Source organism: Xiphias gladius, chromosome 24 (genome assembly GCF_016859285.1).
Source record: "Xiphias gladius isolate SHS-SW01 ecotype Sanya breed wild chromosome 24, ASM1685928v1, whole genome shotgun sequence".
NCBI lineage: Eukaryota > Metazoa > Chordata > Actinopteri > Istiophoriformes > Xiphiidae > Xiphias > Xiphias gladius.
This window is the reverse complement of record NC_053423.1, coordinates 7837534-7978639: the sequence shown is the minus strand read 5'-3', so window position 1 is coordinate 7978639 and position 141106 is coordinate 7837534. Positions and strand designations below refer to the sequence as shown.

Below are 141106 nucleotides of genomic sequence, written 5' to 3'. Positions count from 1 at the left end.
GTTAAATATATCACTCATTCATGGCAAAAGAGAGAGTGGCATTAAATTACTCTCAAGGCACATCAATGATTCTCAAGAGTATGATCTCCTCTGGAGTAATGGCTAACATTTGGCATGACATGTGAGCCAAAGACAGAGACCCTGGGGTCAGGTACGTATAGGCTTAAGTTGAAACTCAATGCTAAGAATGCTATGCATTCATACTGCTCATATTTGTGTGTGTGTGTGTGTGTGTGTGTGTGTGTGTGTGTGTGTGTGTGTGTGTGTGTGTGTGTGTGTGTGTGTGTGTGGCTGTGGTATGTGGGTCATTGTTACTCTTTTGGAATGCTGCACATTTAGCCACAGAAGATGGGGCAGATTTCAAAAGCATGCATATTATGAAAGTATAATCTGTTGTTTTTCTGTTATTTGTTCACTTGAGGGGTCAAACACATACAGTTAAACCCACTGTCCATAGTCCATGTCCTCAGTCACAGTAATCTGACAATATACTGACGGATACAAAACAATACCAATGTTACATTTTAGTCTGCTGTATGCGTCACTGAAATATATTACAAATTGCATAAACTTTGCGATTGACAATTTTATGTAAGAACACATCTGTCGCTGTTGAGTGTACACTGTAGTTAATATCTAACTGCTATTAATTACGGCTATCAGCAAAGGTCTTTCTTAAAACATTTTATATGCATGTCACATTTCCCTGCCAATGTCCCCACAGGCCATATAGTGTTATAATCTGCAACATCTCATCATACTAATTAGGAATGCTTTGTCCAGAATCTACTTAGACCAGCAGCTGAGGCTAAGGGCAACATCATTAGTTTTGCGGGTATTTGGTCATTAACTAATGTCAAACAAATTGAAAGTTTGACCCAATGGTGAATATATATATAATAGCTGCACCAATTGTCATGGAAATTCATTCAATTGTCAGTACAGTTCACTAAAAACCACAAAATTGGACTTCCTGGTGGCACCGACACTGCCTTCCAAAGCACCAGCGTGCCGGAATTGCATCAACCCCCCAAGAAAAGAGAAGTTGTACTGTATGTCAGTTTCACAGAGTTAACAAAGTCAACATGAAAATACATCTGTTGTTGCACTCATTATGATGGATTCAGAGATATTTATATCAGAGAAAGATCACATCTTTATAATGCCCGGAATGAAATGTTTTCAGACATTATGTGTAATTCAAAAATTCAAACCCCTGATCTCATCCATTTTCCAGGTGCCTTCTTGATCCCCTATCTGATCCTGCTGATGCTGGAGGGAATGCCTCTCCTGCTGATGGAGTTTGCCATCGGCCAGCGTCTGAGGAAAGGCAGCGTGGGAGTGTGGAGGGCCATCAACCCTTATCTGACCGGTATTGGTAAGTACAATAGGCCCTGGAACAACTTGTCGAAAGCAGAGGCAAAAAGCCCCAATGGCAGCACAACACAAAGCTGCTAATCAATACCTGTCTTCCCATGACTGTGATATCACACTTTATGATGATGTGCTTCAGGTGTAGCATCCATGCTGGTGTCCTTTTTGGTTGGACTGTATTATAACACCTTAATAGCCTGGATCATGTGGTATTTCTTCAACTCCTTTCAAGACCCACTGCCTTGGTCACAGTGTCCTCTCAATGACAATGGGACAGGTATTTGGATATACACACACATACGCATGCACACCAAAGCACCCCAATTTGCATCATCGTTTATGTATATTTTTTTGCCCCCTTAGGTTTCGTACCAGAGTGTCAACAGAGCTCCACTGTGGATTACTATTTTTACAGAGTGACTCTGAATAGTTCGGCCTCTATATCTGACTCCGGCGGAATCCACTGGCCCATAGTAGTCTCTCTGTTAACTGCCTGGACAGTCATCTGTATCTGCTACATACGAGGAATCAGCACTTCAGGCAAGGTTTGTTGAACCTGCTGTTAAATAATGTGCATTACTGAATAACCATATCGATACTGTTTCATATTTTTTTATATCTTGCCATGACCTCAGGCAGTGTACGTCACAGCCATCCTGCCGTACATAGTGCTGGCCATCTTCCTGATCCGAGGACTGACTCTTAAAGGAGCCCTGAGTGGAATAAAGTTCCTCTTCACACCAGACGTATGTTGCAAATCTTGATAGTAAAATAAAGTGTGTTGTATTTCAAAACTCAAAGCCATATCAGAAAGTTTGCCTCGCTCTTGAAGGTGGCGGAGTTGATTAAACCAACAACTTGGATGGATGCAGGTGCCCAAGTTTTTTACGCCTTTGGTTTGGCTTGGGGAGGCCTCATCTCCTTCTCAAGCTACAACCCTGTTCAGTAAGGAACATTTTGTTTGAGACCTGTTGTGTTTTCTAACCACACAGCAGTTCAACTTTCATTTAACTCACTTCAGTTTGAATTGAAAAAAAAAAGGTAGTGGCCATTGTCAGATATGATGTGTCCTCCATCTTTTGCCCATTTTTTTTCTTTTACCAAGCAACAACTGCATGCAAGATGCTGTGATCCTGTCTGCAATAACTGGCTTCACCTCAATCTATGCAGCCACAGTCACCTACTCCATCATCGGCTTCAGGGCCACTGAGAAATATGACAACTGTATCAGTGAGTGAGTACAGTTCATTACAAGGTTTTGAAAAAGTTAAATTTTTCAATTATGATAAACAAATCTTCAGTTATATACAGTGTATTATATACAATGTGTATTAATCTCAGACTTATGTGGACAAAAAATTCATGATTGGGCGTTTAAAGAATGGATATAGAGATTTTCACGTCTCTCTTACTGACATTACTCATATGCACATATGTATGATGATTTTCTTAGGCACACTAGTATGGTGGCTCTAGGGATGGCAATGTATGTCTCTCAGACTATCCGTCAGTCGGTGCACCACTATTTTTCGGATCAACATTTCAAAATTAGCTTTAGTTAGTGACCAGACTCCTGCAAAACTCATCATTCCCGCTTATCTCAGCGCTGCTTTGTGTTTAATGCTAACAAGAAAATGTTAGCATACTAAAATGCTTAACTAAACATTATAACTGGTAAATATCATATATATATCACTTCAGCACTGTCACTGTGAGCATGTTAGCAAGCAGAGATGATAATTCAGCAGTATGGCTGTAGAATCTTCTTGTTACAAAATTTCCCCTTTTAGTTTCAGTTTTTCAATGTGTGCTTGCTGATGCAGTGGAGGGATTATAACACAAAGAGAAAAACAAAATAACTTGGGAAAATACCCTGTTGTTTTGGCCAAGTCAGACTGCTGAAGCCTCATCTTAGCTTTAGCTATGTTTTGAAATGCATTTTTGCATCTAATGAGGTATGCAGATGTTGTCTGCCATCTTTTAGAGTCACACAGCAAGGGGTCCACAGCTCAGATTTCTAGGGTAAAAAAATACTAATATAATTGATAATTTTGACTCCAGTAATCCAGAGGTACTAATCATGACATATTTTGTTTCCAGAAACATCATGACATTATTAAATGCATTTGATCTTCCTGAAGATAACATCACCACAAACAACTATGAGGCAGCGTTCAATCATCTCAACAGCTCCTATCCTGGCATTGTTCTTGGACTGGACATCAAAACTTGTGACTTGCAGAAACTTCTCAGCGAGGTAACTACTGTATATTGATGAATATCTATCAGATACCTCAGTCATTATTGTTGTTTACTCGTATCTGCATTGAGACTAATGTTTTCGTCCAGGGAGTGGAGGGAACAGGTCTGGCCTTTATTGTGTTTACAGAGGCCATCACCAAGATGCCTGGTTCTCCAGCCTGGTCTGTCCTTTTTTTCATCATGCTTCTCTGCTTGGGAATCTCAACCCTGTTTGGCAACATTGAAGGAGTGGTGGTCCCCTTGAGAGACCTAAATATGTTTCCAAAAAAATGGCCCCAAGAGGCACTAACTGGTAACCTGGTTTTAAAAATCAACTCGTCAATTCCTCAGCTTTTCATCTACCAGTGAAACATCTGTGGTGTTTGTCTGGTTCCTGTTTTAACACAAGCTCCCTTGTTTTTGTGTGTTTCAGGAACAACATGTGTCATCGCCTTCATCATCTCGCTCCTGTTTGCACTGCATTCAGGGCTTTACTGGGTAACTCTCTTTGATAGCTTTGCTGGATCCATTCCACTTCTGGCCATTGGATTTTTTGAGATGATAGCTGTTGTTTATATCTACGGCATAGACAGGTTGGTGTTTATTCAAACTATTTTAAGCAACAAATTGTCGTTCTGTGTTTGCTTTACATCTTGGTATTGGCTGCAAAAAGACCATACAGTAATAGCAGCACCAAGCTGTACCAGCTTTTGAGTAAAACCTGATGTTGCTGGTAGACCTATTCAAGTCCTGTGTAACAGGATTTCATAACATATTTCAAAAGATTTTATAAAATGATTAAAACCCTCTTGTGTGGCAGATTCAATGAGGATTTGGAGTTCATGATCGGACACAAGCCCTCCATCTTCTGGCAGGTTTCATGGAGGTTCATCAGTCCCCTTATCGTCCTGGTTATCTTAGTTTTCTACCTGGTGACCCAAGCCCAAGAGGAGCTCACCTATTTAGTGTGGGACCCCAACTCTGTAAGCATACATACTCTGTGATCAGTTCATATAACAGCATAAGAATTCCTGCTTTATGTTGTGTTTTTTTTTTCTAATGTTCCCTCATTGCAACATACACAAATCATATGGCATGTCAAAAGTTTTTAGTGAATGTTTTTCCTCTGTGGTACAGCATATATTGAAGCGCTTCACCATGTTTCACCGAAGTTTGGAAAGACTTTGCATGCTAAATACTCTAACTACAGTATCCTGCTTTATGTTCTACAGGAGGAGTTTCCAGCTCTGGCATCCGTACCGTACCCTTCCTGGATCAATGCAGTCATATTTCTTTTGGCAGGAATCCCCAGTCTGGCAATGCCTGTGTACGCATTATATAGGCTGGTCTTTGTTTGCTGCAGAAAAAAATCGAATCCGGGGAAAAATTAGTCAAATTTCCTAACGGGAATAAAACATCATAAAATTCAGAATAAAACAAAATGCATGATTATTTCATTTGTCGTGTTGCTACATTAAAAATAAAATCTGTTGACCTTATTTGAATTACAAAATTTCAGAAAACAACAAGATGCAAGACTAGTTAATTTGTCTTGTTAAAATCAATTGCCATTATTTGAAATTTTTTATCTTAATAATGATTTAAAGAAGTGTTGTTATACTTATTACCTTCATTTGGCGGAATTGTGATAATGTCATTCTTGCCATTAAACAGTGGTGATAGGGTGTCTGGCCAGACTAGGTTGGCCACTCCCTGACTCTTATCATTACATACATCATTGTTACTTCTTTGTCACTTAATGGTTTATTTTTTATTATTACTATTTTCTGTCACACTACTTCACCAATAAAAAAAAATACTTGAGTTTCAATGTTTTGTCTATTTGTATCCTTGCACATGCTCTTAAAGCATAATACTGATGGTTTATTGACGCACTTCACTAAAGTACTCACATTTCTGCTCATGATTTGTACAATTTTATGGCTGCTGTATAGTTATACTTACTCATGGCACAGGTATTGATTTCTTGTTGTATTGAACTGTTCTTACCTTAGAGACAAGACAAAATTAGTTTTCTATCCATACATACTTTTTACCTGCTCATCCTGTTTATAGAGGGGCATATTAATTTGTAAATGTATATAGTTTACTTTTGTGTTTTGCTGTTGAAATCAGTTTTTTCTCAGTGTAATAGAATTTTGCCTATAAAACTTTCCAAGACATGACTAATGGAAAATATAGGAAATAGCCTCCAGTATTTAAAAATGTCTGCCTATCAAAAGATAAACAAAACGGAAAATAAAGACTTTTCTTCTCAAAATGGGCAAAATTTGAGCATTTTGTGCATCTGAGATCTGCACAAAATATGAAGTACAGATTTATAGCTGACATAAAGGATGAGGATCTTTCGAAGAAATTACGGATCAGCAAACAACATTAGAACCACCTGCCTAACATTGTTTAGGCCCCCGTCGTGCTGGCAAAACCGCTCTGACCGTGGACTCCACAAGACCTCTGAGGGTGTCCTTTAGTGTCAGGCAGCAAGACATTAGCATCAGATACTTTAAGTCCTGTAGGTTGCGAGGTTGGGCCTCTGTGGATTGGACCTTTTCCAGCGCATGCCAAGATGCTCAATCTGACTGAGATCTGGAGAATTTGGAGGCCAAGTCAACAGCTTGAAGTCTTTTTCATGTTCCTCAAACTATCCCTGAATGAAATGTTTTGCAGTGTGGCAGGGTGTATTATCCTGCTGAAAGAGACCACTGCCATCAGGGAATACCGTTGCCATGAAGGGATGTACTTGGTCTGCAACAATGTTTAGGTAGGTGGTACATGTCAAAGTAACGTTAACATGATTTCCAGGACCCAAGGTTTCCCAGCAGAACATTGCCCAGAGCATTACATTGCCTCCGCCAGCTTGCCTAGTTCCCATAGTGCATTCTGGCACCATGTCTTCCCCCGATAAACAATGCATCAGACTAAGCCACCTTCTTCCATTGCTCCATGGTCCAGTTCTAACGCTCACATGCCCATTGTAGGTGCTTTTTGATGTGGACAGGGGTTAGCATTCTGGCTGGTCTGCGGCTACACAGCCCCGTACGTAGTTAGCTGCGATGCGCTGTGTTCTGACAGCTTTCTATCATAGCCAGCATTAAGGTTTTCAGTGATTTGTGCTACAGTAGCTCTTCTGTGGGACTGGACCACACAGGCCAGCCTTCACTCCCCATGCATATCAATGAGCCCGTGACCCTGTCGCTTGTTCACCATTTGTCCTACCTTGGACTACTTTTGGAAGTTACTGACCACTACATACCGGGAACACCCTACAAGACCTGTCGTTTTGGAGATGCTCTGACGCAGTTGTCTATCACAAGTTGGCCGACGTTAAAGTCGCTCAGATCCTTACGCTTGCCCACATCAACTTCAAGACCTAACTGTTCACCTGCTCCCTAATATATCCAACCCCTTGACAGGTGCCATTGTAACCAGATAATCAATTTTACTCACTTCACCTGTCAGTGGTTTTAACATTTTGGCTGATCGGTGTAAATCTCTATTTAGATAAAGCATCTTTCTTTGTGGTGTCTTAAAAAGTAACTTTTAACAGAAGACATAAGGTGACATGAGGCAACTCATCAGTTGATTTTCAACAGCATTAGCTGTTTGACATCACTTTGATGTGTGTGGGACCTAAACATGCAGTTTAAATGTTTAGAAATGCAGAAGCTGTGGAGTAGCAAACTGGCCAAGAGAGGGAGACATCAGACTGACAAAAAGGAGAGTGGTAGTAAGGTCAGGTGAACCAGATGTAGCAATACACTATATACTAGCAGGATACTCTGCATGTGATGGGGTAGGGGAGAGGAGAAATATCTATGGTTCTTCAAATGTGACAATATTAATAGACTATTATTGCTAGAATAATGAATCCCTTATTCAAGCACTCCAACTACAGTATAGTAATCTACTGTATTATATAGGATCTAGCCTGATTATACTATTTTGCCATTATAATAATAAACAAATGAAAGCCGATATGGATTGATCAGAAGTCTTTGGTGCTAATACAGTATGTACTCAATAACATTTGCGACTAATAATAAGTAACTTAAATAACTAATTATAACTATAAAATAACTTTTATTGCAGCATGTTCCATCCAAACTGAACTTTGCCTCTTACACGTGAGGTGTACCTGTTCAACTGCAAAACTATTGTCCTTTAATCATTCACAAAAATAACGATAACAGCTAATGTCTTCCTATTAGAGCAGCATCATCAGGTCACTCATTAATATGGGTAGACCCCCACTGTAGAGTTAACATGAAACTGTGCGACCTAGCTAAAGGCTCATGAATTGTTACATCATCATCATACACATATTCTGGGATGATTTCAGAAGTGGGGGACACAGTGAAGTTAGCTAGAGTCTGGGAGTCCTCATGTAGTTTTCTCAAGTTATGAAAAAATGACAATTGTGTTGTGTGTGGTTTTTGTTTTAGAATGTGATCTCAAATGTTACAAAATATGTGGGATGCCTCTCATGATTAAAACAAAGCAAATTACAGCTTATAAAACTGCATTATAAAACTTTATAATATAGCCTGAACATTACAGTGTAATTATTTTAACATATCAATAAAAAAAACTTGGGTACCTATACTGGGACTAATATGTAGGTACAAGGGAGGAACAAAAGACATTAGGGAATAAGGGGCCAAGAACTTTGAATTTCAGAGGGACCTAGATATAAACTGAGTATTGATTCATTTAATTTGGTTTACATTGTAATTGTTACTGAGGAACAAAACTTCGGGTTAAACCAGGGAAGATATGTTAACCTCTAACAATGAATGTAAATACAAAATCGTTATGTGTATGTTGAGAACATGATGGAAAAATACAGGGAAACAGTGTGGTAGTTTTGGCATCCAATGTAGGATCCATTTGATAATCAAAACTGATATTAGAGGAGAAACTACAGTTCATTTTATGTCCTATCATATCATTATACCATGATGGACTTAAATGCATACTGTATACTTTCAATCAGAAACAAAATTTATTGAGGTTTATTGGTCGACGTAAGGTACAGAAACACATGGCGAGGAATTCACTCACTCACAAGTTTCTTTAAATTTCTTGATGTTTCTACCAGCTCTTTTGTACAGGGCATGAATATGAAGGATTCCAGCTGAAGTAATGGCTCTCACCTTTGACACTACCATCAATACAATGCACTGTAAATGTTGGAGAAAGCTCCCTTACAAAGTGTAAGTTTTGGGTATGTGGGCTGTAATTTAAAGCATCTGGTGCTCACCCTTTTTCACTTGAAGTAAATACAGAGTAGTTGCAAACAAGTGTGATGGCATGTCTGTGCATCAGCTGCCTCATAGTGCAAACCGGTGCCTCAACAAGAACAGAACAATAGGACATGATCTGCAAGATAGAGCCTAGAGCATATGGCAAAATCATGACTTCAACAGAATCTAATGTCTTCATCACCAGAGTCTGATGGAGACATGCTGACTGTAGATGCTATTAAGAGTTTTATCTATTACAGTGTGTTCCAGATCTCATCACCCAAGCAGCCCCTCGTTCACCCAGTTTTGAACTGAATGACAAAGTAAGAATTGGGCCCTTCACAGGGCCCAGAAATGTGTATAATTTTGCCTATGACCTTGTCCCATGTTTGACATATGGTAATTTTACTGAACATATTAATTTGTAATATACAACATGTAAGCACTAAACTAAAAACTAAGACTAGTTTTAAAGCTAAATTTCGATAAAGGGACCCCCTTCACAATGGCGCCTCAGGATTAGATAATAAAGTAGGACCCACCTTAAGGCTCTTATCAGCTCAGCAGATATTGTTTTTCAGTCCTGAATCCCACAGAAAGTTGCAAGTAAATTAGCAAAACCTGGTGACAAACAGTAAGACTGGAACGTGAGTACTTGGAAGGTACCCATGTTCCTGTCCTACTGGGAATTTGGAGTTCTAGGACGCTGGGGGGGTTGCCCACTTGGTAATCCAGACTTGGGTATGCGAGCTGTTAGTTACTGTACATTAGAGCAAATTAAACAGTACAGTTTATTAAAACAATCAGTACTAGTAAACGGAAGAAAAAGTATGTTGATCTCAATGTTAACAGATGTCAAAGTGTAAACAGTAAGTAGGTTGATGCACAATACCTTCACACATGAATCATTAACAATGGCCAGGACATGTGGAAATAGTGTTTACTGTCAGTTTTGAGTAGTAACTGTATCTCAGCTTTGTTTGACCATGAAATCCTCTTACTTTCTGTTATCTCTGAATGACTCCATAGATCTAAACCTCATTGGAGGTTTCATCTCAGTCTCCAAGTGAAACTCTACTCAGTGAGTGACTGCCTCAGCTGTAACGTTAGTTCATGGAACGCCCTATTCAACAGTCCTCTTCACATGATCCCCCTTCATTATATTTTCGGACCAACAACTCAGCAAGACTGGTGGTATAAAAATAGAGGTACAGAGTGTGCAATAGCTAATCTGAACTGCACCCAGATAAAGTAAAAGATCATAAACATGACTCAACCTTGCCAAGTGCATACTCCAAACCCTCACTTTGACTTCCAAGAACGATAGTGTTAACATCTTTACTTTAGCAGGGTTGCCATGAGACTGGTATTTCCTAACCCAGGACTGGATCTCCGGATCCTTAACTATGAGGATCTGGAGAGGCTGGAGAAAGAGGAGGCTGGTGACAGACCCAAATGGGACAACAAAGCCCAGTACATCCTAACCTGTGTGGGCTTCTGCATCGGGATTGGCAATGTTTGGCGATTCCCTTACTTGTGTCAAAGTCATGGAGGAGGTAAGCTAAAATAAAAATGGTTAAGGGATGTCTTATGATATGACCGTCTATGGACTGCCAATTCTTAAATGACTGAAAGTAACAGTGTGGGTTTCAAATATGATTTTGCTGAAGGGACTAATTCTAGCAGTGCAATATTAGTATCAGTCTTTAAAGGGGTTTCAAAAGGCCACTGCTGATACTAGATGTCTGAACTGTGAACTCCTTCGTTTTCGAAGAAATTGCTAGGCCTCTGTGCATGTCTTTGTGTTTGTTTTCAAAGCGGCTGTGTTGAGTGAGTAATTACGCATCTGAAATACTGTCCACAGGGGGTGAGACGATTTTCAAAGGGAATCTATTGATTTTTGCTGATTTTTTAAACTAGATGTTCAAGCCCCTATCTAATGTTCAAGGTATGGATGGTGAATGTGTCAAATTAATTTTATTATTTACTGCCATACAGAAGACAGGACATTAGCAGGACAAGACAGGGAAAACAAAACCATGAATACAGCACAGTTACAAAAGAACAAAGGAATATAATGGATTTAGGTTATCTCATGTTGTGACTGTCAACTTGGTGTTGGTTTACGCAACTACAAGTATGTGTGCATGTGTATGTGTGGGTGCACATGTATATATGTATATATGTGGTGGAAAGGAGACTATGGCTTAGTATGGGAGAGAAATAAAAAAATAAATATATAGTAATGCTAATAACTAGAATTACCACCTTACAGTTGTATGCCTCCACCAACCAGTCAAGTTGCAGTTTAAATCCATGTCTGTCCAGACTCTTATAATATATGTAGTGAAGACTTTGAGAGAATTTAATCAAAAGGTATTAAGTGTATATTATTATAATTAGCATATGAATTCTCAAGTTATGGCCAAAAACGTGTTTTTTGAAGTCACAGTGACCTTGACCTTTGACTACCAAAATAGTAATAAGTTCATAAATCCTTGAGGGAACGTTTGTGCCAAATTGGGAGGAATTCTTCAAGGCATTGCTGAGGTATCATGTTTTCACACATATGTCTAATAGGATAAAATGATGAAGTGATGACATTCTATATATCCAAAAGAACAAAGGTCAACTTCACTGTAACATCATAATGTTCTGCAAAAAAACGCTTTTCTGGCCATTATTCAGCGCCATAACTAACGAACAGATGGGGAAATTTAGACCATATTTCCTGCAACTTGACTGGTTGGTGGAGGTATACACGCCAAGGCAGTAAATCTATTTGCAACTGATATCCAAATTTGGATCACCCCCACTGGAAATACTCCCATTTTTGCAACCTGAGAATATTCATGTCATCAAACAACTCAATCGCAAAGATAGTTTTGTAGAGGTTAAAAATACTGCACAAGAAAGTAAAATATAGCATTACATCCATTAAACTTGGGTTTTTATGATGGACTTTTCAGGAAATTAAGTATTATAAAACACCAACACATATTGGAGCAATCAGAAATATCCAAATTTCCCAGTTGTAATAACTACTTGGATATGGACATGATTGCCATTTACAAATGGCAAACTGCAACAAAAATATAGTGTATGCACACAGCATAAGCCACTGTTTGATCACAATAAAAACCAGTAACTTAAACTACACTGTATACCTTAAAATCCTTGGCAGGGTTTCCAGAAGTTACAAGTAAGTTTTTATAAGTATAAAAGAAAAACCAACTGAGGCAATAACTGTGATTGTATTGTCTGAATGCCTACAGCAATGGAGCTCTCTAAAGGGGTTCTGAGTCTGCCAGGGGTTATATTGGAAAAAAAAACCCCAATGGTTTAGAAATCTGGAACACAAATTGCTAAACTGAGTAAACAAATTAAAAAACTGTGCAGACATATTGATAAAGCATGCACTGAGTTTAGCAATCCATATGTACAACTTAACTAAAGCGTAAACACAAATTAGCACACAGCAGACGAGGGCAAATTTAGTTTGGAAAATTGTGAGGTAATTCTTCTGGAATATCAGCAAACCAAACAGACAAAGGATGCAGGGTGAGAAGGATGGTCGGAGTCCCGCAATGAGGGAGAGGAAAGAGACCCAGAAAGGCAGTCCTTTATGTACTCAGAGACTCAGCACAGAGGTCACAGGTACGAGCAAACAACCCAACCAACTCCTCCTACCAACTACCTGCATGGAGAAAACAAAGGAGGACAAGAACAGTCAGCAAAGCAGGAGGGGCTGTCACAAGGGTCAGTAATATTATTAGGGACTGTTCACAGACAGGGGCCCTGTGGGAATGTTTTACAGTCTAGGCTAAAACCGTATATTCAACATCTAAGCTTTATTTTCATTTGTAAGCATCTTTACATTTGGGTTCATTTACTCAGTAATACAGATGTAATGTTGTACCCCTGATCTCATCCATTTTCCAGGTGCCTTCTTGATCCCCTATCTGATCCTGCTGATGCTGGAGGGAATGCCTCTCCTGCTGATGGAGTTTGCCATCGGCCAGCGTCTGAGGAAAGGCAGCGTGGGAGTGTGGAGGGCCATCAACCCTTATCTGACCGGTATTGGTAAGTACAATAGGCCCTGGAACAATTTGTCGAAAGCAGAGGCAAAAAGCCCCAATGGCAGCACAACACAAAGCTGCTAATCAATACCTGTCTTCCCATGACTGTGATATCACACTTTATGATGATGTGCTTCAGGTGTAGCATCCATGCTGGTGTCCTTTTTGGTTGGACTGTATTATAACACCTTAATAGCCTGGATCATGTGGTATCTCTTCAACTCCTTTCAAGACCCACTGCCTTGGTCACAGTGTCCTCTCAATGACAATGGGACAGGTATTTGGATATACACACACATACGCATGCACACCAAAGCACCCAAATTTGCATCATCGTTTATGTATATTTTTTTGCCCCCTTAGGTTTCGTACCAGAGTGTCAACAGAGCTCCACTGTGGATTACTATTTTTACAGAGTGACTCTGAATAGTTCGGCCTCTTTATCTGACTCTGGCGGAATCCACTGGCCCATAGTAGTCTGTCTGTTAGCTGCCTGGACAGTCATCTGTATCTGCTACATACGAGGAATCAGCACTTCAGGCAAGGTTTGTTGAACCTGCTGTTAAATAATGTGCATTACTGAATAACCATATCAATACTGTTTCATAATTTTCTTATATCTTGCCATGACCTCAGGCAGTGTACGTCACAGCCATCCTGCCGTACATAGTGCTGGCCATCTTCCTGATTCGAGGACTGACTCTTAAAGGAGCCCTGAGTGGAATAAAGTTCCTCTTCACACCAGACGTATGTTGCAAATCTTGATAGTAAAAAAAAAAAGTGTGTTGTATCTCAAAGCTCAAAGCCACATCACCACGTTTGCCTCGCTCTTGCAGGTGGAGGAGTTGATTAAACCAACAACTTGGCTGGATGCAGGTGCCCAAGTTTTTTACGCCTTCAGCATAGCATGGGGAGGCCTCATCTCCTTCTCAAGCTACAACCCTGTTCAGTAAGGAACATTTTGTTTGAGACCTGTTGTGTTTTCTAACCACACAGCAGTTCAACTTTCATTTAACTCACTTCAGTTTGAATTGAAAAAAAAGGTAGTGGCCATTGTCAGATATGATGTGTCCTCCATCTTTTGCCCATTTTTTTTCTTTTACCAAGCAACAACTGCATGCAAGATGCTGTGATCCTGTCTGCAATAACTGGCTTCACCTCAGTCTATGCAGCCACAGTCACCTACTCCATCATCGGCTTCAGGGCCACTGAGAAATATGACAACTGTATCAGTGAGTGAGTACAGTTCATTACAAGGTTTTGAAAAAGTTAAATTTTTCAATTATGATAAACAAATCTTCAGTTATATACAGTGTATTATATACAATGTGTATTAATCTCAGACTTATGTGGACAAAAAATTCAAGAATGGGTATAGAGATTTTAATGTCTATCTTACTGACATTACTCCTATGCACATATGTATGTTGAAAGGGTATTATTGGGCCACTGAGAATTATGATTATTGTACCAGTGAGAGAACAGTCACAGAATGTGGGTTTCAAGGTGCCATTTGAAGAGAATTTTAAAGGTACAATCAAAACCTAAAATAGCGGTAGTTCTAACACCAAATCTCAAAAGGCAGGTTTGGAGTAATAGATAAAATGTTTTCTAATGCTCTAATTTTAAGTATGATAGCTTGACAAACAAAATGCTGATATTCTTGTCCATAACTCAAAGTCTTTAGAGATGGAGCCACAGCTCAGATTTCTAGGGTAAAAAAAAAAACTAATATAATTGATAATGTTGACTCCAGTAATCCAGAGGTACTAATCAGAGACATACTTTGTTTCTAGAAACATCATGACATTATTAAATGCATTTGATCTTCCTGAAGATAACATCACCTCAAGCAACTATGAGGCAGCGTTCAATCATCTCAACGGCTCCTATCCTGGCATTGTTCTTGGACTGGACATCAAAACTTGTGACTTGCAGAAACTTCTCAGCGAGGTAACTACTGTATATTGATGAATATCGATCAGATACCTCAGTTATTATTGTTTTTTTGTTTTGTTTTTTAATGTTTTCGTCCAGGGAGTGGAGGGAACAGGTCTGGCCTTTATTGTGTTTACAGAGGCCATCACCAAGATGCCTGGTTCTCCAGCCTGGTCTGTCCTTTTTTTCATCATGCTTCTCTGCTTGGGAATCTCAACCCTGTTTGGCAACATTGAAGGAGTGGTGGTCCCCTTGAGAGACCTAAATATGTTTCCAAAAAAATGGCCCCAAGAGGCACTAACTGGTAACCTGGTTTTAATAATCAATTCGTCAATTCCTCAGCTTTTCATCTACCAGTGAAACATCTGTGGTGTTTGTCTGGTTCCTGTTTTAACACAAGCTCCCTTGTTTTTGTGCATTTCAGTAACAACATGTGTTGTCGCCTTCATCATCTCCCTCCTGTTTGCACAGCATTCAGGGCTTTACTGGGTAACTCTCTTTGATAGCTTTGCTGGATCCGTTCCACTTCTGACCATTGGATTGTTTGAGATGATAGCTGTTGTTTATATCTACGGCATAGACAGGTTGGTGCACAAAGCTCCTGTATTTGCTTAATATGGTATTGTGTGATACTGTACAGCCTACTGTGATAGTACCATATTAGCAGCCACTTTTACGTTCTGTTCTAATGATGAATGAAATATGAATGATAATAATAGTTACCCATATAATGTATTTAGTTAAAGGTGTGCTAATAAATATTATTATATTAACAAAGGAAAAAATGACTATGTTTAATGTGAAAGGGGTCACCTGTACTGATAAATCTACAGATATTTATCATCCTACTTTTCAGTTCCCCTCTGCACTACAGGCTGTTTTAGTGCCCTTCAGCTCACTGTTTTGGTTTAATAGCCCACAACTGTACTATTTATTGCTATTTCATCTATTTTACTGGAAGTCTGTGATATTTGTTTTGTAACCTGCATCTTCTGTCTTGTATGTGCTGCTATCTTGGCAAGGACATCCCTGTAAAATAGATTGTTAATCTCCGTGAGGAACTTTCCAGAATAAATAAAGTTATGTAATATAATCTAGTTAAAACCCTCTTGTTTGTCAGGTTCAATAAGGACTTGGAGTTCATGATTGGACAAAAGCCCTCCATCTTCTGGCAGGTTTCATGGAGGTTCATCAGTCCTCTCATCATCCTGGTTATCTTAATTTTCTACCTGGTGACCCAAGCCCAAGAGGAGCTCACCTATTTAGTGTGGGACCCCAACTCTGTAAGCACACAAACTCCTAACAGTAGTCTGTGATCATTAATATTTGGGTATATCAAATCTGATCTCAGTGTCAGCATCCATCCTTTTCTGGCCTTTTTCTCTAATAATTAAAAAATAAACAAATTCATGATGTTAGAAACCATTTTTGTGGTAATTGTTGATACTACAACATATAATAGTAACTTATCAGTACTAATCATACTGTTTTGTGGTTACAGGAGGAGTTTCCAGCTCTGGCATCAGTACCGTACCCTTCCTGGATCAATGCAGTCATATTTCTTTTGGCAGGAGTCCCCAGTCTGGCAATGCCTGTGTACGCATTATGTAGGCTGGTCTTTGTTTGCTGCAGAAAAAAATCGAATCCAGGGGAAAAATTTGCCAAATTTCCTAACGGGAATAAAACATTATAAAATTCAGAATAAAACAAAATGCATGATTATTTAATTTGTTGTGTTGCTTCCATTAAAAAAAATCTGTTGACCTTATTTGAATTATAACTGCAAACTGTGGGGGAGGAACAACACACAATTTTGTTTTGTGCCATGTCATGGCTAGCCTATCACAAATAGTTTCTTCTCATATTGCAACCTTTTTTTTTTTTTTTTAATTAAAGGCAAGCCATTTTACTGTTTCCCAACCATCCACGTTCTGTAGCTGCTGATCCTGTTCAGCAAGGGGCATATAATTTTGTATATGAATGCAGCTTGTTTGTGAGTTTTTGCTATTCAAATATTTTTTGCCTAACTCTTTACTCACTTTACTTTCAACTGAATTTTACCTTCAAACCATGACTTGCTCAAAAACTGGAATATTAAGCAAGTCATACAGCAGCACAAGACAGTACAGCAGCATTGAGTTGTCCGCTTTCTCGTTCTTCCGCTATCCTTTTTATGTGCCAGATGGGCAGAGGCATCTATTGTCGCTGATATATATCGATATACATGGTGAAGATAGTTCTTTGCTTATCATACAGGAATAGACAAGTGAGATGGCCTTGAGGAGAGGAACAAGAATGCCCTGTTCCTCTCTGGTATTCAATTCCTCCCCTGGGCACAGCCTCTGTTGTCATGAGAGAGCTGTACAGATTCTCACACAAGTAATAATATGAGGTCAATACGAGGTGATTAAACAGTCACGAGCATAAAGGGTAAGAATTTTTCTGACAGAGGCAAATTGGCAAAGAGAGGAAGACCTCACAGTGACAGAAAAGAGAGTTCATCTAGTAGACCTGAGCACAGGTCTGGTGACCCAGATTCAACAAACCACAACATAAGAAGCATGCAAGGGACCCTAGATGTGATACAGGGATGTGTATAGTTGAAATAAACTAGATATAACATGTTAAACACTCACATTTATAGGTGCTGGTTGGAGGATTTTGTACTGAATCAGGTTAGCTGTTTCCCCCTGCTTCTAGTCTATATGCTATTCTAATTTCCTGCTAACTCTAGCTTCGTATTTGACATGCAGACATGACAGTGGTATTTATCATCTCATCTAACTCTCTCCAATTACATACATATATATATACATATATATATATATATATATATATATACACACATCTATATCTATATATACATATATATCTATATATATATGTATATATGCATATACATATATATATACATATATATATATGTATATGTGTGTGTGTGTGTGTGTGTGCTTGTGTCTGATTTTTTTTTTATATCATTTTTTTTATTTCTTGCACATTAATTGTTTTTCATTTTTGCATTTAATAAATATGTTTACATTCAAAAGTAAAGTAACTGAAGAATGGGAGTAAAAAAATTGCAATGACACACACAAAATATCATGGCTTTGCTGAAGCATGTTTACACCACTAGGTGACAGAAACAGACAACTGGTTGGAATTGTATCAACTCCACAGGAAGAGAAGTACAGATGTCAATAATACTTTTATCAGATGTAGGAATACATTTTTTTCGATTTTAGTTTGTAAAAGCCTTGTTTCTGATTTTTTTGTGTATAGCACAATCACTCCAGCGCTGTCTGATTTGACAGTGTAAGGTAACTAAGAAAAGATGGTTTTTCAGGTTTTGCTTGCTATAATCATTCCTCCTGTTTATATTGGTCAATAAAAGATCCCTTTCTAAAGTGGTTCCACTGTAAGTAATGGAGTACCAAATTCATAGTCCTGCTTTTGTGCAAAAATGTAGTCATAAGTTTATCCAAAGCTAGGACAAGACTTCAGAAGTCTGAATTAGGCAAATCAAGTTGGTATCTTCCAAAGTTACAGACTTTTTAGTATGAAATTCCATCTTTGTAACTGTCTGATGAAGACAGTTTTTTTTCAACAGTTTTCTTGTTGAGGAAGGATAGCAGGACAATGGTTTAGATTGTTCATCGCTGCTCACGTTGGGAGAGCCACGGTACAGCCTGCACAGATTCGCAATCTGTCACACGAATAAGAAATATAGAATCACTTTTATACGAACAAATTAGAAACTCACCCATCCTGTCTGTCTTTGGACTGGAAGAACTGAAGGAAATCCATGCAAAAATGAGACCAATAAGAAAACTACACAGAAAAGACCCAGCCGGCAGGTGGATTTTTATTTTTCTGATAGCCTTAACAGGCATGTCTAGTTGTTTTGGCTATAATAAAGATAATGGGAAACATCATTTAGTATGCTAGACTAAGTAATAATATGAACAACATTAGGATTTGTGTGGCAGGTATGATGTCAAATATAGCCATCCTTTTTTTTGGTATAAAGCGTAATTGTGAACCAATTTCACAAATATTCATGCAACTCTTTTACATATTTTTGCCTTTGTGGTGAACTGTATTTGATTCAGTCACAATAGCGGTTGGATGTTTTTTCGACACGAACAGAGACAAACTTACCAGATTCTACAGTATAATGGTCTAATAATCAATGTAAATCTATTCTTCTTTTGGTAATTTAAAAATCTGGTGCAAGTTACCTTTGAAAAGTTATTATTATTATTGTAAGGAAATAAAAGAAAAACAACAGCAACAACAAATCAATATCAACATATCAATTGTTATTGCGTACCTCGACACAGAGGTACTTCAAAAAAACCATGACAGCAGCAGGGTGACCTAAAACCTCTTTTGGCTCATTTCATTAAAACCCAGATTGTGAATGGAGAACAGAATATACCCGAGATAGTCGCAAGCAGCAAGTGCACGCATGAAAGGTTTGTTATAATTATCAGTTCAGATCTTTTCTAATCAACAGATAAGCAGTGAAACTAAAACTCTATCAAAACATCACTAGGTCAGGTCTTTTTTACTCCCTTCAGATTAGCGTGTACCTAATGCATCATAGACTCAGCTAGTGAAATGCGCCAGTGTCAGGTCAGCTCAAAAAGCCTCAAAAACTAGAACTACCTGTGTCGTACAGATAAGGGCTGCCAGAGTACAAACAAGAGCAAAGAAAAGAGCTGACAACTCTCCTGTTCTCACATCTGTCTCTGTCACTGGCTTCAAGTTAATATTGAACAGAGTTTAAGGCTTCACCTTTTCATTAAATTGCTGAAGCAGCCTTTGGCACATATGGACAGACTCTGAAAAAGTTTCTCTGGATCTTTTCACCTTTGCTTACACCTCGGGTCAGTTACTATTACTATTGTACTATTGATATTTTTTTGGAAAAACTTAATTTGAATGGATCACTTTTTATCACTTTTTTCAATTTTATACATTGTCGGTGTTTGCTTTAAATGTCATTTTACTCATATTTTTCACCCATTTTTTTCTTGTATTTCGTGAAACACATTCCCTTGCGTTTTAATCAACAAAATTTGCTGTATGCGTGAAGTTTGATTCCTTGAATATATATACAGTTTGGTCACAATACAATTTCCGCGATGTTTTTTTTAATCAAATGCATCCGGACAGTTGACTTAGGTCAGTATAACTCTAAAACGGCACCACCAGGTTATCCATTAATTTGAGGCTTAGTACACTCCCATTTTAAACAAACAGGGAGATTTAGCCATTAAATCATCATGCCTGATGTCTTCACTCCCTTGTTGGTGACCTGGCTTCTTCATAAAAACCAATAAAGGCTTTATACCTGACTCAAAGCTGAATCTGATAGGACATTAAAGGACAGCCCACTAAAGGGAGTCAGACACAGGACAAGAGAGGACATCACTTAGACTAAACCAGTCAAGACAGCTGTGAGACAGTATTTATTCCGACATACACTGAGCTGAGATCAGGAGGAGAATTCTGGACTAAATCAAAAATATATACTACCTGACTGAAGTGTATGTCAGAATTAAGAGAGTTGCATCCTTGTGTCAGACCTGAAGTTGTTCCAAGCCTTTTGGCCGGCTAAGGATGGGCAAAACAATAGACTCGGGAGAGGAGGAGAGACCCAAATGGGACAACAAGGTGCAGTACCTGCTAACATGTATTGGCTTTGCAGTGGGACTTGGAAATGTTTGGCGTTTTCCCTACCTGTGCCAAATTTATGGAGGAGGTGAGATGCTACCTTTACATTCAGTTTCACAATACACCATAATTTAATTACATTTGCCGTGAGACGTTTTACGTATTTGATCACCTATGTCAAATTTATCCAGTCGTGAGATGCTTTAATGTTGGCCACAGCTCGACTGCCACAAGAGCAAAGAGTCTCTCTTTGTTTTAGTGTAATTGGTCATTAACAAATGGAGCAGGCCGGTCATCGTTACTGTGCGCTGAAAATGGTGAGCCTTATCTAAGTTTGATTGATCACAGGGGGCATCAGGGATCTTTTCCACTCGGTAGACTAAATTCCTGTGTTGACTTCCTCATAGCTCTGTGTGAGATATCTCCAGCCCCATAGCCACAGAATCCTTAAGAACCTGGGTCAGGGGGAAGTTGAGTAAACAGTCAATCCTGCGAATGTGCACAAGTCTGTCAACGTCAAATGTTGAGATTCTGAGACTCCCGTATTATTGTTTCAGACCCGGCCGAGCCTCCATTTGACCTCAGCTTGGGGATCAATAAGTCACCTTTTTTCTTCAGTCACTTTTGCCTGAGATGACTTGGCCCACATGCAGTGAAGAGTAGTGGTGGTTTTAATACTGATTGTATACATTTTTGCTTGCCTGACTCAGGTCCACTCATGTTTTTCAGCAACTTGGAAAACAAAGAAATTCCAAGTGATCACCTAGTGTCTATAATATATATTTACATTTCTTTGCCTGAAATATCACTTATTACGGCTTGATCAAGATAATTAAAAAGCAGTTGTCACGAGTGTCATTAGGATGGTTTCGAATAGCCAGTCGTGACCATAAAACTTATCTTTAGATTTTCTCTGCAAAGTATGTTGATACAGACTCTTCTAATTTGGCTGATGTCTAACTGTGAGGTAAATGTTTAATACATTTCTTCAGGTGCATTCCTCATCCCGTACCTGATAGCGTTGCTGTTTGAGGGCATCCCCCTGCTCTACCTGGAGCTGGCTATAGGACAGAGGCTCCGCATGGGCAGCATCGGCGTCTGGAGCTCCATCTCTCCACTGCTGGCTGGAGTAGGTGGGTGACCTAGGATTTGTGGCAAAATGTATTGGAATTTTTCTCCATCACAGAAATATATCTGTTCAATATTTGGCTTTATTTTAAAGCAGTGTTTCTTTGATAGAAAATGTCGCAATCATTTAATAGCCTGGAATCACTCACTTTTGTTTCTTTTTGAAAACAAACATAGCCACAACAATGTGGTTGTGTAATGTGTTTGGATAATGGCAACTAAAGTCCAAAAGTAGCTGAAAGAAAATAAAAATGCACCCAAATTCATGAGCACCTTCAGAGCATTCCATTTATTTAAAAAAAAATAAATGGAAAGAAAACGTTTCTGAGAAAATCTTAATACACAATTCTTCCTTATTTCATGAGCTAAAAGATTTTTGGGGATGTAAAAATGTTTATCTTTTTTTCTCCTGACAATATTATTTCCTATATGTAGGCATTGCCTCTATGGTGGTGTCATTCCTGGTGAGTATTTTCTACAACACCATCCTGGCCTGGGTGCTCTGGTACTTCTTTCACTCCTTCCAAAACCCCCTGCCGTGGAGTCAATGTCCACTCAATGACAATCACACAGGTAACGAGGAAACCCACCTGTCTGTCATTGCAGCTGCCCTTGATAACTTTATTGTCACACACGTGAAGTAAATCAACACCACCTTGTGACTGCACTCGTACTGTAACAACAGATACAGCGGTTTGACACCATATGCGAAATACTGACGTGATCAAATTAGGTTTGGGAAATTTTTACATTTACCTTGAACTTACTAAACTACCACCAAATGGACTGGTTAACTCGAGGCTCTACTTGACATTTTAGGTCAGATTTAATAGGAAAACTACTGGGATGTTTTATGGCACGAAGGGATATTTACACCACAACATATAATAAACAGAGAGTCCTCCTCTTTCACTCTAGGTTTCACTCAGTGGCAGATGGTGGAATAATGTTTTCATCAGTTTCTTTTGTTTTCAGTAGTCATACCAAGATATTAAATCTGTTTCAAGGTGATAAATTGTTTAAATGCTACATATCTTATACATTTTAAGCTAAATTATGCAGGAACACATGACTTTGTGAAATACAAAAGAAATTTTAATACTGAAATTTGAATTACATGAACTCAGCTCTGTTACAAGACTAAATGCATTTTTAAACCAAAATAAAACACTATTAACTTTGAGCCCTTACAGAATTTTACAGATCTCATGTTGTCATGGTCATTTCACCTGTGCATGCATCCATGCAGGCTACAATGTAGAGTGTCAGAAGAGCACCCCAGTGAATTACTTCTGGTACCGCGAGACCCTGAATATCACCCCTAACATTGAGACCAGCGGCTCCATGCATTGGTGGATGATCATCTGTCTGGCCAGTGCCTGGTGCGTGGTCTACATCTGTTTCATCAGGGGCATCAACTCCATGGGAAAGGTCAGTTTACCTGGTGAAAAATATTTCAACTCCCGTTTCATAATCGACTACTGCATCATAATCATAACTACTTATCTTTTTTTTTTTTTTTAAGGCTGTGTATGTGACAGCCACCTTTCCTTACCTGGTACTGACTATTTTCCTGATTCGTGCCCTCACTCTGCCTGGAGCTACTTATGGACTGATGTACCTGTTCACTCCTGATGTGAGTGTGGTCACTTGTTGCTACTAGACCTGATATAAAATTGTTTCTCCTATCACAGCCGCAATGACCTGATGTGTTGTCTTTATGCTCACTTCAGTGGGAGACACTGAAGAACCCTCAGGTGTGGCTGGACGCCGCCACCCAGATCTTCTTCTCGCTTTCTGTGGCCTTTGGAGGTCTCATAGCTTTCTCCAGCTATAATGCAGAGAGGTAAGAAGTAAGTCGCCCCAATTACTGCTGTGAAATTGGGACTCGCTTGTGATTCTGTTCTGTGTCTATTAGAAACAACTGTGAGAGGGATGCTGTTGTAGTAGGACTAATAAACAGTGCCACATCTCTGTACGCCTCCGTACCCATCTTCTCCATCCTGGGATTTAAAGCTAACAATGTCTACAACACCTGTCTACATGAGTACGTATGCACATCTATTCTATGTCATTTGAAAGCTTCCTCCTTTCTTTCTAATACCAATGAGGCAAGATTCTTTGTATCTCCTTTGCAGAAACATCTTGACTATGACCAACCACTTTCAGGTGTCAGACCAGAACATAACAGTGGAGAATTATGTGCACTGGTTTGAGTACCTAAATCAGACATCCCCGACTGAGATGGCCAGTTTGCAAATGAGGCACTGTGACCTGAAAACATTCATTGACCAGGTACTGTAACTTTAAAAACACATCCAATATTGTACATGGCATTCTTTTTATCTGAGTCCTCCTCATTACTTTTTTGTCTCTTTCATCTTCCTCTCCCAGAGCGCTTCAGGTACTGGCCTGGCTTTTATAGTGTTCACTGAAGTAGTGATAGAGATGCCGGGCTCGCAGGTTTGGGCCATATTGTTCTTCGTTATGCTCTTCAGCTTGGGCCTCTCTTCCATGTTTGGCAACATAGAGGGAGTCCTCACACCCATCAGTGACCTAAAACTGGTACCCAAGTGGTTGCCTAATGAACTCCTAACAGGTACCTGCAGATCTGCCTAAATTGTGCTCAGGCAAAAAAAAAAAAGATACATTTTGTTGCCTTTGAATTCCTCCTCTGAAAATCTTTTTTTTTCCCCCCCTCACTTCCTTAGCCATCATCTGCTTGGTATCCTTCTTGACGGCTCTCATCTTCACCCTGGGTTCGGGGAACTACTGGGTGGAGGTCTTTAACAGCTATGTGGGCTCTGTACCTCTGCTAATCATTGCATTGTTTGAGATTATTGGAGTCATTTATGTCCGTGGAATGAAAACGTAACCTCTTCTTCTTCCTCTTCTTCAATATACCTCTGTAGTTTTTTAACATTCATATACATCATTAATCCCAACATGTTGAGCATTTTCACATTTTCATTTTCTCCTGTGTCCTTCTTGATAGTTTCAGTGAAGACATCTATTTCATGACTGGGAAGAGGCCCAACATCTTTTGGAAGGCATGCTGGATGGTGATCAGTCCTTTAATGCTCCTGGTGGTGCTGATTGCCTATGTGATCATCCAGGCACAGAAACATCCCACCTATCCCACATGGAACCCAGCTTATGTAAGCAGGTTGAGGGTATTGACGAGGGTAGTAAATTAAATAAACATCTTCACATCTTTTAGTTTTATGGTCCACATCTTCACAGTTTTGATTCAATTGGTTAACATATTGGAGCATTTTGAAGCTACAGATACAGATATTTAGACCAAAAACAAAACTAAAACCAAGTGACCATTGGACTTAACCTGGTGGTCGGACACACAGCTGCAAAAGAATGCTAACATTGCTCCTTCTCTGCTGGATGTGTACATTTGCAACTGTTGCAAACACGTTTGCCGTAACAACTTCATAAAATGATAATGTCAATGTCCCCAGGCGGCCAAAAAAAACCAAAAACAAAACAAAACAAAAAACAACACAAAAAGCAAGAAATAATAATGCAGGTTTAAATAATTTGGAAATACGGTGATTGGCTTTTTACTGAGATTTAGATGGGTAGACTGATACCACTTTCCTGCCTGTCAGCAAAATATGAAGCTAGTACCAGCAGGCAATAAGGTATGGAAGCAGAGGGAAACCGCTATATATATGCCTACCAGCATACCTAATTTTATTAATTAACATGTTCTATCTGCTTAATGTATACAGAAACTGAAAAAATTAAAACGACAAGGTGTGGTTTTACAGCGAGTTATGCACTAGAAGTATTTCTTGGTTGAACACAGTAAATTTAAGCTAAGCTGCATGATTACTTAGCTTAAATGTTCGCTCAGCTTGTTTCTCTGATAACTTGAGATCCAGATGCCAAATGACTAAAATCCTTCATCCGGTTAAAATATGTGGTTAAAAACTTACAAGATCTGAAAAGTGTATTGTAAAAATGAGGCTTAAACTGGATAAAAAGTCAATTTTGACCACTTGTGGCACATAACCACAACGCTGATGCATATGCAAAAGGGATAAGACATTTTAATGTGTAAAAGTTACATATTATACCTTTAATAGTTCATATTCCTGACAAAGCGTCAGGATCTAATGGTTGTTAATTTTATTACAATAAATAACTGCAGTTATGAGAGAACACCTTGCACCACCAGATATCGTTTCCTTGACTGATGCCGCAGGTTGCTTCATGTTGATTTTTAACAAAACTTCAGCTCCCTTAACCTCTTCCCATGAAAAAAGTTTTTGCACAAAGTGAAATATGAGGATTTTCTGCTTTTTCCTTGTCTATATTCAGTTTACAATCAAATATATAAACGAAATATCTTTGGGTTTTTGACTATTGGTCAGACAAACCAAAAGATTTGAAGACTTCACCTCAGGCTCTTGGAACCCTTGATAAGCTTTTTTTGGATACTTTATATTGTAACAGATTAATCGACCTTAAACTGAGCTAAGCTAATTACTTGCCAGCTCTAGCTTTGTATTCAGCACAGAGAGTGGTATTGATCGTTTCAGCAAGAAAACTATTTTTAAAATTAAGTTTAAAATGAAATAATGATATAACATTCTATCAGTTATATGTATTCTTCTTTGTCTGTTTCTTTAGAAACTATTCCCCCAAACTGAAGTGAAGCCATACCCAGACTGGGTCTTTGCCATAATCATCCTCATCTGTGTAGTACCTGTGCTTTCCATCCCTCTGGTGGCTCTCTACAAACTGATCTGCTGTGGGCTCAAGAGGTCCTCTGCTCGCATTGAACTAAACCCCCAATGCAACAACGGCTTTGAGGTTGAAACACAGGAACAGGACACGCAGAGAGCTTAGGAAATGTTTCAAGTACCAACGCTACGGTGTTACCGAACAGAAACTGACTTTGTGATGTTTATCCATTTCTGTGGATCTTTCCTCTTAAATCACTGGAGAGCTGCCATATAATCACTCACTTTATCAGAATCAGAATTTTCTATTCATTTTTGATGTTTACAATATTTTTAGGAATTATCAGGACCTGACCTGACATATGAAACTCACATTTGTTTCCTCAGTAACAAAACTGGATTTATTTAACAGTCAAATTCTTATGTTTGTACATATTCCACATTTGATTCCACATTTACAAAACCTTAAATTTGAACATAAATGTCGCAAAACATCATTGCATGAGATCTTAAGCTTCCTACTGTTTGAGATATTTCTAGAAGATTAGTGTAATGTAGAGAACTGGTACTACATCATATTGTACAAAGGTCATTTGATTTATTCACTGTAATGGTCGACAATATTTCCGTGGGCTTATTTACATATAAAGTATTTGCAAGGTGAGGTCATTTTATGTTCATGGAAAACTACCACAAAGTGTAAATCAAAGTCCAAAGAGACAAACAGCAGTGGGATGAGACGGTATCTTGTACAGTAGCTGGATGATTTTTAATTATCCATCTTTATTGATAAGGAGGCTGTTGTTTTATAGGGTACGTTTATGACTTAGTCATCTGATCTAAAACACTCAAACGATGAACTTAAGAGTTGTTTTCCTCTTACGCTGCACCACCTTTCCTGGCACTGTGTAACAGATACATAACAATTCTTTGGCACACTGACAAGTCATAACTCACAATGACTGATTTCAACACACTGCTCATCTTACTCTCTTGAAACCTGAGGATGAGACAAGCAAAGAAGAAAAAAGATTTTGTACTACATCTTGATTTTGAGAAAAAAAAAAATTCAATGCACCCTGGAGAAAAACAGACAAAACTCACAGCATAGAAATGTCAGAGAAGCTGGACATAGAACTTATTCATACCTTTCAGCTGCTGAGGATTTCTTGGATGCTGAAGGCTGCAACTTGGGCTAGCTGGTAGTCTACATCTGGATGGCCAAGAAGTCAACTGGGGTCCTGGGGTTAGTGGCCTGACGGACCCTGGCCAGCCTCAGATCCCCCAGACGCCGCTCCAGACTGCGCTTCCCTGTCAAAAGATGACAGAAAAAGACAGGAAGGCGTTTTTGTTTTTTCTTCTTTGGTGGTGAACTTTAACTTTCATCTGCCTGAAGTTTTTCCAACACCTGTTAAATCATATCAAAACCTGGCAATATACTGACTTGAATACGTGCAAGATGATATATCTAGTTTTGATGGGTTGGGTGAACCTCTCAGAGTCCATCTTCAAAGGGATTGAACTTCCTGGAAAGTTGCAGTGACTAATTGTTCATTTATTTATAGAGTCTTTTCTCAAGGAGATTGAGGGCTCCATTTTCCTGCAGGTGCAAAGCCAGCTGTTGCGAATGCACAGTTTTTAGGTCTTTTTTCTCAGGTGGTGGGCTGTTTTTTCGCATTTGCTCCTGTAAGTTTCCTGGTTCAAAACGAAAATGCTTAATGAGGCTGTGTTTTTGATTTGCAGTACAACTTTGGTGCTTATTTTGGCATGAAAATGCACCTGCGGTTCCACCTGCTCAGGCACAGACACAGACCTCTCCACATTCACAAACCAGCTTTCATGTATGCATATAGTCTAATGAAAAGAAGAATGGCTGGGGCTTATGAATACTGCCATCCACGTCACAGAGTAATCCAGGAACGTACAATTCTGCAGAAACTTCACTACTGACGTTCGATTTGACCACTAAGTTTCCCACAACAACTTGTAGACTGTTAGATCTTTTCTCCGCAGTTAATAAAATACCTGTAGCCAAACAGCAGAAAGAATGCAAATTGAGAGACTGTCACTATTTTATGCATGAGTGGCACAGCAGCAATAACTTCATTAAAGCACACAATATGCAATTTTCTGCCGCTAGAGGCTTCGCAATCCAAACAGTAACAAAAGACGGAGTTTTGTGACGTGAGGTAGTGTGGAACATGGGAGTTGTCTTCACCACCATTGCCGTCACTGCGGTGAGCTTCTCCTGGTTAGGATACCTTCAGTGTTAATCATTCATGGAGTTTTTACCGGGAGAGAAAAAAAAAAAAAAAAAAAAAAAAATCTTTAGAGGTCTTCTCCCCTCCAAAACAAACAGACCCAGTGATAATAAAGCAGTTTCACGTTAAAAAATCGTCCTGGAGGGGCTGCGAGCCGAGCTGCCACTAACATTTGCTCCACTTGTTTCTCTGATAACTTAAGAACCAGACGTCAAATGACTAAATCCTTCATCTGGTTAAAATATGTAGTTAAAAAACGAACAAGATCTGAAAAGTGTATCGTAAAAATGTGGCTTAAAACTAGATAAAAACTCAATTTTGACTGCTTATGGCAGGCGACCAAAATGAAACAGGCCATTACCTATATTAAAATTACAGATTTCTCTAGACTTGAAAATTGCTGGAAAACATTTCGGCTAATGTAAGCACACGGCACAACAAAATATTTAACATAGGTCTAGTCATGTTTTAGACATTTTAATGTGGAAAAGTTACATATATACCTTTAATAGTTACTATCTCTGACAAAGGGACAGGATCAGTGAGGATCTAACGGTTGTTAATTTTATTTCAATAAATAACTGCAGTTATGAGAGAACACCTTGTACCACCAGATATCGTTTCCTTGACTGATGCCGCAGGTTGCTTCATGTTGATTTTTAACAAAACTTCTTCTCCCTTAACCTCTTCCCATGAAAAAAGTTTTTGCACCGAGTAAATTGTGAAGATTTGCTGCTTTTTCCTTGTCTATATTCAGTTTACAGTCAAATATATAAACGAAATATCTTTGGGTTTTTGACTATCAGTCAGACAAAACTAGACATTTGAGGACTTCACCTCAGGCTCTTGGATTAGCTTTTTTTTTGATACTTTATATACCAAATGATTAATGGAAGAAAAATTCTAAGAAAGAACAGAGTTTCAGTGTGATATTATTTTCTGTATGTGTGTGTTTTCTGAGGGTACATACGTTTGTGCAGGTGTAGGAGCAGATCCTTATAGAGAGGACGGTGCTGTGACAGCACCAGCAAGAAGGAAAGACAGAAAAGAAGCTCCACTGCTTCATACTGCAAAATCCCTGTCCGAGCCTTATTACCTAAAATCAATCCTGGAGAAAAGGGAAGAGAGAGAGAGGGGGGAAAAAAAAAAAAATGATAAAAATAAGTTTTGAACTTGATATTGTTCGTGTTTCTTTTTCCAGATGTATGAGGGGGAAATGTTGCCTTTGTTGCTGAGCCTGATGAGCTGATTGGCGTACTCGGCCAAGTCCCATATCATCTGCAGGAAGTAGATAGGGTTCTTAGCAACTGTCTGACCAAAGGGCAAACTCTGGGCACACACATGGAACCTAAAGAGACAAACAAAAAACACAAAAGAGGCAAAAGAGAAAACAGAGATAGGCTCTGCCCATTCAGATATTTACATTCTGAGGTAAAAGGTGGTGCAATTAGTTTGCAGCTCAGTACAGGTATTGACTGACAACTTTCACTGTGTTTATTTTAATAGGAGTATTATCTTTACTGGCCTATTTATTAAGTCAATGCCAGTGAGCACGTTCGAGAGTGGAAGTTTATGGTTTGTTTATTACCAATATATTTCAATGCTTTGCTTTGGCGGAGGAAATAAATTATTCTCCACGCCCATTTAACTTTCATTAACCTGAATAAGTCATACAAATGAATAAAACAGTGATATCTGTGCATATTAAGTGACAAGAGCAAAAAGTGAGGTCACTGTCTTTACCTGAAAGCATGAAGCAGCACCAGCTTGTAGATGTTCTTGTACACTGCCTCAAGAGAATTGGTCTGAGAAGGAAAATTACTCTTATTACAGAAATAGAAAAAAGTATATATGGGACTTCCAATTCACTGAAGCATTTCAATGAAATGCAATAAGGTTTATGAAAGGTATATATTGAACTGTTAATATTAACCAGTCACTTTTTCTGTGCGCTGATCTGTTTGAATATTTATCTCATACATACTGTATTTACTATCATTCTTGTTTATGTGTTGGAATGAAACATCATGACTCATAAACTGAGTTATTGTGGAACTTGACACGTTTACAACTTTTGTTTACCATTGTAGGCTATGTCCTTTGAAGGAGGCAGCCCTTTAAATAGGGCACAGCTAATGTAGGCTGTTTTGTGTCTGCTAGCACTAAGTCATTATAACATATAGCTGGGTCGAGAGTCTTTTTGACTACAGCGGAAGAAACTGCAGGCGCAATGGGAAGTTTAATAAATTAAGCCTATATAGATATAAAGATACAGAGACTTTGCTTACATCAATTACCACACTGATGTAGAGTGTTATCTGCTAGCTGTATCTAATTAAAAAAGCGAAAATACTTTTTCCTTACTTATATTTTGTGAAGATACTGCTTGAGTGCAACTACGCCCTGTGACAGCAAGAAAAAGTTTATAGCCATGCTAGCTCTGTGAGGCTATACTAAGGCACAGTGGTGCTCTGAGCTAAATGCTAACCTCAGCATGTTAATAGGGCCACAACTGCAATGCTAACATGCTGGTGGTTAGCAGATATAAGGTCTACCACAATCACCATTTTAGCGTAGCATGTTAGCATACTAATATTTGATAATTAGCGCTAAACAAAAAGTACAGCTGAGACTGAAGGGAATTCTTGCTTTGCAGGTATATGGTCATCAACTAAAGTACTGAACAAATTAAACATTTGACCTTGATGGCGCTAATTGAAAAGTCAGGGGATGACAGAACGCCAAGCACTATGTCTGGTGAACAACTGACACTAATACAATCCCTATGGTGAAGCATGGTGCTGGCAGCATCATGTTGTAGGGGTGATTCTCAACAACAGGGTAGGAGACTGGTCAGAATTGAGGGAAGGGTGAATGCTGCCAAATACAGAGAGATCATTGAAGAAAACCTGCTCCAGAGTACAAGAGACCTGAAACTGGGGCGATGGTTCGTCTTTCAGCATGACAATGACCCAAAGTACAAAGCCAAGGAAACAACGTTTCTGACTGTCCTTCAGTGGCCCAACCAAAGCCCAGACTTTAATCTCATCTGTGGAGAGACCCGAAAATGGCAGTTCACAGAGGCTTCCCATCGAGTCTGACGGATCTTGAAAGGAACTGCCAGGAAGAATGGGATAAACTGCCCAAATCCAGGTGGGCAAAGCTTCTAGAGACTTACCCAAGAAGACTCAAAGCTGTAATTGATGCCAAAGAGGCTTCTACATAGATGAATGAATGAATTAAGAGTCTGAATACTTTTGTAAATTAAAGATTTCGGTTTTTGATTTTTAATAAATTTTCAAAAAGTTCTAAATTGCCATAATAAGTTTTCACTTATTATGGCAATTTTATCCATTTAAATAAATCTACAACACAATAAAATGTGCAAAAAGTGAAAAGGTCTGAATACTTTATAGAGCCACTGTATGTAAATTGTGAAAATTCACAGGATATTGAAAACTTCTCTTGAACTTTTAAAATGATCATTTCCCTGACCTTCAGGTCCAAGAACAGGGCATGGCATTTGAGCCTGAGGATGGCCATCAGTTTCCTCCTCATTTGCTGTCCAGCTGAGTGGACAGAGCCCAAAGTAAGGCTGTAACGCAGAGACAGGCCTGCATAACTGTGAGAGATGGAAAGTAAGAAGTAAACAAAGAAGAAAAAGTAAATGACTTCAAAACTACAAGAAATTTTACTATGAAATAATATTGCAAGTGGAGATGCAGTTATATTTACTGTATTTTATGCAAGAATATTTAACATCCATGCTAGACTGGGAATTGTCTTTAAGAAAGTTGATGAGAAGGTACAAAGCAAAGGGAGGGATTCATACAGCTTATATGAAACCATAAAGCCTGACAAAGTCCAATAACTTTTCATGCAAGAAGCACACTGTGGGCAATAATTCTACAATATAGTTACAACTGACGGGATGTTTCACCTAGAATAGTCTTTGTAGACGTCCAACGAGTGCGTGTCAAGCAGCAGTCCACACCAGGGGAAGAGGCAGTCAGGGAGAAGCACGCGAACGTCAGGACAAGAGCCCACGCTTCCTGACACTGGAAAGTTGACCACCACTTTCTGTGGGTTGACCACCAGACCATACTGTGGTACCCCAGCCAGCAAGATCCTACACACAAAGTGCAAGTGCCATTATTATTGCTAAATTAAAAATTCAGCATCACGTGTTGTTAAATCTTTGGCCATCAACCTTTAAAAAAAAAAAAAAAAAAAAAAAGTGTACTTGAATCTAGTCTTGAATTCTTTTATCTTTTATTAATCGGATTGGTTTGATGTATCTTATAAAATCCATTTGATTAAATTCTGTAACTTGATTTTATGGATTGTTGATTTTAATTTGCTGCCTTGTGTGAAGCATTCACTTGGGTTATTATTGTTATTAATTCCATTTAATCTTAAAGATGTTTAAAATAAAATTATGTAACTGACTAAACAACTTGTCTAAAACGGACAGAGAAAAAAGATCAGGCAAGAGTGAGTGAGCATGGAAAAACTGCACTGGGACTTAATTTTAGAAAAATCATTTTGCAGCCTTCTACTTCAAATATCATCAATTAAAAACACAGTGACAGCAAATTAATAAAGTTCCATTGCATCTGACTTTTTCTACAGTCAAGAAAGTCTGACTGTTTCATCTTAACTCAGGATAATAATGTAGTTAATGGATTTTTTCTAAAGGTTTGAAATATGCATAATATTTGAAAAGTGCACGAGTAAAGATGAGGCAGCTCTGTCAATAATAAATGTTGGCTGAGAGCCACTGTATCACATTTCTGACAAAGCCAGTTTGTGGCATACTTGAGGAAAGTTTGTGCTTCATGTAAGTCTGGGGTGATGAGGAGGAAGTCATCCACCAGTCTCATCAAACACCTGCAGGAGACACAGAAAGAAAAGGATAAAGAAAGACTGCTCTCTGCTGCTGCACAGGTGTTACTACATCTATAGAGGATTGTGTTAACTGAAATACAATGAGGTCTGCTGTACCCTTTGTTTTCAGTAATATCCTTGAACAGGACATTCTCCATGTGACCGTAGCAGAGACAGCAGAGCAGACTGGACGCCACCGATCCCTGAGGAATTCCTCTGCACTGACGGTATGTTCTGCAAAACACAGTGCCAAAATATGATTTACTCTCTTGATCACATTGTAAATGAAAGAAAATGAGTTATGACATGCTCCTCGCAAAAGTCATTTCATGTTGGTGGCAAAAAAAAGGATAATGCTTACTTTTTCCCAAACTGAACAACACTGCCAGTTAACATCTGGGTGAAAAACTGCAATGCCTCTTTTCCGTGAAGATCTGAGCAGAAATGCTGGAAGAAAGAAAAGTAATGAAATGCTAAAAGGTTTAAAAAAAAAAAAAAAAAAAAAAGAAAGAAAAAAAAAAAAGAAGTATCAAACATCCTTAATTAAAAAGACATCTCAGGATTTCACCTGCTCTACCAGTATGGCACGATGAACTTTGCCCCTTTTCTGCAGCGACATCACAAACCCTTTCATGTTGGTGGATCCTATGTTGTCCTCCAGGAAATCTGCCTATATTGACAAAAGTGATAATCTCTGCAAATGGGTCAAATAATGTGTGTATATACACAGTACACACACGGGTGCGTGGGTATGACGTTACCTGTCTAACAAATGCCTTTTTCAGGCCTTCGTGGGAATCAGCCCAGATCTTGGCATAACGGCGGATGGTAAAGAGTTCATCCTGGACAGGTGACAGGGCCTGGCCAACCACCTCACTGAGTTTTTCATGAGGTAGACTCTCATAGGCCCCACTCACATCCACCTTAAACACAGAGAAATGACAGAATGAATAAATGAAGGTGGAAATGAATTAATTGTGCAGTGTGCTAAAATTACAATTAATACAATTAAGTGTAACCCAAAACCCAACCTTAACAAAGTAGAGGGGTTGTGGCTTGTCCTTCTGGGCCGGAGCCAGAGAACGCAAGACCTTGTGGATATCCGTCATCCCCCACACTGTGGAGCCCAGGAGAGATGGCGTGGAGTGCACACAGGCCCGCAGCACATCCAGCAAGTCCCGGACACGCCCTTGGTAAAGCTGCAGGGAAAAAGAAAATGTCCCAAAAACCCTACACACGCTCATAACACAAAACTCATTGACATGTCAGCGAGAACTTTAATGTCGCCGTAAAAATGTACCCTCGTTTTGGCATCTGCTCCTATGATTCGTGTGATAGGCCTCATGCCATCAGTCTTGGGAATGAAGCGAAGGCGGGAGATGACAGTGGCCTTGGGGAGAGATGCCACCTGTTCCGGGGTCAACTCCTCCATCTGACCCTTGGAAAGGTGACCCCTAAATCACAAGAATGGTTTTGTGAGCTTGTGACCGATGAACGTATAAATATGAGCCTCTGCAGATGTGTGAATGTCTATGTACCTAAAGGCCAGATCCTGCAGTTTGGCCCAGACTTCCTGTCTGTAGAACCTGAGGGCGTTCTTCTGGCCCACACTCTCAGTGACATAGAAGCAGGCTCGGACTACGCTTACAACATAGCCATCCAGAAGCCAAGCCAGGAACTGACCCAGGATCTGTGTCCGGTATGAGAGCTCACTTGGCGGGAACCTGCCTGCAGATGAGAGTGGTTATATCAGCCAAAAATAGATGTAGCCATGGGAAAAAAAACACACACACAAAAAAAAAAAAAAGACATTTACCAACATCTTACCATCTTACCTGTCTTACTGATCTTCAACCAATCACAGTCATTCACCTTCATCTTCCACAGCAGTTCAGCCAATGACAGCCTCTCAAACTTCCCACTGCGCAGGAAGCCCCTGACCCGTACGAAGAAATTAAGTTTGTTGCTGTCGGAGCCCCACAGCTCACGTGGGATCACAGTGGAAAGGCATTCCCTGACAAACAGGTAGACCCGGTGAGGTGCACAGTGTTGAGGCAAGAGGGAGCTCAATTCTCCCTGTCCAGCATCTCTCTCCTCCAACAGTGGACACATCCTTTGCAGTATTCTGCTGTATGGACATCTCCTGTGTTGACGCAGCAGCTGACTAAACAGGGGGACTATGTTAAAAAAACGCGGAGGGAGTTTCTTTGGCTTCCTCTCAAGCCCGTTAAGATAAGCCAGTCCCTCAAAGAAGACTATTCTTACCAAATCTTTCCCTTGTAGCCTTCTGGATCCAACAGCACTCTTCTTTTTCCTGTTGAGAAGGAAGCCACGCATTCCCCTTCCCCCGTACAGGAATCCCAGTGTGCGGATAAAACATTGCGAAGGAGGTAAAGGGGGGAAAACCCCCGATCTCCAACTGGGTCCTCCCTCCAAGGGAAGTATATTTGTTTGAATTTCAACAGGCTGTTTAGAGCCGCTACCACCATTTTCCAAAGGCTTCATAGAAAGTGTTTTTTCCACAGACATGGGCTGTCCTTCCTCCACTGTCTCAGAGCAAACCTGTTGGATGTCCTTTGTGGGTTCTTGCTGTCCTACCCGTCTTCTCTTTCCTGTACAAGTCATAACCCTCTCCTCATCCTTTTGATCATTTTCTCTCTTTCTTTTCCCCCTCTTCACTCTTACATCATTTCTGTTTCTCTTCTTGCTGGCTGTAGGATTTTCAATTCCGTGTCTCATTTTCTTGGTCACCGACCCTAGATACCTTCCAAACTGAGTACCGTTATGTACTCTGGCACGAGGCTGAAGATAAAACCCGGTGGAGGCAGTAGCCATGGACACCCTGTCATACACAGGAACGCCGCTCACCTGGAAAACACATGAAGGAGGGACTGCCACAAACACAGAGCAGCTCTCCAACAGATACCGTGTGATATCTGTGCCGAGACGTATTGTGACTTTCTTCCACAAGTCGCTGCCATGGATGTAGGCAGCGCTTTGAGTTACATCTCCTTGGAATTTGAAATGGTCTGCATCCCGCTCCTCCTGAGCCAGGGATAGAAAGTTGTAGCCGTGTGCCAAGACATTCCTTTTTCTTTTTCTTTTCAGACTGTTAAGAACAAAGGCCAGCAGTTCAGGCAGAGTGCAGATCTGGGTAAAAAAAAATAAATACACAAAATACATCACATCAACGTAAGTAGTAAGTGTCTCACAATTTGAAAACCTCAAATTCAGTCTCTTATAAATCAGACAGCTCTGTTGTGAATTCATAATTTATCATGACTTTAGACTTTATATTTAGGTTTTTTGGGTAAATTTGGCAAGTAACGCTAAATTAGATTATCCACGACACAGCTCTTGGCCTATATATAGATCGGTAGGTTATTATTCTAAGTCATGACATTTTTTTTATTTTACAATAACATGTATTTTTCTTTTAAGTTTATTGCTCATTTAATAAACAGCGTGAGTCATTTACAGTATGCCACGTTTTATGACAGTTCACTGTTAAAATGAAATTAAAACATCCTGCCTCAGCACATGTTCTTGCCCCGCCTATTTTAAACCCAAATCTGAGGGATAACACTACTCCAGCGTCTTCCCGTGAGATATAACATCACAACCCTAGCAACAGTTAGCATGGCAGCTAGCATTAGAAATACCATTCCGCGGCCGTACACGAGCGCGAGTCAAATCTACAGGACCGACACGCCCGGTAGGAAGAAATTACCTGGTTGCAGCTTGGTACCTGCTGTAGCTCCTTGTCAAAGCAGACAAAAACAGCCCGGACGAATGATTTGAAGCGGTTTGTGTCCGGCTGTTCCACCAACACTGCCCCGTGTCCCTCTCTGAACACGATGCTGTTCGCAAACTCCTCCAGTGTCTGTATGTGGCGATAAAGTGACCGGAGGATGTCAAGCACCCCGGACATATCAGCCGTCGACATACTGACCGCACGAACCCGCTGTTTTTTCTCGCTCAGAACATGTCAGACCGGGACACTTAAATAGCTGCGGGCGAGCGAGCCGGCGGTGAGCTCTCTTCTGCCGATTCAAGGGGCCGCGTCATCCTCAGCCAACGAGGTGTCGGATTTTGAGTGTCCAATCAGATAGCCTCATACTGCAGCAGCCAAATCACAGTTGACCAGTGGCGAACAACAAAAGGCATGTTGTCTTTCTTCACGAATACATTTAGAAGTTGACAGATCCACGTGAAAAAAAAAAAAAAAGTAGCAGTACATACGAGTGTGGTCATGCATGGTCGAAAGTTCATTATAAGACCGCGAAATATAATTAAGCTGTACCCGGATAGAGTTTCTCCTATAAAGAGATAGAAAACCATCAAATTTTAAAGTCATTATTGGATATGTTTCTGTGGCCGGAACAGTGTGAGCCTTAAAATAATCCTTCTGAAAACTTTTCTTAAATTTTCCGTTGAAAGTAAACATTGTGTCAACATTATTTATTTCATTAACAATGATTTCAGTAACATGAAGGCATTGCATTGCAGCAGTTATTTGTAAAATGAAAGGCACACAGATTAAATAAAACACTAAGATATCCTTTTCGAAGGCTTGTAATTCACTACAGCCACTGCTTGTTTTAACAACACAGAAGGATTAACATGCTTCATTGAACAGCAGTGTCCTAACTTTTTTCACAACCTTATTTGACAAAGTCATTATACAAATATCAAACAGAGCAAGGTGTAAACAAGATTCAAGACACACATTGTATAGAATGAGTACATTAATTTGTTATATTTTTGTAATATTTTACGATGGACTCACTGCTGCCCGCCTCTGGCCAGCACGAGCACAGCTGCTGTGCTTTGATTGGTGGAAAGACGCCCCTCTCGCTTGTACTGAGCGCGCGAATGCACCCGCGTCCCTCCCAGTCCCCAGTTAGCCTTTAGCTTAGCTTCGTTCTGTCTGTACTTTAAACAGCATTGGGGATCTTGTAGCACGCCACAGGAGGACCTGAGAAAAGGCTCTTTCGCCCCGCGTTTCAGTTAACCTTAAGTCACTGTGCTCTGTCAGCTACTTAAGATACCTGCAATGGCGGAAAAGGATGGTAAAATTAAGGTTTTTATTCTTATCATCTACAAATAACCCTTTTATCTGACGTTTATTGAGCTAGCTATCCGCGTAGCTTAGGTAGCTGGTAGCTGTCGTGGCTCCTTAACTAACCTTAACAGTCACAACCCAAACCGGGAAAATTTCCATTGTGTGAGCACTCGGGAGTTTCGGGTTTGCAGTTCTTGTTTACGCCTCATTTGTTAGACACCAGTTGATATTATCTGCTATATACTGGTATCAACTGAGAGTGCAGCACCGCTGTCTTGTAAGTTATGATAGGTATGCTAACTCTGTATCAAGAGTGTATTCATAGTCAGGTAACCTAACGGTGATACGTTACTCCAATCATATTTCCATACGGCTACGTACTGAACACTAGTCAGGTTGGGAGTTCATTCATTTTGTCAACTGCAGAGACAACTTCAAACAGGTGTTTTCTAACCTCATAACATTAACTGTAAATAATATCTTGGCTATTGCTGAGACACACTGGCAAGTTCCCAAATATTAAAGAGGCAACCTCAGTCAGTGAAAGCTATAGACACATCTTGCAAGTATTTGAAGTAACTAAGTGAAAACTGGATTTGTCGTGGAACTACTAATCATTCATCGCTGGTTCCGTCATCACTCTACAGCTGGTGCCTTTGATGATGCAGTGGAGGAGAGAGTGATTAATGAGGAGTACAAGATCTGGAAGAAAAACACCCCCTTCCTCTATGATCTGGTTATGACCCACGCTTTAGAGTGGCCCAGCCTCACCGCTCAATGGCTGCCTGATGTCTCAAGGTACACACCTTTACACACTGGGCTAGTACTAATCCTTGCACACGTGTAAACCAGCATGTGCTCTTTCAGTGAGTGATAATGACATTAATGATTAAAAAAAGTTTTTTTCCACTTACAGGCCAGAGGGGAAGGATTACAGTGTGCACCGACTGGTGCTAGGCACTCACACATCTGATGAGCAGAATCACCTGGTCATTGCCAGTGTCCAGCTGCCCAATGATGATGCCCAGTTTGATGCCTCACATTATGACAGTGAAAAAGGAGGTTGGAAACCTGTACAGTCACTTGCTAGATGAGTTTACATATTTGGACAAGCAGACTTTTCATTTATAATTTAAGTGTCTGTGTTTAGTAAATGTCTGTGTGTTTTAAAGAGACATATATTAAAAATGATACTATAATAGCTATATTGTGTAATGGATTAGAAGCCATTTCATTCAAAAAAGTGACGATTATTGTTTAGTTGCTATAACACACTGTGAATCAAGTAGCAGACACCTTAGGATTTGTAACTTTATTATTGGACTAATTTAGATATCCTCAGAATCCTGACACCACCTGTTTCCCAAAGCTCATCAGTAACCCCTGGAAATGATACACTGGTGTTATTGGTGAATTGTACCTTTTGTAAACTTACTGTCCCTAAATCAAGTGCCTTAAGCAAGAAAATCATGAACTGCCTCCATATTGCATCTGTGTACGTATTTCTATGTATTTCCCTGAATTTCCCAGAGTTTGGAGGCTTCGGCTCAGTGAGTGGCAAGATAGAGATAGAAATCAAGATCAACCATGAAGGAGAGGTTAACCGTGCCCGCTACATGCCACAGAATCCCTGCATCATCGCCACTAAGACCCCCACCTCAGACGTGCTTGTGTTTGACTACACCAAGCATCCCTCCAAGCCAGGTACATAGATCACACACAGTTCAAGACATTGCTAAAGGCGGCATGTTGTTGAACAAATTTTAAAGTAAAACGTTGCCTGTTTTACTTGGTGCCTTTGACCTACTGAAAAGTTGTATATCCTCATTACTGTTTGTCTGTTTTTGTTTATGCTGTGAAATAAATGTAGTGTGCATTCATTTTATTGTCCACAGATGCTTCTGGAGACTGTCACCCTGATCTGCGTCTCAGAGGGCATCAGAAAGAGGGCTATGGTCTCTCCTGGAATTCAAATCTGTCTGGCTCTCTACTTAGCGCATCCGATGATCATGTAAGAGAAAATTCAAGTTTCAATCAAGCATCTTCACATATTTTGGGTTTTAATGTGTCACCAATTTTAAATTTTAAGAAGTTTTCAAACGTGGAATCTGAAGTATTATTGTGGTTTTACTTTTCATATTTCGTTAATCTGTAGACTATCTGTCTTTGGGACATAAGTGCTGTGCCAAAGGAGGGGAAGATAGTTGATGCAAAGACGATCTTCACCGGTCATACTGCTGTGGTGGAAGACGTCTCTTGGCACTTGCTTCATGAGTCACTCTTTGGATCTGTAGCAGATGACCAGAAACTCATGATGTAAGAAGCTTGATAATAAGTCACATCTGATGGGCTGGTGAAGCACTTCACCTGAAACGTTATATGGTTTTGCACGGTCCATGGATAAATGAACTTTTTTAAATTTTGAAAATGAATGACTATCACGCTGCCTCGTTTCATCTCAGTTGGGACACTCGCTCAAACAACACCTCCAAACCAAGCCATGCAGTAGATGCCCACATTGCAGAGGTCAACTGCTTATCATTTAACCCTTACAGCGAGTTCATCCTTGCCACTGGCTCTGCAGACAAGGTAATGCAATATTCCACCTCATCTTAGATGTCGCTCTTTAGTTTCATTTATAGCATGGGGTTTAAATCTGTGATATCATGTTGATTTTACCCCTCTTTCACTAAATGAATAATGACCATATTGTTGCTGTTTTGAAACTGCACTGTTATCACAAACATGAAGAAAATGTGTCAGGTATGTATAATATCTCTCTCTCGTTCAGACTGTGGCTCTTTGGGACTTGAGAAACCTGAAACTTAAGCTGCATTCCTTTGAGTCACACAAGGATGAGATCTTCCAGGTAGAATATTTAACACACTTGACATTTTCTTGACATAGGGATAGCAGGATATCTTGTATTCAAATCTCTATAGTCAGCTAAAAGACATTGGAAGAAATTAAATTATAATGATGCATTAATAAATTGTAATCTCTTGACTTCTCAGACAAAATAGTTCCCTGGTGCTTTGAAGAACCCCTGATGTATAAGTCAAAAAGTTAATAAATATGAGGCATCAACATTTGCAGACATAGAAACTCTGACATATTGTTTGTGATGAAACTTTCAGTATTGTAAGTTTGCTTTGCTATTCAGATTGACCTAATTTGAGTTGTCTGACTTTGCCGTTCCAGGTTCAGTGGTCACCTCATAATGAGACCATATTGGCATCCAGTGGAACAGACCGTCGCCTAAATGTCTGGGATCTCAGGTAAACAACATAACACCTACCCTTTATGTCCACCGAATGCAGCTGTGTCATGCTCTGGCTCCATCGTGGCTGCCAGAGACGATCCCCTGTCATTTCAGTCAGTGGGGTAACTGGCCTGTGAAAGAAGCGTCTCACACATGTCTCGGGTGCGCCTCCTTTCTCAGCTCTGCCAGGTGGATTTTTGCCAGAGCAATGTTACGTTTTTTCCTTGGTTAATTAACCCCATTTTGGGGATATGGATACAATTTAAAGATGAGATCTGCTGGACTACTTGAGGACATTCCACTTCTTTTTTTTTTTTTTTTTTTGTAGTAAAATCGGAGAGGAGCAGTCCACTGAAGATGCAGAGGATGGCCCGCCTGAGCTACTGGTGAGTCTTATTGAAGCCTGCTGATCTTTGATGGTTGAGTTTCACTCTTATTGGTAACATCATCTTGTATCATAATAATGAGAATAGTGGATTTTCTTCTGTCTACTAGTTTATCCACGGAGGCCACACAGCGAAAATCTCTGACTTCTCCTGGAACCCCAACGAGCCCTGGGTCATCTGCTCTGTGTCTGAAGACAACATTATGCAAGTCTGGCAAATGGTAAGACAGCAGAGTCCACATTTTACTAAAGCATGTTAGCTACGGACAGGCAGAGAACATGATTCCTTTCTGTATTATATTGTCTTAGAGAGAATTATTTAACCTTAAGGACAACATACATAATCATAAATTTGCGGGAACAATTTAAGGTCACAGGCAGCAGGCGACTGCTCTCAGGTTACCATGTCTCTAAAGTAAAACAGTAAGATGTGGATAAGAGCGAGCAACAATGAATTTATAGGAAGAAGTCGGGAGGAACCTCCCATCCCCTCCCATAATGGGAGGTTCCGGACATTTCAGGTAACATCTACATAGAGAGAATCTCAGTCAAGTTGGATTTCTTTTTTTCTTTTTTTTTTTTTTCTGTCTGTCTGTGTTTACTTTCTTCACTTTGTAATACGTTATTTATACTACTAACTTTTATATTTTCTGTAACACTAAACTTGCATAAATGTCAAAAAAGCTGTCAGTTAAGCATGTGCTAGTGTTATCATAGGTAAAATCTGGTGTTGTGAAAGCCTCAGAGTTAATCTTTTTCTGGTTGCTCTCGAATCCATTGATTCATAAATTTGTCTGATAACCTGACAGTATGTCTGAATGACTGACACACTGATTCTCTTTGTAGGCTGAGAACATCTACAATGATGAAGATCCTGAGGGTGCAGCAGACCCCGAAGCCACAGCATAATGCCTTTGCCTGCTCTGTGTGTTAACCTATAACCTCATCACAAACTGCCACCTCAGAAGTTCCATGCAGCTACTTCTTCCCATCCTGCTCTACTTTACCCTGTGGGACACTGTATATTACAAATCGCTGTAAATACAGGAAAGAGAGGAATCATGTACAGTCTTGGTCCTTATTTGGAGTATTCAAAGTGAAGACCTCTCCTTCTATCCAGTAATTTATTGCCTGAAGAATCACAGCCATGTTTTTTGCACTGCGTATAAAAGGTATATTTTTGTAATCAATTTGGCTTTCCCTTGTACACTGAAATGTTTTAGCCAATGCTTTTCAAAAATATATAATATGCTTTTCTGCAACAAAAGGGGGTGATCATACTGACAGACCAAGTCAAGTGGAGTGTAAAGAGCTCCCTTCACACATGTTGGAAGAGCTGTAGAGAACGTCTTTTTTTTTTTTCTTTTTTTTATGTAAAATGCAGTCAAGCTTTTTGACATAATGATTCAGTTTGGTCACCAGCCAATTGTTCTGATCACTGATTTCCACCCTGCTTCTTCTCAATGAAAATGTAATTTTCATCCCCTTGCCTTAACCATACATTAGTAATTTAGATTAATTAAATAAATTACTAACCATTTGTGTCGTTGTGAAATACATTTTTCTATGTTCAAGATTCGCAATTGTAATTCAATTGTGAGCGCAGTCTTAATAAAAATGTCTGTCATAAGTACTTTGGTCCACTTGATGCATTGTCAACACTTCTCATAATAGTAGCATGGTCTTGCTAAACTTAGGTTTATTTAAAAATACTTCTAAGTAATCCTTTTGGTGAATACAGTTGGTTGTTTCTCATCACATTTTGCTCAGACCTTTGTATGTCTGGTGTGAAGTGTTGGTGCTCTCCTGTCTCCTGATCTTATTCTCACTCTATTACTCTGCGTCCCACTGTTTAGTTTCTCATCCATGTTGCCCTTATAAGTACACGAACCCTTCTCTGCTCTTCAGATTCAGACGTTAACTCATCAGTCGTATTCAGATTACAAGAATCGCAAAGCCTTTATTCATAACAAAAACCTTTCTACAAGCAGCAGTCTAGGTCACCTTTACAGACTGTTCTGAAAAACTTTGTCAATCTTAGTTTTATGTGTTTTAAAAACGGCATGTCTCTTAATGTGTGTAAAGTGCATTAATTGACCCTTGGCGTTCACTCAGTCACAGATAAATATAAGTTTTATCGCTGAACTATGTTCACGGGTTTGTTATTGATTTTAAAAACAATCATGTTTTCGCCTCATGGTCACACTTGTTATGGTCCTCAATGGCAGCCCTGTAAGAAGAATGTTTTTATTAGAGCTATTCCATGTAAGCTTTTTAAAAGTATGATACAGAAAAGATCAACAGAGCTTACCTGTAAAGGAGGAGTTGTTTGGTAAGGCTGTCTCTCAGCTCCTCTATCTCTTTGGTTTTTTTCTTCTGAATCCTTAACTCAGTCTTCAGTTCTCTGCTGCTCTCCTCCAGACAGTACACTGTCTCCTGTGATGATGGTAAGAACTTAAGTGCTTTGAGTATCAAATGACTGATACTAATGTACAATTGAGGGACAGTTTGTCCGCTCCCCAAGCTCCCCAAAACAGCTGCTTCTGCCTTAGATGTTATTGCCTTTCTTTCCATCTTACCCATTTTAAACACCCCTCTCCACATCATCTTGCTCACCCTGTACTGCCCCACATCCTCTCTCCGATGTATGTGGATTAGTTTGAGTTTCTCCTCCAATAAAGCCCTCTGGAGCTTCAGCTTTTGGATCTCCTCCCTGAGGGGTCCAAGCTGGGCCCTCAGCTCCTGGGCCTGTTCTTTGGCTTTCACAAGCGCTCCAGCTGTTGCCTCTCTCCTCTTCAGCAAAGCCAGCAAAATGGGTTCGTACCTGGCCAAGGCAACCATTGAATGTTTAATGAGTTTTAACCAAAAACTGAAATATAACCAACAGATTACCTGTAGACAATTGCAGAGAGCCAAATTAAAAACAACACTGGCAAACTCTCATTACATATTTTTTGTTCACAACTCTTGCCATAGCAGGACTAAATTACTAGAGTGGAATTGTTGTTTATGGCTGAAACTGCAATCTGTGGTTTGCTGTAAAAGATTAGTATAATCAGCCTCTAAATGCTAAATGTGTTAAGAGTGTAAAGCAGTACTAGACAGTGACAGCACCTGTCCTCCAGGGCTCTCAGCCCACCCTGCAAATACTGCTGGATGTCCCCACAGGAGTGCCTCCTGCACTCGGTCAGCTCCTCCTGGGTGTTGGAGGTCTGACTGGAGGTCTGGGCATGAACTTCTGCTTGTAGTTTTAAGAGCTGTTGTTGTTGTGCCGACCTGAGCTGGAAGCCCTCTTCTGTCAGCTGTAGAACCAGGGCCTGCAGCTTCTCCTGCAGCATGGGAAGAAAGAGGTTTTTATCTGAGGGGGGGGGGTTTCTTGGAAATGCAATGCACAGATAAAGACTCTTCTTGTAGATTTTCTTACCTCTTCTCTATTTAGCAGCTCCACCTCACGGCGCTGGTTGTTCAGGTTAGCCTGACTGTGAGTACAGTTCCTGGCCATGGCAAAGAGCCTCATTTTCAGCTTTCGGAGCTCCTCTTGCAGCCCCTGTCTCTCCAGGTTGACCTTCCACATCCTCCTCTCCTCCTCCGCTCTCTCCTCCCTGAGGCTCTGTATCTCCCTCTTCCTCTCCTCCCTTCTCCACTCTTCCTCACTCTTTAGTATATTCATCAGCTCCGCCACTTTGCTGTCAATCTGCTCTTCTGTCACTTCTTCCTCCTCACTGTCCCCCACTGCCTCCTCTCTGTTTTTGTTCCCTCTCAACTCCAGCACCTCTGCCAGCAGCTCCTTCCTCCTCTTCTCTAACTGCTGTACTTCCTCTATGCACTCCTCCATCTGAGACCCCAACTCCCCTAATTTATTCACGCCAGATCTCAGATCAATGATGTCAATCTTGAGCTCTAGCCTCTCTTCAGCCGGCATTTCAGTGTCATCTTTTTCAGTCCCAGTAATTTCTCCGTCCTTTTCTGTGCCTTCAGTAAAGATATATTTTGTCGTTGTCCCTTCACAGTACATTGGATCATTTTTGTTGTTATCTAATGGCTCTGATGGCCCTGAAAACCTGAACTGTAGATCAAGAGCCCCCTGGTCTGTTGTGCCTGACCTTTCCAGTCTTTCCATTGAGATGCCACTCATGTTGCTAAAGCCAAGCAAAGGATTCTGCTGGCTTCTACTTGTTGCTGATCCTACTGTCACTCCTTTACTGCTGTCCTTGGAAACTTTATCTCCCTCTGCATGTTGAGCTGCCCAGGTTTCTAATTGCACTGGATGGGTCCCCAAATTCTCTGGCCTCCCCTGCTGAATGGGCACCAGTGTAGTACCCCTATAAAGATGAGGATTCTTACTGATGTGTACATATTCATGGCTTTCATCTGTAGCCCAGTCTTGTGGCTCAAAGTCCATCCCAGTCTCTTCCATACAGCTCTCCAGCATGGCCAACATTCCCAGCAGCTGGCCCTCATACTGCACCATAGTTTCACTCAGTTTGTTGCCTGCTGAAGTGATAGGCATTTCTGTCTGGCGAGAAACTTCTGCAGTCACTCCACACCTGTTGATGATGGTGCCCATGCCTTGCGTCTGCCCTTGTGCTGGCTGGTCTTCCGTTCCAGCCCCATCCATGTGTGTGTCAATATAGCTTGTGGAAAGATATGCTTGGGGAGATATACTTGTTTCTCTGTAGCTCTCCATTGTAACTTCCTCTTTGCTCTGACCGTGAATTGATTCGCTCATGCTTGTTTCTGTGTAACTTTCTGAGAAGCGAGACCCAAAAGGAATACCAGTAAGCTCCTCACAGCTCTTCAGTAAGTCATCCATCTCCTGTAAGTATGGCTTAATTAAAGATGATGGATTCAGCTGTGTTCCTGTGAAGGTGAGTCCAGATTGTGCCGTGTTGCACTCTCTTTGTTCCATGAGGGTTCTGTCTGGTTCCCCATCCTCTTTGATGAAGAGAGGCTCGAACTCAGTTGATGAAATGTTGTCGTCCACGTCCTCCATTGGTTTAGCCTAATTCTTGTAGCCTCTTTTGATGTAGATAGTCTCCTTCAGAACCATCTCATCCCTTGACAAAAGCAAACAAATATATTAGACAGCCTTGCTAATGCATATCAAACGTGATAGCTGTAGATGTTGGCAGTCGTGCTGCATGTCACAGATACTAGGCCTGGCCTGCACTGATGATAAGTCGACAGAGTTAGGTCAGAGTTGGGTTAATATGTTGGCCAGAGTTCCATGTAAACTATGCTGATGTCATTAACACTTGAGGGCATGTAGAACAAGGCAAGGGCCAGTTTAGCAGAAGGTACGCTACCAGCAGCTGTCCCCCTAGGCTAGATGCCCTGAGCACTAACTTTGTGCTTGGCAATAGTCAGACACACCTCAAACAAGCCTACTCATACGTCCACACGAACACTTCAACACTACTAATATAAACACATACAAGCAGTTTACATCTAAAGCTCCGACAAGTGCCGTTAAGCAAATTACATTGGAAAGCAGATTATCATAACATGTCATGGTGCCGATGGATGAGCATCTGCAGTCTCCCCTGGGGAATAATGCAGCTGTAATTTCACCCTATGAGGTGTTAGCCAAGACTGGCCAGAGACTCCCTGTGAGTAAATTGATCAAATTGACCCAATAGTGTCATCACACAGAGATTTGTAATGTAGAAAGGGCATGAAAGACAAGTGTGACATTCATTTGATAGTTGCTATTTCCCGGCCAGAACCTCCTCGAACATGATTACAGATGCAACTCTAGCTTTTGTATTAAACTAGGTCAGGTAATGCAAATAATGTAATAAAATCTATAGCACCCACAACTCCCTTCTTTCTTTGGCTCTGTCTGTTGTTTGTTCTTACAAGTGTCCCCAGTGCCCCAAGGACTGGACAGTGTTGTGCATAGCTGATCAAAACCCTTGGGAAGACATGAAAGTGACCAGCTGTCTCTCTGCAGGACAGGCGTGGGCTCAAGGCACATTCCTTTAGACCTCCACCACCCAAATACAGCACTGGCTTATATTTGCTGACCATTCTAAACACAAACTTTTCTTCTTCAACTAGGCAAGAACAACAACAAAATCTAAAAACACGTGTCTTTGATGCTGTATCTGACTTGGCTTTAGTTTTTTTAAATTGCTTTTAATTAGTCATACACAGAGGTAGTTGTTTGAAAGCTAGGAGCTACATGAGTGATCAGTGTCAGAATTGTTTTCAGGAGTTTTTATTCAAATTTGATCAGTATCATTAACACAAACTACCATATGTCAACATCAAATATAATTGAACTTACTTCTCAACGTATATCCCTGTTTCCTCTGTCCTTGTGCTGTATCCTCAGGATGAATTTGTCCGAAAGGAGCCGTGGTTCAAACGACAAAACAGCAAAGGGAGCAGCAAAGAATGAGCGGGAGCAGTGCGAGCAGATGGACTGAGACAAGAAGGGGAGTAAAGACGGTTGACCCAGCCTCCTCTCTATCTGTCAGTGCACTGCTATGTGTGACCATGGCTACCTCAAATCTGTTTAGGTTTATTAATAAACATTGGGCAGGGAGAGAGAGGAGCCACAGCAGGCCGTATTAACCCGAGAGAGATAAAGGATTTGCCAAAATAGACCTCTAAGAATTAGACCTCACACCTGACAGCCATACGTAGTTTATAACTAGTTTGTTTAACATTACATTTGTTAGAGAGATTAAAAGATACATGTTTTTTAGTGTCAGAACTTTATTTTCTTGAGCCATCGTTATGATATATCTAGTATGGGGCAATCTGCTTTATTTCAATACTGAATGTCTCATTAGTTTCAAGAAAAGCTCAGTAGGATCATCACATTTTGCACCAGTAGACCTTGTAGCACACAGACAGCATCTCAGACAGCATAGTTTTTACTCCCGTAAAGGCTGGGACCTTCTATTATGGCTGTTGACAGGTGGATCTCTGTTGGGGGTTTACGGTGTGTGTGTGTGTGTGTGTGTGTGTGTGTGTGTGTGTGTGTGTGTGTGTGTGTGTGTGTGTGTGTGTGTGTGTGTGTGTGTGTGTTTGTTTGTGTTTATGATGAAAGAGACCATGGCTCCAGGATTCCACCCGTGCTTCCTCATTATCGAGAAGTCTTTAAATAGCTCCCTGTACTTTTCTGGCCACTTCCCACGGGAGGGTTGCTTTTCACCTAAACTTCTGACCCCAATAATGGGCTAGTGGACAGGTGGTCCTCCTCTGTAGTCTGAGGTGAGGGAACAGGGGACGAGATAGAGCTGTAGAAGACATGAAAAGATGTGGTGGATGTAGATGAAAGGGAAAAGGTTCCAGGAACAAAAGAGGAGACGATGGAGATGGTGAAATGTTGAGGAAAAGCAGAGTTCAGTGTGACCTGTATCTTGAGCTGCAAAGACGATACATGTTTTTATTATTTTTACCCCAAATGATGATTTTACACATTATTTTTGAATATTTCTCAATACATAAAAAAATACACAGGCACTCGGAATGGCGCATACCTCCACCGTGGCGAAAAAGGCCCTATCTCGCAATGTTAAGGAAAGTCCTAAAAAATTCCTGGATCCACAGCTTCATAAACAAACCAGCAAACAGACATGAGTGAAAACATAACCTCCTTGGCACAGGTAACAATACAACAGACACCACTAGATGGCTCCATCGTCTCACTTTAACTCCTGTCATAAGGGTAACAAAAGGAAATGCTGATCCTAACTTTGAGGACCCAGTTTTGTCCAGACACAGTTTCTCTCTGCCCAGTCTTTTTGCTGGATTTTCTTTGTATGAATACAGCCATCAATTTAAAAGTCACGTCTGTAAATACAGAATTAAAGCACTAATATTATACCACTAGTATTATCTAGTTTTAAAGGACAGACATTATACAAGTTTACCTTAATGCTGTGGATAATTTTGAACTCTTTTTTTCTGCGGTTGTCTTTCTTGTTATTTAGTAAGAGAATGATGGACCACTGTTTAGCCTGTTTGTGCTATAAAATGAACAAAACTATCCAAAATGTATTTATTACAAATCTCACTTCAGAGTATTTCCATGAAACTTTTTTTTTTTAACAAAATATGCTATTATTTGCAGTTAACACCCTTTAAAATAGTGACTGTCATTCCTTTGAGATTCTGATTCAGTGTTTCCATGAAAAGATTTCGTCCCTTGTGCTCAAGAAAAGATGTAATGTTTAACAAATTCACTCTTGTTGACCACTGTGACTCTATGTTTTGGCAAGTCTAGGCTTTTGGATAGAGACAGCAATTTACATGACGTTATGTCCAGGGATCATCTGTTTCAACAGTTTAACACTGTTGTGCACACCTACACAGCCACTTGGATCTAGAGAGAGACTCTCCCTCACTTATCGTCATCTTTATGTTCTTCTTTGTCTCTTTTCTGTCATTTCCTTGGGAGAGGATGGAGAGATCATCAGTGTGTCTGCGTGGGTGTAGAGCAGGAAAAAGGGGAAAACCAAATATTTAACGGTTGTTGTGGTTGAGGACTGAATGTCGCTGAGATAGACCATATGCTGGACGTTCATTTGGACTAGTCTGTTACTATCTGCTCCAATCTCCAGTACTGCCCAAACTCACCAGAACATCCTGTCATTGTGTCCTCCTCTTCCTCCTGTTTCTCGTTCCTTTTCTGTCCCGTATACTGTCTCATAAACAGCAGTAAGGCGTTGATGTCCAGAGAAAGCTGGACCTTTTCTGTAGCCAGAGGACCTTGATAAATTGTGGAGGTATGAAACTTACAGGGTTTCTGAAGTTCATATTGTTCATATTTGTAACCATTTCTGCCATTCGTAGCAGGCAGTACAATATTTCTTGGCTCACAATGGGACTTTGGTGTAGGACCACCAATGCAGATCAGTATGCAGTGCATTATTGCCTAAAATTTGTTATGAGATCAGTTAAGCTTCTTGGAGATCATCTGATTTTATGTATTTTCCAACATCTGTGTTGACTGTTCAACAAATTAAGTACCTCTTCAGAATGTACATCCCATTCAAAACAAAATTTGCATATACACCATCGTCTGCTTTAAAAACATTTCTCCAAGAATAGTTTAGGGAAAAGAATCCAGTTTCCTCAGAAAGTGTCCCATATAGGTGGTTCCATTTTGGCTGTACTCATGTTTTTATTCACTTTAGATGGTCTCACCACATTCAGCCCTTCAGGGGTTTAAGGTGTGATTTTGAAATAAAAGAAGGTTAAGAAATTGCTGCTAAATATTACCAGTAATAAATAATAGTTCATAACATAGCACACACCTAAACCCAAACAAACCACCATATGTACACTGGTAGCTCAACAAGTGTCGTGGTTTTGGCTATGTATTTTTGAGGGGAAAAAATGACTGCACATCTTCCGTCTGATATACAATCCAGCAGCCGTATGTACGGCCAAAATAATAGCAGACGTTTTTGTCTGAATCTGACCTGCATTGTTTTTTATAGATGCATTAAAAGTGCATTTGGTAATCCGTACTAATGGAAACAAGTATTCAGAGGAGCACTTTCACAAACTGTGAAATGTTCAAAAATGCCAGAAAGAAAAAGTATCGAGACTTTAACAATCCAGATATGTGCTGTGCATCCGTGGGAACATCAGCACCACCTGTAAAACAGGCCACCAAAACATTCAGTGATTAGGAGAAGCTTAACAGTATTTATTTATGGCATCACACAAAACTTCTGTACATGTATATATTTATGCAGGTACATGTTCAAAAATAAAGTTCATAATACAGACACTGTCTTCGGATGTCACTCTATTTGCTATAGAGGAAAAACTCTTAAGAAGAAGTTTGTCTGACATTTAAATCATACATTAATTGCTCCTCTTGTACGTTAGGATACAGGTACATCAGTTGACATTAGGTAGCAGTAAACATTTTTCGTTACAGGAAGTCAGAGGAGCATGGATGCCAGTTCAATCACAGTCTTTCCTCATAATCTCACTTTCACACCAGTGTCTCCCAATACAAGCAGTCTTCTACTGCTGAGATAAGAGATAAAATGCCTTGCTCAAGGACACCTTGACAACTGTTTATTGAGATAGAAGACAATGTCGCTCATTCAGTTTCCCCAGGCACATTCTCTCAGCTGGTCAGGGGATTTTTCGAATTGCGACCATCTGATAACAAGCCCACTTTTCCAAACTCTGAACTTCTGTTTTCTCACTTTGTTGTTCCCTGCTGTCTGTCACAACGTGCCCCATACAGCATTGTCTCACTATGGCTAAGTGTGTTTTAATGACAGTGACCTTATCTGGTGTTTATTTAAAGAGAGTGCCTCTGCTACATAATTGTCAGCCGCCATCTTCTTACTGTCAACAGCCACCCAGTGTTTGTACCAGCTGGCTTTTCACAGTCTTAAGGGATCACTTAATATAATGAAGTAGGGGGCCCATGTCCTCCTTTACTGTGTTTTTCCACAGTTCTGGATTAAGTATGTTTCCTCCATTTAAAGATGACAGACACGCTTACCCTTAAAAAGACACAGGGAACAAGCTGTAGCTGCCGAGTGGGTGTTTTGAACATAGCCCTCATTTTAAAGTGCTGGGACAGAGCCCATGCTTTTTAATATTGCGTCAGCCTTTTCTAACAATCTTTTATTGTTTGGCGTATCACCTTTATACTGTTGCACAGTCACAACCAGTTCCCATGAAGGGGCGCTGCAGATGAGAACAGCTGATATGGGAAGATGAGACGAGCTGACAGCGACGTGCGCACATGCCCGCTCAGTGAGGTCCGTACTGTAGGGTCTGTAGTTATGGGTACGATCAGTGTCAACAGTTAAACAATAAGGAGATACTGAACACTGATCTGTAAATCTTTAACCAAAGACTCGATAAATAGGGACCTTTGATTTAAATTGGGAGTTAGGTGTTTTTTTAAGTTTTGAACAGGCTGTTCCTGTGCATGTGAAGCTGCGTGTACAAGCTTGTATGTAATGTTAGCATTTGTTGAAGGTCTATATTATTTCTCTCAACAAGGTCATTCAGCTGATAAGAAGTTTTGGAACTTTAATCACCTCGGTGATCCCTTAACTTTTCATTTAGCACCATGATCAGGTCAAAATTTAAATCTATCAAACACTTACTTTATGACCAAATACCTGCAAAACTAAGTACATTCTAATCAACCTCTGCAAACAAAGATCTGTTAGCATTTTGCTCAAGTACAGCCCCACAGAGCTGCTAGCATGGCTGTAGACTCTTAGTCTTGTTTCAGCTGTAGTATTTGTGGATCTCACCGAAAGTACACCAACACATCATCCACCACACTATGTCGGTATGAATTGTAGCATTCCTCTGGCTCACCCAGCTCTTAGTGGTGCCACTGACGCTAGTAAGTGATACAATTTATGATAGAACCATGTAGAGTAAATACTTGGATGGCTACTTGCAATAAAGTAAGTTTTATTACTTTTCAAAAGTTAACATACATTCTTTAACACTCCCAAAAACTGCACAAACACTGTATGCTCCTATTCCCTGATGTTTTCAGAAATTGTTTAACCTGAGAGATCACCACTGTTTTCAGCTCTCTTAATTAGATGTTGCCAATCCTGTTATTTTAGTACAGATTCGACAGAGGTCACCTCAAGTTTCCTGACTGTGACGTCAGTGCCTCATTTAAACGACCCCCTGGAGAGAATGAAAACAGATAGTTCCTCTGCAAATGGAGAGAGGGAGAGACATAGAAAGACAGAAAGAGGGATAGGTGGATGGATGGATGGATGGATGGATGGATGGAAAGCTGTGCCCTGTTTTTGTCCAGTCCCAAACAACCCAGCAGCGACCACACCCTCTCAGGAATTCCTGCTGTAAAATAATTCATGTCATGTTTTTAAGGAGCATTTCAGCCTTATGATAACATGAATAATGTTTTGTTTTTATTGTCGTTGTTGTTTTTTTACCTGAAACACCCCTATGTTGCATAATGGGATGTATATAGATGTATATGGAGCTTAACACAACCATATTTTCTATGTATACATTTATTTTTACATTAGCAAATATTGTTTTTGTTGACTGATGTTACGTGCAGAGTAGTAATCTAGATAGTGTTTAATAGTTATACAAAAAGTACATTACAAGATGAATAAAAATAGATAAATATAAAGTTAATCAAGGGGAACAAATATTTTCACAAGACAAGAAAGAGGTTTATGTGATGAATGTTATATGAAGTAGGGGTATAGACCTTGGCTTGGATTAGTTTTAGTCAGTTAAGTTAGCAAAACATGCTTACAACCAAAGGTAAAGTGGACAGAATTGCTAAAAAAGGCACACAAAAAAAACAACTGCACACCTGAGTCCAAGAAAATGCAAAAAAAAAAAAAAAGGTTTTTCTTGATCAAAATGATTTGGAATCTAAGCTGAAATATTTCTTATTTTATTTTTATTTGAGTGAATTGTGTGAGTCTGCTTGCGTATCTTCATGTGTGTATGAATTGCTAGCCAGACGGCTCTGTACGCAGCCAATGTGCTTTGGCTCGGATCACTCCTGGATTCTGAGAAATACTTGAGTTTCCACTGTGAAGACAGTGTCCCCTTAACATCAGACACAGAGGGCTTTGTATGTTTGCTCTGACTGTTTTTTATTGTTTCATCTTTCAGTAAAAACACAAGGAGCAGTGTAGCTGGTCATGGGCCATTCGTAACATTTTACAGTTCCCCTTTGTTTAATTTTTGTCTGTTTATGTATGTCCAGGAAGGGTCAAGTCAGCCTAAAGCAAGCCCCATCAACAGGCCAGCTTCAACTTGTCCAGGCAAAGGCAAACACTTGATTAGCCACTAAAATTTGACGAACGGCTTACGGGTCACAAAGCTGATCTGTGCCAGGGTTACACACACGGAGATCCCCACCGACCTCCTTCTCCTCCTTCTCCCCTATCTGTCTGATAGTATCAGCCAGATAGAAACACTGATCTAGGGTCAACACTGCAGTTCAGTCTCTCCAGTCTTTTCATTACACGGCTTTTACTTCAAAGCACTGCAGCTGATACAGATGTGTGTTTAGAGGCAGATTCAAAGCAGCAGTTGTCATATCACTGTCAAGAAGGTCAAGAAGATGTCATTAGGGACAGCAGTCATCATAGTTTACATAATGGCAATGCATACTACATTATTTGTGGATAATGAGTATTTTGTGTCATTTGTGTGCCTGAAATGGCAATGTATTTCCAGAAGATGAGTTTCACATCTGTCCTTAGGAGTGATAGATAGTGTTTAGAGTAAGAAAAACTGCAGTGTTTCGAGGATATTTTGCTTATTTTGGGTTAGAACTAACAGCTACTAAGAAAATGACCCTCCTTTGGCCTTATTGTCTCTGTTATATGGCTCTTAGACAAAATTGTTCCCTAGAGGCGCCATAAAACAGACAACAGCCAACTCTTGTATCTTAATTTTCTGCAGTTTCAACCCATATTTTTTCTTTCCTCTCCTCCGCATGTAACCTAAGCCACTCACCAGAGACGTGACTCAACAAAATTTGTTCTACTTCCTTCCTTTTTATCACGAAGGCAATGAAATGGACACCTCCTACTGCTCTTACAACCCCATAACCTAGGCTTTATGTGTGTCTGTTCGAGGCAGGTCAGAAGAATGTGGTAGGGACCGTGAGTGGCCGCATTCAGGAGGAAGGGCATTAACATGCCTGGACAGGGAAAACTGGAGTGCAGTAGGCGTCAGAGGATTGTTTTTACCTCCTTCTTTTTCTTTGCACTTTTTCACCCTTGAACTACTTGGGTTCATACTGTTGTTCATCCCTCTTTGCATACCCCTTTTTCAACCAGAACTAACCAGAACTCACTGCCAACAGATACTCTAACATCTATTCTAGTCGTAGGCTGGTGAGACAAAGCTGTCTGTGTTGCACAGAGGATTCCCCTCTGTGTGTGTCACAGCTGAGTATCAACCTGGAACCTCTCCCTCTTCTCTAAAACTATTATTACATGCCACGCTGTTTTCTCTGCCCTGATTTCTCTTCCTCTCTCACCTCCCTTTCCATCCCTCCCATCTTCTCAGTTGGTTGATGTTATAAATAGTGGACAGTGGAATGTAATTTTGGAGTTTTGCTCTTTTTGAGTGCTTTTGATTACTCATTGGTTCTTAGAAACACATTTCTAAAGAGTCAACATTTAACACTCGTGTTAAATAGGTGATGGAACAAAACAGCAGATTACTGCGGTTGAGTCCTGTTTTGGTATTTTTTGATGTAGTTTCAGTGTTGTATGCTTTTGTTCAAGAAATGGACAGAGAGAAGTAGTCGGTGCAGAAAGAATGCGTCTGTCACAGGACAAAGGCAGGTCGGGAATGATAATGCTGGTCCGAGAGAGCTGGGCTTATCCCAACCGGCAGTATGGATTTCCTGCCTGCAGCCTCCTTTCAGTCAAAATCTACCACACACACATACACACAGAAGCCACTGACAGAGAGTCTGTGTTGCTGTCGTTACTGTTTTATTGCTCTGTTTATGGTACTGTGTGACTTGACAGTCGTAGCCTCCAACTGCTGCAGCAGATTGTTTGATCCCTTATGTTAGCTTTATTCTTACACTGCATTACATTGGTGCAGATATTATAATATTAAATTAAAAAACATCTTCAATATCTGGGAACCACTGAGCTTTTAGTGTGTTATACTTGAGGTTACTATCTCTTAATTTCAGGTTGCATTAGACCTTGTGAGCAATGTTATAAATCCGTGAGCATGACTGCTTCAGTGCAGTATGTGAGTTTTTCATGCATGTGATGCATGTGAAGATGTATGTTCATTTTTAGCCATGATAGCAGCGTGGGGTGGCTATGTCAGTCCATCACTTTCAACAACTATTGGATGGATTGTCATAAAGTTTGTCCAGACATTCATGGTCCTCAGGGGATGAATCTGAATGACTTTACTGATCCCCTGACCTTTCCTCCAGCGCCACTAGCTGCTTGACACTAGTGGTTTTGAGTGAAATGTCTCGACAGCTACTGGATGATTGTCATGCATTTTGGCACATACATTCATGATCCCCACCGGATGAATTGGAATAACTTTGTTTAACTTTTGCTACTGCTTTCAATAGGTCAACGTGCTAATTTTGTCAAATGCCTTTATGACCAAATACGTGCAAAACTAATTAACTCCAATCAGCTGTATATTGTGTCTATTGCTAAATTGCAAATGTGAGAACGCTGACACGCTACACTAAGGATTTGTCCTCAGACAGTTTGAACTTGTTTTGGACAGTGGTTATGTTTTATATGCAGACGGTATTCAAGATACTGCCTCATTTTCTGCAATATTTATTATTTATACATAACAAGATCAGGCATATCTCTGTAATCATGTATCTATAAATAAACATAATCCCAGATTGTCTGTATTGCTCCACTAATGATATACAATTAAGTTTGTTGCAGCTACATAGGAAATGGATTCCAAAACTTGGTCAGAAGTCCCCTTGCCTTATAATGTAGCTTATTCTACAACTATCTGAAGTGGTTTACAGACCATCTTCCTTCAAAACACAAGTATTAACATTTCCATAACAGATTCTGTGTGATCTTCTCTCTAGCAGGAAGGCTTGGAAAAGGTTAAGGTTGTGCATGTAAACTTAGCCGGTAAATGTAGCTACAGCAGTTGAGCTAGAAAAGAAGAGATGAAGAAGGAGAGAAACAGAAGAATCAGAGTAAGGGAGGATTGGTGATACATTCCCCAGTAGGCTCATAGTGTTCTGGCGGTTAATGATTTTGTACCAGCTCCCTCGCAGACATACTGAGGGTGGCTGTTTTCTATTGTATCGCCATGGAAACATTAAAACATTTCAATATGTTCGGCATGAGTGAACTAAACTATGAGTCATTTCAACCCCTCCCAACAAACCAGTACACGCATACAGTATGGATTCCCCAAACTCACACATGCACACACACACACACACACACACACACACACACACACACACACACAACTAGGCACAACCTCATCACACACAGAGACATCAGGAATCATCTCACATTTGTAGCTGTGCAACAGGTCAGACTTTTTTTGGGGGAAAAGCAAGTTAACTTTTAAATCTTGGGGTGATAAAGGCAATCTGGCACATGATCTCAATTCGACACAATATTTAGTGTATTAAGCAAATTCGCTCCCCGTGTATTGATTCACCCTTTGCTGAAAAGGATTGTGATTTTTCATCATGTTTGCTCTTAACATAGAGCAAGAGGCTGCGGAGTAGCACTGACAGTATATGATGTACTTGAGGGATGAAGGCCATTAAAGTTGCAGCATAAGAGTCATATGTTTTTTTCGAAACTCTGGCCGACCTATCATAGGACCTATCCTTAGGTCCTATGCCAGAAATAGCCCAGGAATCCCAGCAGACAGGTAATTTGTCTGCCTCATGTCAGGAGCTAAATGAAGAAGACTGTAGATGAGGCAGACCTTGTAAATGTGACAGCACAAGAGTTAGATAATATATCTTATAACAAAAATGGTACCTATGACTTTATGGTTGAAAATGACTTTCTACTTATCAAGAATCAATAGTGGCCACAGCTGAGAGAATAGATGAGCATTGTGACTGGGGTAGTCACTGATTTCAATCTCTGGACCAACTGGATATATGGCGTGAGTTTAAAAACTTCTTGTCTCTCGTAACAACTATTGCCGGGTGACGTTAAGCCAGGTGCTTTCTGGGGTTTTTATTGCTTTTTATTGTGTTTATTAAAGCTAAAAACTAGAGCTTGAGCTAACAAAGTAAAATACAACACATTATTATTATTATTATCATGCCTGCATTTTGCATGGGGGTGTTTTACTTCTCCAGTGGTACTTCTGTTGGATCTCTGCTTGGATTAACAGACGTACTCCCATGATGCTGTTTGTTTGTGTTTGGGGCTACAAGAGGTTTGGAGGTGGCTTTTTTTTGACAGTTTAGTTACTGAAAGTGGTTAATTGCTTAACAATAACATATATGTTCTGTCTACATTCTTTGGGTAGAGATATAACAATTATTACAAAATAATGTGCTGTTCCATTAGCATAGAATATACCACAAGCTGAATGAAGGCTCTTGTTGCTAATTGACAAATTGTATTGTAGACTGTAGTCACAGGTGTGTCTCAGTCTGCTCCCTCAAGGCTATGACTCCTCCTCCCCCTCCTGTCCTCCTGGTTCCCCTTCCCTTCCCCAGTGGTCCCCCCCACATTCAAACCAGATGAGCTAGTCCTACGACACAAATACACATATATCAACTCCACCCACTTCTGTCAAGTTTCTCCTACCACCCACCCACACACACTTGTACTTCTATCTTTGTGAGGACATCCCTAGCCCCTTGCCTTAACCTCAACCATCACAACCAAATGCCTAACCCTAACCTAAACTTAATTCTAAGCTGAACCCTAAAACCAAGTCATAACCCTCAAACAGCCTTTTAAAGATGTGAGAAAGATAGAAGTACAAGTGTACACACACACACACACACACACACACACACACACACACACACATTATACACAGTGATGCAAGCTTGTCCTGTCCCCATCACAATATCACAATGACATTTTAAATTAACTTCAGATTTCAGTGGCAGAGCTTCTATGTTGACATTGAGTACAACTGGGCAAGACTTAAAGGTCACTGGCCCCTGGTTTCTCGCCCTACCTGCCTAAGTTTGCGCGTGTATAATTTTTGACAAGGGGTATCGGGTTTCCACCTGGTTGCACAGTGACAGGAAAGAACCACTCCCTTTTATCTGCAAAAATAGCTGAACCTTTTCACCTTTGCCAGACCACCTTTTAACACTGGACTGTGTAGTAGTTTCCCTGGGAACTTTGTCATCAGATTTCTTTTTTAATATCTTTTTTTTTTCTTCAAGAGAAAACTACACTAGAATAACGCCAGGCCTGTTGTCTCGTATTGTCTCATAATATGGATACACTGATCCAAGGTGTGTATTTTTCTTTCCTAGTTGCCATGATGATTCGTGACCCAGTAGTTCCCCTCCTGAGGGAGACTGGGATGACTGCACCTGATCCCCGGAAAGGAGGCTAGGAGAAAGTGCAAAACGAAAGCCAACTGCATGACAAGGAACTACTAATGTCCTGTGCATTTCAAGTAAAGGACTCAACACTGAAGCTGAAATACTAAGTCCCAGCTGTTTAGAGTGTGAGGAGAAGCAGCCAGCACTGGAATGGAGTGTGCAATTCCTAACAGCACAGTGAGAGATGGGAGGAGAGGCTGGCTCTAACACAGAGGGAGGGACTGACTGTTCAGAGAGCATGGAGCTTCATTCACTCTGCTAAACACACATACGCACACACATGCATACACACATGCTCCGCAAGGCTGTTCGTAGGCTGAGAGAAAAGAGGGGAGCGGAGGAGACGGCAGCACGTTCGCTGAGTAAGTTGTATGCATGTCTGACCATTTCACAGCTCATATTGTGCATTGTTTGTTAATGTGACAATATGTAGAGGAATTGCATGTTTTCATCTGGGTCCTTTGTATGTATGTCTTTATAAAGTAAAAAGTATGCATTCAAAGTATTTTCCCCGTCAAATTTTATTGTATTAAGCTTCTTTCTCCTCTCCAACTCACCCATACACACGTTTCTGCTGATGTGAACCACATGTCACACATGCATGCACACACACACACACACACACACACGTACATAGAGGTCCAGCTCCCCTCCCTGGGGCTTCTCCTCTGCAAACACAAAAATGAGAGAATAGGAAGAGGGAGAGTGGGGGCGTACAAGTGAAGGGAAAACTTTAGTAGGACAATGTTGAAATGCTCTTGGTCTTGATACATTGTTAACAGTCAGACTGGTAAATTTTCTTTTTATCCTCACCATTTTTCACCATTTTTACCTTTATATTTTGTAATAATCCTATGTGATTTGACATATTCCAATTAATCTTCCTATTCTAAATAATCTACTCTTTTCAAAGTCTGGTTCTTGCTTTCTCATGTTAATCTGTCCTCCCTCTGGCTTTCTTTTTCAGCCTTTTTTTCTCTCTTTCCATCTCACCCTGTCTCTCTCATTCTGCTGATCTCATTGTTGTCCCAGGTGGTGACAGACAGGAAAAACAGAGACACTGAGCGAGGCCAAAGAGGGACAGAGGGGTTCATCAAACCCTGAAAAGGAGGGGAGATTTAAGATCCTATTTCCGACCGAAGACACACTGATTTAAGTGGAGTTACCAGGCCTTAGCTCCCAGGACCAACCTCCAGGATGTCCCGGAGGAGGTCTACAGGTGACCTGGTGCCCAGGGACATCACTGAGATCTTAGCCCGAGAGGCAAGGGCTCAGCGTGGGCAGAGGAAGCCGGGCAGCTCCCTGGGGCAGGCCTTCAGCTGGTTAAAGGGGAGCCGGAGAAAGAAGAACATCGGCAATGGACTGAACCGAACTGGTACTGGTGTGACAGATGTCAAACTGGGAATTCACAATCATGACCCTGCAAAAGGTGAGTCGTATACTAGACAAGAAGAATCTGACATCCTGACTAACATAAAAGACTTAAAATGTCAAGACCTTTGCACGTTTACAATATTCTTTGACCATCAAAGGGTCATTGAAAGTTGAGTGTGTGAAATGAGATTAAATGGCAGCTAATGACAGAAATGTAAATGGATTTTATTTTTTAGATTGTATTCATGGACACAAAAAAAGCATGTTTTAAGTATAAATCTGAAAATATAAAATTAGATAGTTAATCTGTGATATCATTATTGCTGCACGAAAAATATTCTTACATTAACAATGGACCCCCGGCTATGTGGAGTGTTTTATTGTTAACTTTACTGTTTTGGTTCACTCTCACTGCTTTCATGAAACCCATTTTTAGCCACAGCAGGCAGCTGAAAAAAAGTCGCTGCACGCAACTTACCCAGAACCAAACAGCAGACAGACAAAGTTAGCGACCAGCTGGCGAGCACAGAGGAGCATTTAGCAGCCAAACAGCCGGATATTTCCCTCATGTGATGGTGGAGACGTAAACAGAGCCAAAAGGAGCAAAAAGGAGCTCAAATTCAGCAGGTGGCCAGAAACACAACTCCAAGTTTATACTAATGTTGCCCCTTGTCTGGTGGATGTTCACAGTTTTAGTTTATACATTTGCCATAACAACTGAACTAATAATATGTCAGTGCTTTGTTCACAGCTTGTTGTGCTGTGCCCAGGTGGCCAAAATATCTATTAGTGCAGGTTTTTAAAAAGAAAAACTTGAGATGTAACATAAACTTAATATAATTTCATTAAACTGCTAGCCATTTTCAAACCAGGAAATGTATTCTGTTCATTAGTAAAACTACCAAGGTTATTGTCTCTCTGTCACCACAGTTGCTCTCAAATAAAAAAGAAAGCATCATCTACAGAAAATCAGCCTGATATCAGTCAGAGTTTCTGTTTTTGTCTCTAATAAGCGGGGCAAGTTCTGTCAGGATGGATTACTTGTCAAGGTTCAGGTTAGATGAGGATTAGTGTTTTGAAGCCATGGTTTGTTTGTTTGACAACTCTGCTGTGCAATTCTGTCTTGTTTTGTCTGTCATGATCACCGACTGTAAGGTCATGATGTTTCAGAGAAATGTGTTGACTTTTGGATTAAGATGGAAGGTTAAGAGAGACTTAGTTATTGTCAGGACATCAGTCTGTACATTTATAACCTAGAAATAGTGACATGCACATACACACACGTAGACTGACGCAGGGGTCTAATCCCCTTTTTCTGTTTACTGATGCGTTTGCTTGGTCGGCAGCACAGAGATTAGCCACAGTCCCCATTTCCTGTTTTTGTTCCACCTCTAAAGCCATCCCTTTCTCTTCTGTTATTGTATGTGTGTGCATGTGTGTGTGTTACTGTAGTAACTATCCAACAACTCTTGGAAATCCAGATTCACAGTCTTTTCAGACCTTTTTTGGCTGGTTTCCTTTGTGGTTTTCTGCTCATTCCGCCTAAAAGGGACTTCCATGATCCTTTCTTATGCCTTACATTGTGGTTTTGTAAGGTCTATGGAGAACTATGAACATTGGATAACAGACAGTGACTTTGAAACCAAAGTTTAACTAGTAGTAGGGCTAATAATTCCCCAGCTGACAATGTGGTCAAAGGCTGTTGGTAAAAATGTGTGGGAACCATATTTTTGGCATTTTGTATCAGTGATTTTCCCATTTTAAGACTGAATAGGCCCAAGGTCGAACATGTCCAAGAAATAAACCCTAAGACATCTAGCTGTGCCAGAACCCAGTACTAAGAGGCAGGATTTGTGGGTAGCCAGGTAACTTCAGGTTTTACCCTGGGTTTTCAGGGTTACGACAGTGGTTAACTTCTTACCAGGGTACATCGCCATGGTAGTTTAGGTCGCACCTTAACCTGCTCCGGAGCAAGTTATGTTTGAGATAACACATGAAGGCATATGTAAGCACCACCTAGTGACCAATCAATTCTCTTGGAAAATGGCCATTCGTAGAAAATCCAGTGGAGCTCAGTGCGTGGATAATGAGAAGGTCTCTTGGGACGGCAACAGAGTTCAGAGATCGGTAAACCCCATTGGCTTTACCTGACAATTTTTTATTTGAGCGGCCTTCATTCTTGTAGAGGGCCAGCTCCTAAGCAGGAGTGTACTCCTGTGTAGCGGGGCCCCCTAGCATCTTCGTCATTTCATTTCTTTTTTTTCCAGTTGGCTGCAAGCAATGTCAAAACCATTTCATTGTTCTTTTGTATACTGATGTCATCCTACAAAAGATACTGGTTGAATTACTAAATTTTTTTGCAAGCCGTCCTTCTTGCATTTGACTGCTTTTAGCCTGGTTAGTTTGTTCTAGTTTTCCCTTCGTTTGTAAAATGTGCCACTCTAATGCCAGTAGACTTGTTCATGTTTGCGATTGGTCATATGCTGTAAACACCGCGCCTTTTATATGAACATGTTCAGGAAAACCTGGGTTGGCTTACCGGGTTGGCAACCGCTGTCGGGTGAGCACTTAGTTTGATTTCACTTGGAAGGGTTAGTGAAGCCAGATAACGTAAAGATATCCTGGGTATATTGAACTTGCTTTGTACTACAGGCCTCAGGAGTTGCAACTTCAAAAGTCCTGGACCTACCTAGACATAGTGCAAGGATGATTGACGTTTTTGCTCATTCACTGTATTCCCCAGTTGTTTTACAGTATTTTAAATGGTGTTTATAGCAAGATAATTTTTTAAAAATAAATTCTGTCTTTATTTTGTATTTAATATCTGGTAAGTGTATTTTGCTAGTTTGGCTGTTGACTGATTCTGATTGACTATAGGTGGGTCCTAATATAACTACAGGTGGGTTTACTATCAGTTGAAAGTTTTATTTTTGAAAGAAAATCAGTGAAATCTGAAAAACAGAAAGTGAAAGGTAGACTGGACCCCTCTCCTGTTTTGTCTTAATTCTCACTATATTCCAAAATGCAGCCATACATCACCAATTGGATCTTGTCAAAATTAACCTGCTGTCAACATAGACAGGAGGTCTGTAGCCTGGGAGTCCCATCTTACTCTAACAAAAAGAAGTGTGTGTGTGTGTGTGTGTGTGTGTGTGTGTGTGTGTGTGTGTGTGTGTGTGTGTGTGTGTGTGTGTGTGTGTGTGTGTGTGTGTGTGTGTGTGTGAACAAATTGTTAGACACTTTATTGTCTTGTTTTCTTTGACATTTTGTCTCCAACAGAGAAAGTGAGGGAAGCCTGTTTTCCCACCAGTAAATAATGGGTGCATTGCACCTTTATTTTCTTCTTGCTGCTGCAGTTCATTCTTCGTGAACCTGCTGGGTGACTTTACCAACCTGACAAGACAAAACATTAGGCTGTACACACAAACACACACTCACATCTCCGGCCACCTACATGTACTCACACACATCCCCCAAACTTCCCCTTGTCTAACTGCTTGGTCTATATGACTATACTGCTTTTGTTTTTGTTTATCATTTGATTTCAGACCCACATAGGTTTACAATACTGTCCGTCCTACATACTCTGAGCACAGGTACATATGGTAAAGGTCAAGTTACTTTGACATTGTCTCCATTTACAAACAAAAGGATAGCTGTGTAGTCATGTGAAGAGGAGTCTTATTTAGCCTCTTATACCTCTGAACCCTTTTGTCTTTTTAGTTAAAATGAAATTGCCAAGTGTACACATCTTTGTGTTATCCCCTAATGGTTTACTTACATGTTCCTCTTACTGTAATGTCTTTGCTGTGAGGTCATTTCGGCGGGTTTACATTGGCCGTGTCATCCCTGCATGACTGGCTCAGATCTGCTCCTCTGCGATCCAGCAGTCAGTGGTTCAGCAACGACTGCCAGCTATATTTTACCAAGATTCCTCTCCTATAAAAAAATAACACTCTTTGATGTGCTGAATTCCTGGGAGCTGTGTGTTGGAGCATTTTTTGTGTGTGTATGTGTGTGTGTGTCAAGGTCTGATTGCGTGCGTGTGTGTGTGCGTGGCAGCCTGGATGCCTGGATGCCAGATCGGGGCCTAGAGTTATGCGATGAAGAGGAGAGATTACAACGACTCACAAAGCTCCATTCAGTCTTGAGAGGACTCTTAGGGAACAGTCTCTCAATGCTTTTTTAATTAGAGCGACTCCAGAGCGCACGTGCGCGCGCACACACACACACACACACACACAAACTCACACACAAACACGTATCTTTCTTTCTCTGCCTCAGGTTTTTGCAGTCCTTGCCTATTCATGACCACATATTACTGTTTTCTATTTGCCTCTCAGATCGCTTAACATCCTCTATTCAGCAACAGTGTGGGTGTGTTGGTCTTCACTGCTTATTACTGTGTAATCAGCATGTCTTTATAGTTGTGTGTGGCAGTGCTGTGTGTGAGGCAGTGTGACCAAGTGCTACCCTGTGTCAGAGGGTGTCTCTGTTTGTGTGTGTCAACGTCATATCGCTTGGCTTAGGGCGGCGCCAGCACTCATTACATCACCTCCCCACACACACAAGGGCATATAAACTACAACTGCAACTGCAACTACCTGCTTTGTCCAACACAGCCCATCTTTGGCTGGCTGTTTGAGCAGTGAGGTCATTTCGCGCAATCCCTCAGATTCCACCTGTGTATGCGTGTGTGTAGTCATTGTTTTCTACATGTGTGAGGCCACATAAGTAACAAATGCAGGCCTTGTCAATCTGTTTGTTAAGGATCCCATTCTTTGCTCAATTTTCTCTATCTGCATAGGTTTGTGTGTGTGTGTGTGTGTGTGTGTGTGTGTGTGTGTGTGTGTGTGTGTGTGTGTGTGTGTGTGTGTGTGTGTGTGTGTGTGTGTGTGTGTGTGTGTGTGTGTGTGTGGCTGCCACATCACAAAACACAGTCAGGGTGTGTAGATTCACAAACTGTAATGCAGATTACAGACCTAGCAAAGTAATTGAAGAGCCGGCATCTCATTACACAGAGAACATTGTATACGGCCTCAACTCTTCTACAGGCCACAACTCAGGGCTACTTTATTACAGAGGGCAGTGAGTGTAGGGCAAAGAAAGGCAAAGAAAGAGGAGTGTGAAAGAGTAATGCAACCACACAATGTCCCCTGCCTACATCATCCACCACTCTCACACATACACGCCCACACACACACACACACAAACACACACACTTTTGATGAACAAGGTAATTTTACCTGGGTAACCAGATACCTCCAAACCCTCATCCATCACCGCAGACCTAAAGCCACACTGGTGAGGTAAACGTCTCCCCGGCAACGGCATTGTGAGGCGCAGTACCGTGAGGTAACAATAGGGTCCGGCTGTGATGTCGGAGCGAAAACATTCATCGTCTTTCAGGTCACGTTTAATGTGAGGATTTATAGTAGAGTGGTATGCAGAGATGTGTTGCAGCAGAGTGGGAGAATGAACATGGAGATAACTTAGAAAGAGTAGGAAAGCATAATAAGAACTGAGGTCATAACCCCCGACTGTTCATATTTCTGTGTTAATCAGATTTAATTTGACCATCAGGATGATACTGCCCATACACAGACAGGCAGAGCAAAAAACAATGTAGATCCTACTGAAAAATCACTCTAGTATGGACACATACGGTCCGTTTGTCCCTATCATCTTTTATGAGCAAGTGTTTTGTCATCTGTACTGTAGGTAATGGGATATGATTCAAAGCTTATTAAGGTCTTTTTAATATAATTTTACAATAGTTGTTTCAGAGCATCATGCACACATACCACCTAGGCAAGCCCATGCAAATTACACATATTATAGAAAGACTTACATAGACTCAGGAAGGGGTTACTTAAATGAACTGTGATCAAAATCCAAATCCTTTTTCCAAATGTATTGTTTATGGAATAAAAGCTAATGGGTTGTTTTATAAGACATGGACTATGTTTGATGTGCTGGGGAAGCAGCTGGAAGATATCAGCGTGGGACTGAGGGAGTGGGAGTCTGTATACAGAGGGATATACAAATGATTTACCCTCAAGAGTGTGTGTGTGTGTGTATGTGTGTATGTGTGTGTGCTGGTGTGTGTGCGTGTGTGTGTGCGTGGATCCCGTTACATAACGTGATGTAATAGATACACCTGTTGAACGCTGTTTACCTGATCCAGCTGTATGTTCTCTCTTTCTGGTTTTTTTCTCTGTGATGAGAAGAATAGACCAGATGATGACGAAGCAACTCAGGAATTCAGTCGGTCTTGACGTAAGTGACATTTAGAGCCATATATGTTCTGATAACTTGCGCTCGGTAAAACATCTTGGAACATTGACCAATGTCCCTTTATATAATGTTTGTTGCCGATTTAAGCTGCAGTTCTCCACATTATGATTGGTCATCTGGCTGACCTCTTGTGGCCTCACAAACTCTCAAATCCACATATTTATTTTTAGCAGGCTGCAGAGTCTCCATAAGAACTGTGTAACTTTTAGCTCTACACATACTGTCCCACACCACCATTAGACTTGTAGACATTCACAAAGTCACCACTCACAGAAAAAGAAAGTAATTATGAACCAACTAATGATTATTTTCACTATTTATTAATCTGCCAATTTTTTTTTTATTGATTACCTGATAAATAGGTAAGTGCGTGACATGGCAAAAAGTAGAAAAAATGCCTATCCCTCGTTCCTAAAGTCTAAGACAACATCTTTATATTTCTTGTTTTGTACAACCAACAGTCCAAAACCCAAAGATATTAAATTTGCTATCATATATGACAAAGAAAAGAAGCAAATCCTCACATTTAAGAAGCCGAACAAGTAAATGTTTGGCATTTTTATTGAAAAAATGTATGAAACAATCAATTGATTATCAAAATAGTTGCCTATTGATTTTTCCTTGGATCCGCTAACGGATTAATCAACTAATCATTAAAGCTCTAAAAGTGGTAGCAACTGAAGTTCTGAACTCTTGCTGCAGTTACTTTCTGTACACAGCTGTTGTTTTCTTTAAGTGTGTGTGTTAATGAGGTTTTGCAGGAACAACTGTATCAACTTTTGACTAGATTACAGTAATCAATTAAAATAAAACCTAATCTTTCACACTGACCTCTGGTGGATATAAAATGACATATAACTCAGCTGGTAGCTTTGCAACAGCCTACATAGCTTTTTTATACATGGAAATTAATGAAAGATGGATCTTAATGTTAAACGTTTTCAGAGAAAGCTTACACTTTAATTTTCTGGGAGAAACAGTCACCTGACCAACTATTCTACTAATAACACCCAAGTTTATAGTTCAGATATTTAGTACAAAAAAACATTGCTTACATGGCTAATTTTTTCCTACTCTTGGGTTTGACCTCTGCATTCCCCCTTTTTTTGAACAAATATAATTGGGATAAAACTAACCAGGAGGACAGAGGGCACGCGGTAACATTCAGAGTAGCGCGAGCCTCATATTTTTCCCGTTATTCAGCAGAAAATATGCTGCAGTCAACAAAACTCTTTATATTTTTAAAACATACACAAACACACTCACACAAACAGCACCTAAACAGAAAAAAACTGCAGTTGTATGACCAACTCTAACTAATTACTCTCCTTGCCTGTAGATGGCGCACATTGGGATTTTTACATCTGCCTTTGCTTTTCTTGCCAGTAGGTGGTACAGGTTGGACTGGACTGAAACTGCAGGTTTTACAGGTCAGCGGCTCTGCAGTTGGGTGTTATTGACTGAGCAAAGGTTTTGAGTGCTTTGCCCCTAGGTTTTTTATTGTGGTAGCAAAGTCTTGCCACAAGATGGGAGTGCTTGACTGATGTTGACAGATTTACTGAATGTGAGGACTGTAAAGACTTGTATCAATGCTAATGGATCCCATCAAGGTCATAGAGGTCAATCTATAATGACTGCCAGTATTTTAGTTTTTTCAACTCTCTCAAACAGATGTCCTAATTCAGGCCACTAGTCTCAGACCTCTCAAGTCTCAGATACACACACACACACACACACAAATAAAAGTACACACAGAAACATCTAGAAGGGTAGATTCCCTAATCCTGTCTTGCGGCCCTGGTAATGGTCACCCTGACAACCACTTTCCCTGACGACTGTTCCCTGACAACAGCATTCCTCTACACTAATGTCCTTTAATGTACGCATGTGCACACACACATACACATAAACCGACTCCTTCTGCTCTCCTTTGAGTTCCCTACAGCTGTCAAATCCTAAAATCTCCCTCGACACTGACACGGACTTTGATCACACTCATATTTAAATATATCTAGGGCATGTTTGGCACGTTGCTTTGCAGCTCGTAGGCTAAGGCAGGGTACTGAATGCTCGGCACACACAGATACTCACACACTACCTAAGTGCACTCTCCTAGCTCTATGACAGATGAGACAGCGGGCTGGGAGTGCTCTACCAGCACAAATGTCCTGGGTGTGGTTCTGTTGGGGCTGCGTTAAGAGGCAACATCTCTCTCTGACCATTTTATTGCAGATCATTTTACACTTTGCAGCGGGAAGCTTGAGTGATATCAGACTCTCACATCTTTCTCTGCCTCAGCCACAGATACATTCATACATGTACTGTCACTGTAAGCATTCATATTAACATTTGGAAATTCCCAGTAACTTCTCCCTCCCATAACGCCCTGAATCGATTCCTCTTCAAGAGAAAACAAAGGATTGTAAATTCTTCGCCTAGCCACCACCACCACCACCACCACCAGCCCCCCACACACACACACATATACAGTCAGTAAACCTGCTTTTTATTGGAGGCTTTTTATGTTCCAGCAGTTACCAATACATCAGAGGGGTAGGCGATGGAGGTGTGGGAGGATATGTGATCAGGGTCACCATGATGAGGAGTGTGGGATTTCCTTGTTTTGCTCCTCATCGTCACTCTCCCTTCCTTCTTCCATTTTGTTCCAATATGGAACAAGTAACATGGGCAGCGTGCTACATGCTGATGGTGTTCATTTCATTTCTCCTCTCTCATATGTCTCTCTCTGACCTCCTTCTGGATGACGGCTATTGATCCACAAGCTCTGGGAGTGGTGTCGCCTACACCGAGTGATGGCAAAGGTCTTGATATCCTCAGTGTGGGACACTTCCTGCCAAATCATCATGGTATTCAGGGACTGCCCAACACTGCCAGATGTGTTCATATTTAGGGTTATGAGGAAGATGGGAGGAGGCGGAGGGAAACAGAACGTAAGATTTGAGGAAGAGGAATAGTCACAGTAAAGATTCAGGGGTTGTTGGCACTTTCGCTACAATGTTGCCTTCTTCAGTGACTACATTTGCTTCCTCATGTTTGCCGAATGATGTCTCACATTACTGTGTTGTTGCTCTATTTAACGTAAGTGATGTTGCCTCTCTGGAATCCCCCAGCATCTCTGTTTCTGTAACTTGCCCATCTGGCTCACCATCTGTATTTAGTCTAAGCATAGCTGGAATTTTCTCATTTCAAAACAGGCTTTAATCTGTCTGACCAGTTGACTGGCATATATCCTGCTTTCCCTTTTTTTTATCCATATGTGTGCATTGATACGTGTGTGTGTTAGTGTGGTAGTATGTGTTGTGAGGAGTTTCAAACGGTGCCAGACAGCAGAGCTGTGAAGATCAGTTGAATTATTGAGCATCCCTTCGCTGTTTTTAGTTTCCACTCTTGCCTGTATCTCAGTGTTTATTCCTGCTTTTTGCTACTCATTGCTGCACATAAACACCACTGATACATATACTGCCCTCTTCTCGTCAGCAGCTGTCTGTTTGTGGGTCTGTGACAGAGGAATCTGTGTTTTCTCTATCACCACATTGTGTTGACAGGATCTGTCAGCTGCACTCATGATGGTTTGTAGCAATGACAACTGATCACTGCTCGCTAAAAGAGAAAATTAGGGTCGGTACACAGCTGAAGTGTGCCATTTAGAGTTAGAGAATGGTCTGTGAATCATTTCATCAGCTATATGGTGATGAAGATAAGTGTGTGTGTGTGTATCTGCGTATTTGCGTTTTCACCCCTCTCCATGACTGAAATGCTCAGCTGTGTGAATGCTCGGCTTGGGAGCACAGCGAGCACAGAGGCAGAGAGTGGGAGGGGCACTTGCACACACACAAATACATACATACATGAATACACACACTCTTGGTAGTGAGCTTATCAGTGCTGGATGCTGCCGTTGCTTCAACAGCTGGATATACATGATTAGAAGTGTGTCAGCTCGGAGAACAGGACTGATTGGAGTGTCTGTGTTGCATTTTTGTGTTGTGGATATGTGTGTGTGATAGCATTACAGCTGGAGTGTATTTGTTTCATAGGAATGGTGTCAGTGGGTCTTTAGCACGCTTACACAATACCAAAGTGTGTACATGTGTCAGCACGACTGAATCAGCAGGAATGATTTGACCACAAGGATTCAGGAGCCCATTATTGACTTTGACTCAGGGTGTGTTTTCATGCTGGAGAACGAGGGACTGTGGGAAGATCTTAAGAGAAGGAATATGAATGTAATGTTACAGGACGACGAAATGATAGACCCCCTTTAGGGGCTTCGGCACTGCCCCAGAATGGGGAACAGCATCCAGAAGAAGAAGAAGGTAGAGACAGAGAAGAACTTCTCTGCGCCCCCGTCCCCGTACCCTGTCCGGGAAAAACCAAAAAGCTTCTGGCTGTTTGGACGCGCAGACAAACTGAAAACAGGTAAGAGGAGCGCAGGACATCTGGAGGGGATGCGTAGAACTCCGTGATCAAAAATGTTCATTTGAAGTCCTGTGCTTGAAAGACTGATTGTTCAGGGAGGAGGATTTTATTCTTGTTCGTAAAATCTGACTTGTTTTGAATGTGAGGACTTTGAGAAGGGATTAGATTGGAGATGACTTATGTCGTTGACTGTGTATGTCTCTGTATGTCAGTGTGTGTGTGTGTGTGTGTGTGTGTGTGTGTGTGTGTGTGTGTGTGTGTGTGTGTGTGTGTGTGTGTGTGTGTGTGTGTGTGTGTGTGTGTGTGTGTGCTTGGTCATGTGCGTATGACTTAGTTCCTATAGTAAGCTATTTAGATGCAGAGTGACAATATTCCCACGCTGACTTTACCTTAGTCAGCTTCAAGGCTTCCTGCTTATTGGAAAAACTGTGCAGAAGAGGGTTGTTTGTGTTTGTGTGTGGGCAAGCGAGTTTTTTTTCTTGTTTTTGTTCTGGTGATTTGTTTCTCCTGTTGACGGATGAGCAGGATAACAGAAGAATTTAATTGAAGACAGACTCTAAATTTGCTCTTTTCCCCCAAACCTCGATCTACCTTAATGCCACAGAGTGTGTGTGTGTGTGTGTGTGTGTGTGTGTGTGTGTGTGTGTGTGTGTGTGTGTGTGTGTGTGTGTGTGTGTGTGTGTGATCCTGTGGCTAGGAACAGGTATTATTTTATGCTTCTGTGAGTTGTTATTGCCAGACCACTGTACCTGCGGTGGAAAACAGAGCTGAGTGTATCCCCACGCAGATTATTGTCTCTGCTAACAGTCCCCGAAGCAACAGAAACCACCTGAAAAACAGGTTTAACACAACCTCACATTGACACAGACAGATTGTCAGATAGTGTTTTGTCACTGAGATTTGTCTTTCACAAGGCTGCTGTTTTCCTGAGGTGTTGTTTTCTGTTAAATGTTTTCTGCTCGCACCCAGGACTACTTTTATTCCTCTTTTTGTTATAGCGTAGCTTAGATCATTTTACCCCATCTGGATCCAGATTCAAAAATACTAATGTTCATGCACTTTGCCTTTTTCTTTTTTTTTTTGAGCTTCACTATTATTTGCTCCGATGAAGCATTTAATGAACGTAAACTGCATATATCTGAGTTTCTATTCCATTTTTACTGTTGCTTTGGCAAAGACTAGCACTTAGGTCACTAATAAACACTCAGAAGAAAATATTTCCAAGGCACAATTGAAACTGACAGATAAATGTAAGTCTACACATGATATAACTTTGACTGTAATCAGTTTACAAGCTTTTAAGCACTTTTAGGCAAAAAATGAATGTACCAAATCCAAACGGCTGAGTCAGTGTGGCAAAGTTTTGATCAAATATGTCCACTGTTACAGCAAACGTTGTTGTTTGCCTCAAGCTGGTATTTTTAAAGAAACTTTATGAAAAAATGGTGGTGTAAAGAATTTTGATAAACGGATGCTGATGGAGCAGTTTGTCCACAACCGACCTGCCAGACATCTGTTTTGCCTCTTTTCTTAGACAGCTGTTCATGGTTATATAGCCATTAGTTGGAGTTGGTGCATTAGAATATTACCAAATGCATTTATCTGCTTGTGTCATTGGAGAAGCATGAGATATGTCCAAGATTAGCTGGAACGAAACAGCAATAACAATCAGACCAAATTTAATCAATTTGTGAAAGACTTCCATTTTTCTTGTGGGTGTGTTTTCTGATGCATTCAGACTTTCAGATGATAGAAATTCAACAGTTTCATTTTGAAGCCTGTATTTTGCAAAAAATAATAAATTAAAAAAAAATAATGATAATAATCCGTCCATCCATCTATTAGCTATAATGCTTATCCTTTGAGGGTTGCAGGTGGGCTGGAGCCAATAATGATAATGGACTATGCTCATAGTGGATAATGACTGTGTGCGCATACAAACACATCTTGATTTGATTTTCTCTCAGGGTGGTCGATGTCTTCGTGGGTGTGTGTGAGATCGTCGTCTTCTTTTTTCCTGTATTCACTGCCTCATTCATGGGGACTTTATTCAGAGACCTGGGGTGTGAATGCATTCCTACATTCCAGCCGATTTCTTTACGCATGGGCACCCATCCTGCACACCAACACACAAGTTCTCAGAGCAGGTCGAAAATGAGGCTCTATTCCTTTTTTTTAAGATTATTGTAGCTGCTTCATTCTACACAATATCCCCAAATAAAGCCAGATTGAGCAAGAGAGAAGGGGAAATTGTGCACTGTGTACCATATCTTTGCATACATGTTGAGGTTGCTGCCATGTTGATTTACTGCACATACCAGTAAACCATAGCTAATGGATTAAAGCCACAGTAAAGGCAACAACCACACAGTGTATGGTCTCTGTGCTGCATCACAGCTTCTAGTTGTAGCAGGCTAATGAAACATGCAGGGGATGAACTCAGGGAATAGATCCTCACTATATTCTCCTGAAATCGGTGTCATCTCTGTGATTTCGGCCATGTTCCAAACCAGAAACCTTGCCTTGTGTCCTTCACAACACCTGAGGGATTGTTTACGTCTTAGAATCCAACACTTGAAAAACTGGGAAACGACTGCATCACTTTGCCTGTATTTTTGGTCAAGGTCATCCATGAGAGTGTTTTGTTCTTCATCTCATACTTCCCATTGGCTTTTGTTTAGTCACCGACCACCTCACTTTACAGGTTGGATGTTAGTGTCTTATTCTGATATGTAATATGACTATCAAAATATTTGCTGTTTAACTTTCTGTCAGTTGACTGATAGATTGGTCAAGTAATCGCTCCAGCGCTAGTTGCTCTCTGAATGATCTTACGAGTTCTACATAACAGAATTACATTCGGGATACATATTCTTACTGGTGACTACAAAGATGATACTAGACGCTTAAAACATTTTCAGTTTGAACTCTGTTTCACCTGGCACACTAACACTGTCAACTCACGTATCAATTATCAATGACTGGGTGCGTTTGTCCGCACACAAGCTGTTGAAAGACGCGACATGCTTTGCAGAGCAGAGATGGTCCCAGCTGAGCTCAAAGCTCACATTCATCTGGTGTTGTAAGCACCGAGTGGCTACAGTGGACTAGATTAGCTCACAATGAACTCACTTTACTGCATCCACAGGTGGTCAGTGTTGCAGAGGGAGCCAGGCTTGCGCACACACAAACACACATGCACACACACACACACACACAAACACACACACGCACACAGACTCTCTTCATGCTGTCATCCTTCCATTCTTGGGCACCTTTGATGTTTTATAAAATCATGCGATGCAGCTGATGGGTCTCCAGATGTTTCATATTACCCTCTAATAACTGTCCACTCTGCAGGCAGAGCCTCAGCCTCAGCTGGCTTTCATTACTTGATAGCCTGACTCAGTGTGTCTTTGCATTAAAATAAGATGTCAGAATGATGCATCTAATAAACAACTATTACTCTAAAGCAGAAATATCAGTACATGATGTTGAAATCACACCCTTCCTCTGGCTTTTCCCTTTTCTCATTTCTCCTCACTCCCCTCTGCTTCATCTCCTTTAATCTCTTTGACCTTGGATTGTGGGCCAGTTATTTATCTTCCAACATTCCAAAGGTGAGATATTTGCATTTGGACACAGTAAGATTTACACTGACTTCTTGCCTTTTACTGTGAGAAATGAAAAAATTATGGCTTTAGGGGCAGTGAGGGATTGAGAGGTGAAGAAAAAATGAAAACTGATGACAGAATTAGGGGGGGAGAATGGAAAGAAGGTGACTCTAGTTGAGAGGAAGAAGCGATAAATACATTGTGTAGGGCTGTGAATAATTCCAGAACAAGGCTGCCAGCGGATTTCCCTGCCATTTTCATCACGACTGTCTTGTGCAGGGTGTGATATTCCATATTCCATTATCCTGCTGCAAATGGTTCGCCTAAGCCTCTTGATTTCTGTAAGCGGGGCTAAGACTCTCTCTTCTTGGTCCTCCTTTGAAGATCCCATTTACTGTGTGCCACCGTCAAAATCATAGACTCCCCGCAGAGAGCTTAGGCAACACACAGTTGGCTAAAGGGAAGACGACTTTTCGTCTCTGCGTTCTAACCCTCCTACCTTTTGGCCCGTCTCGTCTTCCATCCGTGATCCTATATGTCCTGTTTCCATTTCTGTCTGCGCATCTCACTGCTCTCCTCTGCTTTTCATGCAGGCAAGCAATACCTGCACACAAGTACATCTCAGCGGTATACATGCAGGATATAACCTCCATCCCTTTCTTCTCTGCTCTCTTTGAAGCCGTATTTCCTACCACAAGAGACATAACAATAGGAAGCATGAGGGAGTGTTTCTTTAACCAACCTCTGTCTTTGCACCTTCTTCTGTTTCCCTTTCTTCTCCATCTACAACCTTCTACTTTCTCTTTTATCTGTGCTGTAGACTAAGTACAAAGTCCTCGGTCTGTTTAAAGCCATTGAAAAGCCCTGTCGTTCATCACCCCTCTCCTCCTTCCTGGGACATTAGATTTCCCAAGACCTCAAGGGCAGTACAGCCTGTTTTAGGTCTGGCTGTTTTCATTATTGTTGTCAATTTTTCACCCATAAAATCATATTCTGGCCCATTGACCAAACTGTTCTTTGGAGTTGAAGGGAGATCATTACCTTCTTCCTCTGTCATGTCCTCTCATGACCTTTAGCAGTAGGGAGTTTTGTTTTCTTCTTTTAAATGAAAGGACATTTTTGGCAGCATGCAGCTGTGGTTAGTCCGCATACTCCTGTCCTATATGCAGCATGGGAAATTTTTAGTCATTGGATGGCATCTCCAGAACATGCATGCAAAAAGAAAGTAAATTATATGTATATGAGTATTTGTTAGTTTGTGATTTTATGACTTGACCCAAACGTAAGGTGCCACTGGGAAAGAAATCCTGTTTTTCAGTTTTTGGTAAGGAGCAGTGTTGGGCTCATTGCTCATTTTTAAAAATTATGTGATTACTACCTGAGGGCAGTGATCCATTAAACACCTTATTACATTCTTTTTCCATTATAACCCTTTGATTAATGAAAGGTGCACTAGTCAATAATTTTATATAAACAATGAATCAAATGACGCTGTGTAATGTGAAAGTGGCCACTTGTAGTGACAAATCCCTCAGAGAATTTTCAGCCAACTCTGCAGTTCCCTTCAGCTCTCTATGTCTCCAGAGCCTTTTAGCGTCTTTTAGCTCATTGTTTTGATTTTCCAACCCACAAGATCCACTTAGTAGTTTCCAGCAGTATCGGGCAGCTGTTTTCAGGAAAAGAAAAAAGTTCTGATAAACCCACTGTACACTATCTGCCTAGCACCAAACAGCAGACAGACAAAGTATGAGACTAGCTGGTGAACATGGAGGAGCATTTAAATGTTAAAGACCCTGATGTTGCCTTATGGAGTTGGTGGACACGAAAACAGACCTAAAAGGAGAGTGAATATTGAACTTGCCTTCATCAGGAAGCCAGAAACATGTCATCAAATCAGTGCTAAAGTTGCATTGTGTCTCTTGAAAGTGTAAAAAATGTTTGTTGTAAGCATTTACTTGTTAACACATTAGCTACTTTATAAGGTGATAATATGTCATATGTAACATGTGTTGTGTTTACAGCTTTGTTGTGCTCCCCCCAGCTGGTCAAAAGTATCATTTAATGCAGTTTTAAGTTTAAAACGTTGGAATGCTTTCAATATTATATGTAGGTGAGGTGACAGGAAAAGTAATGACACTTTTTTTTTTTTTACAAAAAAAAGTCATTGTTTTTCGTTTTTTTGTTTTTTTTTTGTTGATGTTCTGGCATTGGACTTTGTGTTTGAGTTGAGTTTGGTTATGACCATGTATAAGCCGTGCGGCTGCTCAAGTGTAACAGAGTGACATTTGTCCCCAGTATAAAGGGGCTCAGTGTTGGGATTGCTCTGTAAGTAGGGCTCAGTCCAGTGGCTTCCTGCATCGCCACCTAAATTCAATTAAAGCATCAGATCATACCAATAAACAGCTCATACGCACATGCACATACACACACAAACACACACACACACACACACACACACACACACAGACCGCTATGTGACCTTGCTATTAAAAGGTGATTATTTCAAGTCAGAACATGGCTTGGACTTGATTCTTATCATTTTGAAACAAGAACAAACTCATCTTTTATTGCTTATGTTAGGCTTCATTTTCCGAAATCACTATGTCCAATCTGTAATCTGAAACTTGTGACAGCATGTCCTGCCCTGCTAATGGAGAGGAGAGCGCTATCAAACCTAAGATTAAGCTTCAAAGAAATTAAGTTATTCATCAATCAATGGGCCTTTTACTTTTCTTCCGGCATTGATAAATAAATCTGGTTTGATAATCACTTTCTGATGTATTTTCTGCCTACGGTTAGAAACCCAGGGCTGAAACCAATATTTTGGGATGAATTTTGCCATAAAATCAGGAATGTTTACCAAAATTTGACCAGTACCACAACAAAATACTTGCAGAAATTATTATAATTAAAGCTGTTTAGCTGTTCACCCAAAAACACTTACTTGATATTCACCATGAAAAAGCCTCAGAATCCACATTTTGGTCCATTATGGGACACTATAATCCTCGCTTGAATCCTATGATTCGACACTGAAGTTCTTTCAGGTATATTAGCAGCTTTTGTTGAGGCAGAATGAGGCATGTTTCAGTGTAGCTGTTCTTGATTGTCACAGGTGTTGCTTTCCTTGAAATTATCTCAGACATCTGAAAAAAAATATGAGTTGTGGTCAGAGAGGAACTGCAGACTCAAATATGGGTCAATAAAATTGTTAGAAATCATTTCAAAAACTGTTGTTGTGTAGAACCCTTTGAAAATCTGTGAAAAAAAACTTGGCAAATTGTAAATGTGTAGACAAGATTTGTAGCGGTAGAAGCAAATTGAGGATATCAACTGTTAAATGTTCAGAAATGCAACAGAAAGGACAAGCAATGCCCCCACTTTCAGAAAGTAGGGCCAAAAATCATACCTTCAACTGTGCAACTGTGTGTGTTTATCTTCACCGTCAGACACAGTGTGGGAACTTTGAGTACTGAGTTGCAAACACAGTTTTCTGCTTTGCATTGATCCTCAGATGATCACAAAAGCACTTCTCTTCAGAGTTTTTGTGTAACCTCACTTTTTACATAAATTGTGCGCAGTTTTGTTTTGACACTCAATTGTTTTACAAATCTTTTCTGCTCAACTTAGATTTTTCATGTAGCAAAGTAAATACTATGCGTTAACATCATTTTGCAAGCCCAAAATCTTATTGACCCTTGTTTTGGACCCGTACAGAACTTCCTTTATACAATAGAACACTCAGTCTTAAGCTACTTATGTTTTGTCTGAGGTCCTGTAGTGTTTACTTGTAGATGGAGAGTAGTTAGCAGCTAAATCTACTACAAAGCATCTCAGCTCCTTTTTACGAGATTAATGCTTTTTGCACATGGTCGCTGGCAAATACAGTAAATGTAACAAAACATATATACGGTCAATCAGTGTAATACTTTGGAGGTTTTTTTGCCAGCCAAACACTGGCCATCATTAACCTCAACAACTTCAGTTATGTCATTTTACTGGTGTCAGGAGACCTTGGACTCATGTAGGCGGAGAGGTTACACTGGGGAGCCAAGTATCTGTGCCAAGCAGATGGTGTCGAGCCAGCGCCAGCCTCGGCCTCTTTTTGTACTTGAAGACTTGGCAGCAAGTTTTTTCTCAAACACGCTGTCGTCTTTTCAGGCGGATTTACAAGTGATTTCAAACAGATTCAGTCAAAATGGTTTCGACTTGTTTATGAAAGGGAAGCTTAATTCGTTGGCCATGCAGAATGGGATTTCACCGAGGAAGAGTGATGAGGAAGAGAGTGTTTCTGCGACACTAATGAAGGCACACAGTTGGCAGAATGAGTTGTTGTTTTCTGTGGGCTGGGGGCACATGCACGACCTAACACGCACACTCACACAACACTCATTCACTTTCACTCACTTACACACATTGTAGCACTTATATTGCTGATTAACAGTAATACTTTCAATGCCTGTGCACTTGTGTGTGTGTGTATGTGTGTGTGTGTGTGTGTGTGTGTGTGTGCGTTACATATGTGGTGTGTTGAAAACAGGCTACATCTGTTCAAGCCTAATGTGTCTGGTGTGACTTGGATGACACTCAAATGAACTTAAAGTTTTCAATCTCCTCACTTTTACCTCACAGCTCAGTACTTAGGACATCGGCAGCAGAACTCTGCTCCTCCCTTCTCATCAGCACACTTGATGATGATGAAAAGCATTAACATTTCCACAGCGGCGGAGCGAGCACTTCACCCTAAATGCATAGTTTTATATTTTCCATTGTTGAACAGCTTCTATATGCATTCCCCTGTGTCACAGCAGTTAGTGTCTGAATCACATGCGATTAATCCATTATAGCAGACAGAGTCTATGTACAGAACAGAACAAGGGATGATTGTCTCACAGAAAATCTCACAGAAAAGTCCATGTCTGGAAATCTTTAGAATTTTCCAGGGGAGCATGGGCACATAAAATGATGTAAATGTCATTTTTAAGTACAAGAAAAGTCAAATACAGACATAAATTCTGATTCGCTAATGAGACCAGACTGTGACATTTGGATTTTGTGTCATCATTGCAATTGAGAAAAGGTCAAGGAAGTTGGGAATTTTTACAGCTGCTAAACGTGAAAGACATTTTATCCTGTGAAAAAGATGTCTTCATCTCAGTGGTAGTTTTATGGTGATAATTCAGGCCTCATGGATTGTTGTGTGTGAGAGTACAGAGATATAGTAGCCTGTGGTTTGTCATCTAGCGAACTGATGTCTTGTGCCATTCCAAGATAAACGATTTTTTGATAACAGGATAGATTAGTAAATCCATGAAACCACTGATATGGACAGTAAGTGCAAGTCCGTTCCTTGAATGATGGGCATGAGTGACATGGACGAGCTCACATAAAGGAAAATTGTAGTGAGGCACAACTTTGAGATACAAATTTTGTTTTTTTTTAATTTTTAATTACTTGAAAAGCTGAAAAAAACAAGACATATTGTCAGCAATTCTGTCATAAAACCAGTTGTTTTGCCTTTTTTTAAAGCAACAATCTGCCAGTGAGGTAATTTGATTCCCCAGGACATATCATATCTCTACACCAACTATGAAGCTATAGCAAAGAGTTTGTTAGCTTAGCTTAGCATAAAGACTGGAAGCAGGGGAAGACATAACCCCTCGTAAAACCACAACTTGTCATTTTTACACTTGGATTCAAACGAGATATAATGTGTTAATTAGTGAGCTTTAGAGGTGACGGTCGTAATGCTAAGGTAAGCTAATTGGCTGCTGGCTGTAGCGTCAGTCTTCTCATCTAACTTTCAGCAAGAAAGTGAATAGGCAAGTTTTCCAAAATGTCAATTATTTCTCAAAACCTAAGTCTAAGACAGTATATGGCAAGACACTTTTTACATTTTTAAACATTTTTGCTGAGCCTGTCCTGTGCGTTTGAAGTTTTCTTCAGTTCAAACCAGCTGACTGAGACCTCAGACTTCACTGAAAAGGGATATTAGGTCCGACAAAGGAATTAGACTTGAGGGCATCAGGCCTGTCCTGTCCTGTCCTGCTCCGAGATGAGTCTGTGCGGAAGCTGTAGGTCTCTCATTAACTCATCAATCATACTAAATGAGACCATTCACCATAAGGGAGACGTAGCCTCAAATAACCTGCAGCACCTGTCCTTTTTTTTTTTCTTTCTATTTTCAGCTGTTGTCTTTGTTTCTTATGGACCTTGTATCTGCTCATGGTACAAAAAAAAAACCCTTCACCAACTATTCTGTGTAGTATAAACTCATGTGTCGTGTTTGTTCAAGTCAATATAACTGCAAATGGAATCTGTCTCTGTGTCTCTGCATTAGAAACACATAAGTATGTTTTACACTAGTGCTCTGTCTGATCTCAGGGTGGTTATGTCTGAAGGCCTTTGCATCTGTCCATACCCTCTAATTTGTCCCTATTCTCAGGCCTCTGCTCACTCCCACATTTCAATTGGCAACAAATAGATTTATTATCTTGTTTTGAGACTCTACAGTGGATGAATGTACTGAACAGTGGGTCAACTGTGTCTCCGCTGTGAGGCATCGATATCCATGTCGGTGTTTACAAAACTTTCAGTTTGGCACTCACAAAGCTTTTAAGTTGGAACGACAAGCAGCACAAACAGCTCATCCAACTTCAGGAAAAATACCCACAATTCCCTTATCGGGATGAAAAAGAGAGAGAACAGGAGGGAGAGAGCGAGAGAGGGATAATTACAAGAAGAGTGACTGTTGCTATTTTTAAGCACATTGGGTGCTGCAGCAGCTAAATTTAGCTCTGTGTTTGTGTGCCTTCGCAGAGCGTCCTCAAGTGCAGTCAGTCAGTCAGTCAGCTCAGCTCAGGTTTACAAGCTACTCCGAGTCAGGATTAAGAACTGCAGCAAGTACAGGATTGATCTCTGCTGAAGAAATGAGGCACCAGTGTTAGGCTAGGAAGACGTAAAGTACAATACGAACCATCAAGGAAACATGCTTGCTGACTAAATTTTGGATTATCCTGAATGCAGTGATGTTCTAAATAGCAATGTCAGATGAACTACTTCTAAATCTGTATTACGATAAGATGTTTGATTTCCCAATCCACTTTCATACTTATATTTATACAAACCTGGTAGCCAAGCAGTAGTTGGTTGCCTTGCAAAAAGGCACTGCATAACCTGTAATTAATCATAGTGCCAGTTATTGTATACTGTGATTTACTTTATGTCCTCCCCCTCCTCCCCTCCTTTTCCAATTTCCTCAGACCTTCTTCACCTTCCTTCAGTCACCTCTCTCATCTCTCTGCCCTTCTTTCTCCACCACTCCTGCTGCCATCTTCCCACCGTCTCCAAGGTCCTGTAATACAAGTTTTACATTTTGTATGTTTTTGTTTTTATGCTCCCTCCACAACTATTAGATCTCATCAGATAAACACAGTGAGGAATGAGCCTAATCTGACAGTTCATATTTCATTCTGAGCGGGCCACCTGAACAGACTGTACAGCGAGGATGGAGGTTGGCCTGCATCTCTGTCCCCCTGGTTAATGGTACACCACTCAATGTCGGGAAGCTCATAACTCAGGTCCACCACAGCAGCTGTAGAATACAAATCAGGACACCTGTGTTTGTGCGCGTATGTGCATGTGACTGTGTGTGTACATACGTGTGCATGTGTGTTTTTGCAATTGGAGGGTTATTGCTGTTCACATTTTAACCCTCTCTTCCTATATTGTGGCAGTTTCATTACCTCAGTCTATAGGGATGGAAAGAGCAACTGGGAGAGAAAGAAACTGCAGCAAGTCATAGTGGTCAGCGGACAAAGACGCCTCTGTATATCCACTGATATCACCAAGGTGCTGTAGTCTAAACCCATCTTAAACTGGGTACTGTAGTTTATTTTGAGTCAGTTCCACATACACTGCCCTACTGCTGTGAATACTCACCAGCTCAACAAAAGTGAGTTCATCCCCTGCTGAAAATAGTCCCCAACATATGCAAAATTTTCTCCTTTTTGAGAAATTTATAGGAAATTTCTGAGCCTTTAAAAAAAATTAAAGTTTGTATTTGAGACGTCGAGATTTTTTTCATTCAGTTATGGCAGGTGTACCTAAGACCTGGCGGAACACACTGCTTCTACTTGGCAAGCACAATGAGCAGTATTTTCATTTTTTACCTATGCTGTACATTCTCATTTTTTATTCTCCCTCGCTACTTTTTTCTGTAATGAACCCACCATGTACTCATTGAACCACACACCCGGTGGCCATTTTGAAGTGCAACCAGGCATGAAGTGGAAACCCTGTAGCTTCTTATGGTCCAGTGGCCTCTGTGCTCAACCAATACGGATGTTGGGGTTATAACAAAGGCAGAACAGCTATCCCTCTCTCCCTGTCTCTTTCTGCTTCTCTGTTTACCTCCTTCCTCTCCTGTGCATCGAATGAGAGAGTGAGCTGAGGACATGAGATGAGCTAATACTCACCATATTACATTTTCCAATAAGAGGGTGTGTGTGTGTGTATTAGCGTCAGGGTTTAGGCTTGGTAAGTCCACTGGGAGTCATATTTTACATTTAGCTGCTTTTTGTCCGGCATCAGTACAAGCTGGCCCTGTGTATCTACAGTAAACATCCTCATCAGATGACGTGCTGTTTTCTGCAGTCTCATAATTGCAGTCCAAACAGAGTCAGAGTTGATGTAGCACTCTCTAGTGGACCAAGAAGTTACATGGGTGTGTACTAGGAAATGACAGTGTTGATTTAGAGCAGCGTATCTACAGAATGTGATCTCTCCTCAGAGAGATGAGGTCTTTCTTTGTCTGCTCTGGTAAAAGTGACACATTTGCCTTTTATTAAACAGGTGAGTCAGTCTTGTTTGGTTATCTTGTAAGTGATACACGTATATCAAGCGATTTTTTTTCCCCCCGAGATTTCTTCCCGCTGTTGAATATGTGTGGTAGGTCGGTTTGTATTGAAGAGCTGCTAACTGCAGATGAATCTTATTAGCCTGGCTTTAAAGATGTGCTCCACCCGCTTCGCACAAGGTTCAGTTTACTCATCAGTAGTTGTGCTACTCGGCCTGTGAGAACAGTTGAATAATGTCGTAATAACCCTGATGATGTCATCAGGGTTATCTCGGCTTGGGCCTGAGACATCAATAGTTAAACAGAATACCCTGCTTTGCAAACTGCAGGTGTGAGCTTTCAAAGAAGTGGGCAACTAGGAGGCTTTAGGAGCTCTAACAAAAGATTCTATTGAGTTACATTATTGGAATTGTAGTCTGCAGTCTTTTTTCAATTGACCCTCACGTGACACTGAAAGTAAAGATATTATATCTGCCTCGGCTGCACTGACTTTAACTGTTCTCTTTTTTAATGTGTCTCTTGTGAATCCCCCAGCTTTATGGGAGTGCAATATGGATGGAAAGTTTTAGTGTGCTGCTTCTGAAGAAAGAAAAATAGGGTAAACACTTAATTATCTCACATGAAAATACAGAGTACGGACACAAATTGTTGCCTTTCTAACATCGTACCACATACAGTTTAAATCTAGTTGCACAACAGATTCCGGGCAATCCACAGCATGAGATGTAAATCAGTAAAAGAGAATGGTATGTCAAATCATTACCTTTATTTTGAATGTGGATCTAACTAATGAGCCGTATGTTTTTTGGCCTTTGACATTTTAATAAGTGAGTTTGTTGGCTGACTGAACTCTGATTGTTGTTCAACAGGCTTTTTGACAAGCTAACAAGTCCTGTAGTCTGACTCAGTTGAATTATGATATTATCTTTAGAGTTATACAGAAAAGGCTCTGATTATCCCTTAAAATGCCACACCACTTGATTTTAAATTGTAGAAAGGAAGCATTTGGCAGTTGTATATTTATATGATCTTTTTTTGAGGTTAAAGTGTGAGTTTGGGGAATCTAGATTAACAAAAAGTTAGCATATTTTACTTTCCTCTATTGTAATGCAGTTTTATTTTGCTTATGCAGTGGAATGGTGTGTTGTGTCCGCTGAATCAAAGGCATTTGAAGCCCCTCTCTCCCCTCTCCCCTCTGCCCTCTCCCTTAAGACCAGATGGTGTCTGTTTAGGCCATCTAATGAATATTGATATGAGGGGTTTTGGTTAACAACAGGGGGGTACATATGGTAGTCCAGAGACCCCAAATTGGCACTTAGTAAAGGTCTGCTTTGAGGGGACTGGGTGTGGAAGGATTTATTTTTGAAGAAAGGGAGGGTTTGGAACTCAAAGGGACACATCACCACGAAACAAAGCGGTTTTCTTATGCACATAAGCTCCCACGTGTCCCACATTTGTCAACTGTCTTGCAGAAATTAATATGGATTAGGAGCTGATGAGTATGAACTTGTCTCCTGAGTGATGTCATTCGGAGGCTACTTCAAGATGTGAAGTAAAAATTATGGTACTAAAAGAATAGAAAGACTGATGGACAGAGATGAGAAGCGCTGACAGAGGGAAAACAAATGTCAGGAGCAAGGGAGTGTAAGGTGAAGAGATGAACAGGTTAAGCTGCTGGCAGCATTAATCCTCTGGCATGGCTCCTATGTCTAAAGCTGCTCTCCTGAAGGCCCCGGCTTATTCCAGCCTCTGCTAACCCTGAGGCTGAACCACCACCAGAACCCCGGGCTGGTCAGGCTGACCCCTGGACACTGGGCTGGAGATTTCTGCACTGAAGAGGCTTAGTATCTCCACCTCATTTTTGTAGTGTCAGGAGTCTTGCGTTGGTGCCGTGAGCAAAAATAATTGTGTTAATACCCTCCAGCATGTCCATCCAGCTGGTCCGGGTGTATTGGCCAGCTGTAGCCCCCTGCTGTGCCACTTCACTGGGAATAAACATGGGGCAACAACAGGGCAAGTGGATCCAAGTGCTGATGCTTCTTCACCAGAGAAATAATCCTGGAGCACAGCACCAGTTTTATGTTTGGTACAGAATCAGTCTCTTTAGCTTTTTGTCATAGCCGTGTTGTATTTCATACCCTCTGCACTTTGTCAGGAAACATTAGTAGGCGCATAGAAACTCATCCACACACAGCACCATCAGAGATGATGAACTGAGGCTATATCAGCTATTTATAACTCAAACCAGACCTCTGTGGCTATAAGACTAAGGAGCAGACAGGAAGGGAAAGGCAGAGAAAGACGTGAAGGAGGAGAGATTGTCAGAGACGATGGGGCAAAAGAGGGCACTGGAGAAAGTGATGCAGTGATACAGAAGAGGGTAAGACAGTGCATTGAAATAGTTGTTAAGCTTTTCACTGTGAGGACACAACCTCTACTGTCAAATGTAGCCCCTGTAGCACTTTGATAATGAGACAGAGCGTCAGACAGATGCATGATGCCGAAGGCTTTCATTAGGGAAGGCACAATAACAAATCGAACTTTATAACCGTAAAGTATATCAGTGATTATGGTGTTGTTCTAGCCTTTATTGTAGTCAGAGTCGGAAGTGATGACAGTACACACAAGGAGGAATGTCTCCAGTGGTGCACGCTTTTATGCATTTACCCATTTATCATATCAGAAGCTGGAGAGAGCAGTTCATTTACAATAACAATTTTGACCCGTTTCATTTAAATTATTACATTCTTATGTTTTTCTTTTACCTCTAAAAAATTGGACATGTATTGTTCAGTGTCTGTAGTCATTTATTATTTATTGTAGTAATTCGTTTTATTTCATTAGTTTTTCTTATATAAGTTTTATATTTTATGGCTATAAAATGTGTTAAAACTCAAATAAAGGGGGAAAATCACTCTGGTTTAACTGGTGGTTCACATGGGTGTGCATATACACTCGTGTTTGTCTATATTGAGAGACGTGGGGGTGGAAGCTTCCTGAAAGCCAAACTTTGACAGCCATTTTGCTGGCGGGGGGGTTTCTTCATTTGACAATGGAGAGGGAATAGCAATGGAGAGCAACAGAGCAAAATAGAGGGACAGTGGGAGAGAGAGAGAGACAGAGAGAGCAGAGGGGGGAGGGAGGAGGTTATCAGACTCAGGGATAAGGCAGCTGGGACAGGCTGCTTTGGCTGGAAGCAGATCTTATTGTGCACTTGTCCATCCCAGGTCACTCAGACACTCTGCAGAAGAGAGGAGAGAGCTTCTCACCCCTGGCCATCCATGGTCAATCCCAGACATTCTGCTTTCAAGCTTTTTATCATTTTTCTGTCCTTGAAGTTCAGATCTTGATCTTCTTTGTGAGACGGACTGATTTTTCTCACAAGTGACTGATAAAGGACTTGTTGGATTCTGCCTTGCTGCTATGGCGCTAGTGTAGATATGGTGGTCTACTTGAGGAAGAGCATCCACTCTCTGCTGTCTGTCTTCAAGAAGAAGGGTGAGTGCTGACTCATATGGCAGGATGTAGCTTTGACTTTAGGCTGCCGACAGAAATGAATACTTGTATATATGACATTAATACTTGTTATGATGGAAGGTTTCTGGCTTTTTCAGTACCCTAGAAACTTTGGTCGCACGGTCGAGGCCATGAGCCGATGGAATGGTTATGTGTTTTCACTTTAGTGTAAAAATTTGATGATATTTGCATATTTCTCATGCCAGTCGCTGTCCCTGTCTCACACAAACATAGACATACTGGCACGCAAAAATTCCCGTTGAATGCAGTTTGGGGGTCCTCTCTAATGAGATAAAGGGCTTAACTGATTTTTTGGCGATCGTCTTAATCAACCAAAAGCCCTAAACCTTCTGCAGGGATCTGGCGGAATCTTAGGGAGGGCTACTCCTCCCATTAATCACAACTAGTGGTTACAACACCTTATATGTGAGTAATATATGTGATGAAATTCTTACAGCTAATCTACTGGAGGTCTTTAGACTTCCACACAGTCCCAGGTTAACAATGATCTAAGATTTCCCCACAGCCACACACAGGGGAGGGCATTGTGTCTGGGCTGTCTCACCTGTGTGAATCTGGGAGGACAGGGGGCGGAGTGTCTGTTATCTTACACACACAAACTTGTACAGTATGTACGACCACACTCACCCAGTATCACCTAACCAGGTGAGACTGAGAGCCACAGTGTTGAAAGTGACAAAGGAGGGAAAGCAGACACCTCACATTGACCTTTGATCAGCTAAAGGAACAGCCACTTTACGGGTGATTTTCCATAGGTCATGCTCGCAACATTGAGAACCGTTATGTTACACTTTATGTACTGTATGAAAATTACATGGATATGCAGTGGAATATTTCACTGTTTTAACCGTTCCGGAAAAGGTTAGATAACTTCATTTATGCAAAACCCAACACTGCATTTTGATTTAACTGAACTAAAGATGGCAGGGACACAGCACCGATTGGCAAAGCAAGCTTTGCCTGTATTGACTGCTACCCAACTAGTATCAAATTTTATTTTTAAGTGTGTATTTTCTGTGCAGTCTCCAATGCTTTTAGCTGTTGTTTTTCATTGAGTAGAGCCACCTTGAAGGGAGAGCCCAGTCCAGTTCCCACACAGGAGGAACCCCAGTAGGGGGTCCAAAGGCATCTTTACATGCGGACAATCCAGATTATCTAATCCGCCAGGGACTAGCAAGGAAGAGAGATATCTCAGGAGATTAGCCAGGCAATAGTTTACTTTTGTGGGCCAGACTGGGACATCTGCCCACCAAACTGCTCGGCTGGGGAGATTTGAAGTGTGCTGCATCAAAGGTGCAGCAATTAACGGCCGCACACTCACGCCAGGTGGAGGAGCAGAGGATTCACTGTAAAGCTGATAAGGGTTTTGGCAAATGCACACTTGTTGAGTGTGTGTGTGTGTGTTGTGTTGGTGTACGAGGACAAGGAAGTAGCACTAGAGAGACATAAGATAAAACATAGCTGATGAATTTCTGAATAAATTCGGTCACAGCAGTAGTAGTAGCTGGAGGATGACTGTGAATAAGAAAAGTGTTCACCCAACCCTTTCTTTCTCTTCAATCCCAACAGCTGGCCAAAAAGGTAATGAAGACCAGAAGAGGTTGGCAGTCCACTATACGACCTCGCAGCACCACCAGGAAAATGTTTTCATTGAGGGCAGCAGGCCACAGTACCTGGAGGACCTGCACACTGAGGCTCAGGAGGGACTGAAGATACTACAGCAGGAAGGTCAGACACATTCAGTGGGTCTTTGCTACACATGATAAAACATCCATTCATATTGTATACACATACTGGCATATATTTGTGTTGTGCAGACATAGTCACTACAATTAAAACTAAAGTTTGTTGGAGGCTGTTTTAATATCTAAAAGTACACAAAGTAAAGGTTATAATTTACCTACCTTTTTATGTATGATTACATCACTGGTTATAGATACTGTGGTATACATGAAGGATGGAGTGTGAGTGTATTCAGATTCTGTCTAAACCTTGTCCATTTGGTTTACACAGAACACAAAAATGGAATGAACTTTCCTGACGACGAAAGCATCGCTGTAAGTGAGCCAAACCTCTGTGGATAATTTTTCCACTTCCTACACACCAAAAATGCCAGCCTAGCTAAATACTGCAATGTGTGTCTATGTGTGTTTCCCCCACAGTCCTCAGATACCCTCCGTCCAGAGCAAGATCTCAGCTCCAAGGACGGAGGTGGCTCTCCGGAGTCAACATCCACCACCGGGAATACTGATGCCACAATAACCTCTTCTGTGTCGACAAGGCCTGTGCTCACTCACCAAGGTAAACAACAGCCCTGTTTCTGTGCCTGTGTTCATAGAGAGAAAGCATTTGCATTTCATTCAACTAATTAAAATGCGAGCTAATCATAGCGCTTGTAAAAGCACTTTGAGTTTTGTTCCTGAGTTTACTGTTTTATGACGAGTTATAGGCCTGTACTTATTTAGCAGGCACTTCTCATTCCCAGATGGTGCCTCTGCAGTCATGGTGTGAAATCAAAAGAAAGAGAGACTTGACACGCACACAGTCATACACACAGCTGTAGTTTTTTTCGGGTACCCAAAAGTTCTAAGAATCCAAAGACAGCACTGCGGCTGCCTCTGCATATCACAGCTGGAAGGCAAAACATGCCATTCTGTGTGCGCAAGCAGGAAATGTGATTGGTATTCTTATGATATATCAAACATCCTTTTTAAAATCCTTAAGAGAATCCAGTTCTCCACAGGCTGAGTTTCAATACATTATTGTGCAATGCTCCCATTATTTAACCAATCTGTCCTTTTGTACCGAATACAGTTTTTTGTTAGTAAAATAACCCTCGTCAAATTCAGTTACTGGAATGAGAACATTTTTCCTATCTCAGGTTCTACATTTAAGCCACTGAATCCAGTGAAAAGGTTAGAGAAGAGCAGGAAGAGGAGCAGGAGGACCACTATCATGGGTATTCCCAACCAGGTCCAGAAAGAGCTTGGTATGTTTTTAGCATCATCCTTGCATAACCAGCAGACATAATGTATTCTTTGTGGTAAAAATGTTATTGAAGGGGATCCACCATCTTTCCAGCACTGCACAGAAGCTCCACCTTCCAGCCACTTGTTTCTACCCAGCTCCCTAATCAAGATGGACAGGTCACTGAAAGCCAATCCGGTGTTGTTATCATTCCTACGGTTGATGGAGGGACTCCAACAGCAAATAAGGAGGGAGCAAGAGTGCACCTTTCAGAGCTGGAGGTACACTAAAGGGTTCAACAGAAAGAATTAATTCATTTAGAATAGATTAAACATACATTATATGTTTTTTGTTTCTTCAATCACTTATGAATAGTCCTCTCTCCACTCCTAAGCAGGCATCCAGAGATGAACAGCTGCTTAGGAAGCACCTCCATGCAATGTACCAGGATGAGAAGCCCCTCAACCACCAGGGCTTTGGCTCCCATCTCTGCCCCAACTCCACCCTGAGACCCAAGTCCCTTGCAGTACCTTGCATGACCACTTCCTCCTCCTTCTGTCCTTCATCGATGTTTACCATCCTCCAGGAACCCCAGGTAAGAATAAAATCAGGCTGTTGGTTAAGGATATGGCATTAAATTCAAGAGTTACTCTTCTGAAACTTCAATTTTCAGTATTTTAAATGATTATGTGTTCTTGGCATTTAGCTTTAAGGCTCCTATTTTTTTTTTCCAGGGCCCAGTGATGTCCATATCTCCTCAGGCAACTTACTTGTCTACAATCATCCCTAATGCAGTCTTGCCAGCCTCGATTGAAGTCATAGAGATAGATCGCAGCAGCAGCCGGAATCGTGGCAGCAGTGTCAACCATAGCAGCAGTATCCGCACTGTAAGCAAAAGCAGCCTGGCATCCGAGGACTCATCAGTCAGCCCTTTGTTGTCCAGAAGATCAGATGGTGACGGTTCCCACACTGATCATTCCCGCAATGATTCCACAACAATACCCGCATCGGCTTCAGGGTCAAATTGGAGTGAGTCACAGTTTTCAAAGACCATTATTTCAAACTCTTCTCCTGTATCCTCTAAGGGGAGCGCACGCAGTGGTAACTCCCAGAGAGTGGGTCTCAATGGGCAAGAAAGCCAGCAAGAGCACTCTGGTGGAGATCAAGACCTTGTCAGTATACGTAGCTCAGTTAGCGGGATTAGCAGCCCCCACAGTAAAAATGAAGATCTTTTTATAGGTCAAGGTTCAGAGTCTGCTGTGTCAGTGTCAGTGACTGCTGGGGAGAATGCAAAGAACAAGAGTAACTTCACTCGTAGTCTTTCAATTATGAAGACCAAACAACCCCCGGCACCTCCACGGAGAACAAACTCTCTCCATAGTAATAAGATCAGGAGTAATTCCAAAGTTCTGGTGGAAAGCAAAGATCTTAATGACTCTGTGTCTGGAAAGGTGGCAACTGCTACAGAAAATACTGCAGCAAAGGATGAGATTAAGTTGGTCACTGGAAATACCAGTAAGATCCCCACCCCTGAACTGAACACTACAGGGTCCAATTCTCCAGAGGTTTCCTCCAGTCATCTGAGCTCCACAAAGGCTTCTTCCATAGAGGCTGGAGGGCCACCAGAGCCCCAGCCAGGATCCAGCAGTTCCTCCCCGCAGAAAACTCTCCCAGAAGGGGGGAAATTTGAACGGACCATGTCCCCTTCCAGTGGCTACTCCAGTCAGAGTGGAACTCCAACGCTTTCCCCTAAAGGTATCTCCCCAACCTCCCCAGAAAAACGGAAAAAGAAACCAGTCAAACCAGAGAGATCAGTGTCTCGGGCCTCATCCTCAGCAGCTTCTCCTTCCTCTTCTCTTACCTCTCTATCATCCGCTACATCTGAGCCTGTCAATCCAGATGTTTCCACATGTAGCCCCAGTCTGCCTCCACAGGGAACTCCACCCACTGTTACTCCAAATGAACTCACACCAAATAACAATTCTTCAACTTTGAGAGTAGATTTCAGAGAGCTGTTGAACATCCCGCCACCTCCCAAGGTCAAAGCACCATGTCCTCCTCCTCCAGAGACATGGGTCCACAACAGATGCACTTTTGAGCTCCTGTGTGGGCCCTGCCCCAATGTCAGCAAAGAAACCCACAAAACCCCACAGATACAGGATGGCACAATTAAACAGGCAGGGACCCAGACTGAAGTCAGAAAGGAAATGCAAGTAGTGGGTGAAAAACAGACAACTATAGTCAAACCCATCTTAGAATTGTCAGAAAGCAAAGCAAAGCCTGAGACATTGTTAGCAACAGATCCTGAAGATGTCCACAAGGAGCTAGAGAACAAGGAATGTCCAGATACTGAAACAGAGGGAGTGAAAGCAAACGCAGATGTTCAGAGAGAGGAGCAGAGTAGTAGCCCTCTATTTAAGGGCCTCAAGAATCAAGAGACAACTCTAAAGAAAGATCCCCCTCCTGTGATGAAGAAACCAATCACAGTACTGCACAGAGAGGAACTAGTGTCAACAGAGCAGTCAGTACAGAGACAGAAAAAGGAAATGAGTAGTAGTGCCATGATAGAAGTTCATTTAGCTGTTGAGAACCATACAACCTCTTCACAGAATGGGGATATTGTTTTAGTTGATAGGAGCGAGAATGAGATAGACAGAAGTGAGGTCACATCCATGCAGACACTTTCTGTAGAAGTCCCCAAAGTTAACAAGGTCTCACCACCACCTACCCCTCCCCCAGCATACCACCCCACACCTCCTCCTTCAAGAAAAACACCTCCATCGTCAGTGTCTATGCCACCAGATGAATTACAGAGGGTGCAGGAGATCCACTTTGTCGAGTCTTGCTGGCCACCTCCTCCACCTCCTTTGGAAGGGGACTCAGTGTTTGACGGAGGGGATGAGGTAGACTTTCCTCCTCCTCCTCCACCACCACTAGTAACAGATAATGTGCCAGATGTGATGGACAATTATGTCAAACAGCTGGATGTTGTTATTAAGCATACTGTGGCTGCACAGGAAGTTCGAGAGACAATTAAGGACTCAAGTGAAGCTGGGATATCTGTACAGGGACAAAACCCAGATTTGCCCATTGCTGTTCCACAATTGGTAGTATATGACAACAAACCAGAGGTTGCTGTGCAAGTTTCAAAAGCTAACACCGCTGATGAGATTTCTTGTAGACTAGTGCAGAATGTTTCATCTCTTTCAGATAGTGTCCCACCTCCACCCGTAGAGGCACCTCCTGTACCAGCTATAAAACAAGCAGAGAACCCAGTATCAGTCTCTGCTTTAGTTCCTTCCAGCAGTTTCTTGAGGCGAGACTCTCTGAAAATTGAAGATCATTCTTCTGGGTCTCCCATTAGTGCCCAAACTCTAGTTACAGTCCCAGTAGCACCCCCTCTACCAGCAGAGAATTTAACCCATGGGGTTAATTTCAGAAGGCAGCCCAGTGTAGCAAACCGAGACACCAGAAGCAAGGAGCTCCTTGTCCGCCACAAAAGTGCACCCATTCCTAAAGAGGATGCTAACATACCTCTCGTCACTCCCTCCCTGCTTCAGATGGTTCGCCTCAGATCAGTGAACATGACTGAAGATCAGGTGAAAGCTCCCTCCGAGGACAAGCCAACAAACGAGGAAGGTCCACTTCAGGAGAACTGCTCAGTCCCAATCCCAGCACCTCAAAACATTCCACAAAAGCCCATCCGCAAGTCTCTGTCTTTAAAATCTCCACCCCAGACAATAAAATCATCCTCTGTGACACTGAACACCCCTTCCATGCGCTTACAGGAAGCCATACGTATGAAAACTGCAGCCATGTCTACAAAAGATGGTCTTCCATCCAGACTGGGTGTGAGATCACCCACTCACAGCTGTGTCAGTGAACCAGGATCTCTGTCCCTTAAGTCACCTGAAGGATGTGACATGCACAAGTCCCCAGCCTCTACTGCCAGCTTTATCTTCTCCAGGAGCACAAAAAAAGTTGTTATAGAGACTGCAGCTGCCTCCTTGCCCGAAGCTCAGGCAAGTCTGAAGCAAAGCTTGGCGACAGAGCTCATGCAGCTGTCTGACCAATCGAGGGCCATCGCTTTCTCCAATGGTGCAGTGAAGTGCGACAAAGTTCCTCCACCGGTAGCTAAGAAGCCAGGACATGGCAGCATCAGTGCTTCAAAGCATCATCCTGCTTGTTCCGGAAAAATGGCGCACAGTGTTGAAGGACATGGAGCAAATGGAGGAGTACAACATTTGACTGGAATAACACCTCCTGAGACAACAAGTAAGAGCAGTAACGTACTTATAACCATGATATTTTGGCATATATTTTGCTCAAGTAATGAAGGATTACCACTGCCTTTATCAGTGTGTTTCAGTGTAGTGCTGCTGAATATGTAAACTCATCAAGACTGATTCAGTGCCAGCTTAAATCAATAACTTATGTGCAGCTCTCGTCATGAAACAGCAGAATGCAAATTCTAGCATTACCATGAAACAGTTAAGAACTTCAACATTGTTTTAAAGAGCATATTTTGTGCTTTCAATACCAGCAAGATAAAAAGTGCAGCCACGGGCCCCCATCCACACAAACAATACAAATGCTGCTAGATTGCCTGCAGCTTTTTCCAGGCAAATGTGCAAGCATGTGCTTCAATCAGCCTTAACCTGAAGCTCATGATCATGTCTGTAACTGAATTACATTAGGAAGGAATACTCATTACTTGTGTTCCTGTAACTGTATTATGGCAATGCTGTAATGTCTAACGTCCTTTTGTCTTCCCCCCTCCAGCTACAAGAGTGACAGCAGACACAATTGAAACACTGTTTTAAAACTGCTTTGTGGTGATGAACTGACTCATGCCAGCGGAACAATTGAAGACCAAAAGCAAGTAAAAGGACAACTCACAGCAAGGACTGACTGACATTACTGAGACATGAAGCTCAACTATCTGAGTGTCGTTGTGTGTTCTCCAAAAGCCTTAGCCTGTTAATGGCCTTCATTCATATTTATGCAAAAAATTGTGTCGCTCCCAATTTCTTATGATAGCTTTGTTCTGGAGTATTTTTCTAAGCTATAGTTTATCTCTTAATAAGGCCCCTCAGGACGAAATGGTGTACATTGGCTGGACTGTAAATATTTGGCTTGTGTGAGATCGCCTCCTAGAGGTTGAATTAGGTAGAGGTCACTGCGGCTCAGAGTGTGAAACTGTCTCAACAAAGCATTTCTGTACAGAAGTTTGTGTTTTTTCCCCGGTTATATAATACATACTTCCATGGGGATTTAAGCAGCTGTCAGAAAAGGCTGACAATGGCATACACTAAAGGACAAATCAGCATTTTATCACCTACTTTGCTTAAAGATCTAAGTAAAAGCAAATTATGACACTCAGTTATAGTCCTGGCTTTTTACTGTATCGATAGTCAGATCTGAAATACAGGTAGTACTTGAGAAAAAGGGATGCTGCATACTCAGACAAACAGAGATGTTTTGTCGGTTAGGACAGAGGCACATTTGTAAAGCTATAGATGATAAACCATGAAAACTTAACACAGAAAAGCATCTGATTACTGCAACTGCTAAAATGTCAATTAGATGCTTCTACACAATCCATTTCTTGGATAAATGTAAGGGTCAATCCAACACATTCTATGAAATCTTTTTAGGAAACAGTAAGGCAAGTATCCTATTTATTTATGTGTGATTATTTCCACTAGTAGCACTGTCAGTCACCTTTTCCTACCAAATATGAAATATTTAAGAATCTATTTCATCTGAAAACCACTTTTAGGGCTATGGATGTGAAGGATGGCCCTGGATGATTGATACACTGGAGTAGACTTAGTGTGAGGTCAGTGTTTGTTATTCTCTATCTAAATATTTGGCCCAGGCCTTTTTGGTGGAAAATTGGGCTCATCACAATTTGCACAAAATGCTTTCCCCCAGCAAAATCATCAGTGAGTGAATTACATACTGACTCTTCGTATTTGGGTCAAAAATCTACGTTTTGATGATTACAAAGAATTATGTACAGTTATTACTTCTATAAATAAAATTTAAGTGTATCAACTATGCTGTTTCCTACAATCTTTCTTTGAAGAACTAGACAAACATCTAGTTACCATGTTATTTAACACATTTCTTTCATCACACACAACACAACCATATTTAATTCCTACAGACCACATAATTCAACATTTATTTCATATTCGAGATTATGCATTATTTGATTATGACAGTTAATGTCCAGATATCGATTTCTGTACAACATTACCCGCTATGCAACCATCCTTTGGCACAAGGCAAATTGATTTTTCTACACATCTGATGTCTGAAATCCTTAAAACCATTCTTATTAATTACATTTAGCAGATTTTGCCTGCCACTGCCCTTACATTTACCAATTAAGTCAAACAACACAATGCAATTTTACCCAGGAAAAGAGCTCAAACATTAAGTCCCTTTTTACAATACCTGAGTTTCCTTATCAGCTACTTCCAGGAATGAGGAATTGGTATTTCGACATTCAGGCAATCAATCCTTCTTTATCTGAATAGGCCCAGTTATCTCCGATTTGCAGAACATTTGATGTATTTGTACTTTTAAGTGCATTAGTAAAACCATTAATGCCCAGTAAACAAAAAAGAGAAACGAATTAATCAAAGGTTGATTAGTTACTTAATTTGTTTTAAGTGGCTCGTGTTAGGAGGAATTACATATTTTTCCTAATAAAGTCAAAGCAAGGTAACAGAATTTGTCTAAGCCAGTCTGAAGCATCTGAGCCTTTTGGCATTGATGTCCCATCATTCTCCATGAAAACATCCAGATGACGTTTGACCGTTGTTGCCATGGCAATATGGTGATAAACATATTCTTGTTTTAAAGGTGGCTGGCAGCAGATGCTTCAGTGGTGAATGTAGCATGTGTGCGTTTAACTGATGTTGCCTCCTTTCAGTGTCTTACATGTGATCTGTCCGAGTTTGGTCATCAGCTGTTTGTCTTTCCACTGAGCTACACACTCGTCTGATATCTTCAGGTCGACCTGGGAAAAGAGAAAAAGTATCAAATCATTGTGTATACGCCCCTACAGATAAATAATTTCATTCCAATATGCCATTATTCCATTCTGGAGAACTGTTGCTAAATATTAATCCATTAGTCCATATCTTAAAAAGTTTGACCCAAAAACTGAAATGGTGGGATTTACTTTCACAACAGACACTTTGACTTGTCATAACAAGAAAAGCCCAGGTGTTACTAATAACATTCACAAAGGCTCCATTCCATTGAGTGAAAGTATAATCTAACTGAAACGTACCTGTAGTTTCTCCCACACCTTCTTCTTTGGGTTGAGTTTGTCGTCTGCTTTGTCTTTCTCATATCCCTCCACAAAGACCCGTTCCCCTGGCGATGAACCCTCTGGGGGGTCTAGAGGCTCCACCCTCCTGGGCTCCCCTTCACTAAAAATCAGCCAATCAGAGAGAGTGAAGAAATTAAAAGATAGGGCTGAGGGACAAGCTGTCTTTGTCTTTGTGAAAAAAATAAATTGCACTCACATAGAGGCACATAGCAACATGGCTTGAGACTCGATCCCTCTCATCTTCTGGGGTTTCAGATTGCACAGCACCAACACCATTCTGTCCTGCAGGTCCTCCTGTGAAACATAGGCCACCAGCCCGCTGACTACCGTCCTTGGCTCCGCCTCACCCACGTCGATCTTCTCCAGGTACAGCGAGTCAGCATCTGGATGCTGACAGTTGGATGGAGAGGAAACCAATGTGAAGACAGAGAAAGAGGGCTGTAATACTGATGCATCATCTCAAGAAAAACTCAGATTATGTATCGATTAGCTGATCAAACATCAAGTGACAATCTTAATCTCCTACCTTCTCAACACTAATGATCTTGCCGACTCTGATGTCCAATCTGGAGGGGGCCAGCTCATCATTCTCTCCTCCACCACCACCTCCTCCTCCTCCTGCCTTGGCACCCTTTCCTCCTGCTTCTAATCACACAAACACACACACATAAATGACAAGTCTCCCCATGCAGCAAGCTGACGACCGATTTAATACAAAACCAGTCATTCTGCTATTTTTGGGTTGAAAGGATTAAAGTCTTATGAGAAGAAGACAAAATGAGGACGAGGGGTTAAACACGCACTTGTCCTTGAGGGGTCAGGGTAGGCGGAGTTGGTAAGCTTGCGGAGCTCAGGGGACTGAAACTTCTTTCTGATTGGCTCCAGCAGTTGGTTTAGTGCGACTTCCACTGAGGCCTTCAGGTCTCCTGGATGGATCAACTACAAAATGCAGAGATCACCAATGATAAAACCACAGCACGAAGAGAAAATTAAGCACTTTGGCAGAGAAATAATTGAAGAAGGGCGTTTATTCTTCAATAATTCAGTTAGACTGTACTTTACCTCCTCAGCAAAGTCCTTTTCCACCTCTTCAAACACAGTGTAGACTTTGTCTCCACCCCACTTGGGGTCTCTTTTGATGCAGAACTCTGAAACACACATGGATCCAGAATATCAACTTATTTTATATTCTTTTTACATGTGGAAGGGAAGTCTGAAACTAAGATTACCGAAGGAGATTAAAGGATGAGTTTTCTACCTCCACGTAGCGGGAAGAGGACATATTTGACAAAGGAGAGGACTCCGTTGTTCTGGATGTTGCCTGGCTCACAGAATGCCTTTTTCAGCTTCTTCTTCACATCCTCTTTGGAGTCCAGTAAATCAATCTTTGACTCCTGCAGCCACAAAGAGATAGCGAAGTGATGAATGGTCATATGCATTAAGAAAAGTGCTCATACATACAGTTAGGTCCATAAGTACTTGGACAGTGACACAATTTTGGTGATTTTGCCTCTGCACACCACCACAATGGATTTGTAACAAAGCCATCAAGAAGTGATTGAAGTGTAGACTTTCAGCTTTAATTCAAGGGTGTTTAACAAAAATAACACATTAACCATTTAGGAATTACATTCATTTTTATACATAGTCCCTCATTTTCAGAAGCTCAAATTGGACAAACCAACACAATTATAAATATAAGGATTATTTGTAATACTTGGATGAAAATCCTTTGCAGTCAATGACTGTCTGAAGTCTGGAACCTATGGGCATCACCGAATGCTGAGTTTCTTCCCTTGAGATGCTTTTCCAGGCCTTTAATGTATCCACCCTCAGTTGCTGCTGTTTCTGGGTCCTTCTGCCCTCAGTTTTGTCTTCAGGAAGTTAAAAGCATTCTCAGGTGGGTTGAGATCAAGTGACTGATCGGCCATTGAAGAATATTCCATTACTTTGCCTTGAGAAGCACCTGGGTCCTTTCCTTCTCCAAATTCTTCTCTTCCCATCATTCTGGTACAAGTTAACCTTGGTTTCATCTGACCAAAGAATCTTTTTTTACCCTTTTTTTAGATGATTTTTGGCAAAGTCTAATCTGGCCCCATTGTTCTTGAGTGTGACCAGTGGTTTGCCCCTGTGGTAAACCCTCTGTATTTACATTCATGTAGGCATTTCTTGATGGTAGAATTTGACAATGTTACGCCTACCTCCTCCAGAGTGTTCTTGACCTGGCTAGATGTTGTGAAGGGTTTTTCTTCACTAAGGAGAGAATTTTGTGATCACCCAATTTAGTTCTCTTCTGTGGTCTTCCAGGCCTCCTGGTGTGGCTGAGCTCGACAGTGCATTCCTTCTTTTGAATAATTTCACCAATTTTTGCTTTGGCCCCTCCTAAAGTTTCTGCCATCTGTCTGGTAGGTTTGTGTTGTTTTTTTCAGCCTACTGATGGCCTCGTTCATGGCCATGCAACTGACTCTCAGTCAACTGTCCAATGACTTTTTTAGCTCCTGAAAATAAGGAACTATGTATAAAATGGCTTTAATTCCTAAACGGTTCATGTCATATTTTTTTGTTAAACCCCCTTGAATGAAAGCTGATCGCCTACACGTCAATCACATCTTGATGGCTTTGTCTCAAATCCACTACAGTGGTGTACAGAGGCAAAATTGCAAGAATTGTGTCACTGTCCAAATGCTTATGGGCCGAACTTCACATTAACTTCTTTATCACTTTTTTCCTCTGACAAATAATATATCTGCAGCCTTACTTCTTCTGAAGAGCTCATCTTGGCTCCTGTCAGTCCTGGTACCATCGGGTTCATCAGATGGGCACGTTTAGCATAGCCAAGAGAGGGCAAGTACTGGAGACAAAAAGAAAAGCTCCAGTTACATTTTGGATTTTATAGATCTTATTCGGACAACTGTTTCATAAGATCCAGCCCTTGTGACATCAACAGCTGCAGTGAATCTCATTATTTCTATACACAAAACTCATAATCAGTTTTTTCTGTCAAGAGCCAAGTAAACAAAATCAAGAAAATAAATGGATTTTCATTTAAACAAGTTCATCTGTTGTCAACAAGAAGCCAAGTGGTACCCGCTATTCCTACACTAATCAAGTTCCACGAGAGATGAGGGGATAAGGTATGTGTTGAAAAGGAAAGAAAAGAGGTTAGAAGTGTCCGTAATGTCGGGACAACAGAGGGTGAAGGGTTAAAATAAATGAGCCAGTTAGGAGGGAGTTGGCACCTTCTCTGCCAGGGTGAAAATCTTCCTCTGGTCAACTCCTCCAAACTGGGCATCCACCTTCAGGTACTCTTCATCCAGAGCCTGAGGACAAAGACATGTCACATTTACTGCTGCTTTTTTTTTTTTTAGTATTTATATCACCATAAATTGACATTTGGTTGAATTTACATTAATAATTGTAGTTCGTGATTGGTGATATAAGAAGGCACTGGCTAATCTTATATCGCCGCTTGTACTCAATCTAATAACAGTGGTATTACCTGCAGTCCAGGGTAGAGCAGACCACTCAGCAGGGGATGCTCCACCTGTTTGACAACCTCAGCTCCAGCCTTCTTAGCATCATGCTCTGTCACCATGGAGGACAGGCGGTACACATCCAGAGTGTACTCTCTGGCAGACATGAAAACAAAGAGCTAAAGCATCAGTTTGAGTATAGGCTGCAGCTACAAAGACTATTTCAGAGAATGTAAAGTTAAACAAACACATGTCAAGACGGTGTGTGAGCTGCGTAGGAACAACTGACCTGCTGAGCTGGTAGTCAGTTCCTTTGACAAACTTGAGTTTTTCCAGAGGCACACCAATGCTCTCCAACATGGCCTTGATGACCTGTTCGTAGTACTTCACCCTGAGCTCCAGCAGCTCCCAGGGTGCTTTCATGTTGTCGAGGTAGGCATGCAAGTCTGCAAACAGAATAGTGACCTGAGGAAAAGAAAAAAAAACAGAAAGTATACATGTAAACTACTGTGAGCCAGAAGTAAGATGCAATCAAATTCTCAGCGACAGAGAAGATGCTCAAAGGGATGTACCTACCTCACATCCAGCCTTGAGGAAGTCTGCAATCTTGGACATTGGGACAAAGTAAGCGACATGGGGTTTGCCTGTCGTCGCTGTTCCCCAGTATACTTTCAGCTCTCTCTCCTGCAGAACCTGCTTCAACTTCTCCTCTCCAAGGACCTCCTGCAAATACACGCATTCAAAACAAACACACAGCCAGATATTCATGAGACCAAGCTAGTGGATGACTTCAGTCACTGTGACTGTGACTGTGTGTGTGTGTGTGTGTGTGTGTGTGTGTGTGTGTCTCCCACCTGCAGGTTCCTTGTGATGAGGTCGAACTTCTCATCCGGATTTAGCTGGTCTGCCATGGTACAGCGCCTTCTGACTCTAAAGACAGCATTTCAAGCATTGTTGTGAGTGGACGGCAACGGGAGAAGCAGCTTTGTTTCGTTTTTGTCTTTCTAAAATATGCGAGTTCAAGCTCTTTCAAATCACTTTCAGTTTAAATTTTGGCCTTGCGAACAGACAACGAAATGACATGGTACCTAGTCTCAGAACTGACTTAGCTGCTTCCCAATATTACATAAAATTCCTTTCACCAAAACTGCGCCATGGTGGGCGGAAGCAAACTGCGGGAATCCAACCTAAATTTGGACACTTTAAGAAAAATAGACCGCAGCTTAATGGAGTGTCTAGAAGCCATATTTACCAGACGGCTATAGCAGATGGTAAAACGTGTTAAGGCAGTTTTTTTAACCAGGTAATTCAGCCTCCGAGGGAAGTGACATCACCGTTGGACTGACCTGGAGCTTGGAGTAACGTTACGCTCGTAATGAATCAACCAACCGGCTAAGGCTAGCTAACGTTACCTAGCTCAATTTTCGAGATAGAAATGCGACCTGTTTAGTAGCTACCTATTCAGTTCATGTGATGGCAATATGCCTACCATGAAGCCACACTGTACAACCCGCTGACTTACCTCAAAATCTGACTTCTCACAAAGACACGCGGGGAAGATATGCCGGCAGGGTGGACCTGCCAGTGTGTTGCGTCAGCGACAGCTTCAGCTCTGCTATCAACTCACTGTAGATTCCAGGGGAAAGCAATCGAGGGTAGATCGCAGAGCCCATTATTTCGGGGCACCGAAATTACCACGTTGCTGGCGAGCATAGAAGGCAATGTTCGGTAATTACCCTGAGCTTGGTCAGTGTGTCAGGAGGATAGTACAAGACAAACTAAGAAAATATTAGTGGGAGGGGGGGATTGCTGTTGGGCCCATATAAACGAACTTTCGTCTGTGCACTGTGTATGCATCCTGTTGCCTCCTGCTTCTCAGTAAGTACAGTGCACACAACATACAATACATAGTTTTATTAAAGACCCAGATAGCCACAAAGCAATAAGCAGCCTTGGGTTGGAATATGCTACATGTTAAGAGTAATTTGGTTAATCACTGTATACAGTGTGCACCATGTAGGCACAGTATTAAGTCGAAGATAATTAGGGTCTTAAAACTACATTCTCACCATCATTACCTTTAATAGAAAGCTCCAGCTACAAGCAATTAAGACTCGTGTACAAATGCCACTCTTTGTTACAACCCTCGGTGTGTTATTACACTCTTGAAGCACTACATGTATCATGACATCCTGTCTGCCTGACAACAGGTAGACTTCATCGTTAGTGACGTGAAAGGTAATGGTGATGTATAGTTACAGCAGAATGTGTGAAATAATCAGGGGGGGTGACGGTACTTATCTTTCTGGGGACCCACATTTCCAATATTTATCCCTGCAAATGGAGCAAACACTGATTCAATGCATTCAAATACCATGTTTATTCTGTCAGTGAGGTTATATGGAGGCCAAAATCTCAGTTAGACTGATCACAGGACAACGGTCGCATAAAAGAGAGAAACTGAACAACAGGTATGATTTTTGCATGTGAGTTGTTGCCATTGTCCACCGGGGCCGCGGCACGGGTCAGTATTTGTCGGGACGTTCGGAGTCAAAAGTCGGGCTCCAGGCGGGGGAGCACCGGGAGGATGAGGTTCCCAAACGAGGAGTCCTGAGTGATGAAGAAGCCGGACGAGTGGACGTGAGCGTGCTGCAGGGCGGCCTTCTGCTGGGCGGCGATGTGCTGCTGCTCCGCGCTGTCCCTCACTTCCTTGAGGCTCGGTCTGGACGACAGGGGGATGTTCGCTCCGGGGCTGTTCATGGACTGGCTCTGCAGCAGCCGCCTCTTCTCCTTGTCCAGCTCCGCCAGGATGGCCACCCGGGTCTTGTTCTGAAAGCCTTGTCCTGGAGGGTTGGCAGCCATGTCAGCTTAGCAGCGAGCGATGTAAATAAAGCCTTCAGTCCATGAAGGAGATGAGTGTCGCTTTTAGCGCTACTTGTTTGCGTGGTGTGCTTGTCAAGCTAACGTCGCTGTAGCTGACTGACATGGAGCACGAAGAATCAGAACTAAGTAAAAAAAAAATACATATATATATTAGATGCTTTAATACGCCGCTGTATGCTAACACAGTAAAACACTTCCGCCTTCAGCGTTCTGCCTTCAAAATAAAGGCGCACGAGGTCCAAAAGAAGCGATTTGTCCATGAACTACTACATTTACAGGAACTTTATATGATCTTCAAACACAAACACGTGTATTAATGATGCTTAAAAAAGTGTCACAACATGCCCAATCCTTACTGTGTAGACAACGAGACAACCAATGGGCTTAAAAATGACAAAATAAAAGTGGTAATCAATTCACAAGTCAACATTCAGTAGTGTTGCACAAAATCTGTGGCAGAATCTCATCGCTACACTCGTCAAAACAACTGAACTCACAGCCCATTCACAGACTGGATCTGAACATGTGACAAACATGATATACCCCCCTTTTAAAAGTCTCAAGTCCAGAGTCTCATGACTTCAACCAATTTTTGCTTTTTCTTTCCTCGATCAACTACGTTCATTGTGTTTGTAACTACTCTTTTCATTGACGCTGGCTTCTTTCACACCTATACGTTATGTGCGTTTAATTACACTGTGCCTGTAGATGCAATCGCTGCTATGAAACAGGAACAAAATGAATAGGTTTTAAGTTCATTTGCGACACAACTTCAAGCTTATTTTTTGCTGCTCAACATTTTTTTTTTTTTTTTTTTAAATTGGGGGGGGGGACTCAACACCAGATGGCAGTAGTGTACAATGAATGCTATCCAGTGTCTGCATGGCGCTAGACCAACTGTGAAAGTGCGCAGTCAATGTTCTTTAACAGTCAGTAGCCTATATTTAACTGATAATCTCTCTACATCATCCCATGTTTGATTAATGACATAAACGAGCCCCCCCCCCCCCCCCCTTATTATTCTGCACATTTCTCAAAGTTATTTTAGCCCACAGGTCATTTTAATTTGACTTCTCATATTGCTTTTAGACCAGCTCTCATTTCATTCTCTTTCACTGTCCCCTCTCTCTAACAACCTGCTCCAGGTTCTGCTGAGGACACTTTTGGATGACCTGAAGACAGGTTACGTAAAAAGCTACAAAAATATTAGAAGAATGATACCATTGTCTCTTCAGCAGGCAAAGAGGTTATGGTTCCTTACCCACATGATGCATGCGAGATAAGAGTGGAGATATTTAAAATCTCCTAATTTTTGGTCTTGTCTAAATTGGCTCCAGCCTGTGTTATGTAGTTGTTTTAAGTAAAGACGTGACAACTCGTTCCCAATACACTTATCAATTAGTATTTATTAAACACTCTTTTTCATTCTCAACATCTTTTCCTTAAATAACTACAGAACAATGTACATAGGTTCATCTCACTTGCAGCCACAAATATCAAAGATATTTACAGGTTTACATACAATATATACATATGCACAGGAGGCATGTACAGAAGGCTTCTGTGTGTCCCTGTGGGATTAAAGATCACACATTTGGCTACAGCCTCAAGAGTCATGAGGGAAGTTCACTGACAGAGTCATAAAAGACAAAACGCTGACAAAATAAGACAGGATGATATTTACAGGATGTTCAGTTGTATCGGGGGGTTGTGGGTGAAAATGGCACTGTGTTGGCTTTTACAGTATCCACTAAGGCCTGTGAAGACCCTCTAGTGAGAGTAAAAGAATGTTTTGGAAAAAAAAAAAAAAAAAAAAGAATTAAGTGAGTGCCACTCAGTTGTCAGACACGAAGATTTAACACTATGTATAACATATGACACTGTGTGTACACATTTACATATCAACAGATATGAAATATGTCAATCATAATTTTAATGACAGGGATTGGGATGATCACAAAGCATCCTGGTGGTTCCATCAATAAAACACACATATATACAAAGGAAGAAAAAAAAAAAAAAAAACACCACCCAAGGGAGACTACAACAAGCTCACTTCCCCATCTTCCATTCTTCTTTTTTCCACAATTATATGCTTCCCTTTTTGAATGCATATGGAGCAAAGACAGTACCGACTGTAACATGCATTAAAAAGCGTGTAAATGTTTTAAAATTTGACTCCCACCATATTTTGCTCATTTTTCATTCAGCTGGAAAAACCTTACAGGTTTGAAATAGATTTAAATACTGCGAGAAGCATGACTTTCCAGCTAACATGAATTCAAAAACGGTAAAATCAAAACTAATAAATATTTAAATAACAAATATCGCTAAATAAGTTTCAGCTTTAGTCACCGTTTTGCTCAATATTAAGGAAATTAAAGCATTTGGAGAAAAGAGGCTTTTCCTGTCTTCAGAAGCTGTTCAGTAAATAAAATGTAAATAATGTAATTGCTGGATAAACATGGTAGCTGTGTGTGCAAACTAACTGTTTTTACTGATGTAGTGGTTTCAGTATTATGGTGGGTAAAATGAGCCATTCAGACCACAGCTGTTACTCTGTCTACTAGTTCCAACATCACAATATTACAGCTTCTTTAGAGAAAAAAAAAAAAACTGACTGAGATGGAAACTTGCCGACTGGTTTCAGTAAACTATAAGAACAAAACTGAAAGTACAAAAAAAAAAAAAAAATTTAAATATGTCCAAATTACACAATATCAGTTTTGAATTTTTAACCCCAAAACACGACTAAAATTAAGGCATTACCACTGTTTGTTCAAGTTCCGTATGATGTTTACATCTCTGAACTATAAGTTTGTAGCACAGTGCTCAAGGTCATTAATGTTCATTGTGGTATGTAAGAGGATGGAAACTGTTCAGTTCCAGTGAGTAGCACCAACAATGGCAACACTGACAAAACATGATCCCATCACATTTCAAGGTTTTGTGCACTTTGAACTGAGATCGAGACCAACCTTTAAAAAAAAGATTTTTCCACATTACTCTGAAGTTGGATGTAATACAAAATGTAAGGCTTTTGAAATCTAACTGAAAAAAAAAGAAGAGGAAAGAGATTTTTGTGCAGGGAAAATGCCACAAATGTGGACAGTATGATACTTTGAATTAAACGAGCTTTGGAGACGTGGAACAGCAGCAGTGTGACTGAACAAGGCAGTGTCTGTATGATCCGACAGGCCCAGGTGCGTTGGTCCTGCCCAGTGCAAAATGCCAGTCCGTCACCCAATTGGTCCGTGGGCCTTCTAAAATGTCCTAGGCCACGTTGGCCAGCTCTGTCAAGTCTGTTTCTGAATCTGTCTCATTGTCCCTGCAAGAAAACAAGAATGTCTTCAGTTGGCATTTTGCTTCTCAGACACACAAACTCGAGGGACGAGAGGATTCCAGACCACAGCCTTACCTCTGTTCCTGTAGCAGTTTCCGGTTACCTTGCCTCCTCTCCTCATCAATCGGATAAAAGTACAATATGACCAGGCCGATAATGATAAGAGCTATGGGGGCAGCAGATACCAGCACTTTCAAGGCTAAATGCACTTCCTCTGGTTGAGAGCAGCCTCTAGTGATGTAGCCTGCAAAACTAAAAATGAAGACACTGAATTATGAAACTGAAAACTTTACTATTTCACATCCTTATAGAATGCAGAGTGTTCAATTTCTATAGTAGTAGACAGTAGTAATCCAATTTTTAGTAAAGCCAAGATCTTGATACGAAGGTACATTTCCCATGAAATTGTTGATCAGATGCCAAACCTGCTGTAAAGTCAGTCATGTGATGCAAGCACACATCACACACTACAGCCTTACTGTACTTAATCAAAAGACAGCAAAAGGAATTTGTTGCTTTGATGTGGGATTTGGGTCCTGGGAGATTTGGCTTAGCCTCATTTTGACTTTTTTTTCCCCCCTTTGTTGTGTCCTGGTGAATTGGATAATAAAGCCCTACAAAACATTTACAATATAGGTTTTGTGTGTGTGTGTGTGTGTGTGTGTGTGTGTGTGTGTGTGTGTGTTCATGTGAGGACTTACTCTAAACTAAGAGTGGAGATCCCCAGGGAGACTCCAGAGGCGAACTTGGTGAAGAAAACGTAGAAGGAATAAAAGAGAGCTTCATGGCCAGTGGAGTTAGGGTTTTGCACTTGGAAATCGTCGACAACATCAGGCAGCATGGACCTGAGAGAGAAAAGTTAGAGTCAGAATTGGTTTTTACATCTGAACACTTGATGACACTCCAAGTAAACGCTAACCCAGGGACAGCAGAGGGTCTTACCAGGGCAGCAGGAAGGCTGCGGCCACTCCGACCCCAGAGGCAAAGGAGACAATGTAGGTAACAATCAGGTTACTCTTCAGACACACCACCAGTATCATGAAGGGAACCACAGACTGGAAAGAAGAGAAACATATTAGACCACTAGAGCACACTAGATCAGCTGTCCTTCAGAGATTTGCTTCCCAAAACAAGTCTCTTAATGGCACTAGAGCCGTTTTCTTACAACTCCTAGAACAACACTTAATTCCTGTCAATCCGACAGGCTTCATATGACTCAGAAGTGGTGTTTGGCCGTGACTGTGGGTCTTACCAAGGTGCCAGCATAAACCGCCGTCTTTTTCCCAAAGCGAGTGAGAAACCACTGCCAGAAGGGGATGGCCAGAGTAGCGGAAAGCTGTGGGGAAGAAAAGGGGAAAAAAAATAAAAAAATTTGGAATTCTGGTAAACCAGCTGCTTTGCCTTGAAACATACACACACACACACACACACACACACACACACACACACACACACACACACACACACACACACTGACTAAACTCAAAAAAGTTCCAGTAAATTCCACTAAAGGCAGGTTAGCATGATTTTGGAGAAGTAAGAAGTGATGATCCTCTGTGTCATAACAGAAAAGAGGCATGTCAATAGGTGCATTCTCAACATGCTTCAGTCTCCGATCCAGACTTGGATCCAGCGTGATGATGCACAAGCACCTTTGACCTCTAGCATCTGTCAAACACAGCAGTGATGATGGAAGATAATACGGCTTCTACGGCTCTTCCCAAAACACATTTGAGCTCAGTATGATGCAAAATTCCACAGGGGTCACCCAAACGACTCAACGGGGGGGGGCTCACTCAGATCAGTACCACCTCTGACCCCTCAGTGTTTAACTAAGGTACAGATCACACAAAGCCCTGGTGCAACAGTATTTTTCCCCACCCACTTTTCTTATGGATATGAGTGAAAATAATCACCTCTCTCTCACTACACATTCATCTGTGTTACGATGAGAATGGTCTGCAATAACAAAAGTGGTTTTATGGGGTTTCTCTCTAGCAGTAAATATGCATCATAATTTCATTTCCCTCTTATTTGCATGCACACACTTTTTGTATCTGCATCATGTGTGCTCTTGAACTGAGTCTGCACTTCATCTTCAAAACCACCACTTCCCTTCACAGACTCAACCCACACTCCAGTTTTAATGAGCGTTTGTCTTCTAAATAGACCTGATAAAGCAAGTTTTACACCACTGACCTCAATGTATTCCTGTCAAATGAAACAGAGGAGCACAACACAGCTGCTCCTCTGATATAAACACTGTCCAGCCTTCGATAATGTGTTCATTTGCTGTGCTGCATCGAGGCTGGAGAACAATGTGCCGTACAGCATGCTCTCTGCAATGAGCCTCACATTAGCAAAATGGAGCACACAAGGCTCTTTTTGTTTGTTCCTATCTGATGAACTCCCCCCTGCTCTCACAATGTTTCAATACATTTGAACCTGTATTGTTTCAGTCCACTAACTGACAACCAGTTTGAGCTACAAGCCCTTATATAATGCCTGTTAGTTTGAGTTGCGTTAATTATTTTTGTTCTAATGAGAGCTGAGCTTCTCAGATTAGTCTGCCATCTCATCAAATTACTAAAATTGAGGATTAGGATCACTTAGTGCTGATTAAGGGTAACTTCATTAAAGGGCAGTTTCTCTGAAAGCTTACAGTGTTGAAGCCTTGAGAAAGTCATTTCACTGAATAAACTTTAAAAAAGAAAAAAGAAAAAGGTCATTGGCTTAGCTCCGTAATCCTTTCCATAAAGTAAAGGATCAAAGCATGAAATCTTTTCAACCTCTTTCACATGTACTTTCTCACCTTGTAGAGTTCTGCTGTGCGTGCTACAGTACGCACATCCTTGGATTAATTAGGTTTAATACCAGTCGGGGACTGAAGAATGAGTGATTCCTTGATATGTGAAACTTCTCTTTGGATGCATGGTTACTTAAAAGAGAGGCCATGACATGAAAGGAGAAGCAAAAGTGTCTCCCTTACTGTCTGTGGGAATGGGATGCCATTCAGGCAGAGCAGTCAGAGTGGACACACATCATGGAAATAGGCAGCCAGGAGACACTGCTTTCTAACAAAGTACAGACTGGCTTTGTAATTGGAGACAAATTTATGTGTTTGCCATGGGAGTAAAGCTTTTGTCTGAGCTGGGAAGCTAATGGCTTAACTTATTCCACACAAATGGGCTGCCCAAGGTTTCATTTGTGTGTGCGCACGTGCGTGTGTGTGCGCGTGCGTGCACTCACCATGATGACCAGCAGAACATTCTGGAAGTCGTTTCTGAAGCCCAGCGTGGAGCTGCAGAAGAGAGCGAAGTTTCCCTCCAGGAGCTGTGGGGCGAAGCGTACAGACGCACTCAGTCAAACTTCACGGCGTAAAAACAAACAAATACACACACCTCCTCCGGGCTTTGGCTTTTTGCATGCACACATTGCTGCACCCTGGCTGCCAGCAAACCAGGCACAAAACCCAACAGAATATATAAAGAGATATAAGAAGAACCAGGGGAACTCAGTAATATCGGGCAGACACAGAGTCAGGTGAGACCAAAGACTGAGATTGACATACTGAACATAGATTTAAATCCACAGGAAAATTGTATGTGTGTGTGTGTGTGTGTTTGTGTATGCCTTCATACACACCATGAAAGCCAGTGAGGTAAAGAGGAAGACCATGACCAGTTTGGCATATGGCCCGTGTCCCATCACCAGTTTAATTCCCTGGAAGAAAGACATGGGCTCTGACCTGAGACGACAAGACTCTGAAAGGAGGGAAAATGGGAAAGAATACCAAAGATGTGATTGACATTCACTTAAATTCATACTTAGCTTTTTCATTCCTATTAGCATGGGATTTCGGTTCATGTTACATGAGCAGCTGCCTTTCAGGCTCATCCTTTACTGGATAGTTGTGTCTTATTAGTCACATTATTGGTCACAAGGCCACTAATTTAACCAAAAGCCTGTCAGCCAACAGTCCTACCGTAGCATATAGCTATGACTGTGCATCCCTATTGGACTACAGCAGAAATGTCAAGAACAGCTCTGTCACGTGAAAGACGTGTCTTTATCTGTCGCTTTTTGAGACTTTTATTTGTGACAAGCCACAAACTTAGGCTTACAACTGAATATACTGACCTGCTACATGCGATATGAAATTAAAAAGGCAAGAATCAACATCTGAAAAACAAAAACATTGTCTCTGATTTCCAACTTATTTCTGTTTTTATTTGTTTGCCCCCACTCAGTTTGGTTTTGAATTAAAGCTCTAATGAGGCTATTAGGAGGAGTGGTTACAGACATCCAAATTGAAAGATGGAGCCAGTGCGATTGACAGATTAGTGCTTTACCTTTTTGCTCTCTCACACCGAAGAAAAGAACAAGAGCACACAGGACATATATCAAGCAGATGATACCAGAGGCGATCATGTAGGCCGCTTTCTGTAGAGGAAGGAGGAGAGCAGAAGAGGACGACAGTTGGTCAACGCATTTTGTATCCCAAATTTTACTTTAGTCCTCTCATATCTGTTCATGCTGCTTGAACAGTTAAGTTGTTATTAACCTTCACTGTCAAACATACGACACGCAAATAATTTTTTACCGTGTGCTCCAGGGAAATTACAGGCTCTGAGTTATTGAGTCCAACAGACTTTGACGAGTTGTCCAGGTCTTCTAGGATGTCACCGGGTCTTGGGAGGCAGGGCGCGTTGGCCATGCCTACTATCTGCCCCTGGATAGCTGTACCGAGCACAGTGCCCAGAACCTCCACCGTCATCCCTGATTGGAAGAAACATGGGAGACGTTTAGTCGCAACATCTTTTTGTGAGGAGATTCATTTAGAAAAATAGTCAGTCATTCTACATGCGGACTGTGATACTCACGGTATGCAGTGGCTGAGTCTCTCTCTTTCTGCTCTGAGCTGATGAACATGGTGAGGGCAGAGTATGGCACATGGAAGCACTGATGATCAGAGACAAAAAGAGTAACAATTTGAGGAACATTAATGCAGCTCTTTGGTTCACTTTTGGTCAAGTTAAAGTAATTGTTGACATTTTGGGTAATTTCTTTATTTGTGTTACAGCAGAGAGATAAATGAGTAGATCGATACCAGTCTCATGTCTGTACGGTAAATGTGGAGATATCAGTTAGTTTATCTTAGCACAAAGACTGGAAACGGGGGAAAACTGCCAGTCTGGCTCTTTCCAGGGGTAACAAAGTCCACTTACCAGTAACCCTAAAACTCACTAATTAACATGTGGTATCTCGTTTGTTTAATCTGTGCAAAAAGCAGCGTTCAACCCCAGCCCATAGCCAAGAAATAGTCCAGCGCATAACCCTCGGTAAAAGGGCAGATTGTAGTTTTTATATGGATCTCATAAACAAGATATAACAAGTTATTTGTCATCTTTGGAGGGGCTGATGGGTGGAATTGGTTATCTTTGGTCAGATCCAGGCTGTTCCCTCTTGTTTCCAGTCCTTATGCCAAACTTAGATCATTTTTTCCTGGCCGAAAGTTAACTATTACTTTCGATTACTGTGAAATGAAAGGATTTCCTGACAAAATGTTATTTAGGTTTAGGAAATATTGCTTCACTATGTGACGATTGAATCAGTTAAAAATTAACCCAGATTTATTGACCCCATAATAACCTTTAACTTTATAATAAGGAATCACTGAGGGTGTAAAAAGGGTTTAGATGGTAAAAATCGGATTGGGAAATCATTTCATGGCCAGTTTCATTTTCATGACCTTGTATTGCAGACATGGAACAAGTGAGCATTCACCGGGGGGGTGTCTGTGTCTGTGCGAGTGTGTTACTCACAGTCTGAAGGCTCTGGAAGAGGCAGTAGAAGAAAAGGTACCAGATGACTTTGCCGTCCTCAAAGGGAGGAACATACCATATGAGAAAATAGGAAAGCACAGCGAGAGGGGTTGACAGCAGGATCCTACACATGGACGGGGGGGGGGTGAGAAGAGACAAAAACAACAACGTCAGTGGATGGAAACGTGCTCCTACTCAAGCATGAAACACTCTCACTCCGTAAACAATTATGAAGAGAGGGGCCACTTATTACATAACAAATTGTGGCCCTTTAAGTGGGTCTTTCATTCAGTCTGTGCCAACTTTTCCACAGCAAAGTTTCATTTGAGTTTACTTTTTCTCACTCATTATCAATAATGGGAACATAATGTTCCTGGGGTTCACATGCATGGAACAGGTTCAGCTCAACGAGTGGCTGGATCTGAGGGTTATAAGAGGATATAAAATTGGGGAATGTTATACGTACAAAACCAAACTTGCTACATCTTTTCCTGTTCAGATGACTGCTAACAGCTTCTGTTACATAAATGAAAAGAAAATGTTTTACTTTTGTAAACAAATGCGTGCCACCCTGCTCTCCCCCTCCCCTTTTTCCTTACACGTCTAGCTGAAATTCACACGATGAGGTCATTTCAAGAGGAAAAAAAAAAAATGCAGAAATTTTGCAGAATTGACTAGGTCACTTCCTGCCCTCTATTCGCCTTCCTCCTATGGTCACATCCATGCTCTCCACTCAGATATGAGATTGTGAGTGTGACCACACCTCTGACGTGTAGGTAAAAAAAAAAAAAAACAAGGTGTGGCTTGTGGAACAGGAGGGGGCATCCAGCTTGTCCGTCTATTCTCTTCCAGAAATTCCTGTCTGCAAGGAATACAAGCAACAGCATGCAAGCCACCGTCGTATATATCGTACATAAATGCACTTTTGCCTTGACACCAGCTACTGTCCATATCCAAAATCCATATAGCTCTATTTACAGCCAAACTCTGATGAAGAGTATGAGCTTTAAAGTGAGAAATGTCAGGAGGAGCAGCATTCAACGAGCTCTCTCGTGCATGTGATGTGATGTGATTAACTGTATATACCTTTCCAATCGTGCTAGGAGTCATGTGCAAGTTAAGGCAGGCGTTTTATCTAGAGATGACAGTACACTTAGGACTGCATTATTTAATGCCCCGTTTCCTTTTTGCCACATGAGAGGCACATCTACCAAATTAGGGATGCCACTTCCTTTGGCTTTAGCTCGGTCTATCAGTGAAAATACCTTTACTTGAATTTTTTTAATTTCATTCAAGCGCCCCAAAACATGGATGAAATAATCTATAGTAGCAAAAACATAATGACTGAATCCCTGAAAACTTTAAAATAAACTTTCAAGTCCCGTCATTTTCAGTGCAGGCTGTTCTTAAACAGTTTGCAGGGATGAACTAAGACTTGCACTATGCTTGCAGGACTGCAGTGACACAGTACACCATATAAGCACTGTCCAGATGCCCTTCCTGGAATCATATTTAAATGTCATCTGAAATAGCCGTGCTGACTAGGGAGGGGGGACTTTATTTTAGCAAGTCAGGCAGCTATTAACTGTGAAAACTTTTTTTTAATAGGTTGATATGTAAAAATCCATTCCTCTGGCAGCCATCATTGGGCTGGATGGGTGAACAGCTGTAATGAATCTGCAAAGCATTCTTTCGCTCAACAGTAACTTATAAAATATCAGAGAAATTAAAAAAAAAAAAAAAAACAAAACAAAAAACCTCAGATATTCCATTAGCTGTACAGCAACATTGAAACTCATTCTGCTCACACCTTGAACTGTAGTAACCTCCTGAATTCCTCAGCGACTCTTTAAAAATCCTAACAGAGCCCTCTAAGCTGACGCTATTGGCCAAAGCAGGTGGTGTGTTGTGGGCTGGACCTATGAGAAGCTAGCCTGACTCGTCTCCCTTCCCCCACTTTTTCAACAGAGATTTTAAGATGGAGCGGCTCCAGCCTCCTTTTTCCTGCTTCCTCCCTGCTCCCAGGCAAATTACTCATCTCCTCACATCATCACGGCTGCGCTGAGCATCATGCGACTAAACATGCCAATCACTTCTCCATCCTGTCATCCTTCTACAGCCCCCCCCCCCCAATTTCTGAGAACAAATGGGCGAAATGAATCTCGCTTAGCGCAAGCAACATGAAGAATGACCCACTTTTGAGAGATTTTGATTCAAGTGTCAGGATCTCAATGCCAGCTGAAAATTAGAATAATGATATACCAATCCTCCACGACATCAAGTCAACTAAGCCTGATTAAAATTAATTTTCTGCATAAGCAGTAAGTCTATCAAAAGAACCACTGTTATGAGCATCAAGAAATGTGCAAAATATATCATTTCAAAATATTCCATTAGATTACGCATTCAGGAAAGACTGAGATGATACATTTTTTTTGATTAAAATGTGATTAGAGCTGTAAAGTTACACCTATGGTACACAATATTCCTGGTAACATGTAGGAATCTTTAAAAATTAATCAAACGGTGCTACTATGAGGCCAATAGTTGCTTTTAATAGGAATAATAACAAAACCAAAGTTGCTCATGTGTTAGCTAAAGGTATCATTGTCAACTATTTTTTCTGGTGGTAATTTCCTGTTTGTCCCATATATTCGAAGAAGCTTTGTTTGATTACCAATGAAGTACATTTATGGCACTTCCCAGGAAGTGCTAACCAACAGCTGAACAGGATGATAATTCCTTTGTACTCTAAATTAAATTATGCAGGTGTTCTGCCTGTAGGCACACCCCTGTGCTCTTTCGTACACAAGTTACACACGTTTCAAAAGCAGCTAGGGAGATTATATTTTTAATCGAGCAGGCAAAGGAGCGAATAAGGTAAGTGCAGCACCGAGCCCTGCATCTATCTGTGGTTCTCATTTTAAAGCTGCCTAGACCCTCTGAGACCTTGTCAAAGTGTCCTCACTCTTTTCCTCCACTGGCCCATTTTCTGCCCTGATCACCCTATGAGGATCTGCATATTCCCATTTACTACTGAGGGGACTGTAGCTCTGAAACATAGTGCCATAACCAGCTGCTCACAGTGACACCCTACACCGCACTTATCACACATAACCACATGAATTATACCCCTCAGACCTGGAGTTCCATGAGGGTTCTTCAATATTTGACAATGAAGGAACAATTGACAAAAGTCACAATCCAATATTCATAATTAGACATATAACTCAGATAAACCCATGTTGGTTGCTTAGAGATTCAAATGCAGAGATGTGGGGGAAGGGACATAGTGGCTGAAAAGAAAAGGGGCAGTAACCTTTCCGTGAAAAAGGCCTAAAGCGTCATAGTCCTCCTACTCCCTCAGCCTGGCTGCCTCACACAGACACAGACAACGTTTCAACATTCATTTTGTTCCAGTTCGTGCTGCTTTTCGTGTGGGGATTTCACAGGGAGAGGCCAAATTGCACTGGTCACACTGAAATAAAACCAAAATACTTGGCGTCTTTTTTTTTTGGTCTATAATCGAAAAATATAGTACTCTTATTTGTTCAAATTGACCCTATCAAAATATCACATGAAAAATGAAGATGAGCTCTCTAGACAGAAATTCCAGAAGAGAGAATCTGAAAAATGGTTTGTGTGCTTCCTGCAAGAAGCAGACTCAGTAGCAGGCAGGAGTTATATTTGTCAATGCCATGCCAAAGGCCCTGCTGTGGAAAAAGCACAAAACCAGCGGCTGCATGAACTCCTTTTATTGGTTTAGTTAAAAAACAAAAAAAGCTTAGTGCCTTTGTGTTTTGGCTTCAGTGGTCCAACGTGGACCATTTCAACCAAAGGCATTTTTCAGGTCATTTTAATGCCAGTATGCATAGCAGCAATTTTGTCTGTGTGTCTGTGTGTCTGTGTGTCTGTGTGTGTGTGTGTGTGTGTGTGTGGGGGGAAATGAATGAACATGTATGCATATGTGGGGGGGTGAGGAAATGGTACAGCAGGACTTGCTTTAGCATGACCCATAGTAACCCTTCTTGGGAGATGACGCTGGCGATTCCAACGGAGGCCCGGCACAAAGCCCCGCCCCAAAACACTGACACTTATACAGTGTATTGCTGGAAAACTTCCAGCAATACACCACCAAGAATGACAGCAGCCCCCCACAGGCATTTCCGAAAGCCAATATGTTACAAAAGGTGCTTCAATGACTTTCGCTTTTTCATTATGGGGTATTCAGTGTAGATTGATGCAGGAAAAAATTAATTTAAACAATTTTAGCATAAGGCTGCATAATAACAAAATGTGAAAAAAGTGAAGGGGTCTGAATACTTTCTGAAAGCAATGTAAGTGGGTTTTATCAACAAGGTAATGGAAAAGCTTTGGCAGAGACCCAAATATTAAAACTAGAGGAGGAGGGTGCTCCAGAGAAAATGACCCTGATCTGCTAAAAGCTCTGAAATCCAAATGTAGTTCTCATATGAATCAACTCAAACAGTATGAGACTTCTGGGTAGACCTACCAGGGCAGCATGCGTCCAAAACGTGTCCATGGGCTACGGGAGACCAGGAATCCCACTGTGGGGTCTGTTACTGCGTCCCATGCTCGGCCCACAAACAAAATGATGGAGGCATAGAAGGGATCCAGCTGTGAAAGTAGTAGACACAAAGATTAGTACAACTGTGACAGTAAAAAATAAAAAAAATAAAAGAATTTTGGCGAAAATTCAATCCCGGCATTGTACATGTATAACAGTATAGCACCCACACTAGGGGGATTAAATGTCATAAGCAAACCGAAAAACTATTTAAGGTGCCACTTTGCAGCTCAGCCTGTTTGCTGTTCATCCAGCATTGTTCAGAGGAGACAAGCCTAAGTGCAAGCCAAGCTGCATGAATGCTCCCCTCCTGACTGTACAATCTGCGCCATGCTGTGTCACCCAATTGACTCTTCACAGTCTTGGGAAGCCAGACAAAGCTAAACCCTGGGAAGCTGGTGACTTACACTTATTTTGGCATTAACCATCAGATTAGTGTCAGAGCCCATTAAAGCGAGCCCGTCCTCATCGTGCTACCATAGCCCCCCCCCCTACATTTTTCAGCCCCTGTAAGCCTTTTCACACAGTGGAGCCCCATGATGGAGTCAATAATAGAAAGAAGAGAGAAAACTATTTCACCTCTTCATTTTTCCAGGACAATCAGACCATTAGTTGGTAGTCTTTGGTGGTCACAAGGAAGGATCAGGTACAGCTCCATGCCCTCATGCCTGTAAATGCCACCTCAAATACTGTGGCAGGACAGCGCAGGGTGTAGGGAGGACAGTAGCGGATGCACAGTATGTTTCCATCCCCAGTAAGGGTGGTCTTTTAAGGACAGCAGGGTGGCTATATTTAGGACTGTGTTATAAAAAGTGACACTCAATGTCTGGAAAGGTGTGCTCATGGAGTTTTCAAATAATCTCAACCAACTCACCTGAGCTACATCCAGTAGATAAATCTGCAGAAAAAAGCCCAAGGCGCATCCTGTGATCTGGTAGGGTGCTCCACCAACGGCATAGCTCAACTTGTTGCAGATTGACAAGCTTTTACTATTCTCATGCTGTGAAAAAACAAGGAAAAAAGAATGGAGAAAAAAAAAACAGTTAATCAAGGTAATTGGTCAAATACATTAACCTTAAAAGTGAAACCAGGATAAGGAATTTTTTTTTAAGTGTAGACATAATAGCAGACATGAGATCTGTCTATCTACTGTGAAGATAATGCCTAACAAATGAACACTCACTTAAGGCATATTACGCACTGACCTACTTTTGGAGAAAGTGTCCCTAAGTATTTGCAGCTGTCCACGACCTTTTTAAGGCTTTGGCAAGCCCTAACCCACGTAATTATAGAAGGGGTAAATTCTGCAAAATCGACGACAGCAGTTTAACCTCAACAGGATTTCTGCGACACAGCAGCATACAGTTATACTCCCCTGGTTTATAAATAGGACAGAAATTGAAAAAACTGCTTAACAATTTAATCTTCAAACTGTAGTTCCTTTAATCTTTAGCCTCACCCTTTTCTCACTAGTCCAATTAAGGCAATAACACATTTTCTGTGCCTCGTAAGGAATGTGGGCTAAACTCTTAAATCACCAAAGCGTTATAAGAGCCAGAAAGTGCAGCTGGCAAAAAGCTGACCATTGCGTAGCCTATTTGGCAGACGTCAGGGACCGCCACTAGGAAAAAAAGAAACCCTTGGTTTTCTTACAAGAGCTCATTCTCCTACATCTTCTTCTGTGTAGATGCAATATGTTCCTCAACAAACAGACTCTAAACAACTCTTAATTGCAACACAAATCTCTGTTGGTAAGTGCCGGGACATGACAATAACATGGTGTCACAAACACTAACAGCAAGGGGGACAGCACCTTGGCAGCAGGCTGAACTGACTCAACACCCCAATGGATTTGCTGCCAGTTTGACCATTGCTCTGACCACTGTTGCCCACAGAGGAGGGAAAACACATCCTCCTCCCTAACCAATCAAATGGTTGTTTTTGGTCCTGCCTAATCTGCCCCCCTTTCAGCTGGCCAAATAATTTTTCCCCATCACTGCTACTGTTAATAGCCCCCAGAAAAAAATCCCTTTTCAAGATAGCATCAGTTTATGAAAATCACCTTGATCTGCAGGCAGATTTCATTATGATAAGTCACTGGTACTCATCTTAAATCAGACCACAACACAAAACATCACTTTGAATGCGAATGAATAAACCAGCCTCTGTCTCTTCGATACACCCAACCAAGCCTTTGTTTAGGTGACACAGCACCCACTGACTGAAAAGAGAAACCAGCACCTTCAAAAGATAGAGGCAAATATTCAAGCTGTCGTAACTGAATGCAGTGGTTGGCTTTACAACAGTTGGACTATCTGGTGATTTAGATCATGTATCCATTAGTGAACTCAGGGTCTCACGGATCTAACAATACAGTTGTAAACTGGGCAAGGAATGGCCACTAAAGAGCTGTCTATGACTGACAAAGGCCAATGACAAAACGTTTTTGGCTGACAAAGTGTGGAAGACCAACTCTTTTTCACCGTGTATAATTCTCCTACACCTGTTCTACTTGTACGCATAAGAGTATACACATTTGTGCCCCTCCTAGTTTTAAAAATACACTGCAGCGACTGTAGCTACTTTGTCATGTAACTAATCACAGGAATATGTCATTGTGACAGTATATTATAGCACTCTTTTTTCACACGGCTTTGAAATAATGCAGTGTGCATCCTAATTACATCAGTCACAGTAGAGGAGTTATGAGTATGTTTTGATGTCTTCTGCAAAAAAAAGGCTCAGTGCCTCTCATTTCATATATTTAATAAAAGGAGTTCCAACTGTGTTTGTAGACCTGACATGAAACGATTTAATATAGCTTCCTGTTTCTACCTCAAAGGCTACTATTCTGTCATAAGTAGCACCAGTAAAAAAATAGTATCACTGTAAAATCCCTGGTATGGGTGGGTTTTTCAGATATCCAAAGATAGTAAATGCAAGTTGGATTTGAGTTGGGATTAGACATGTTAAACACTTTGAATAGTCTACACTGGAAAAGAGAGAAATGTCAAAAGGACTGATTCTTGGAGGTTTTGGGAAATTATCCTCTGCCTGCTCCCTCTGCTTGACACGTTGCCTTGGTGGGTCCCTTACCGTTGCATTCTGTGCTATGGGAAATGTGGGAATTACTCTCAGAGATGCACTTGAAATACCAGATTAAGTGGGGATTTCCTTTGACAAGGGAGGTGAGTCTAGGGAAGTTAGATCACATGAAAACCTAAACAGTGAAAAGTGATAGCTTATATCATATACCATGACACCCTGCTACTATGTCAAAGCATTAGCAATGCTGCTGCAAATTCTCCTGATTTTGCTACTACAATGCAAGGCATGCTGTCACATTATTTCTGAAACAGAAAAGCACGTACCAATACATTTGGTTTCCTTAAAATTTTTTGTTGTCATTTATAAAATATATATATATATATATATATATATATATATATATATGTGTGTGTGTGTCTCAACAAGTGAGACCTGGAGTCCTTTCTCTCAGCGGTGGGGGAGCTTCAGAGAAAGGCCCTCAACGCAGCATTTGAAACACTCCCCTTTGGCGACTGAATCTCATGTAAAGCGCCATCAAGGATGTAGCCTGGATGCCTCGTTAGTACTACTCGTCAGTAGGGCTACACCCTACGGCGGCTTTTGAGCCACTCATATTTTCAGCGTGACTGCAAATCTCTCCTTCGTCCAATGCATTTCATCACTTCAATGAGAGTCATCGTGCTACTGATTAATACCAGTGCAGCGTTATAAGTCTATATTCAGTATACGTGGTTAAATGGATGTATAATTTGGCGAGATACGCCAATATAAGGCGAACGCGACCGTATTAGAAAGAGCAGCCGTCAGGCGAGGAGAGTGGCCTGTTCAGGATTTAAATGTAGTTTTATGTGGCTGGGGTAATGAGTGCAACGAAGACCTCTATGATTACAGTCTACAAACACAAATTATGACTTAAAGTTACTAAATTTAACCGTCTCAACCACCGTCCAAAGCCGCGGTTTCTATGATTTAAACGATTTGAATAATGTCTCTTGATCTACATGGGGCCAGATGAGGCTGAAAAGGTGATTTATTGTCTGAAATTAATTGTTGTTGTTTTTTTTAAGTTTATCATTTTTATAAATTCTTTCGTTCATTCAACCGTCTTAGTCACTCTTGAGGCATTATGTTGGTTAACGCTTGTGTAGCAATACTCGCGCCTAGCTAACGCTAACGTGAGTCACTCCTTTAAAATGTCAAATTACCGGTGTGCGCCGTCCACTGTCATACTCAAGGCATGAAATGTTCTTGTTCAGTCATCGCCTCGTCCTATGGGATGAGGTGACTAACACAGGGAAATGCCAGTAAACCAGATATTTGAAGCAACGCGATGAATGGACCCACCTTCCTGGCAAGTTTGATGCCATCCGAGCTGAGCGGTTTGTTCAATAAACTGGCGCTGGAGTATTGTTCGCCTCCTTCTCCCTTTGCCATAGCAGAAGAGCCGCCGGTTGCTGGGTTTTATAAACTTGGCAACAAAAAAAAAGGAAAAAAAAAAAAAAAAAAGTGTAGCAAAACTCGAGGGGGAAAAAAAACCGTCTTCCGATAAGGTTTGAGGAACCACGTCCAACAGTCTCGTCGCAGTCTGTCATCTGTTTGAAAACTGAGAAGATGCAGTGGCAGAGAGAGTGGATGTAGTAATTTTAGAGCTCCCGCCCCCCTTTCAACATGCCATTCACCCTATCTTTACCCCGCCCTCTAAAGGCGGGTCACGGCGGCCGGTCTACGCCTATCCTGTGTCGTCCAGACCTGCATCCAGCTCTCACTGCAGACATGTCCCCCGAAGCCCGGAGTATGCAGCTTCGCCGAGGTCACACGTTGCATATCTATATAGCCCATAAACAAACATGTTCCTATATCCCCCTAATGTTCCCTAGATTACATTCTGCAATTAAAAATGTAAACTGGGTGGGTATTTTATAAACTCTGTATTATGTTATACTCTGTATTGAACTTTTGGATCACGAAAAGAAGGGGGGGGGGCACACTGGATTTGCTATCCAGGAAAAAAAAACACAGGAATTATAACTGAAAAGTTAACTGAACAAATAAATTTAAAAATATAATCTATATATATATAATATAATCTATTTTTACAATTGTGGCTATACAGTATTTTTCATATCATCTATTAAATCTATTACCTGCATTTCCCTGGTTACTGATTAAGTCAGAAGTCAGAACCAAAATCAGACATTTCAGATACCAAAAAAGAAAAAATCAGGTAGTACTGAAATTAACTCGGAGAGGACAGCATTATAACTTCACAGAAATGTTGTTCGAGTAATATCATCACCTATTGTTGTAAAGTACGGTAAGGTCACTGCCAACACAGTATTGTGCCCGACTGAACTAAATTCATTGATAGGAAGATAAAATATAAAGTACAGTGAGTTGATTATTCAGAAATAAGTTATTTTTAGGCAAAATAAATATCTGGGTTCTCTGTGCAAGATCTGCAGTAAGTTTGAGAAGTTTGTGATGGTGTATTGAGGCAGGAAAATACGGGATTCTGCATTGTCACTGTCATTGTCAGTAAATGGTAAATACTTCCTCTATACTGCACATTGATATGTTTACTGTCAGTTAAAGGAATAATCCTAACACTTGTTCAGCCAGGAACTCATGCAGAAAGGTGAAGATGTCCAAGCAGACTGCAGCAAGATGCAGAGGAGAGACTTCAGCACAGAAAAGACAGGCAGCACAAAATCATGAGCCAGTTCCGGCCCTGAATTTAAGAGAGATTTGCTACTGCTACTGTCATGAAATGGTGTGTTTCAGTCTGGAGCCTGTGGTGTGCAGTGACATCTGTGAATGTCACTGCACACCACTGGTGTAACTCTGCTATCTGTGTTCAGTGATGCTGTATTTCAACCGTCACATGTCCTGCATACTTCTGTCAACTCAAAGGGGCCACCTTCCTCTGTACTGGCCACCGATGAAGTCGGTTCAAAGCAACCGTTTTAGCTCCTTTTAATATGGACACACATATAGCCTGTCTGCTAAATGGAAGCAAACACAAGATTCCTTATGTGTGGTGGAACAAACAGCTTTTCTCATGCGGCCAGCCAGAGGTTGCCTGCTTGAAATTCTCTGACTCAGGTCTTTATTTGCAAAGCATCTTCTGCCACCGAGAGGCTGTGAACGTATGTTCCCATTTTAGCTGAGCACACATACCATGAAGCCTCCAGTGTACATATGCAGTATACACATACAGCCACTAGTCTGAATACTCATCTGTGTGTCTGGTCGGAAAACCGCTGGATTGCAGGCGACGTATAGATATTTGCAATGTTTACTCATGATCACGCATGCACAGAGTCTTTTCACCCTCACACACACTTTGAGAGAGAACTCGCGCACACACCTGCTGCCTCCCCTGGCTCAAACATTCATTTTCAATGCAGCTTTAGCTCGGAACCAAATACCTTTTTTTCCTCCGCACACACAATACACACGCACCTCTAAGGGGGATTTTCCTGACTGTATTATTAAACTTGTGTTAGTTAAACCTTGACCTTGCCAACTGTACAGTCAAGTTCGGACCATATGCACACATGGTGTGAGTCTGTAATTATACGGGCAAATCAATGTGTGTCAACATACTGCAGATTAGATTAGATGTTATGGCCTGGCTTTGGTTGTGTTGGTGAATTCAGGTGACAGTGGGCTCAGCTTAGCTCACATTTGATCTCACTCCAATATAATTAAAGGATTTCATGTAATATATCTGGAGCAAAGAGTTACTAGTCTGTTGCAAAATGTTTTGTGCCTGTTGAAATATTCCTGCTTATCTGCCAATAAAAATGTCGCACAGGAGCACGGAAGATTTGAGACGTGTTGTAATATTGAAAAACTGACACATGCTTGAAAGAGGGCAACGTGAAAGAAAGACAAAGGACCCGTTGCTGATATTTTGCATAAATCAGTCACATAACATAATTTGCACAAATATATCAAGATGAGTGACTTAATACTATTAGGGAAGGTCACAGCATTTTCATACAGCTCAGAAGAAATAATATAAATACTTTTCGTCTTACAGATGACAAGTTGAATCCATTGACATTAAACCCACCATAGCTCAATTCCTTACACTCAGGCATTTAGCAGCTGCAGCCTTTCTTGGTCTCATCTTGTAATACCAGGTCCCTATGGTGGCCAAACTTAGCTAATGTTACTAACTTTACATTAATGTCGCTGTGTAACTGACTTTTCTGAGTCAGTTTGCTGACTTTATGACTCCTTTGTTCTCATGCCACCGTTGAACCAGCATTTTTCACACCATTTTCACGCTGACAAAGTCAGACCATGTAACTTTTAAAAGAAGAAATAAAACACTTTTACAACTGAAAAGTTGAATGCAGAACCATGGTCCAAAATACATAGATATTTAGCAGCTAAAGCCTCGCTTGATCTAATATTACCAGTAGCTTATAACTAATGTTAGCGAATGCTAGCTAACTTTACACAGATATTGCTGTATACAGTAACTGAGTCAGTTCACTGACGATGATTATGAAAGTTAGATTATATGTAACTTTTAAATGATGCATTGCTTATACATATGAATTCATTAGTAATTAATTAACAGCTGCACCATGACTATTATCAGTAGCTTATGTTGGCTCTTTTAGATAACTTTAGATATTTATTGCTGTGTAACAGACATTACTAAGTTAGTTTTAAGACTTTTTGACTCTTCTGTACTTGTGCAACTGTTAACCTATATTTTAGCATTTACCATTATCCTCTAATCCCCCATTTTCACACAGTTCTTACTATTTAAGCACCTGTATCATGGTTTGAAAACGTTTATGTCATCTTAGCAAACAAACAACTCTTTGCTTTCAAGGAAATACATGCAGTGTACTGATGGCTGATGAATGCACTGTCTTCCCAAAGTTGAGCTACACCTAGAGGGACTTAGCCTAACTGATTGGAAACCAAACTCCCATGCATTTTAGTGCAACAAAACAAAGCCTGTACACGGCATCCTGAGAGACCTAACCCTAATCCAACAAGATACTTTCCCATGGATCACCTTACCTGTCCTATTTGTTGTGGCTTGATTTTAGAAAAAAGGGCCCAGAGAGGTTGAATAAGTATCCCCAAAGGAGCTGCTATGACCCTGTGTGTAGCTTGGAAGACACATTTAAAGTTTCGAAATATTGCCGTGGATTTGTCCTGTGGTGCCTTGGCTGTAGTGTTGGAAAATGAGTGCAAGCAGGGACAGAGTCACACTGGAAAAGGTTGATCCAAGCACGGGGAACACAACAAATACAAGCCTAAGTCGTCTGGCATGAGTTTGTGTATATATGTGTGTGTATGTTAGCATTCAATCCCACCGGTGTTGTTAAAGTCCCACTATTTGTTGATGGATATCCTATTGGCACTTGTAATGACATTTTTGTCTAAAAGTGGATATATTTGTTGTGTGTGTGTGTGTGTGTGTGTGTGTGTGTGTGTGTGTGTGTGTGTGTGTGTGTGTGTGTGTGTGTGTGTGTGTGTGTGTGTGTGTGTGTGTGTGTGCGCGTGTGTGTATGTATACTGTATGTGTATGTGTAATATGCGCGCGAGTAAAGCCTCGTGACTGTGTGCATTTGTTGCCAAACACGGTGTGTATGAAAGAGAGCAATGCCATGTAATGAATGCAGAAGCTGTCCGATAGGTTGAGCTTTGTGTGTGTTGAACAAGCAGAGGTTATACATAGCTCAGGTAGGATTGAAACTCAAGATCGAGGGGCAATACAATACATGCACACGCATTATGACACAACCTCCCGTCAAAAAAAAAAAAAAACTGTAATTTTTTTGTAAGATTCCGATTCTCATTAAGTTTGCATGTATTGAAAAAGGGGGCCACATATACAATGATTTACCCGCAAGCTACGAAATGTGACCTACATGATTTTCCTGTGAATCTCGAGCCAGCTTGACTCGGGCTGTTCTGGCTTAACAGGTCTTTGTGGCTGTGATCCCAGTTAACCTCTGATGCATAAAGGAGATCTTACCAATTAAAATGGATTAGACGCTTCTTTAATTGTCTGCCCTGCCTGTTGTGACTTTCATCAAGAGCTACTCCCTTTTATTTGCCTTTACCCACACATTCAAACTTGTTTCTGCCCATACAACACTAATAAACTAACACTTCTGCCGGAGGCAAACTGATGCAGGAATTGTCAAGATATTGCTCTTTTCTAACCTATAATGATAATGCATACAGGTGTCAAGTACTTCCTTCATTTACACTAAATTTGCATTTAACTGGCTAAATGAGGGAAACACGTGTGGACATAAAGTTTACCAATGGAAGTTGGTGTTCGTTTTCTTCATTATGGGTATACATTTTCAGAGTAAGCACCTTTATGCTGTTGCAAAGCATTTCTCTGATGATTCAGAGGCTACAAACTTAGCAGTTCAAAGGAATTTGCTTAAAGCAAAGATAGTCAAATATTTTAATCTGTAAACAGAGGGAAAGCTCCATATCTACATGGTCAGTCTGTAAGTCATCCATCTCACCTCAGATACCTGGTTGTCAATAAACTAGCAAATGTATGACCCGCGATCCAGTCTTCCTACTGCATATCTTACTTAGTGTGATTAATCGCATCTGATTGGATGCCTCTATCTTAACAGTGCATTCATCTGCAGGGCATGGGAGTAATTGGACAGGTTTAAAGATAAAACTCATATCCTAAATCCACATCAGAATGTTACTGGTCCTGCCAAGTAGGCACTTGCAGGATTTCTCTCTCCATAGAAAGTGGCTGTAATGTGTGGGTCATTGTAGGTAGTAAGGATGGGATTGAATGGGCAAGGAACTGGTCAGTAATGGTTTTAACAAGATGGTGATGCTGTTAAGAGTATATGAGCTCAAGCTTGCTGCTTCAACCAAAACAGCTCGTGGCTGTGTCTGAAATCAGTCCCTCGTTTAATCATTCACTAACCCCTTTATCACCGAGTTTACTCAATAAAATTCAGATTTCCGACACTTACATACATCATACATAATACATCGCTCACATGTGTTATGTCACATCAAAATGCGACACTTGGCTTCGTGGGATTGTTAGCAGAAGGTAGAGTGCACACCATGGACACTACTTTTTTCTTTCAATAGACATTTTGACCGATCGAAGCATGAAACGCTCAGGTGGAACTACTAGCATTAGCAATGGCTCTGTTCCATTACGTGTCCCAGGAAGGCTGTTCAGTGAGCCAGTGTGTATATACCAAACACTGGAACTGGCTCAGTGTTATCATTTACACCTTTTTCCTGCTTTGACATGTGAAAATGTGTGCTGTGAAAAGGGCCTATCGTGGGCAGTTTGGGAGGTACGACAGAGTAAATAAACGTCACACTCGGAGTTAGGACAGTCAAATAATATGGCAAGGGGTTAAATGTAGGAATCCAGGGTCTGATTTACCTAAACTCACCAAATCCTTAAAAAAAATACTGGACTATAGTTTATGCAGTCAATTGCCATTTTCAGTATGATAGGATTTTTCTTCCCTTTTCCTGCATTTCCTTTTTGTTGTATTTTTGTCGATGACTTTTCCTGCTTGTGTCATGTTTTTTTTCCCTTCCATTTAGGTTATTTGCAGTGTAGATAATATATGGTTTTCCTCATGAAGAAGGGACTGACAATTACCAAGCCATCATTGTGTTTATTTTAACTATGTCGAAATAGTAGCGACACACTATACTTACAGCAACTCTGGGGGCTGATGTTGTGTCGGTTTTCAAAGTTTGAAAGAAATTTCCACCCTAAAGTTCATCATTCTTTAAGTTAGATGTTTGCATATTAAGTGGGAATATCTCTTATTTTTGCAAAAACGTGGTCAATTGCTGACAAAATGATGTCACATCAACTTAATTCCAGCCAATAGACTACAACACTCTGCAGCCACGAAACATTGTGTTTTTAATAAAGGACATTTCCTCTTGAATGGAAAACTTGATGTCTCACTGTTGCTTTATTGCTCTCCTTCTAATTAAACCCAGAGAGGAAAGTATGAAAATGCCAATCCATGTCACTTCACATCGCCTCTATGTTTATTGTCAAAATTCAATATGAAAAGGTTGACGAAGCGACTTAAGAGAAATTGGTTAAAAAAGGTAACTCACTCCAAGATAACCCCAAGATACACCGCTGTCAGGGGGGATCAAAGGGTACAGATGATCCCGGCCCAAGGCCCAGGGGGGAGCTCATGCAAAGATCATGCAAAGGTCTACGGCCCAGAGCACAGATGCTGCGAACTGACTAGCTAAGTCAAAATCCCAAGTCGCCAAAAATTGGGTTCAAAAAAGAAAATCAGGAGTAAAGAGAGAATGAGAAAATGAAAGTATCAGAGAGGCAATGGTCAAATATCTGGTCAAGTGAAGAGTCACCAGGTATGACATGCAAAGCTGAACATGGCAGACTAGCAAATAAAACTTTAGCTAGCTTAACCTTTAAGTAACATTAGCATGTTCACTTAACTAAATGAGAAAAACACTGCTGCACTGCACTTCTAAAGCTATTATATTACATTTGTTTCTCCCCTGTTTTGTTTTAAGGTAAAAGGAGGAATTTAACTGTCACAGTCTAATTTGAAAGGAATTATTTTGATATAACTGACATTACCTTTGGTGCTTTATAATTGTATTGAGTATATTAATTAAAAAAAGAGCATGGCCTGGAAGGGTCTATAACACTAAATTTGGAAATGGTTTTCAGAGACCCCATCTGTGTCACTACAAGGCTAATAAGAGCTTTTTTGAAATTCACTCTGTTTGTGTTAGAGCTAAGGGTGTGTGGGTGGTGGTGGTGCTGGAGTGAACGTGGATGAGGGGCCCAATTTAGAAAATGTTTGTCCGCCTTCCCATAATGCCTAATGGCTAGCCTGTCTGTCTGTAGCCTCTCTGAGGGTCCAATCCAACTGACTCAAACATTGGTGTTCTCACATACAACTGCTCCAGGAAATGTCTAGATAAGTTCAGGGTTGCAGTGCATGTGTGAAAGCACTATCTGTCATGACCCCACTTCTGCTGCAGACACAACAACTCATTATGACGGTTGTACACACAAACAGACACAGTGTTGAATGTAGTCAGGTGATAGTTTCAAAGTCCATGTTTCTTGACAGTGTGGCTCAGAATGACAGAACATTGAACTTTGCTGTTATCAGGATGGTCAAGATGCTCTGACCTTTGTTGGCATATAAGACATAAGACATCTAACCCAGACTGGTGATGTCACCGTGTTTAGGTTGACCGTCTTCCTGCACTTCTCCAGGTTGTATAGGCCTCAGGTGAGGGTGTGTTAGAAAGAATAGCACACATTCATTGGCCCAAGACTTCCTTGTACTTCGGGTTCCAGAAATCATATGATGTCGTGGTAATAAACTGAATTTGTGCTTATTGGAGCCTCTCCCCTTGGTAAATGAGGGGAATGTAAAGGACCTTAAGTACTGGAGAAGCGATACTTTTCATAATTCAGAGTTGAGTCAAAGGGTCAAAAAAGGTCAAACAACTTTGAGTCTCATCCCACTCCAGCAGGGGGCTGTGCTTCGAGAGGAGTGAATATTTTTCCAAGCACGTTCTCTGTACAGCAAAGGACAGAGAACGTGCTTTTGTTCTTCTCAGGAAAGGAGAAAAGGATATGTTGTTATAAAAGACTGTAAAATAATACTAAAAACCTCACACTGGTCGATATCTATAACACTAGATGTGTTTTCAATGACAACAGTGTGTCAGAAGAGGGTTTCTTGATGAGATGATGCAGATATCATAGATCCTCCAGGGATTTTCAGGCACATCTCAGGAGAAAGAATGAGAACAGGAGATTTGTGAGAACGAAAAGAAGATAATGTTGCCATGCACAGACAAAACAAGCTCACGTGCAAACACAAAAATGCCCTGCGTTCAGCTTTGTGATAATAACAGGAATATAGCAACAGCAACACAAATACACAAGTAAATACATGCATGTACACATTAAGTGTGTTCCATTCTCAATGCGGTTTGGGAATTACAACATCTGCTTTCCAATTCACATAAATTCCCAGTTACTGCACCTCACATTTCTTGCAAAACAACTACAGGTTTGTTAGGTTACAGGGTTAGCGAATTACAGTATAGGTTTGATCACTTTTATAATAGAGATGTAAAATCAGCATTCTGTCAGCCGATTGGAGTCACAAATTTAGTCCTGTTTTGTACTGTTCTAAGAGGATCACAAAACATCAACAATTTTTAGGTGTTGTAAAGCCTTAGCACCTGTATTAGAATACCCTTTAGTCAATTTAGGGATGGTAGTCAATTCAAGTCAGTTTTATTTATATAGCCCAATATCACAATGGAAAACACTGCCTCAAGGGGCTTTACAAACTGACAGCATACAACACCCTCTAAACCCCTCATTAATAGCATCCTGTGTTTTGAATTTTGGTGGCAGGAACATCCTTTAAACCCTACACTTAGATCAAAATGTTAATTATAACCTGTGTTTTTTTAAATTTTTTTTTTAACAAGAGTGATATCAATGTTCTTATCTGGCTCTCAGCAAGAAAACAACTATGACTATGTACAAAAGTATCAAACAATTTCTTTTGAACTTTGCGAAGCAGAATTTCGAGGTTTACTTTTGGATTTTCAGAGTACAGACTGTGCTCTTCAGGTCGTTGTATTTCTGTGCTTTTGAGTCCAGAGCAGAGTTTTTAAACTAAATGTGAAACTTAAGCTTTCTATCACTTTTGGTTTGTGTGGACATCTGAATGTATGCGGCTGGCACTCTTACTGAGATCAAGAATACTTGAGGACTGTACGAGTAATCAAGACATTATTTCACATTCATCTCTGGGACTTTGATTTTTAGGGTATCATGGTTCACAGTGCAATACACACTGAGTGCAGAGTTAACTGAGCTAAATGGGATAGATCAATAATATATGTTCTTACATACGGAACAGTGTGCATGAACTGGGCGAACATAAGCAGGTGACGTGGAAACATAAAAGAGACTAAAGGATGGACTATGAGCTACACATTTTCATACACACATTGTCTCACATTTTTAAACCCAGCAGCAGACACCAATACAACTCAGTTGGACACACACACACACACACACACACACACACACACACACACACACACACACACGTGGACATCATTCAGAACACACTCAGATATGAAAATTACCTCCAGACACACTCAAGCGGCTATAAGCCAAAGTCCAGTTGTGTAGCTGTGAGAGGCAGAATTCCACTTCACTTACTTAAAAAAGTAAGTGAAGTCCATTATCACTTTACACTTTATTATAGTGAACACAAGCAATAAAAAAATAAACATTTGCAACATCTTTAGGCAACGACTTGACGATAACTTCCACCATGGCAGCATCTTAATTCCAGACTAAGCTCTCTATTATGTTTCGTTTGTCCTGTCTTCATAGCGGATCATGTGCCCAGTGCCATGTGGGAGGTCACTCTGTGTTGTGCCTGCGTAATGATTCAGCTTGAGGTCGCCTCAGGCTACCAAAGGTCATTTTGACTCTCAAGTACTTGACTGTTTCAGGTCAGAACATGGACATCAATGTTATATCAGCCACGGTGGTTCGACAGATTGATTTGTTGTTGAATGAGTAGCTTGGATTGTTTCCAGTGATCCATCAGACACCTTGTTGATATCAGCTGCTGAAGAGCGTGCCTTTAAATCTTTCAGTGAGTCCCTCGTCATATTACGTTGTACAACATGCGGACAAGAGCAGCTGGGGTATCATAATAGATTTATTACAGCTGACTGTGTATGGCTATGCTCTCAGGAGGGTTTATTTATGTTTAGAATGGAAGCTATGACGTGAGCTGGAGTGTGTCTCTCTCTGAGCGAGAGTGTATATACAGTGTGTATGTTTGTGTGTGTGTGTTTGTGTGTGTGTGTGTGTGTGTTTGTGTAGTGCACCAACCCTCTGGCATGTCTGCCCCTGCCCTTCGGGACAAAATAGACAAGGACGGTCAAAGGAAATTGAAGTTCACAAGTTCACTGCCAGCCAGTTGATTTGTGAGCTCTATGATCTTGTTTGTGTGTCGTCTCTGCTGCTTTGTTTCTTGTTTCTGTTTATTTATGTCATTTGTCTTAATATGGAACAAAATCTTTGTATTCACAGCAGCATAAATAAATACAAGCAATGCACGTTCCCTTGTCAAAAAAAGCCAAAACTTGATTTATGTTGTATTTTAAGTTCTTTTAAATAGATTGCTAAATTACAAATCCCTGAAAAAAGTTCAGATACTTTCCAATAAGATCATGAACATGCTCTTGGATTACTTGTCTCCAGGAGTAAGCCATTATCTAAAATCATTCGCCATTATCATCATTACCACTCCAGAGATTTTCGAGTTATTGCTTCCTGCTTCCAGCTCTGTATGACCTCTTCTCTAATTCTCTTCTCAAATAGTGTCTTGGAAGTGAGTGGGATATCAGTAAGAGAGTGACAACAAGTTTATTTGATCAATAGGGCAGTTGTGGGAGAGTGTAATAAGTCTACAAGTCTATAAAATGGTATGGTCCATTGTCAACAATAGTCACCCTCTCCAGTTCTGTTTGATTTACTTTTAACTTTTATTTTTGAATTTCTTGTAAGACTGGAGCTGCTCTGAAGTAACAGCATACTTTTAGTTTTACAGTTGTAATGAGACTCATCTGTTGACTACTGTGTACAAGGGGACTTACTGTTTAAAAGGTGAAGTTACCTGTAACATCAGGGCACGTGCCTCGCCGCACTTGTGTTTTTGCTACTTTGCTGCCATCTTTTGGAATATTTGGTGAGTTACAGTGTCTGTTGCTGATGCCGGACGGCACACAAACAGACACAAACAATCATTTGCACTCAGCATTTCTCAGTACCGAGTTCACTTTTTCACAAATCTTTACACAGTCAGCACAACAGCTAAGCTGTGAATAACTTTTCATTGCTTTGACACAAAATGCATACCATGACCACGTCTTTCAAATTTCATGAACTGTTCTCCTTCAAACTCAACCACCAAAACTCTGTGTATGTACATTCCATTTTGAAAACGTATATGTTACTATTTATAAAAAAATTACATGTATGCTCAAAACCTAACATATATATATATATGAAGCAATGCTATTTATCTATATCTGCAGCTATCATATACATATATGTATTGTGAATATATAGCCTACGTCTTTGTTTTGTATCACATTACTGGAATTACTTTAGTTTAGCAAAAAATAAAGCTTATGAGCATATTGCAGCATTTCTGATTCATTTCTGTGCTGTAAGGTTGCACAGTCATGCAGGAAAAAGAGGGGTCCTTCTGTGCATGAAGTAGTATAAGTGCATTTTGGGCGTGAGATGAACTGCTGTGTAATTGACCTTGTGAGATTATCAACTTTGAACTCTGAAGATTATGGCCAGCAGGGAGCAGTAAAAGTCAACGTGTTGTGGGGGACGGGGTAGGGATCATTCTTGTTGCAGTTATTCCAGGAAATGTTTCTTCTTCACACTGATACATGCTACGTACAAAGCAGTTATAACACAGAGGCAGTGGGCATTGAGTTTGTGTAGAAGACAGTAATGATACCCAAATAGGATCCTCTTTCTCTGTCTCTGGCTAGGTGTACAGTGTTTGGGTGAGCATGACAAGAAGTTCTCATGTACGGTGACAATGTCAGCACCCATCTTTTTTTCAAAGGACCTTGGCACTTGCACACAGTTTTCTCAGGGTCACATTCTCCTGGTCCTTAAGACAAAAGTTGTTGATGCTGAAGCAGAGCTGGAGAGTGAAAGGAAAGTTGTGGGATACTGGCCCGTTGCTCCAGCTAAAGCATGACTCTGGTTCTTGTCACTGCTTCACTGTGACATGAACCAGAGTCTAAACTGTGCCATTCTGAACTGCCACTGTCAAAAAATGGAAAAACGAATGATATTTCTCATCTAAATTTTCTATTTTGGGTCTTAATCAGGATTATATATTGCCAGATACGGTCGTCAAATGTGTCGATATTGGTCATCCCTGCTTGAGATTTGTGAGGCACTGGCGTCAGCGTACTGCCAGTCAATCAGTGTAATGGATTATGAATATCAGTGTTAAAATGTAATGTTGAACAGCTTGAAAAAAGGTTCCATTATAGTAGTCATATTAAATGTGAAAATACATCTGGCCACAAAAAAAAAAAAAAAAAAACTGTATTCTGTGATTGATGTGTGGCACTATACCTGTGCTTTCTAGTAAATCCACAAGTATGATGGAACCAAATGAGAAGTGCAACCCCAGGCCTACAGGTTAGAATAGTGAGGGGGAAGGAGAGTAAAACACTATCATTATAATATTTGTACAGTTAGAGTGACAATTTTCACACCCCATATATACCTGGTTGACCATGCCTGGTATCTTTAGTTTATCAAGCAAAACATGCTGAGTCCAAATCATCTAGTCAGTTGGTGACATTTCACTTGACTGGATATGCGTAAATCAACAACCAAGAGGTGAGACAATGAAATTAGTTGCGATGTTTGCTGTCTCTGTTTTATAAGGTAGTGGAAAGTAACCGATTTCAGGTTTGACGCGTGCATATCGACCTTGTTTAGATACAAATTGGATATTGTAAATTTTGTAATTCACTAAAATCCCCCAACTTTCCTGACAAAATACTAATATCTGGTAGCTACACCCCTGTCTGCAGAGAACTACTGTATAGATTATGTACACTTTCTTAAATATATAACTGCAGTACACATCGGGATGGTGCTGCCCACATGTGGTTGTTTTACATGGCCTGTTATGTTAAGGACAAAATTAGCTCCTTTTTTTTATCAAACAATAAAGTAATCTGCAGTGCAGACATTTTCTTTGCTGCCCTTGTGAATGTGAGAGTATGTAAATATGATTACTTCAGGGACTTCTGGGGACACAGTGGATCTTAGCTGACCACCAATTCCCAGTGCATCTCTGTAAGCAGGGTGGAGGAAGTATTGGATGATGTCACTGCTACCTGTCTGACTGACTGAGTGATTAATCACCAGGGGGCTTCAAGTGGGAGGAGAGGGCAGCAGGGATCGGATTGGAATGAGGGAGGGAGGGGCAGAAGACTGATCAATCACAATGATTGACAGGCTGGATCCAAGGACCAGCATCCCTGGAGGATACTACATCACCACAGTCAGACATAGGCACAAACACACACGCACAAACCTGCACATTTGCACACATGATGTGCACTGAGGCAAAGAAATGGGCGCAAAGCCACACGTGCATAGAACTAACATACAGTATACTCAGTGAACATGTGGACATACTGTACAGTACATGCCCAAATGCATACAAACTGACCAGGACTGAGTGCAAACATATTGCCATCACAGCACAACCCACACATAGGTGCTGGCTTTCTCCCCATCCATCCTTGAGTAATGTGTCAGCATGGGAGAAATACACCCAGATACTGGTCTGATTATAATATAAGTACGGATGGATTTACTGCCATGATATAGACACACACACACACACACACACACACACACACACACGCACACACACACACACACAGTTTATGATCGTCACCATATATTCATGTCAGCTACACACTCTCATCATCATCATCCTCATGATCGCTGTATCTTGGGAGGGATGTGGAGAATGGATTCATGGACAGAGATATACAGTGCAATGTTAGATTTAATGCTGCCATGTGCAAGCATGTCCACTAATAGGCTACTAAGTAGAGCAGTACCCAGAAAAAACTTCTGCATCACACCTTTTCAGGGAAAGTAAATGAATATTCATATGATCTGCTCCCTCCCGCTCCTCTTTTCTTTTCTCTCTTACTCCTCTCAAAGCCCCCTCCTCCTCTGCTACAGTGTCATACACCTCATGCCGATTAGTGGTGAATTATTGCTGTTTCTGAGAGAGAGACATCTGTCACAGGCCAGGGCCGACACATGGAAGCCCACCCAGAGCCCTGAGGCAAGAGGCTGCCACTTGAGAGACCACAGCCCACCATTAAACCCTCTCCCTGGGGTCTGATCACTTCACCCCCACCCACCCCATCTCTTTAACAAAACGCAGCAGCAGTACCATATTTAACCTCCAACTTTGGTTTAAATTTCTGCTCTTTCCTTATCTTTCCTCATCTTTTTTTGCTTTACTTTTTTTTTTTTTACTTTACTTTCTGTTCTTCTTAGACAGTACAATTGGCCAACATTGTCGAAACATTTGCATTTTTAAAATCTTCACCCCTCCCATTCATCCCACATTTTACCCCTTCCCCCAAGGTAGTAGCATTACAATAGGGGTAGTGTGTATCATTCAGAGAAGCCCTCCCTCCCCACACTTAAGATGTAACAAGATGCTCCTCATTGATATCTGCTCCTGATCGCATCTAGCTAGTCTATGAGTATGAGTGTGGTTGTGTTTTATGTGTATGTGTGTGTGTGTTACAAGTGTAATGGTATGCAAACTTCACAGGTCAATATGTACCACAATACATGCACTGACTGCAAACTACCAGCCCAGCACCAAACAGCCAACAGACATAGTGAGTAGCTGGTGAACAGAATGAAGCAGCTCAAGAACCAGATACAGTATTTCCCTCAGGAGTTGGTGGAGAGGAAAACATAGCTACAAGATGAGCGAATCTTGGACTGAGATTCACCAGATGGCCAGGTACATAACGCCAAGTGAATCCTAATGTTGCTCTGTGTCTGCTGGATGTTTAGGTAAATCGCTTTTTGTAAAAGGGTTTGTCATTTCAACTTAAAAGGTGGTTATATGCCAGTGCTGTGTTCACACCTTTAAATCTGTTACTGCAGGCTTAAGTACAGTATTTGAGTAAAAGTATTTAGTTACTGTCCACCACTGCATATGAAAGGGTCTATATGAGCATACAGTGCCAGTATACAGACTGTGAATAGAATACGTTACAAATACTAGGTTAATAGGTGGGTAGTAGACCAAAACAGGTCATTTATTGAACTGAATGGTGAACTGATTTGTGAAACCAGTGATCTGAGGCAAGTATATACTGCTGGATGCAGTATTAGTGTGCATATCTGTGTGTGTCTATGTGTGTGGGCACTTTCAAGCATGAGTGCATTACAACCTAGTCTGTTAATCAGAAAGGGAGACAGAAATATTCCCAGCATGACTTGAATTCCTTTAGCCAGTGACCTTCTGCCTGCAATGTCAGAAGGCCATATGCTTCACAGACTATAAGGAGAAGATACACACACATTCACACAGACAATTGACTGCCACAGTTTGGCAACATTTGAGGAGGAGCTGGAGGAGGTATTGTTAAAGTTAACCATTGTGTCTTCCTCAGCAGGGATAGTGAGAGACAAATGCTGGGTGTTTCCGTGGTTGTGGAGGGGGAGGTAAGGAGTTTGTGAAGGGTGAATGGAGAGCAGCAAGTCTTTGTAGTGAGGTGAGGACCCAAAGAGACCCAATGAATATATGGTCTTCAGCAGCAGATTGTGTGTGGGCGCTGAACACTCACAATGTGTCATAAGGAAGACACCTTACGTCAAATGCTGGACAACGAAGAGAAAGTCCCACAGTTCTTCTGATCCATCCCTGACAGTTCAGGATTTCATTCAAGTGTGATGCAGCCACATTTTTGGCAAAATCTGTACTATATATGCTCTTAGTTCTTCATCACAATGATCTCTCCCTCTGCACATGTTCTCATACTGACTGTGGGAGCATTATCATTCTCAGACCAGTCCTTTTGTCTGGGAGACAGAGGAGATAAATGTTCTCCTTTCAGTGATCACTTGCCGTTACGCAAAAAAGTAAATTGGATTTTACTCTTGTTCCACTGTACAAGAGATTGGATTCTTGATCGGAGGTGGCTGTCCTACAACCCTATGAAAACGGGAACAACATCTTCACCTAATAATACCTCACTTGCATACTTGGGTCTTTTGGCGTAAGAATTATCGTTACAGGGAGCATAATCATTATTTACAACAGAGTGTTTATGTGTGTTATCCATTTGACTTCTTTCTGGATTATTTCATGTTCAAAAAAGGACACCAATTTAGAAATGCATCAATTCTAAGCCACGTCCAAATTTTGTGTCACTAGTGAAGAGACATAATCTCATTAGAGTTAACCCACAGTTTAAAGAGGCACGTCACTGATTTATACATGAATACCAGTTAATGAGATATTGGGAGGATTAATCAGCCTGTGTATCATGTCCTCTGTGGCTCTTTCTGTAATCCAAGAAAATAACCCTGATGATGAATGAATTAGTACTAAAAGTTGTATTAACTCTTAATTTTATGCAAATGGGGGAAGCACAAACAAACCGTAAACACAGCACTGAAATATTATCACCTTATAAAGTTGATATGGTGAATATGTTAGCAAACAGTTGCATATTTACACATCCAGCAGACATGAAAAGCAGTAGAACTCATTTGGAGTCATGTGTCTAACTACCTGATGAATGTAAGTCCAATATTCTGTTTTAGCTCTGTTTTTAGTCTCTACCAACTCCTGGGGCTAATATCTTGCTCTTTAAGTGGTAAATGCTCCACTATGTTCACCAACAAGTTTCTCCATCTATTGTTTAGTGCCGGGAAAGTAGTTTACAGTGGGTTAAAGGGTGTTTTAAAGGGCATGGTTTAGAAATGAGGTTGTTGAAAGTGGAGAGTTTGAACCAAAAAAGTGAGGTTGTGGGATATAAAACCAAAACAATGAACTGAAAGATACTAAAATGCTCTTTAGAGCTTAGGCTACCTGCAAAACTGTATGATAATTATCTGGGAGAAATCATCAATTTTGGTACACACCTTTCACATACAAGTAGTCACATGAGCTATTATTACTGTAATATAAAAATATTGATTATAGCAGCGTTAAATAAAAGACTTTTACTATTTTGGTAGTTGCTTACCTTACTCTCATCACTCTGAGAACATGCTTGCAGTTTTTGGTTGCTAAATATAGATCATTTAAGATTAATGTACCAGCACAGTGATATAAATTGGGCAGTGTACTATGACACAGTGCTAGCTACTGGGGCGATCTGTGTTTACAGTCTTGTTTGTTTTGAATCATTCTTGTATGGGGAAATTACACCCACAGGCCCAATAGGAATTACCCTCACTCTGCAAAAGGCAATTAATCTTAGTGAGGAATAATTATGAGAAGAGGTGGTCTCCCCCTGCTTCCT

The 141106-nt window shown here is 41.0% G+C and overlaps 10 protein-coding genes across 20 annotated transcripts in view; 5 read left to right on the top strand and 5 right to left on the bottom strand.

The window, feature by feature from the left end:
- Positions 1-5058, top strand: part of LOC120786318 (sodium-dependent neutral amino acid transporter B(0)AT1-like) — a 5523-nt gene extending 465 nt beyond the window's left edge. Inside the window, exons 2-12 of one of the 2 annotated variants that reach the window (XM_040121719.1) lie at positions 1238-1378; positions 1514-1651; positions 1738-1919; positions 2010-2120; positions 2207-2319; positions 2480-2608; positions 3475-3631; positions 3724-3928; positions 4049-4208; positions 4436-4598; positions 4848-5058. In XM_040121719.1, the coding sequence (XP_039977653.1) occupies positions 1238-1378; positions 1514-1651; positions 1738-1919; positions 2010-2120; positions 2207-2319; positions 2480-2608; positions 3475-3631; positions 3724-3928; positions 4049-4208; positions 4436-4598; positions 4848-5006 (1658 nt within the window). In that variant the 3' untranslated portion in view covers positions 5007-5058. Of the gene's footprint in view, positions 1-1237; positions 1379-1513; positions 1652-1737; positions 1924-2009; positions 2121-2206; positions 2320-2479; positions 2609-3474; positions 3632-3723; positions 3929-4048; positions 4209-4435; positions 4599-4847 lie in introns of both variants that reach the window. The other variant, XM_040121718.1, reaches the window with a different exon arrangement.
- Positions 5059-10226: 5168 nt separating this feature from the next.
- On the top strand, positions 10227-16589 carry LOC120786394 (sodium-dependent neutral amino acid transporter B(0)AT1-like). Its single transcript, XM_040121836.1, has 12 exons — positions 10227-10435; positions 12822-12962; positions 13098-13235; positions 13322-13503; positions 13595-13705; positions 13795-13907; positions 14066-14194; positions 14755-14911; positions 14996-15200; positions 15321-15480; positions 16017-16179; positions 16398-16589. Exons 1-12 carry the CDS (start codon positions 10237-10239, stop codon positions 16587-16589), a joined length of 1890 nt encoding a protein of 629 aa, XP_039977770.1. The 5' UTR covers positions 10227-10236.
- Positions 16590-19985: 3396 nt separating this feature from the next.
- slc6a18 (solute carrier family 6 member 18) lies at positions 19986-27263 on the top strand. Of its 2 annotated transcripts, none has more exons than XM_040121166.1 (12): positions 19986-20575; positions 21568-21708; positions 22139-22276; positions 22953-23134; positions 23229-23339; positions 23437-23549; positions 23622-23750; positions 23842-23998; positions 24098-24302; positions 24415-24574; positions 24699-24861; positions 26354-27263. In XM_040121166.1, the coding sequence occupies exons 1-12, from the start codon at positions 20563-20565 to the stop codon at positions 26570-26572; spliced, it is 1731 nt and encodes a 576-aa protein (XP_039977100.1). In that variant the 5' UTR covers positions 19986-20562; the 3' UTR covers positions 26573-27263. The 2 variants fall into 2 exon arrangements, with proteins under 2 accessions (XP_039977100.1, XP_039977099.1); XM_040121165.1 differs by having other exon boundaries at positions 19986-20663.
- A 26-nt stretch (positions 27264-27289) lies between these two features.
- Positions 27290-37643, bottom strand: tert (telomerase reverse transcriptase). Its single transcript, XM_040121164.1, has 17 exons — positions 37285-37643; positions 35390-36704; positions 35093-35282; positions 34855-35008; positions 34586-34753; positions 34316-34477; positions 34123-34224; positions 33916-34001; positions 33672-33788; positions 33486-33557; positions 32608-32796; positions 32163-32289; positions 30411-30472; positions 29891-30015; positions 29638-29775; positions 27555-27717; positions 27290-27406 (listed from the first exon to the last, which is right to left on the bottom strand). The coding sequence occupies exons 1-16, from the start codon at positions 37498-37500 to the stop codon at positions 27614-27616; spliced, it is 3327 nt and encodes a 1108-aa protein (XP_039977098.1). The 5' UTR covers positions 37501-37643; the 3' UTR covers positions 27290-27406; positions 27555-27613.
- Positions 37644-38422: 779 nt separating this feature from the next.
- Positions 38423-43806, top strand: rbbp4 (retinoblastoma binding protein 4). Of its 2 annotated transcripts, none has more exons than XM_040121985.1 (12): positions 38423-38637; positions 39267-39417; positions 39536-39681; positions 40150-40323; positions 40515-40630; positions 40775-40935; positions 41082-41208; positions 41411-41488; positions 41821-41897; positions 42210-42267; positions 42377-42487; positions 43113-43806. In XM_040121985.1, the coding sequence occupies exons 2-12, from the start codon at positions 39359-39361 to the stop codon at positions 43173-43175; spliced, it is 1170 nt and encodes a 389-aa protein (XP_039977919.1). In that variant the 5' UTR covers positions 38423-38637; positions 39267-39358; the 3' UTR covers positions 43176-43806. The 2 variants fall into 2 exon arrangements, with proteins under 2 accessions (XP_039977919.1, XP_039977918.1); XM_040121984.1 differs by having other exon boundaries at positions 38424-38626.
- Positions 43807-44104: 298 nt separating this feature from the next.
- On the bottom strand, positions 44105-48713 carry sync (syncoilin, intermediate filament protein). The gene is made up of 6 exons (XM_040121983.1): positions 48556-48713; positions 45691-47323; positions 45381-45595; positions 44883-45090; positions 44578-44702; positions 44105-44496 (listed from the first exon to the last, which is right to left on the bottom strand). Exons 2-6 carry the CDS (start codon positions 47257-47259, stop codon positions 44448-44450), a joined length of 2166 nt encoding a protein of 721 aa, XP_039977917.1. The 5' UTR covers positions 47260-47323; positions 48556-48713; the 3' UTR covers positions 44105-44447.
- An 11864-nt stretch (positions 48714-60577) lies between these two features.
- On the top strand, positions 60578-97453 carry kiaa1522 (KIAA1522 ortholog). 4 transcript variants are annotated; one of them, XM_040121586.1, is made up of 10 exons: positions 60578-60674; positions 61280-61741; positions 90001-90159; positions 90445-90488; positions 90594-90732; positions 91313-91420; positions 91513-91679; positions 91796-91993; positions 92133-95673; positions 96181-97453. In XM_040121586.1, exons 2-10 carry the CDS (start codon positions 61510-61512, stop codon positions 96219-96221), a joined length of 4629 nt encoding a protein of 1542 aa, XP_039977520.1. In that variant the 5' UTR covers positions 60578-60674; positions 61280-61509; the 3' UTR covers positions 96222-97453. The 4 variants fall into 4 exon arrangements, with proteins under 4 accessions (XP_039977520.1, XP_039977516.1, XP_039977519.1 ...); XM_040121582.1 differs by having other exon boundaries at positions 91793-91993; XM_040121585.1 differs by having other exon boundaries at positions 60592-60674; positions 61345-61741; positions 91793-91993.
- A 103-nt stretch (positions 97454-97556) lies between these two features.
- Positions 97557-103876, bottom strand: yars1 (tyrosyl-tRNA synthetase 1). Of its 3 annotated transcripts, none has more exons than XM_040121587.1 (14): positions 103745-103876; positions 103077-103152; positions 102799-102945; positions 102512-102687; positions 102249-102378; positions 101989-102069; positions 101508-101600; positions 100008-100143; positions 99812-99897; positions 99553-99688; positions 99276-99394; positions 98946-99139; positions 98708-98849; positions 97557-98431 (listed from the first exon to the last, which is right to left on the bottom strand). In XM_040121587.1, exons 2-14 carry the CDS (start codon positions 103131-103133, stop codon positions 98321-98323), a joined length of 1608 nt encoding a protein of 535 aa, XP_039977521.1. In that variant the 5' UTR covers positions 103134-103152; positions 103745-103876; the 3' UTR covers positions 97557-98320. The 3 variants fall into 3 exon arrangements, with proteins under 3 accessions (XP_039977521.1, XP_039977523.1, XP_039977522.1); XM_040121589.1 differs by having other exon boundaries at positions 99276-99391; XM_040121588.1 differs by lacking the exon at positions 103745-103876 and adding an exon at positions 103475-103649.
- A 328-nt stretch (positions 103877-104204) lies between these two features.
- LOC120786553 (SOSS complex subunit C-like) lies at positions 104205-105585 on the bottom strand. The gene is made up of 2 exons (XM_040122035.1): positions 105462-105585; positions 104205-105227 (listed from the first exon to the last, which is right to left on the bottom strand). Exon 2 carries the CDS (start codon positions 105082-105084, stop codon positions 104773-104775), a length of 312 nt encoding a protein of 103 aa, XP_039977969.1. The 5' UTR covers positions 105085-105227; positions 105462-105585; the 3' UTR covers positions 104205-104772.
- Positions 105586-106491: 906 nt separating this feature from the next.
- mfsd2ab (major facilitator superfamily domain containing 2ab) lies at positions 106492-123501 on the bottom strand. 3 transcript variants are annotated; one of them, XM_040121657.1, is made up of 15 exons: positions 123115-123350; positions 119736-119861; positions 119441-119550; positions 118787-118911; positions 114274-114397; positions 113332-113410; positions 113052-113227; positions 112801-112891; positions 112094-112212; positions 111698-111781; positions 109701-109784; positions 109391-109503; positions 109150-109293; positions 108524-108700; positions 106492-108433 (listed from the first exon to the last, which is right to left on the bottom strand). In XM_040121657.1, the coding sequence occupies exons 4-15, from the start codon at positions 118795-118797 to the stop codon at positions 108379-108381; spliced, it is 1257 nt and encodes a 418-aa protein (XP_039977591.1). In that variant the 5' UTR covers positions 118798-118911; positions 119441-119550; positions 119736-119861; positions 123115-123350; the 3' UTR covers positions 106492-108378. The 3 variants fall into 3 exon arrangements, with proteins under 3 accessions (XP_039977591.1, XP_039977590.1, XP_039977592.1); XM_040121656.1 differs by lacking the exon at positions 119441-119550 and having other exon boundaries at positions 123254-123501; XM_040121658.1 differs by lacking the exons at positions 119736-119861; positions 123115-123350 and having other exon boundaries at positions 119441-119724.
- Between the last annotated feature and the right edge of the window lie 17605 nt (positions 123502-141106).

Excerpts from the sequence above, each read along its gene's own strand:
- mfsd2ab (XM_040121656.1), bottom strand. The coding sequence starts at position 123,343 with ATGGCAAAGGGAGAAGGAGGCGAACAATACTCCAGCGCCAGTTTATTG. Across the intron at positions 119,862-123,253 it reads GCATCAAACTTGCCAGGAAG|CATGAGAATAGTAAAAGCTT; the intron begins GTGGGTCCATTC and ends GTTTTTTCACAG. Across the intron at positions 111,782-112,093 it reads TTACCTCACTGGCTTTCATG|CTCCTGGAGGGAAACTTCGC; the intron begins GTGTGTATGAAG and ends TTCGCCCCACAG.
- yars1 (XM_040121587.1), bottom strand. The coding sequence starts at position 103,133 with ATGGCAGACCAGCTAAATCCGGATGAGAAGTTCGACCTCATCACAAGG. Across the intron at positions 99,689-99,811 it reads AAAAGGACTTTGCTGAGGAG|TTGATCCATCCAGGAGACCT; the intron begins GTAAAGTACAGT and ends TGCATTTTGTAG. Across the intron at positions 99,395-99,552 it reads CCCTGACCCCTCAAGGACAA|AAGCAGGAGGAAAGGGTGCC; the intron begins GTGCGTGTTTAA and ends TTGTGTGATTAG.
- rbbp4 (XM_040121984.1), top strand. Across the intron at positions 40,324-40,514 it reads CAAGCATCCCTCCAAGCCAG|ATGCTTCTGGAGACTGTCAC; the intron begins GTACATAGATCA and ends TATTGTCCACAG. Across the intron at positions 40,936-41,081 it reads GATGACCAGAAACTCATGAT|TTGGGACACTCGCTCAAACA; the intron begins GTAAGAAGCTTG and ends GTTTCATCTCAG.
- LOC120786553 (XM_040122035.1), bottom strand. The coding sequence starts at position 105,084 with ATGGCTGCCAACCCTCCAGGACAAGGCTTTCAGAACAAGACCCGGGTG.
- tert (XM_040121164.1), bottom strand. The coding sequence starts at position 37,500 with ATGTCGACGGCTGATATGTCCGGGGTGCTTGACATCCTCCGGTCACTT. Across the intron at positions 32,290-32,607 it reads GTCTACAAAGACTATTCTAG|TTATGCAGGCCTGTCTCTGC; the intron begins GTGAAACATCCC and ends CATCTCTCACAG. Across the intron at positions 27,718-29,637 it reads GCTCCTACACCTGCACAAAC|GGAAGCGCAGTCTGGAGCGG; the intron begins GTATGTACCCTC and ends ATCTTTTGACAG.
- kiaa1522 (XM_040121582.1), top strand. The coding sequence starts at position 61,510 with ATGTCCCGGAGGAGGTCTACAGGTGACCTGGTGCCCAGGGACATCACT. Across the intron at positions 90,489-90,593 it reads CTGACGACGAAAGCATCGCT|TCCTCAGATACCCTCCGTCC; the intron begins GTAAGTGAGCCA and ends TTTCCCCCACAG. Across the intron at positions 91,680-91,792 it reads TGCACCTTTCAGAGCTGGAG|CAGGCATCCAGAGATGAACA; the intron begins GTACACTAAAGG and ends TCCACTCCTAAG.
- slc6a18 (XM_040121165.1), top strand. The coding sequence starts at position 20,522 with ATGGGCAAAACAATAGACTCGGGAGAGGAGGAGAGACCCAAATGGGAC. Across the intron at positions 20,664-21,567 it reads GTGCCAAATTTATGGAGGAG|GTGCATTCCTCATCCCGTAC; the intron begins GTGAGATGCTAC and ends ACATTTCTTCAG. Across the intron at positions 24,303-24,414 it reads GCCTAATGAACTCCTAACAG|CCATCATCTGCTTGGTATCC; the intron begins GTACCTGCAGAT and ends TCACTTCCTTAG.
- sync (XM_040121983.1), bottom strand. The coding sequence starts at position 47,259 with ATGGAGGACGTGGACGACAACATTTCATCAACTGAGTTCGAGCCTCTC. Across the intron at positions 45,091-45,380 it reads CTGAGAGCCCTGGAGGACAG|GTACGAACCCATTTTGCTGG; the intron begins GTGCTGTCACTG and ends TGCCTTGGCCAG. Across the intron at positions 44,497-44,577 it reads AAACAACTCCTCCTTTACAG|GGCTGCCATTGAGGACCATA; the intron begins GTAAGCTCTGTT and ends TTCTTCTTACAG.
- LOC120786394 (XM_040121836.1), top strand. The coding sequence starts at position 10,237 with ATGAGACTGGTATTTCCTAACCCAGGACTGGATCTCCGGATCCTTAAC. Across the intron at positions 15,201-15,320 it reads GCCCCAAGAGGCACTAACTG|TAACAACATGTGTTGTCGCC; the intron begins GTAACCTGGTTT and ends TGTGCATTTCAG. Across the intron at positions 15,481-16,016 it reads TATATCTACGGCATAGACAG|GTTCAATAAGGACTTGGAGT; the intron begins GTTGGTGCACAA and ends CTTGTTTGTCAG.